At 47.9% G+C, this 144,179-nt stretch overlaps 2 protein-coding genes and 1 non-coding gene across 6 annotated transcripts; all 3 read right to left on the bottom strand.

The window, feature by feature from the left end:
• Positions 1-214: 214 nt before the first annotated feature.
• Positions 215-91,088, bottom strand: LOC135896859 (serine/threonine-protein phosphatase 6 regulatory ankyrin repeat subunit B-like). Of its 4 annotated transcripts, XM_070532260.1 has the most exons (32): positions 91,029-91,088; positions 90,704-90,963; positions 88,924-89,127; positions 87,781-87,882; positions 86,272-86,428; positions 79,347-79,507; positions 78,985-79,104; positions 73,979-74,179; positions 72,190-72,291; positions 70,372-70,516; positions 68,068-68,156; positions 67,424-67,544; positions 58,131-58,258; positions 56,736-56,975; positions 53,655-53,765; positions 52,775-52,907; positions 49,198-49,364; positions 40,151-40,354; positions 35,901-35,999; positions 35,059-35,365; positions 27,571-27,725; positions 25,796-25,996; positions 24,552-24,653; positions 23,874-24,030; positions 22,187-22,560; positions 18,495-18,734; positions 14,609-14,679; positions 10,412-10,511; positions 4,024-4,380; positions 1,986-2,189; positions 970-1,071; positions 215-313 (listed from the first exon to the last, which is right to left on the bottom strand). In XM_070532260.1, the coding sequence occupies exons 2-32, from the start codon at positions 90,863-90,865 to the stop codon at positions 236-238; spliced, it is 5,094 nt and encodes a 1,697-aa protein (XP_070388361.1). In that variant the 5' UTR covers positions 90,866-90,963; positions 91,029-91,088; the 3' UTR covers positions 215-235. The 4 variants fall into 4 exon arrangements, with proteins under 4 accessions (XP_070388361.1, XP_065281438.1, XP_070388362.1 ...); XM_065425366.2 differs by lacking the exon at positions 78,985-79,104; XM_070532261.1 differs by lacking the exons at positions 86,272-86,428; positions 87,781-87,882; positions 88,924-89,127; positions 90,704-90,963; positions 91,029-91,088 and adding an exon at positions 80,076-80,113.
• LOC135896870 (neprilysin-21-like) lies at positions 60,918-65,158 on the bottom strand. The gene is made up of 2 exons (XM_065425376.1): positions 62,409-65,158; positions 60,918-61,753 (listed from the first exon to the last, which is right to left on the bottom strand). Exons 1-2 carry the CDS (start codon positions 65,064-65,066, stop codon positions 61,355-61,357), a joined length of 3,057 nt encoding a protein of 1,018 aa, XP_065281448.1. The 5' UTR covers positions 65,067-65,158; the 3' UTR covers positions 60,918-61,354.
• Positions 91,089-128,176: 37,088 nt separating the features above from the next.
• On the bottom strand, positions 128,177-128,371 carry LOC135897795 (U2 spliceosomal RNA). The gene has a single exon (XR_010563154.2). It is a non-coding gene; the product is annotated as a U2 spliceosomal RNA (small nuclear RNA).
• Between the last annotated feature and the right edge of the window lie 15,808 nt (positions 128,372-144,179).

Genomic DNA, 144,179 nt, shown 5'->3' on the forward strand with positions numbered 1-144,179 from the left:
GCTATCACAAGGTGTAGCGTAATTCACGAGTGCACCTTGTCAAAAAAAGTAGCAATAAAATTACAGTCACCTTCTCGTCTCGACCGAGGCTACGATTGTAAATATGTTAACTATGTCCTTCTTTGAATGATGGTTTACACTTCTTCGTATATACATGAAGCAATCCTACCTTTTACATACTCGAACCGCCAGCGTATAAACGTAGAAAATTTGCTTTTATTTAGAAATGAAGTGCCTAGTCCGGAGATTCCTCTTCTTTGAGCTTCAGTATTTCTTGCTTGTATATGAAGAAGTAGCTGGGTGTCCGCATTTTCTGAAAAAAGAAAAATGAAGTCACTTTTGTTCTACAACAGCATAATTGCCAACGTCATTTCACTCTTTCTGTGGAAACTATTATAACGAACAGTCAGCTGTCTTGCATTCCTCGATAGGGCCACTGACGTGAGTGTTGACAAAATACTTATATACTTCCATACACTGGACGTGTACTTTGAGGAATACCAGCGTGCACGGCGGTCTGTATTTATGCGCAACCAGATGAACTAATCTCTTTAGCTTAAGTGATGTTAAACCCGAACGTTCGTTCAAAGCAAAGTTCATGAAACTAAAACATTGTTATTTTGGTCGTGCCATACGGTGTGGCGGTTCAATGGAACGGAAATTTACTGCTCGCTAAAGCTGAAAGTAAGAAAACATGGGGTACACAAGTGTACGAGATGCTTAGAGAAATGTTCGTTCAAGCCATTACGAAGCGTCTCTGTGAGCTTAAAGAAACCGCCTTAAGCAGATTTCCTAGGCCTTCGCATGTTCATACGGTGTCACCAATAGTCGGACGCGACTCGATGACACGCAACTACTGCAACCAGTGTAATGACGCTGTCATTGTCCGGCCTTTCTCGCTTACGTCAATGACGCTTTTAAGCTCCGCTACTCCATAGTTTTATACAGTCACAATTTGAAGCAACTTACGACGTCCCTGGCAGTGCGCGAGGCCCCTCCCTGTACCAGGATCTGGCCAAGGGTGGTCACGTGGGGCATCGCCATGGCGTAGTGCAGTGGCGTCCTTCCCATCTGAAGGAGGGAGCTCTTCTCATTACAGAGACCATTTTCTCTAACGCACGTAGGCTCTAGCAACCGTAGATTTTCTGTTTTGTGTGTCGTGCAGCATACTTGGAGCTTTATACCCAAGTCACATTACGAACCGCTAATATTCGTTACAGTGTCGACAGTAAACGTAGTAGGTAGCGAAACATGTTAGTTGTACGCGAACGTACGTAAGCGATTTGTTCGCTTTTTAAATTTTTGGCATGCTTTTGAACTGTTTTTAAGTTCGATAAAATTACAGCACTTCTTTCTACCACAACAAATTCGGCACGCTGGACATATATCTTTGACATATGTATGCTTTTTTCATTCCTGAGTGTCTGTGCCTGTGTCTGTGTCTCTGTAGAACGCAAAATCAATTATACCGTGTCACGCGATACAAATTCGTATCATAAGATGTCATAAATTCGTATCATAAGTTTCGTATTCTAAGAAAGGAAAAAATGAAAATAAATGTGGCAGTATAGACGACTTGCCACCACTGGGAGCCGAAACCACAACCGTTGACACAGTGGGAGCCTGATCCACCGATATTGAGGGTTGCGAGTCTAACAGGGCTACGTTCAACACATGTATGAAAATGCTTCCAAAATTGTAAGGATGAATCAAGTGGCGGAGCATTGCACGCGCCATGCAGAGGTTGTGGGTCCGGCTCCCAACGGCAGAAAGTTGCATTTTCTTCTTTCATCGACTTTCTCCTTTATTAGGAACAGTAAGGTTGTCGCAAATATAACCCTTATTTTACACTTAATTTTGACGTTTAGGTGCGCGCACAATCACCCCTGCCCCAAACACATGCACACACATGCACTCCCGCACGCACACACGCACGCATGCGCACTAGAGCCCACACAGACAGAATGCCCCTTCAGGATACGTACGTTGTCGGCGACGTGAAGTGCATCTGGACATGATTTGACCAGGTGTCGCACCACGTCCGGGTTCTCAACGAGCACGGCAACGTGCAGTGCGCAGCGTCCTCTGGTGCCCTTGGCAGTCACCAAGCTGACGTCACGCTTCACCAGTTGTTGCACACCCTCCAGGTATCCGTTGCGCACAAACGCATGGAGCTCCTCGCGAGTTTTCTGCGAATGCATCACAGGGAGAGAGAGCAGTTTGAGCTGCTACAGTGCATTTCCGATTCTAGCTCTCTATCCTTGGATACTAAAGAAAAATCAGAATTTCCTTCTTGCTCGTGAGTAAATTTGTGGACTTTTCTGCGTGTGATTCGCTGATGACCGACAACAACATAACATTATAAAATTGAGTAAGTACACTACTTCCTTTGAACTCCGTAAAAAAAAAAAAGAAAACCTGCTGACAAATGGCAACGAAACACGTGCCCAGGTTCTTCCAACCAAAATTTTCTTTGACTTAGATTCATTTGAGAAAATCTACAAAATATAATAAAGAAGGTAGAGAGACATCAGTCACTTTGTCAGATATGCTTGTTATATAAGTTGTCTTCCAGTAACTTCGCAATAGGCTACGATAGGGAAGCAGCACTTTATAGATATTTTACTAGCCTTGTTTTATTCATTCATTTGTGACGGCTCACCAGGAACGTGAAATTTTAGCTATCTGCGCAAGCATTCCTTCCTTACCATCTCACCCCTCGTAAATCTCCACTCCCTCCCTCGATGTAACAAAACAATGGTTCATCCTCATCACTTTCTATACTTCGTTCATAATAGCATTACTAGCGATGCTGTTAGTCATTGGAGGTGCTCCTTGTCTGTTATTTAGACGGGTTATTTAGAGACATTGTATATGAAAAGGTTACACTACGTTTAACAAAATGCACATAAAAAACCGGCAGATCCCACGCTCTGTGGGAATCTATGTTATGCGAAGCAGTGTGTGGAGAAGCTACCAAGTTAACGAAATGACCATGAGAGCAGCACCAAGACATAGGCGGCTGTTTCATGACCTACATAACATGCCGGTTATAACATTAATGTCATGACCTATCACTTATGTTCGTCATACACTCTTGCCATACTATGCCAATTTTGGTAACTACCAAGACGTAGGCGGCTGATTGACGACCTACATGACATGCATGTAGGTCGTCATGCATGTCATGTAGGTCATGTGATAAGTCATGACATTAGTGTCATGACCTATCATTTATGTTCGTCATACTATGCCAATTTTGGTACATACCAAGACGTAGGCGGCTGTTTCATCACCTACATGACACGCATGTCATGACATTAATGTCGTGACCGATCAGTTATGTTCGTCATGCACTCTTGTCATACTATGCCAATTTTGGTACATACCAAGTTAACGAAACGACCATGAGGGCACCAAGACCTAGGTGGCTTGATAGACAGCTAGATACTGTCAAAGTGGCAAATGTTCGCCTAGAAATTCTCCACATTTAAAACGTTGTTAAGCTAGTTGCGAAATTTGTTATCATCATTGTTTGGGCTCCAGGAGCACTGCCGTCAGCCTTTCAGGGCTCCGCAATATGCGAAGCAACCTGTGCTAAACGTGAGCTCTTCCGCAATACGAGCTTTTATGTTGTGGTGCATGCTTTACAGGTGACCATACTAGCACTTGAATAAGTCTTTGGGTGCGGAGTGCTAAACGTGAGCTCTCCCGCAATACGAACGTTTATGTTGTGGTGCACGCTTCACAGGCAGCCATAATAGCACTTGAATACGTCTTTGGGTGCGGAAACGTGCTTGAAGGGATCGCAATGGTGATTAGGCATTTATATGTGCCATGTATGGGAAAAAACCTTGAGTTGAAGGTAAACCGATGCAGCTGCAACAAATTGGTGTGGCTCTAGCTGTTACTAAGCCTACTCAGATCAGGCCAATGGGAGCGCGGCCTCGTCACCTGCTTATAATGTTTCCGCTCCGACTTCGGACGGCAAAGTTATCGCAAGAGGAGAGTTGGATACTCAACGAAGAATGCGTCCATGTCGTGCACGAGCGCCTGCATATCGGCCATCTGGAACTGAGCCAGCACGGCCGTCAGGTGTCGCCCATGGCGGTCGGCGGCATGCAGCAGTGGCTCGTATCCTCGATGCGCCAGCGCGCGCAGCAGCCCCGCTCGGCGCTCCAGGAAGGCGTCGAGGACGAACGCGTCGAGCGCGAACACGTTGTCCGTCTGCTGGGCCTCACGAGCCACGTCCCTCGCTGTCCGGTAACGGGAGTCCCTCTCAGCGAGTAGCGCCTGGCCCTGGCGCACCAGCGCGTAGAAGCAACCCTCGCTGTGCGCGTGCGAGGCGGCGAAGTGCAGCACCGTCTGACCCTCTTCGTCCTACATGCACGAACAAGGTTGAGAGCCGCCGCGCGGAATTCAAAGTCAATTCAAGTGCTTATCTGTCTGACTACCCCCTCTTGTTTGGAGTAGAAATGTTGGTGTAACACGTGTACCTTCTGTGGACACTGTTGAGCACAATCTGCATTTAGCTTCACCTTTTTCGTGCAGGCAAGAAAAAGTACCATTGTTGAATCGAGTGAGTTATTTCACTTGAAGGCTATTCTCAGGCAGTTGTTTCACATATGAACATTGTCGGGAGCAAACAGTTTTCAACTCTCGGTGGTCCCCGTTAGTTTTAGCCACAACAACGATCATGGAACAAAGACTGCGCACATGACGCCGCAAAAAATTCGAGTTAGTCAGGTACACTTAAAAATGCTTAGCAATGCGATGAGAGATGTAGCGAGGTAGCGACACAACGTATTGCCGCCAGAGGGGCGTGTCGTATATGAGGCGTCTACGCAGCCGGGCTCCTCTCTCACGCTTCACTCTGGACATGCTGGGTCCCTCAGCAGCGCCGCCACGAAGTCCACAAGATTCGCTTGTATGAATATACATTGAGAGAAATTCGTCTGAATATATATGACACAGGTTCGATTGCGCCCAAGCACCAGATAAACATTACGTGATTCTTTTTTGCCATTGATGAGCGACACATACCTAGTGGCACATACCCAGTGACGCAAGTTGGCGTCAAAGAAGGTCATTGGAGAGCGGCGCATACCCAGTGGCACATACTCAGTAACACAAGTTGGCATGAAACGGATTAACAGATGAGCGGGACATACCAAGTGCCACATACCCAGTGACCAAGATGTTCCAGCGGTTGGTTTTGAACTCGGTTCCCTTAGTAAAGCCAGCCTGATGCTCTAACCAATACGAAGGGACTACACTGTGATTCAGGTTGGCGGGAAAATGGTTGCATGCATGCAATCATACACATACATACATACATACATACATACATCCATCCATCCATCCATCCATCCATCCATACATACATACATACATACATACATACATACATACATACATACATACATACATACATACATACATACATACATACACACACACATACATACATACATACATACATACATACATACATACATACATACATACATACATACATACATACATACATACATACATACATACATACATACATACATACATACATACATGCATGCATGCATGCATGCATGCACTGAGTCATTCATTCATATCCCCCGGAAATTTCGTGAAGTACCCTAAGAATGCTGATCACATTAAAAGCATCTGTATTTTTTCCTCATAAGTAATTTTGTAACGAGTAGAGCGAAATTGTAACCGAGAGGGTGATAGCACTTCCAATATTGCACATTAGCTCCTTTTTACGTCACCGATTGGAGAAACGACGGGTTGTTACTAGCTGATGCTGACTGTTGCAGATTTAGAAAAAGATTATACAGTGCCAGATGTACGTGTTTTGTACGTGTTTTGTACATGTTTTCTTTTCGCATTCACGCATCATCTCATTCGGATGTCTGATAACGATCGCTTGATTCAATGCACCACCATCATATCCTGTCTTGCCTGATGCCTTGTGAAGCATGCTATAGGATTTTCGCGCGCTAGTCAACGAGCACGATGATATTTTCAGTACAACGGACGCTATCAAAAAGGAGTGCCCAAAATTTCGATGCTGCGGTCAATCTGAGGTTGCCGCTGAACTTGGGACGTTGTTGGCACTACTCACAGCCAATACATTGTTCCTCCAAAATGCATGCATCTCACGTTAGAATAACAACTATCAACGTTAATCCCAAACTTTTACAAATCTGCGCACTGCTCTTCAACGTTGATGCTTTCATGCACTCACTTGCCTACAGCAGTAATAGAGAGCTGTATATCGTGCAGCTTGATCGGTTAGTTGTCTTTATACAGCGTCGTTATAACGTCATCATTGCGAGGTGCTATACATATAACAAGGGCATGGTTCATACGGATTGACAGCCCACCTTCTACAAGCAGGGCCTTGTTGTAAGCGCTTAGTGTTCATCCTGCTTCTTGCTCCAGATGCCAAAAAATTCCTTCCTCCTTGAAGAAAACTTTTTCCAGCGCGAAGAAAATTAGACCAAAGACGAGGAACAGTAAGAAACACAGACGAGTGCTTCGTGTTCCTCATCTTTCGTCTCGTTTGCTTCGCGCTGGTCAAAGTTTGCTTCAAGATCATGAACCAACTAACTCACACTAGAGTCCTAATAAGTCCTTTATCCTACCTTGATTCGCGTTCTAGTGCTTGTTATTTTGTGGTGTGATTTGAGTTACCCTATGGTTAGCTGTGTCATAAGACATATGGATGCCAGGTGGTCATAAGTTTTTCTGTCGGAAACACGTCCAACAGCTTGAATAGAAGGAGCGGCAGCTGACAGCCTCTAATGATGATGATGATTATAATGATGACGGTGACGACGACGACGACGACGACGACGAATGTAGGCACCAAGCGCCACCTCGTGATAAGATGCGTGATGCACGCTGGGAACTTTAGCGGTCGCGCGTATGTTTTCGCTGAGTTAGGTACGTTCCAATTTTATTTGCGAAAGTTTGGGTCATAAAACAAACAATTATTAAATCGGTGGACATCACACTCAACAATTTTGACCATTTTGGCAGAGGATTTTTTTCAACCTTCTGACGAAGGCTGGTGTCGCGGGCTAGGCATTCAACCATGCAATGACAGATTTTGCGACATATGACGTAGTGGTGGTAACATGACGGAAGTCTGGAAGACCCAGTCTAAATATTTATAAGCTGCGTAGCCTATATGCACGCAAACTTACCCGGAACCGTCCGTAGACTGACTAAATTTCTACAGAATAGCATTGCAGCCCTAGTGGTCACGTGATTGATTGAGTTATGGCATAGAGAAAAAAATTGGACGCTTATCTGCATGCTTCGCTGCAAATTACTTGTAAGCGCGTAATCGTGGTGCGGATACGTCATTACGTCACGTCACGGTAGGAATATTTATTGCGCATACTTTATATTGAAGTGTGAAGTGGAACACTTTTGAAACTGCTTCATTTTGTAGGGGTCGTCCGGTGCCAGGTTTCTTATAATTTGAATGAGGTTCCGGTTCAATCTTGGCATTTTGCCGTTGTTCATATTTTTTTTTGCATGTCTGACGTCTCTGTGAATATAGTTGCAAAGCAGAACGAAGAACTCGAAGAACTTGTTAGCACGGAGAACTCTGGTTAGAACAACTTGCACTGCAGCACCATTTCAGCTTGAGTGAAGTGACTTCATTATTTAAACTTACAAAACCGACCTTGTAAATAAACTTATGAGCTATAAATTTGCGCTATGTTCAGATAACAAAAAAGTGTATCTTTACAAATACCATATTGACAAAGTGATCAACTGTACCCTTATAATATAGGGAGTTTCTGTATCCGACTTAGGAGCAAACTGACTTGAGAGGTTGGCAGCGGTGTGCGCAGCGTACGAGAAAAGCCACCGAAACGACTTGAGTGCACACAAACTAATGCATGTTTCTTATTGCTCCTCAAGTACAAAGCGATGCATCACGTTCGTTCGTTAGTTCCTGCAGGAATATGCGACACAAAGTGCCCCATGGGGCACTTTGTGTCGCATGTTAAGTGAAGTCGTTCGAACGCGCAGGCATTCATAATCTCTAGGAAAAACTGAGTGTCCAAACATTATAGTTTCTCTTCCACACGCTTATCGCTTAATGTCAGGTTAAAAACAAGGCGTCAGTTCAAAATTACCCAGGAATTTTCCTTCACGTTAAAGATTTCATTTTGATCGCAACTACAAGCTCCCAAATATTCGATCGATTATAGCATTCATTAGCTTTGTGGTGAAAGCCTAATGCGAAGCGCTTTTTAATTGTTGCTGTACGCTTGTGAATAAAGGGAAAAAAAGTGTAATAACAAACACTCATGCCGCGAAAGAAAAAGTTCCATAAAGAGCGTTGTGGGTCGCTTCGTAGAAACGCAACAGAACACGCAGGAACTGTGCTGGTCCTTCCTGCCTCATTTGAAAGTTGGTAAGTGAGGCAGGTTACCTGGTGGCGACGCGCTGACGCTCTCTCTCTTGATAGCGAGCGTACTAAGACTAGCAATGCGACCATGTACTGTCGAGTCAGTCAGTCAAGAACTTTATTGAGGTCCTCAGGAGTTTTAAGCCGTTGGAGATCCCACGCGGGGAATTCCTCGGGCCGAAATCGTAGGCGACGCCCAATACTGTCGAGTGAGAAATTTATATTTCTTAACAAGGAACGCTGGTAGACAAATCACCTGGTTTTTGCTTTTTCCCTTGCGCCACCTGGGTGAGGGTGGCGATTGCTGTCACTAAGAACTTGCCTTGCGTTTCAGATATGATTTCGCAGATGAAATGGTAACTAAGATTTCCCGTAAATGCTCCTACAATAATTTCTTTGTCCTAGGGTGCTATAACGTAAAGCTATTCCAAACTTTTCTATTACAATTCTGCAATCAACCCTTCGCGATTGGTGAAAAATTTTTTTGGACCAACCCCACTTTGCCTGTCTGTCATGCGAGGTCACGAAAACTGCAATAATTCCCAATCTGACATGACGCGTACACACTGATTATGCATGCTTCGACCGAACAAAATAAAAATAATTATGTCTGATTCCACGCCTTTTCGTCATTAGCCCTCTACCATTGGTCAAAAGGTTTCAGGCTGCACCCACTTCACCTGTCCGACACAAGTCGTCACAAAACATCAAAAAATAATTGCGTCATAGTGGCGTGTAGGCGTTACAGATGCATTAATATGCCGAACAAAGCCGGATTTTTTTTTTTTTTTGAATAGCCGGACAATGCCCCTTTCCGGAAGGAATAGAAGATGGCTGCCGCTGATCACTCAGGCACTGGCTACTCGCACCTGCCGGAGAGCGTGGGTTTATTTGCGTATAACAAAACTTTTTGCGTGGCCGTATAACATCATCTAGCCCTTCGGCACGTATACGACATCATTCTAGCAACTCTTCTTTGCTGAGTATTCGTTTTGGCAGCTTTCTTAACTGTCCGTTGGATGCCTCCACGATTTTAGACAAGCCACTGCAAACTATGTATGGGAAAGCGGACCAATCGCAAACGCCGGCACCTCCCTCTACATCCGCTTATCTATTTTCAGTGCGCTAGCTCGGCCCAATCGAAACCCTCTCCATTTGAGGGGGTTCCTCGCCTTTTTTCAGCCAATTAAGCAAGAAAAACCGCTCAACGCAGGCAAAGTTATTCGTTTTGAAAGCGAACAAAAGTGACCTATAAACGAGGAGAGCGTTTGATTGGGCTCTTCAGGCAACGCTGCGGGTCACCGCCCGATGCTTGCTTCGGCGGTTACGTAAATTGGACGTCAGGAGATTGGAATAAAAACATGCTGGGATAGTTTTACGTTAGAGGGCCCCTAGATGAAAGCCCTGAGACAATAGTGCGTTTCAAGCAGGGTACCTTATAGCGCGTGTTCTGAACTGACATACATCTGCCTACAACCAACCTTGCGCTTTCTTTAAGTCCGGGTGAATTCAGCGCATGAGCAACTAAGGGGACATTTGACACGGACGATTGAAATGGGTCATGCTACAGACCACGCGACCGGTGATTTACTAACTACGACCGTTGTTGACACTGGCAAGCTCGACATGCCAACCGCCACACCGAAAGGTGACGCTGTTGGGGCCGTTCACGTTTGTTCGCGCATCCATCGGCACGTAATAAGCGTCACAATATACCGAGGTGCTGCTCCGGCGCCGCTGATTGATCCAACAGCGTTGCAACTTCAGTAGCGGAGATGAAACATCGCTCAGTGAGCAAAGTAGTCGCTTTTAAGTAGCCGCTTTATTTTTTTGGTCGCGCGAGCTTTATTATGATCACCGGTGTGAATGCCGGTGATTGCTGTCAGTGCTGACGCAGGTGAGTTCTATCACATTTTCTGTGCACCACAGCCACTGGTGTGAAATCGTAGCGCTCCGCGTCATTTCTTCCCGTCTCACCTTGAGCCGGGTGTAGTCGTCCATGTAGTGCTCCGTCTCCTCGATGGCAGCCTCCTCGGAAAATGGGTTTGTGAAGCCCGCTCTCCTCAGGCTGTCGTCGCTAGAAACCAGAAAGTTTTGCGCTGGGACCCAGTCACTGAAACCTTCCGCGAAAGATTTCCGTAACTTAGCGCTACTTACAATACTACAGATGTGCGTATGTTTCTCTTTCAAAAGTACGCGTATGTTCCTCTGCCATTCACTTCTGGTGCGCGTCTTGGAAACAAAGCCTATACGTCGGGCCCGATTTGTGCAAATGTAACTCAATGTGTCACCTCATCACCCTTTATTTACTTTCTTGAAATCAACGCAACGGAGGATACTCTTATAGACACTCTTACTGTAGCAAGTGCTACGAACGGGTGGATGCCTGATTTTTCCTTTATTAATTACAGACACCCTGCGTAAGCTACTGCGCGCGTGAACTTTCTCTCCCTATCGCCTTTTCCTTCTTTCCTTCAGTTCCTCACCTCTTGCCCGCGCAGGGTAGCCAATCGGACGTCTGTATGGTCAATCTTCTTGCCTTTCTTTTTTCTCTGTTTCAGTGCACGCAAACACAGTGAGTGCACTATCAAGTCACTGTTGTCTGTTTTGATTTTCCCCCTTTTACTGATATACCATCGCTTATTTCTCAAACGCAGCGCTGTGTCTATCTTATCAAGCATTTGTTCCCGCACCAACCAGGACTTCACTTTCGGTCTGATCGCTTACAAGTGACGTGTTGATTTCCGCATGGCTTTTCTTGAAAAAGTGGTTAAAATGGGCAGCTAAATGACTGAAACATTCAGAACAAGCACCAAGCGTGTTAAATCGGTTTTTTTTTGTCGCAGCGTTGTTGAAGTTAAGAAAAGTGCAGCTGGCAGTTTAGCGTAGCTCTTGTATGGTGTTTGGTTTTGCCAGCAAAAAATAATAAAGTAATAATAAAATAAAAAAGACTATAAAAGTATTAGACACTGGCAACCTGGCTCCTGATAATTTCACTGCTCAGCGCCCTTATTCAGAGATATGCCTATAGAAAGAGTACACTTCCATGGTTCGCTTACACTGTTCAATTTTAATTATGGTTTCAAAAAACGCTTTCGCTTTTATTAACTTGGGTACATCTGCTGTTGCTCCTAACAGATGCATGCTATCCGAGAACAGTTTGCAATGCTCGACACGACACTTTCTTTTTTATTTATGCATAAGCACTAACTGTTCACCGAGAAAGCTCTCAATGTCGTCGCACTCTCGCTGCTGGTGTCTTCGCGAACCGCAGGAAGCTGCATCTCTTAAGTAGTGTCACAAATAAAATAGCGACAAGGACGACGCACCGGCTAAGAAAGACCTGGAAAGACTAACGACTCTTATTTGTCGACGTAGTGTGTGTGTGTGTGCCTTGACCACGCTGGTTCGTTCTCAATGTTCCCAGTATATCAGCCATCAGTTTCGTGTGCCGTTTTATTTAAAAGAGTGTGAACTAGAATCGCAGGTAACAGAACACTCGGTTTCGCACTCTTTGAAGTGAAAATGCTAAATTCACAGGCTTCACTGTGACGCATATAGTTTGTATTGCATGTCACAGTGAACTCGTATATGAAAGCCTGGTTCAGTCACTTTACTACAATTTGCGAAACGGTGCAGGACGTTACACTCAGTCACTCGTGTGGAAGCAGACAGATATTTTTCACTACTACGTCAATACAGACCGGTATTTTGAGGCAAGGACGCAGAAGAATGAAGTCATGATAGACCGTCCTATGTGTGGGATGTTTGTGTTCTGTTGTTCCTTGCTCACGCCTAACCAAATAAATAGAAATAAACATTCAGTGAACTGCTACAAATAAATAATGCGTAATTAATGCAAGATATGAATAGAGTAAAAAAATAAATAAATTTGAACTCAATAAGCTAACTAAAAGCTTACAAGAAAAGTAAACAGCTTAACTCGTAACGTAACAACAGAACAAATGCGCAGCATACGAAAGAACCAAAAGCTCCTAGCTAGCAAAGCAACGAAACAGACTCGTAGCTGTGGAGTTTCTCTTTTGAGTTGCTACAGCATAAAATAAATTGAAATAGCATAAACAGAATGCATGAAATAATTTGAGACAAGCATACTAGAAATAAACCTAAAGTGTGCTTCGATGAAGCAATTACGGGCCTGCCTGAGCATTCCTGATAAGGTAAAGGTTACTCGCAGTTCGCGAAAGAGAAACTGAGACAGAAAGAGACAACTCCACCAGTCTACAACGGTTTCTTTATTGACACAATATTGTAGAGAAAGAGGTTTACAGAAGAAGCCGGTCGATAAGCTAATCTACTCACAACCAAAGATACATCGTCGCAATGCATGCACCTCGTACGGAATCAAACTGCAGGCACTGAATAAAGAAAGTGCTACGCAACTCAAGAGTAACGACCACAGACGAAACTCAGGCAAATGATAAAAACGGTCCGAACCAACAAACTAAGTGTTTAGTCTCTAATGGCCCCAAGGCGCTTCGGAAGAATTAAATCGACCGCGATGGATACCGATTCGCCTTGAGCAGTCGCGTGCCGGAGGGCAGATGAATGCATATTTTCTGTATTTAGGCTAAATTCCCAAAACGTGTTGTTTGAAATTTCTTTCTTATTGTTCTTTCTTTTTTTTTGGCAACGATTGATTTGCAGTGAAATAAATACTCAGAATTACGTACCTAAATATGCGCAGAAACTTCTGATGGGTTATCCAAACGGCGCCCTTTTACCGCAACTCTCATGACACCTCATTACAAAAGGCGGCCGAAACACTCTAAATAACATCTATCGTTTCCCTAAACATTACTACAAAAAAAGGAACAAAAAAAACGTTGCACCTGAGTCAAGCTTAAGTGCGCGTTCACGAAAAGCCCCTGGGGTATCGTTAGAAACACGATGCGCTCTCACGCGTCACAGAAACTACAAGTCGAAGCTCGTGTGAAAAATACCGCGTACTTCAATTCATACGCGTCAGGCTGTACACACATCATCACCACCGTAAAAAAAGAAAACGTGCTTACAAACGGGCTATCTACACTTTTACCCTACACGAATGCCTAAAACATCAAGCTCATTAAATGCATTCATTTCGCTTCATTCTATCGTTTCGGCTCGTCGCCAAGCTGTTTCGTTCCCGCTTGCCACAAACCAGGTTGATCGCCAACTCCTGGGGGGGCCCAACGACGAGCCCTTAAAATCACTCGCACATCAATTGGCCGAGTACGATAGTGCAAAGCGTTCAGGAGCGGTACATTTCTGCGAGTGCCAGCTCGGCGTGTATACACACCGCTGAACAAATCACAAAGGCCGAAGTGTTTAACAGGGCTTCCTAGCGTAGCCGTTTGGTGCAATGCGCAATGGCTACCCACTCCAGCGATGCTCCACATCGAGGTGCTATGCGCGTTGCTTTCTTTTCGTGGAGCACGCGAACGTATACGTTCACCTGGAGCTGGTTAGATATCGCGATCTGCGTGCTTTAAATGCCCCAATATAGTTTAGCTTACGGTCCACTCCACTCAGACCGATGTATCCTTACAATTCATACACACAGAACCGCTTATAGCAGGAAGGCCGTGGTGCGCGGTCCAGCGCAAGGTGGAATTCTGCCCTCCATTGGCTACCGAACCCATTGAGTGGAGCGTGATGATGGTTTCATACCAATTGAGAGGAGGAACGTTTCACTTGGCTCCGTCATTGTTTCTAGGCCAAGCTGCAGTTACGCGTCACTCGCGTCTCCGAGGAGACGTGCTTAATCAAATATGTGAAACCGGCGCAGTTCTCTGCAGTGACACGTCAGCGGAGCGAACCGTAAGCGATGTTCAGCTAATTTGATTGGCCGATACAGCGCGAGTTCTTTATGTGTGAGGAAGCTGAGCGCACAACGAACAAGATAACTCGGGGAAACACAACTGAAATGCCCCCCCCCCCTTTCCACTGCGTAGAATTAAATTATAGCACGCCCTGCGTCTATGCACGGCAAATGTAAACTGCACTAGGAACATCCGTTATCAGCTGCAGTTTCATAACAGCAGCGTTGACCGCTCGTAAGAGCGCGGTAATATTACAAATCAACAGAGAGCAACTGAATAGCAAGCTCAGCGTCAATTCGGTATCCGAGAGCTTGAGCCGGTGAATCTGCTTTCTCCTTGCGTTTTTTACCTTGTCGCCGAAGACGAAATAGTGTTTGCTCTGGACGCTACCTCGTTGTCTCGGTTTTTCGAGTTCACCGCCTGCAAGAAATGAGAAAAACAGAGGAAAAGGACACTTAATTTTGCACATCTGCTCTTCCTTCGAAGTAACCTGAACTCGAAACACGAAGCTACACATTTGTTAGAAAAAGAAAGATTTTTTTAATCGCTCTTTTTATCGCGTTATCGCTGTTCCCTTCAAGTTCAATAATGTACCAACCAGCACAATTCAACAGACTACTGCAATTTTACAAGGAGATCCTTGTCGGAGCTCTCTTGATCGGCCTCCCCATATACACTCACACGGAACGCTTACTTCAACTTGGCATGCATAACACGCTAGAGGAAATAGCGGAAGCACAGGAGAGGGCCCAGTTCGTCAGGTTATCTACCACACAAGCTGGAAGACACATCTTACAGGAGCTGGGCGTTCCCCCCACAGTAATCAAAACAAAGTTCTGTAGCATCCCTCGAGAGCAGCGGGACCGCATCATTGTCGCCCCGATCCCACGAAACGTCCATCCAGAGCACAACGTGGGAAGACGTCGGGCGCGCGCGAAGGCTCTCCTGGAAAAGGCTTGTGAACGGGCTTCGGAGAACAGTTTCGTAGACGCAGCGCGCTACGCCGACGGACAGGCCTTCGCTGTAGTTAGCGTATATCATGAAAGGCAAATAACAAACGCAATCTCGATTCGGACGACGTCCTCTGAGATCGCAGAGCAGGCTGCAATAGCGATGGCCTTATTGGACGACAAGAGGACATCAATCTACAGTGACTCCATATCAGCTGTTAGGGCATTTGCCAAAGGTACCATATCCGAGCTGGCCCTAAGGATACTAGGAAGCAAGGAGATCAAGCCACACACATTGATCTGGTTTCCAGCCCACATGGGACAGATCGAGGGTGCCCTGCCCAACCTCAACGAGTCGGCACACGGAGCTGCGCGAGGGATCATCAACCGCGTAGCTACCGGGCAGCCTGACGCTGGGGGTACTGACAATCGGGACTCTCCTTCATCCTACACCGAAATTACTAAGCACTTTTATTTGGCTCGGAGGATCTACCCCCTCCCACATTGCAAACTCAATAGACCTCAAGCTTTGACACTCAGGCTTCTACAGACGGGGGTTTACCCAAACCCCCTACTTCTTCACAAGGTGTACCCCGAAATTCAAACAACAAATGCATGTGCACTTTGCAATGATTTAGCGAGTTTACCTCACATGCTCTGGCGATGTCCCGCGTTACACAGCGATAAAAACAACACTTCTTCACGTTGGGATGCGGTCCTACACAGCCCCAACCTCGAAGAACAGTTATGGGCTGTCCAACGGGCCCGCGACGCGGCGGAGAGACTCGGCCTCTCTGTCCCGACGTGGGAGCGGCCCGCTGCGCGCTAGTGCGCGCCCTAAAGGACTCTAATAAAGTTTTTCCTCCATCCATCCATCCTTGTCGGATGCATAACATTTATATAAAACAACATGTCGCGCGAGACTGCTGGCAGCACTATTGTGCAACGATCTCAAAGGCACTCGCGGCCTGATTGTAAGGGCTTAGCTGCTTGACGTCCAAGAAATGGGGCGTTTGGGCTTTGGCCGCTTTGGTCGGGTATCGAGCCTGCGTTCTCGTGCTCGGAAGCAAAATTTCATAGCCACACTGAATCGCCCCTGTGGATTCATCCGAGACATGGCTGAGATACGACGAGGCAGAGCTCATAAGATAAGCGTAAACGTGCCCGCGCGTGCACCTTAGACGAGAAGAGACCGCATGGAATAATCCAGAGACGCGGTGTGGTCTTGGCTCGCATCTCACGCAGCGCATCTCGGCGAAGTGTATATGGGTAAGTACGGCGGATCAACCAGTATGGGAAAGATGAATGGAGGAAAGAAACAAAAATAGGAGAGGCCCTGAAGTCACGTTATTTTTTTGAAGCCGGAAGTGCCCCTATTTTGACGCACATATCCGTTTTGCGGCTCAAATAAGCTCGCAGGAGCAGATGAGCGCGAGCGAGCATCGAACTTCAACAAGCTGCCAACAGTGTGCGCAACTGTCGCGCCGTCAGAACGGAACTTCTGTAACAGTTTAAGGAAGCAGGCGCGCTCTTGTGTGTGTATTTATTTTTTTTTGTCGTGGAACGTTGAAGAAGATGACGAAGACCCGGCCGCTCCGTGAGTGCCTGAGAGCCTTTGTTGCAGGCTCACACTCACACCCACAGTTCACACACTCAAAACACTACTTTCAAGTTCCCACAACACTTCTCTAGAAATGAACGTGTTTCGATAAGGTCCTATGCCGAAAACTTTTATGCCACTTTTCGGAGGGCCAGAGCAGCGAGAGCTTCTGGAGTGCGGTTGCTACGGAAACGAGGATGTTTGCACCACCAGTCCAACTGATCCTTTCCGAAAACCAGCACGTGAGTTCTGTCGCACTCTCTCCAAAACAACTGTGCTGGCTAGGGCCTCTCCTAAGTTTCCCTCCCTCCATGGAAAGATAGGCAGTATACATGTAGAACCTGCCGTGGTTGCTCAGTGGCTATGGTGTTAGGCTGCTGAGCACGAGGTCGCGGCATTGAATCCCGGCCACGGCGGCCGCATTTCGATGGGGGCGAAATCCGAAAACACCCGTGTACTTAGATTTAGGTGCACGTTAAAGAGCCCCAGGTGGTCAAAATTTTTGGAGTCCCCCACTACGGCGTGCCTCATAATCAGAAAGTAGTTTTGGCACGTAAAGCCCCATAATTTAATTTTTTATACATGCAAATGCCTAAAGTTCGTCCTTATATCTTGAAACGATCTGATGACTTTGCAAACGGACCCTTTTAAACAAGATATTGCGTTTTAAGTTGAACAATTCGAAATCATTTAGCGACAAGTTAAACCTCCGCGAGAACCTCCTAGTTATATACTCCATTCTGTTTTGACTACAAACTAAATGTTACTGTGTCCTCTTGCAGAACAATCTTATTTCATGGCTTTCTTATTTGGAAAACAAGTTTGTTCTAGAAGTGCCTGCTTGCTTCCGTCACCACCGTCCCGGACACCGCAAACTTAGGCAACGTTACACAGCATATTGCCACGGTGATCTGCGAGCATAACGGCAATGACGACAATGACCAGGTTCATCAATGACAAGAACAAAACGATGCAGTGCTTTTAGGCTGGACTACTCACCATACTGTGCCGTTTGATAATTTGTAAATAGTAATACATTTTCATTTATCTGTATATTGACGCGTGTACTTCTTTATCGGGAGACCACATTTCACCGCCTAACAAATGTTATCGCACAGCGCAGGACGCGCCTGCATGTATAGGAAGTTTCTGAAACGTTATCGATGGTTTCATCCGCTGTCTGTCACGGAAGCTTGTGTAATCTGATTGCATGTATGCGCGACGCAAATAGCATATAACTTTGTGAAAGACACGCGGGTCCCAACGATTGCTCTGGAACGTTCAACGACTGGTGTACAAAAGCCGACGCGCTTAACCCGCTGATCAGGTTTTCGACGATCGCCCACTGTGTTCGCCGCTGTCGCCGTTCTTTGAGTAAAGCGTGTTTTTTGAGGGCACAAGTTCGCTCAATAAAATGCTAGTTTCGTCATTCCCAGTATTGCTGCTTTCCTCACCGTCACTACTACGTGACAATATCTGTAGCTGCAACATTTTTTTCGTATAGATTCGGGGTTATAATCTTGATGATGTTGTAACTAAGTCAGCTCGCGTATACACGTTGTTAAATCCCACTCCTTTCTGTAATCCTTTCGAGCCCCAAAGTAAACGAATGAGATGAAACGATTTTAAATGTATTCATTGTTCAGGTCAATTATGACGGCGGCGGTACGCGGCGTTGTGCTCACTGGCATAGTGGCGTTCGGAGCTCTGGTGGTCGGCCGGTCCTGGACCATTTGATTCTGCTTTAGCCAAGAGGCGACGAAGGCCACGGGGTCTGGAGGCCTCTGCTTGGCGACGGCCGCGAGAGCCCCAACCAGCGCGTCGCCGACGCTGGAACTCAGGTACTGGGCCTCCTCCGGCGTTCTTCCCGTCAGCAACAAGGATTGTGCCAACTGCACCATGTCGGCGCCGCCATTCTGCCCATTCTGTCAACAAAAAGAAGAAAACAAAAGTGAAAAGGCTGTAAGGTGATTCAATCTGTAGTTGAGTTCAATAAAAGATAATGTCTTCATGTGCGGGTTGGGGCTGAGAATGGGGCGGAGCCACTTCACACGGCACTCTATAGCGTCCATGTCTGGACGTGATAAAGAGGTCAGGGTGAGGCGAGGTTCGGGTTCAGAAAAGCGTAGAGGATGAGACTGAGGCATGGGGGACACCGTTTGGAATAATAGAATGTGAGACTAAAAGAGGAGGACGCGATTTAGACAGCTTTTAGTCACCTAGATCGTACTCGTGATGGGTTTGAGTTCTGAAATTTTGAAGCGCTCTGGCTCAGGTGCCCTCTCGAGCTTAGGTGGACGTCGAAGCCCACTCTTGAATGACCTCAGCCATCAGAGGTTGTTGATGTTAGCTGTATATAAACTTAGCGACTGGGAGATGTAGCAGCAACGAAAGTGAAAACAGTGACATGACATGACATGACATGACATGACAAGAACTTTATTTGAGTCCTGAGGGACTGAGACCTCGGGGAGCCAAAACCGAAGGCTCCCGAAGATCAAGTCGGTGGCTCGACAGTTGTTTTTTTTTTGCGTCACTCCGATGTTTCTTGTTTTGTACACTGATAATAATGGTTCAGCACACTCCTTTATCCCAACTAAACACTCTAGAATTCTCCTACTCTTGCTTTTGATTAGAGAGGGACAAAAACTTGAGGTTTGAGGCTTTTCAGGCATTGATAGCGTTCGTTGACCTAGTGAATGTTGTATAAAATAGGAGGAAAAAAAGACATTGCGTTTTAATTGCAAAAGCTCGACTACAGCACAACCAAAAGTGATTTCTTTATGCTTCGGCTGGCACATGGCAACGACCGTCGAAGGACTTTATTTACGGTAAAGATGCAGCTAAAGTGTTTTAGCTTAACGTCGATAACGTCGTGGTGTTGCACTGATTCTCTCGAATAAGCACAACAAGGTAGTTGATTAGTATAACAGGCAGTTCATTAGTATCTAACCCCGAATTACAACAAACTCTCCGTTTTGAAACCCCAGCAACTAAGGCGAAACTTGCTTCAAAAGAAAAAGAAAGAAAGAAAGAAACAGTGATAGCACCTAATTAGGAATATGTCAGCGACTCAGCATAGAATATATTCACGCTTCATCTCGTTGACCATATTGACACATTGTAAAAGAAAACTTAAGCTTCCTTCCGTTAACAAACATAATTATTACTGGACATGTATTCTATTCGGCTTTATAGTGCATGCTGTTGATAATGACGTATAATCTTTATAGGTTTAGTCAATACCCTTATGAGCAAAGCAATGTGGCATGCTACGACAATTAGAATGGCACAGCAAGCAATCACATTTCTCAACTAAGCACACGGGATGAGTAAATGGCTTACTTGTAACTGCAGCAAACCGAAGGTAAGAGATGGATTGTAGCCTTTTAAACGTCAGAGTGGGGGTGGGAGCAAGGTGAGCAAATTTTAGTATAAGCGAGGGGGAGAGAGAGAGTCGACAAATTTTTCAACGTGAGGGTGAGTTGAGTACGTGACTTGCGCCGCGAAGGTGATAGAAGAAAACAAAAAATTAGGACATTTGTCCGCCTGTGATCGCATCATCGCTCGCGTGACGGAAGTAGCAGGAGCGGCGGACTGTTAAAACTTGATGAGCGCGCTATCTTCGGGATCGGCTCATCCTCTTAGACTGCACTATTTTCGGGATCGGCCCACGAAAGGAGGCTAGAGAAACCCAGATACGGAAAAGTATAGGTACCTCAATAAGGAATACATTGTCTTTAACATGCGGTTATCTACTTCTGTAAACGGAACTTTACCACAATGAATCGCTCAAAGAACCATTGATCGTTTCGCAAAGGGATACGTTCGACTAATCCGTGGTGTGTTTAGTGATGGCCACGCAAGTCAAATATCGTTGTTGCCAACCGAATACACCGTTTTTCACTACAGAGTTTCTTGCAATTAAATTTGTGTTCCTTCTCTCTCTTTCTTTAGAACCGACGTTTCAATGCCTAGCAGTCATTTTATTGTTTAACGTCAGTACATTGACGTTTGTTCTTTATCCCTGATCGTGACTGGTTTGGCCAGCATAATGCCAGATAGAGACGCAAAAAGCAAACAGTTAAAATCGCTGAATAACAAGCGAACTCTTGTTTCCTTTTTTTGTCGTCCTTCCGTAACACTATGCCGGCCGAACCATGCGATGTGCATCATCAAGCCCAGTAGAATACCGAGTTAATATCATATTACTGTGGCGTCATGAACAACTCAAAGAGGACACAGAGGTTAGGAAAACGCTTCGTGCATAAGTGGGATGAAATCAATGAAGGAAAAGCGCGAATCTAACTTGCCCGGTCTTTGAGGTGAACAGAGAGGGTGTCAAATTGCAGTCCGAATACGCGGAAGAGCGGTTCGCTGACGTGCATTGGCTCAAATAAGTGTGACACTTTATTTTACTTAGGTATGCTGCCGTCTCACTGCGAGACATTGCAGGGGTGTGTACAAAATATGCTTACATAGGTAACAAATGAAACGTGACACAGCACAGATTTGCACGCATACAAAACACGAAATCGCATGAGTGTACACTGCTCCTTGCAACGTGCCTTAGGGAGAGAGTGAGAAACAAATGAAAGGGACGGAGGTTAACCAGAAAGAAAAGAAGAGACCGGTTAGTTACGTTAGAGCTTCCAAAGAAATATTATAGGTATATAAAGAAAACATAGTTCAGAGTAAGGTTCATCTGCGACGCAGGGTCACTACGTTTTCTATCCGTTCATTCAATCTTTTGGTGTTCCCTTCGGAATCAAAGTGGCATGAAAAGCGGCGCACCCTCCGGACCTTGTGCGTGCCGCCCCTCAAGACACCTACCATTCACTCTGAACGCTGATCTGCCAGTGAAAATCTCAACGAAAACCTTTTTATGCAAGTCCTGCGAATGTACGCAGCGAGGAGAAAGTTTCGCATAGGAAGTGCCATCCACCTGGCTTTAGAACAATGATTTGAAGGGACCCATTTCGGTGTCTGATTGAAAAGCAAATGTTGCAATCGACAAGAGAACAGGTCCTGACCAAAAGTTAACTACTCCCCTCCTCCTTCCTGCTGTATTTACGCAGTGTTTATTAATATTTTTTTCAACTTTCGAACACTATGAGGTGTATAATACTTCTTCCATCGCACTGCCATTTCATAATGTTTAACTGAGGTGAAAAAGCGGAAACTTTCTAACTTCCTCCAGCGAGGCAGCGGACACGGCGGGACCGATCCCCGGACCAGAATCAATTTCTTGTTTTTTTTTCTTTCCAAGATTTAAGCTTGCTTTTCGAGGACTCAGAACTAGACCGTCAAAAGTCGTGTGGCAGGGTGACAGTTCTTCGTTTCGTAAAACTTTAAGGGACGACGAGGCGTGACGAACCTTGCCGGCCGGCAGCGTGGCCGACGCTGGCTGGCCCATTGCAGCCGTCGCGCGACTCGCAGCATGCTCGCCCAGTGGCAGTTGGACCGCCGTCTGCAAGGGTTCGTCGACAGGCTGTCGCACACCTTTCTCGGTTGGCACCGGTGGGGCAGCCACCTGTTCTGGCGCTGGCGGCGCCTCCGGCGCGGCGTTCGTCACGACTTCCGCCGGTGGTGCTGAGTTTGCCGTTTTCGACGCCTCTGACGCTGTAACCTCGGGCGCTGCTTCTTGCTGTTGCGGTTTTCCGTCGGGCAGGACGACCGGCTGAGCCACTCCTCCGTTAGCCGCGGGAGCTACTGGCGCCGAAGGCGCTTCCGGAACGGCAGCCAACGCTTCTGCGAGTAAGAATTTCGTCGGCTAAAAAACAAATTGTTGTTGGAGAAATATGGGAGAGGCCTTTGCCCTGCAGTGGGCGTAACCAGGCTGATGATGATGAAAAAAGAAATTACACCTAAGCTCTGCTACACACTCAAATGCACCGAAGCAAGCGACACCAAAAGCCACATAAAACTGTGTCCTAACATTTGTCGCCAAGTGCGCGACCAAAAGCAGGGAAAAAAAAAGAAACTCGTACTTGTTCAGGGTTGGGGAAAGGGGGCCTCTCCTGCCACGGACACCATCACGAATGAACACACGTGCTGCCGTGAGTGTGTCAGTGTAAACGCGATCACACGAACGATCACGTGCGCATGACTTCGGAACTGCAAAGTCCTTGCCTTTCGGCGTACAATACTCAAAAGCAAGCATGTCCAACCTGATACTAGTGACCGGACGTTCAACAGGCACATGATTTAATTCTTACATGGGTACGCCAGCAACCACTGTTTCAAACCTATATGTGACACAGTGGTGTGACAAAGCATTCCTCGTGTGGTGGCATCCCTTCGGAGACTTTAGGTTCGGAGCGACCCTATGGCAGCATCCGTCATCTGGGCATGAGGACCTACAACAGTCGAGAAAAAAAGAGGTGTCCCAAGTGCACGGGTCTCGTGGCGACTACAGGTGCCCGACACCCGATTTGGATGTGCCCTGAAACACGGGCTATTAGGCTGGAAATGCCAAGACCGAATTGAAGTCGCACGTATACTGCACAGCTACAACGAGTGGACGCGGAGAAAAAAGGAGTGACGGATCACCCTCCCAGCTGCGTTAGCCGTAGTACTTCTTAAAGTATTACATTGTATCCGTAACCACGTTGTATCTATAGTAACTGCATCTCCGTCTGCCACCTTTCACAATTTGTGGTTCAGGCGCAGAACCTTATGCACGCCAGACCGACGTTTACGAACCGGAAGCTACGTGACACCTTCTGTAATGCCGATTTATGTCAAGCATGCCGCTTATACATGCCGGCTGCCATGTAAACAGTCGTCCTCTATCTACCGAATGACCCAGCAGCTTCGCCCGGGACCTTACGGCGCTGATTTTCGGCCTATGCATAAACGGCTTCCTGAATACAAACTTCATTATAGGCGATATGCGACAAACACGTGTGGTACAAACACTGGAGGAAAGCTATATACGAATTCTGTGCTCCTTGAAATGTGCAACAACGTTTTAAACCAATGTGCTTAGCTAGATATATTTTTTAAACTAAGGAAAACACCTGGCGTAACATCCGGTAGAGTAACTATATACATGGACTCACCGGGCGCATCCGCGGCTGCGGCGGGCGTGGACGGCCTCTGCCACACGTCCGCCTTGGCCGACTTGTCGTCGTCCGTTGGCGTGTGGTAGTTGGCGAGCAGGTCTCTAATGCTCAGCTCCTTCGGATTCTTCAGGTAGTATTCCGGCGTGTGCCCCATCTGCGAAGGTCGCGCGAGTCAGCGGTGAGGTGTTCCTCACTTATTTACAGCCCACCTGATCGTAGCAGAATGGCGCAATGAAAACACATGCGCATTTCTGGGATACCACGTCATACACGGGAGGCACGGGACCGGAGGGAGGGAGAGAGAGAGAGAAAGAGGGAGAGAGAGGTAGCGCATTCCCCTCCCCTCAACATAAACCTTTCTTTCTCATTACTCTGACTTTACAGCTAGGAAAAATTTGTCCTCGCGCTGGATCACACTGTAATATCCGAGCCGTTTGTTCAAATAGCCGACATTACATTTTATGCTCTTCTCGCACTCGGACGCCATTGCGCCGTTGCTCTCGTCGAAATCAGCCAGGACCCGACGCGACAGACAGGAGACGGAGAATAAAAATACAGGTTCTCCAACCTTCTTTAATTGCCCAAGGAAAGCTTTTTTTTTTGTTACAACGAACGTAGGCACAAATATTTTAGTTGACGTATCGGTGGAGTGCCTATGTAACGCTAGTTACGTACCTTGTCCTTGATGGCCTCGTCAGCGCCAGCCTTTTTGAGAATGTCGAAGTAATTTTGGGCCTCGAGCACGACGGCTGCGTAATGCAGCGGTGTTCGCCCTTCCTGCGAAAAGCGAAGCACGCCCGGCATTACTGTCGTTAATGACATTCGCGTAAGCATGTCGTCGTGCCTCGTCATATTTGTCAATCGATAGCCAACAAACAGTCAAGCTAAGAACGTTACGGCGAAAATTATTTTCCTAATTCTGCATTTCGATCAAAAACAGTTAATTTCGTCTAACTTTTCCTTGCCTTTATTGCCAGTGGGTTTGAAAACATTGTTACTAAAAATTGAGCCCTTAGTTTTCCGTGATTGCCCTGCTCATTGCAACATTAAAGCTTAGGAACACTGCACTTTCTTCAGCTACATTTCCCAGCACATAGCTGCACTTTACACTTTGTGCGTATTATCCCCAGCCCCCGCTCCTGACATAGGTACTGCGTGCTCTCAATTGCCGACTGCAGATGCACTTGCGAACAGTATTGAGACTACCTGCTACCACGTCTAAAGTTAGGAGATGGCGTCAATTCGCAAAAATAGTTTAGTAGAACTTGTTGTTGGGCGAGTTGGTAGGTATTAGCGAACATTGTTTAACTGCGCGAGCAAACGAACCACAAAGACAGCGAGGGACAAGGACGGGCGCAGTCCGTCCTTGTCCCTCGCTGTCTTTGTGGTTCGTTTGCTCGCGCAGTTAAACAATGTTCGCAAAAATAAATGCCATGTCCTCCAGCCTTCGTGGGCGAGCCAGTTAGCCTGCCGGACGCAGCACTCCTGCCGGGGCTTATGTAGGGCGTCTTTTATTGATTGCGGTTTCGTGTGAACGAAGACGATCTGTCACCACTGTACGTATATTTAGCTGCACGCAATTAGTGCGCGCGTGTAGCACTGAGGTATCCTACAAATTCTAGATCCTTGAAAGCTTACCGTATATATGACAATCAGTGGACCTTACAACGAGTTCGTACACAAGGGATAGATAGTGACAACTAATGTTAGAGACGACGGCCGACCAAAGGCAAGGAGTTATTATATAAAAAAAAAAGTGAGTTCGGCTCATTGAGACCATGCAGCGTGCAAGGCACAAGCGCACGGGGAGAAAACACGCTGCTGTCTGCAACATGTAAATGTACCATTCTGGTAAGGAGAAGCACCTATTGTTTCTCGTCTAAAGAAGTGATCGATGCCTGGTCCCGAGACACACTTACGTTGTCCGGTCCGTCTAGCGTCTCGGGAAAGCGCTCGACGATGTAATTGAGCACGTCCGTGTGTCCGTGCAGGACGGCGAGGTGCAGGGGGCTGGCGCCTAGGCGGTCGCGGCTGAGCGCGAAGCGTTTGCGAGTCAGCACCTGGCGAACCTGCGCCATGTTGCCGCTCACCACCGCCTCGTGCACCGTCCGGATGCGATCCTGCGAGCAGACGAGCACGCAGCGAATGAGAAGTGGAGACGAGTGGCCTCCTTGTGCACCCCGCTCCGCAGCAGGAGGCCCGACGTATACCGGTGAACGCAGACAAAAGCGTCAGCGTACCAAACGCAATTTGCCGTAAAATTTTCAGGAAATGCGTTGCTCAAAGCGTGACGGAATCTGTAAGAAAAATAGTGTAGTTTGTGTGTGTGTGTGTGTGTGTGTGTGTGATAGATAGATAGATAGATAGATAGATAGATAGATAGATAGATAGATAGATAGATAGATAGATAGATAGATAGATAGATAGATAGATAGATAGATAGATAGATAGATAGATAGATAGATAGATAGATAGATAGATAGATAGATAGATAGATAGATAGACAGATAGATAGATAGATAGATAGATAGATAGATAGATAGATAGATAGATAGATAGATAGATAGAGGGAGAGGGACGTTAGTCGGGTTGCCCCTGGTTTGGTATACACTACGCTGGCGAACGGGCAAGCGGGAAGCACAAAAAAAGTACGTAAAAGGAAAAAAGAAAGGAATATAGCAATGGATGCATGCGTATCCAAAACACCGTTCACCATGCATTCAAAGAAGGTCGCGTAGTCTATTCGTATATAAAAAGTGCAGCAGGGCTCTGGTGAACTTCCGTGCGGATGACGTTCAAATTCACGGTCTCAATATCTTTAAATTTGTGAACGATCTGTCGCCCAGTCGGCTTAGAGCCGCACACGGAGTCTGCCTTTCGTCATCAAAAGAAGGGCAGTAGATGAGGATACGTGGCTGGGGACCTCGGTCGCAATCACAAAAGTTGCGCGATACACGAGATATGTCAACATTGGGTAAGTACGCCGTTAAACAAATCCGTACACTGCGGTCAAAGTTACAGGAGTCACGCTGCCACTGAGAAAGGAAAGCCAGGAGGTGGGCTCGTTCCCTTTGTCATTGTGACGCATTGCACGCCGCTAGTCAAAGCGTGGTCCGTTTGCCCAACTGCTATATATCGTGTGCGGGAGGAATAGTGGTGAAAAGTTGACAAACACTTCCCTTGGTACTTCTCCCCGATTGGCTTACGCTATCTGTAGTTTTGACTGCACTGCACTGATTTGGTAAGATGTAGTAAAGGCGACGTACCAGGTTTTAAAAAAAAGAAAACGGCTTAGTCGATTCGGTAGTGCCTAATAGCATTTCTTAGGATACAGGAGTGCGCCAAACTGGGCTGACTGGCACAACATTAAGGCGGGAAGAAACAGCGCTAAAGACGGGAAAGTGAAAGCACGACAGACAAGGTGCAGGACAGTCACAGGGCCTTGTCTGCCGTTCTCTCCACCGTTAGTTCCCGTTCTCTCAAGATACATTTTTTTAAAATTTTTGTTGCTCATGTTATTCATCTTGTAATGAACTCAGCCGCTTACGAGATAGAGAAGAAACAGCCAAGTAACGCGACATCCCAGCGACCGCAGAAAACCACGCAATTGACTCTTGCGTCAGTCCATGACCAAGCGTTCATTTGTCCCTGGTGGAAACCCGGTTGCTCTCGCGCGGTCATATGCAGTACCCACCATGTAGGCGGGAACGAGTCCCAGGAACTCTTGGACTTGCTTATCTTCGGACGTCTTGTTGAGTAGCCGCTCCCCCTGGCCCGCGATGACCACGTGCTCCAGGCGCAGCAAATCGCCTTCCTTGATCCAAACGTCGATGAGCTCATTCAATCGATCTGAAACGGCACGTCTGCACCTCGTTTTGCGCCAGCACCATAAGCATAAGCTCAGCTATCTCAACATATCTGCAGCCTGGCGACTCGGATGGTCCGGGAAGCATTTTACAGAAAGGAAGCGAGGCAAGCAAAACATTTTACCGTAACTTTTTACAAAAGCAAAAGTCTTAATTTTTTTTTTACAATAGCACTGACTGACCGTAAGCGCCAAATACCTATTATTCTTGTACTTTTAGTAAGAAATTATGCTGAAGGGCGCAGTTCTGCGCCCTCTGAACTTAGTTTGGGCAGAGAGAGAGAGAGAGAGAGAGAAATTTACAATGGTCGGGATGCAGCCAGAGAAAGAATGTTAAAATGGCAGCTCCACAGAAATAGTGGCACGTTTGCGGTTGGCAAAGTGAACGCTCGGTGTTGAAATATTTGACAAGCACTTGCTGCTTCAGAGATTCCAGTACAGTCATTTGGCACAGCTGCGCAGTGCTCGCCCTAGGTAAAGGCTACACCTTAATAGACCTTGACTTTGAACGGTTTCTGTAATGGTAACTTAGTGGGACTACACGAACATGCTGGAAAGAAAGAGTGGTACGTAGGCGGAATACATGACATAATCGCCTTGTCGGTTAAAACTACTGTTCCAGCGGTGGGTCAGGTGATAGGCATTTTCAGTGAAGACTGTTGCACATATACGGTTGGCTGCGGAACAATAATTTAACGACGCCGTTGGACATAGTGCTGACTTCCGAAACGGCTTTAATTAGGAGCTTCTTTTTGTTTTGTTTTTCAATTGTCCGGAGGCGCGGTAGTCGGAATACAAATATCCGTGCTGAATACTCAGCTTTCACGCTGCAGAAACGACGCGTTCAACGAAGACTCATTCTACGCGTTTCGCACTGCCGTTGTTCTGTGACCTGCGACGCTTTCTATACAGAATAACCAGTTAATATTTTACAACTACAACTTGTGAACGCAATGCTACGTCAAATCACGCACTATCTGTGCACATTTGTGCTACCAGCATAATACGCATAAATATACGTTTGGTCGCGAACATAAGTAATTCGCTGTGGTCGCTGCTCGCAGAAACGGGTCACTCCGCTCGTTCGGTTATAAACAGCGTCAGATCTGCAACGCATTCCGCGTAATAAATACGTCACATTTTGCGACATAACAGCATGAGACTTACTGTTACACCGAATTACATGACGCTTTATCTCTATGTCGTACGTGACACACTGATACCCGTTGGGCGCGCATGCAAGCAGTGAGAGAAATCTCTCTAGCCTTGGTAGGTAGCGTTGTCTGCTGTGTTACGGCGGATGAGGGATATGGTCGAAGATTTTTCATCAGCCCCGCCACACATGGCTGACATTGCTGCCGCGTAAGGGTTACACGAATAAAAGAAACTGTCACACTGTCACTTATGTCTGTGTCGGCAGTGGTTTATCGCTTGGAATATGGGAAGGAAAGCGCAGGGAACACAGGTCACGATTCTTCTCACACAGTCTCCTGGTCAGTAAAAAATAACTGCAGGCCCCAAGCACTGCGAGAATCGTTGTAAGCTAAACTCCGGTGAGCCGACAAAACAGTACACTCCGAAAAAAAAAATCACCACTTCGAGCGTGTGTGCGATGACAGGAGCAATGTGACAACAACTTCGATAGTAATGACGGCTATGGTGACGGCATGACGAATTAATTTATTGTACTCCGGTAAAGACAAGGTACAAGCTGTTATAACTTCGGCCAATGCACAAAGCGATAAAATTTCACATGGCGTTGCAAAGCTCCAGCTGCCATTGGGAAAGGAAGGGGTAAAGTATGCCGACCCCGAAGGCGGGTGCAGTGTTCGAAAGTGTCATTCTTCTACTAAGAAAGGATGAGGGAAACTGGCGCGCTGTCGCTTTTATGAGCAACTGGTGAGCAAAGAACAGTGGTAACAGTGACAACTTTCATTAAAACATCCATCTTTTATAGTGAAAAGTTACCTATGCCTGCAAAAATTCCGGCTCACATTGTTCGCATTGTTAATGCACAGCGCGAAGCTATAGATGCGTCATCAGGCGCGTACGGAAGGAGACAAGGTAAGACGTCACAATGAAACATACTATCACAACGCAACCAGCTGCGGCGCGAAATCTACACCCCAGCGACGACAAAGGAAACCCAAGGATGTAGCTAACGAATGTTCCGCACTTAATGTGTCCCAGTGGTTCAAGAGATGACGCATGACATCACCAAAATGTGACGAGACAACAAGGGTGCCAAGGGTGTCTGTTGTCTCGACGCTTCCCATGGAAAGTGGTTGACCACACCTTCTACATTCGGACGTTCGTATACGGCAATTACCATGCCTTGGGAAGACTGGCAAAAAACAGAGCTTTCAAGATCATTATTTGAACCGACAAAGGCTGTCTGTCACTTAGAAATGACGCTTATAGGTAGCACTCTTTCTTTCCAGATAGGAGCCTCAGTTTGATTTGGGCAACACTTATACAGGTGCTCAGGTTGTTACCGATAAAAGAACGATTTAGCATAACGTTACCGCTATGCTGTTATCGATACCATTCCTACCACGTATACGAATTCACACAGTAAGAAAAATGGTGCTCGTAAGAGTGTGAGCAGGCGTGCGCTTCTAGGCGTAATTCGATTGGACGCGGTAAGCGTGATTTCATTTACTACCTTTCTAATGAAGGCCGACGACAGTGGGTTTTGAATTTCTGCACACGAGTCTTAGCTATGAAGGGAATGCACGTATGGCTGAACTTCCCCTGGTTAAAAAAAGCTCTGAGGTGCTATGCAGGATACACCCGGGTTTATCGCTCGCCTGATATTGCTCGGGGGCAGTCAGCGAATAAAGATTGCGGGGAACGGGCGGAGGAAGCAGACAATAAAATGTCGAGATGGTGTCGACACGGAGTGCAGCCTGCGCACGCCGCTTCCTCATTTCAAACACAGCAAATAGGGCGATGTTACGCACCAGCGCCGCTTGTTGATATCAATGGAATATCGCAATACAGGGAGTGTCCCGTTATTTACCTACATTCTCGGCGCAAGACGCTTACCACGCCTTTCTGGGACGCGTCACGGGCGTGCCTCTTCTTTCGCACATTACGGGTGCGATCTTGTACGCGTTCCAAAATAGAACGGAGGCGGTTCGTTCTTTTCGTCACGAAATAGGCGGTATGTTCCGTTCCGTTCGTCCGATAGCAGACGACACGGAATGATCGACAGCAGATATCACGTCACAATTGACGTCATGGCGTTCGGCAAGGTTCAAACTGACGAATCGTATTTGGCTCGTTGGAACGAACCGCCTCCGTTCTATTTTGGAACGCGTACAAGATCGCACCCTATCTGTCTATCCATCATCGTATGCGAACAATGCAGACGTGGAACATTCTCACGCCAACCCTTTCCTTTCTTTCGAATACGTTAAAAGGCAAATTTTTTCCATAAGCTACCTGGACAGGGGATGTACTGTGTGGAACTACACACAGATGAAAGAAGGCACGAACGGTTTGACAACGTGACTTTTTCGGCTTCCCATGAGCTCATACCCAAGTGATTATAACCCAACAGCGAATCTAGTTAAGCCAATGAAGCTGGAAACGTGCCAAGGTTAGATTTTATGTCTTGATACCATTAGCTCATTCTTCTGAGGGCGTCGCCAGAGCTCGCGCAGAGCCAAAACTTTGCCAAACTCAGGCCTTCCTGCATAGCGCCCCCAACTAATTACCGTGCAGTTTGCGTTTCGGGTAGAGCTGGCAAGCCTTTACAACAACTAATATTATTAGGTTCCAAGCCATAAAACAGACACAACGTGTTTCCAAGCAAAGCCGCAAACAACCAGCGGAAATTGTGAACACGTGAACTTGCGTTCGCTGAACAAATGTTTTTCACTAGGCCCTCACAGGAGTGCAGTGAAAGCCAGCTATTACTGCGAGAAAATAGAGATAAGACACAGGAACTATCGAAACCTAGCCCTCATATTTAGCGCCTAAGTGTAAGTCTGCCCGTAACTGGCTTGACACGCAGCGTCAGTGCAGGAATGGCGACGCGCATATAGTTATGTTGAAAACACAATGTGAAGATCACAAGCAATGGGCGTGTTTAGTGCTGGGGCTGCAGCGTTGCAGCAAACGCTTACCGAGAAGGAACAGTATAAGGATACCCGTCCTGTCAATGCAAGGACAGAATGATAGAGATGGCAACAAGGCATAGTGCAGCGTGCGCACGCATGATATCTTTTTTTTTGCGGTCTCTTAAAGGTGTGACAGGTAACGTAGAGTGAACTAAAGGGAGAATGAAATTGTGACTCAGCTCAAATGACAGCTGCCATACCGGGGCAAAAGCGACGCGAGAGAGTGAATGGTGAGTGACGATGGAGTATGCGAAAAGCACGGCGGGAGTGTGGTCAGGCACAGAGGTGATATGTCGCATAGGTGTCGCAGTGGTTCGCGAGTGAGTGTCGCACTCCCGCTTGCAAGGACTCTCGTTCACAGGCCAGTGTTGGTGGATGAAACGAGGTGTTTGTGGTGTCTGAACAGCGGTACCGATGAAGTGCTCCCGGGGATGTCTGAACATGCGCACGGCGTGTCTGCCAAGAAGCTGGGTGCGCACGCGTCAGCTCCGAACACTGTATGCATACTCACCGAGTTGCGCCGACGTGTTACTTGACACTTTAATCCCCTTATTGTTCGGGCGCTTTCCCGCGCTTCTCTGGCGTGGCTCTCCCGGTTCCGGCTTCTCGTGAGAGTTGGTCGACACCTGTGGCTTTGACTTCGCCGCTTTATTGAGTGCGTCGTCCCTGTCGACACCGACCTGTTCTTTTGGTGCCACTTCTTTGGTAGGCTTAGTTGCGACAGATGCAACTGAACTGTTCGACACTGCTTCTTGTTCTTCGGATTGCTCTTGCGAATCCATTTGGTCTTCTTTTGCATGAATACTCGCTTCTTGTTCGTTTTTGACGCCTTTGTCCTGCTCAGAGGCGCCTGACGTTTGGCCCGAGCTTTGAACGTCATGTCCGTGTTGTTTCATTGCTTCACTTCGCGTGACGATTGAGGGATTTTCTTCCGCCCCTTCAGGAGCGCGAGTAGCTGTCGTGTCTTCATTGGTAACTTGACTGCCTACTGAGCCTTGAGCTTGCAACACTTCTTCCTTGGTTGCATCGAAAGCAGCGACACTCAGACTTTTTTGCGACTGTGCAGCACTGCGATCTCTAATTTCTTGCTCTGTTCGGATTGTTGTTCCACTTTCCTGCTCTTTCTCCCCTTCGTGTTCATCTTCTCGGTCAGCCTCTTTCTCGGTCAGCTTGTGTAGAGCATCTGCATCACCTTGATGGTCATGACTACTGCTCGTCAATATGGTAGGATTGTCACTGGAGCCCTTTGCTGCCGGTCTTGCGCCATCTTCATCTCCTTTTCTCTGTTCTGTGCCCGATTTGCCCGTGACAAGTGGGGCTACGGAGTTAGCTCTTGAAGCTTTATTCATACTACTGGTCATTGTCCTCGTATCAGAGGAACCCTGTTTAGTGCTCTTCGACACATTCTTTTCATCGATATTCAAAGAATGTCTAGATGAGGTCTTAGACAAGTGCTCCTTCATGGACGCCATACTGCTGCTTCTTCGAGGGTTCTGCATTCCGTTCTTCTTTGCTTCTTTTGCACCTACGGGCTTAACAGCTGGCTTTTGATCCGGCACAAGCTTTGATTTCTTGCCGAGCTTGCTGGATGGTGAATTGTTGGTATCCTCATTCGCTCCTTGATCAACTTTCTTCACAGTTTCTAAAGGTTTTCTATCTTCACTCTCATTACTGCCCTTTTGGTCCTTAGAATCAGCACCATCGACTTCTATGGCTGCGTTCTCGATACCTCCTGTCATCGCTTCGCTAGAAGTTATGGCCTTGTGCATCTCATTCTGAGTTTCGCCATGGGCGATGACGTGGTCGTTGCTTTTGTCAAGCTCAAGCGTCATATCATTTGACTTGGTTAAAACTGCAGTGCCATTTGTTCGGTCACTGCTCTGATCCTCTTTTGTATCCGCCTGGGTCTCTGAATTACCCTTATCGACAAAAGTATTATCTGAAGAATTAGCATTGTGATCATTCTTGAGCACATTTTTCGAAAGACCCGGGCCGTTGAGAACCAAAGCACTGTCCGGCTTCAGCTGTCCAGAAACAGGATCGTTTTCTTCTTCATTTGAGTTGCTTGCCTGCTGATCGCGCATGACTTTACTAGCTTGGCTCTTGTCGCTTTCGCATTGCGTATAACTGTCCTGATTTTTAACATCGGTTTGAGTCTTACCGCCGCCAGCAGAGCCTCCACACTTTCCTCCAAGACCGCTCTCTCCTGTAGACGATTCCTTTTTTATGTTTTCTACGTTAGGGTTTTCCCTACCATTCATGCTGTTTGTAGAGCCATCCGATTGGTCAGCCGGAGTAGCAGGTTTTTCGGCACCACTTTTCGCTTTGGCGTCTACAACACTCTTCATTTCAGGAGTGACGCCTCCGCTTCTCGAATCCTTGAGGGGTTCCACGTGTTCCATGGCGTGAGGCGCCGCGTCATTTTCTGGTAGCCCTTGAAGTTCCTTAAAGGGTACAGGTACCTTTAATTGTTTGGACTCATCGGTTCCATTTGTGAGGCTAGTATTGGCTTTGCTACATTCTTTACTTGCATCTTCAATTACTGCGTCGCTTTTGTTGCCCGCGCTGTGATCAACCTCGCTCTGACTCATTTTCTGATGGTATTCTTCTGCAGGTAAGTCACCGGCAACGTCGCCATTCTGAACTTGACGCGCGACGTCAGCAGTCGCCCCTTGGCCGACGTGGCTTTCACCATTAGCACTTGTTTCGCTTACTGCATTTTTCGAAGGAAGCGCTACGCCTTCATCCATTGCGACAATTTTACGCTGCTCACTCGACTCTATACTCTTTGCATCCTCGCCATTTTTCTCCCCACCGATCTCTTCGACGCCCGCACCAACCATCCCTCTTTTGGCGACTTCAGTTTCAGCGTCACCAGAAGCACGCTGCCCTCCTTTGATTAGACCGGAACTGTTCACTCTATGAACACCACCATCGTCGGGAGAGACAGTGACGACAGTGGGCGGGGAATCAGAAGAGGAGGAGGAGGAGGAGGATGCATCAACAGCGCCTTCTCCCGACAACTCTTGCTGGTCACTACGACCGTCCTTCGGGAGGGCGCTGGCGGCCTCTGCGTTCGGCGCTCGGCCATCGATAACGGCTCCGAGCATCGCACCCTCGAGCACCGCGTCTTTGGCCGCGGCAGCACCGTTCTCTGAGGAAGCCGACGCTGGAGTAGCAGAGTCCTTACCTCCTCCGTCGCTCGAGCCACTCTGGCCAGATTCGTTACCGCCGGGCTCAGTTGCCTCTTCGTTCGTGGCGCCGGCCCGTTCGGCGCTTACGCCGTCGGCAGCGTCGCCGGCTGCTCCGAGCGCGCCTTTGTCGGCGGGCACCGTTATGGTCTCGAGCTCGGTGCTATGCGCGGCTGTTTCGACGGCGGCCGCCTTCGTGTCCTGAACTGAGGACGAGCGCTCTCGCGACGTGTCGTGCGTGGACGCCGTGGATCTTGACCGCCGTTTTCGGCTGTTCTTTAGGTAGTACTCCGCAGTCTTCCCTTTCTAGAAGAATAAACAAAGAAAGAGCGACAGTTAGAAAGACCGGCGATGGTGTGGCAAATCATACTCGTTCCGTTTAGAGCCATTAAGGCACACGAATTTACAAGGCGCGTACACGAATTGTTGCTTATGTTTATCTAACATGAATAGGCAGAAATTTTATGAGAACATATGTATCGTTTTTTGATTTACCTACTAGCTTTCGCGCTTTTAGGTATAGGCTGTATTTGAAGACCTGCACTCATTAGGGTACTTCTTCCCTATCACGATGATGATGGTCATCGTCATCACGTTCACGAGAGTTACATATGCCGCTGTTAACCTTTGGGCGTAATGAATCAGTACAGGGTTAAAATTTGGTCGTTAGGTTTGACAGAGCGATATGTATACAGTCATGTGCGGCAGGCTTAAATATTCAGTGAAATTTGGAAGAATTAAACGACTAAGTATGAAACATTGCAAGTCTCTTCGCCGTGACGTATTCACTATTCAACCATAGGGAGAGCCAGAAAGGTGCGCCAATATTGTAATTCTTCACCTGGTCCAGTGCCTTGGGGTCGGCTCCACTATCCACGAGGAACTTGTACATTTCGTGATCCCTTCGAAGTGCCGCTAAATGCAATGGGTTCCGGCCATGCTGAGAAAAGACAAAAAAAAAGGCGTTAGCCATTGCGTGTAACTGAAAATACGAGCAAACAAACAAGACACACAAAACAAAAAATTGTGAGTTTCATAACTGCAACCTGCAAACGAAGTGTCCAGTGGGTGACGGCCGGACCTGCTTTTCGCGTGTGCTGTCGTTCACCGACGTAACATTACTCGGGCTAATTTAGCACCACATCTAGCATAACACTTGTTACTCACATGGTTGGTTCGTACGACTATACGTTAAAGCCACAACCATAGCGTACCAACTTGCCCTGGCTTTCGCTTTCAGTTTACGAAAGCGAAGAAAGAAATATAGAAGGAAAGCAAGGAAGAGGAAAAAAGGAAAGTAGAACAGGAGGAAGATGGAAGGAAGGAGAAAATAAGGAAACGTTTGCCGAAATGCAGGAGCACAACGCAAGCGCGGTACATTTCTTGAAAATTTAAGTTTTCGATAGTGCATTATAGAATTTAGTTCTCGTGCACTCTAGCTCTCGCGATGTCGGCGTAGAAAATAAGCGTCGACATGTTGCTGGCACCAAACCATAAGATAAAGATAATTCTTTGATCGCGAAAAGCTGGGGAAACCGGAGCTTTTAGTTTAGTACGAAATAGGGGGCTCCAGCGCTTACACCGACCGTGACTCTAGCCACACAGGTACAGTGCCGCGTGTGGTTCCGCGTGTCCGTCTTGTGCCATCTCCATTAATGCATTTTGTGCATTTTGTGCGCTTTTCGTTGTTACGCTGGCTGAGGTCGTGCGCAGGGTTTCAGCGAGCGCGTCTGCAGCACCTCAGAGCAAGCAGTATTCATCCGGCCCACGCTCCTGACTTGCATCACTGGATACATCGGCTGTTTCGCCCACAGAGTTTCATGCGATAATTACTTGAGGGAACTCTGGCGCAGTGATCGTTCAGCCAACATGAGAGTGATGGTAAGTACACGGATTTGATTGATGATTGACTTCTTACTAGTGGATTCAGACGTCCTTGTGGCTTTGTTTATTACGCTTTATCTGTCTTTATTGTCCTAAATTTCAAAGCGATATATACTTTTCGCAGTGCAGAATAATCTGCAAACAGGCACAATCGCTACTAAGTACATCGGCCCAACCTGTCGAGGCGACAAATTGAAACGCGCCAAGCGTCTTAACACGCTGGCTTGCCCGCAAGAAATTCATAGGCGCGTTCTATGACGTTTGTCGTTGCGTGCGTCCGTGGCGATTATTTCAATACAGGGCTTATGTGCTAGATGTCCCGTGTTCGAATCCTGCCGTCAGACAACTTTAATAACGTTTTCTTAATAGTTTATTACACAGTAATTTGTTGAAATGACGAATTTAGAAGGTGGCGGAGCCGTTTGAAGCCAGAAGAACGAAGTTTAGGCAAATCCGTGTACCTTTCATAACCCCCATGCTGGCCGAATCGCCCAGGTTGCAGACACTAGCGTCAGAGTTCCTGCTAGTAATTATTGCATGAAACTCTATGTTTTCGCCGGCCCTTGCCTGCAGACCACATGCGACAAATAAACTTGTTTGTATACGTGCGACGCCCCCTTTTGTATTTCTTTTGTGATTTTTATCATTACTCAGGGCAGCATTTCGAACAATAAATAAACAACCGCTTGACGAATCGAATGAAGGCGGTGCAGACGGCGGCACATATCAAGGAAGGCTTATGGATGGAGGGATAGATGCTAGGAGCGTCCCCTCTAGAACAGGGTGGTGGGTTGAGACACCAAGCTCTTGTTATTATATTGCCTAATGCCTTACCTGTGTAGAAAAAAATACAACGAAAGTAAAAATAAAAAATAAACCATGATGAATTCCCATAACCAAACTTTCTGAACCCCTATTGTGAACTTTGTTTTTGTGCGCCTCCGTTTTTTGTCCTTTCCCTACTTTTCTTTCACCAATATTCAAATCGCCTCTTACGAATCTTTATTGCGGAAATGTTTACTTTCTTCCTCACTTTCCTCCTCGCTCTCGCTCAATGCAAGGGCTTCAAGGAGGCCAGAGATGCCTAAATCGACCACTGGGCAGATATTTTCACATTCTAATAAACCATGCTTCACCGCTTCTCTAGCTTTGCCGACGCAAGCACATGCTTCTTCTCCCTTTTTGCATCTCGCTTTATAAGTGCGTGTTGTAAGGCGTCCTGATCTCGTCTCGAAAAGTAAAGAGCTTCCCTTTGAGTTATCCTAACTCGATTCTTTCTTTATTTCATTTTTTCCTCCTAAATAGTTACCCATAGCAGGTTTCTTTTCCATTGTGGCCACCCCCGAGAGTATCTCAGCCTCTCTGATTTTCCGCTTAACGTTCTTTGTTGCCATGTTGCCCACTGTACAGGTCGCATACTTGCTGGTAAGCTTCCTAGTTCTGTTCCTCCACTGGGAATCAATGTTTTTTCTGTACAGATACCTCAACACTCTCCCAGCCCATTTACTTTCTTCCACATTCCTCAGTCGTTCATACTCAATTTTACTGTGAGCTTCCCTCACTTCAAAACTAGTCCAGCCCATATCACCGTGCACAGCTTCATTTGTAGTCTTTCAGAAAGCGCCCATTGCGAGGCGACCCACTGACCTTCGGTTGCCATCGAGTCCTGATTGTACCCCTGATTTCAAGCAAACAAACGCATTTCCAAATGTAAGTCTTGGAACCATTGCACCTTTCCACATACGCCGCAGCACCTCGTACTTATTGTGTCCCCAAAGTGCTCTGTGTTTCATTAGGGCCGCATTTCTCTTCCCCTTTACTGTTATTGTTTTTTTCGTTGTTTCCATATATCTAATGCCTTCGTTTAACCATATCCCAAGGTATTTAAATTACATTATGCGATGCATTTGCTGGCCCTGTACTGACACTGTCTGTACACTGTTTTCATTGAATATCATAACACCCGATTTTTTAACGCTAAATCTCAGACCTAAATTCTCGCCTTCCTGTGCACAGATATTAGCCAGACGTTGCATATCACTTGGTTGTTAGCTAGCAACACGATGTCGTCCGCATAAAACAAACCTGGAAGCTGCTGCTCCACTACTGTACCTGCCTGTCTGTACGAGAGATTAAACCCGATATTACTTCCCTCTAGCGCCCTTTCCATCCTCACTATGTACAACACAAAACCTTAAAAGGCGCCTCAAGCGGGAGACTATAACCGATACAGCCTGCGTAGCAACGCTCCGTGACGCTGTGATCGCACGCTGGACTCGGTAAATGGAACCCTATTAGCTCGTGTAGTTGCGGGTACGTTAACTGCTCAATGGGTTCAGTGTTCTTAGAATAAGAAGCAAACAAGTTGGATACCGGCGGACGTAGTTACGTATTCCCCATTAGTCATACATATTCGTTGCTTTACAATGGCTCTCATTAAAACTACGGTTGCGTTTGCAAATAACGGATTTAACGCATTTTTTTGAAAGAATAATTGTGATCACCCAACTATAGGCACAAGGCTACGAAGAAAACTCGATACGGATTTTGCCATATTCAGTGTCCCTGCATTGCGAGTTGTCGATTAACGCAGCCTCGCTCAGCGATTTGTTAGCCTCCTGGGTAGCCCAGATGGCAGAGCGACCGCGTCGGAAAGGCGTTGGTCCTGGGTTCAACACCCCCTTCCTCCCCCCCCCCTCGCAAAAAGAACGAAAAAAGAAACAACAGGACACGTATTTCTCCAATTATCTAAGCTTTCTGACATACCCATATGGAGGTTTTCTTTGTAGCCTCATATTGCAGTCGGGTGGACGGCAATGTTTCGCTTTCACGAAGCGTCCTCCACTTCTTGAGCTTCCGCAAAACCGATTTGCCTTGACAGATTTTCGGCTGATTTTCTCAATGCAGATAACAACGTTTCACTTGGTCTCGGCATAGTCTCGGTCTGTGTGGTTCCGCTGTACCCTCCTCTCCGCTTTACTTCCTAGCGCCCTCTACGACGTCGCCACTTTTTTCATCTCTCGCTGCCCGCTGCGTTGGCTCGCATCTTTCGCTGTACTCGTTATCTCGGTTATGCCGAGGAACGCGACGCCGGGGCACGGCGACGCTTGCCACAGGAAGGGGCGCCTAATGAGAGCTGCGCTCTTAAATGTTTGCTCTCTTAAAACGCGCGGTGCGGAAAGTGTAGCGAACAACTTGTCTGCTCACCGGTGCCTTGAGCTTTATGGCGGCCGGGAAGGCATCCAGTATGAGCCTCGCCGCCTCCAGGTTTCGGGCCTCGATTGCGGCGTGCATCGGGTGGCAGCCTAGGTCACTGCGCGCCCGCAGAAGTTGCGGATCCGAGGCAGCCAGTTCCTTGAGCTTTGCCAGGTCGCCACTGCCGATGGCCTCGTGGGTCGCGCTCACTTGGTGCTGGAGGACGGAGGGCGGCGGCAGAAAGTCACACACAGCCGACCCGTGATCGGCTCTCACGCACGAGAGTCAATCACGCAGTCGCTTGTCACATTTGGCAGTACGATGACGACGCATTTAAGACGCGGCTTAGGGTCGGTGAACTCACTCGTGACTCGAATCACTCGCACTCGCATCGATCGATGAGTTATGAGTGACTCCGCCTGAGTCTGCTTTTCACTCGCTAAACTTCATTGTTGTTGCTTTTAATGAGCCTAAGTCAGAGTTAGCCTGAGTCAGAGTGAGCCTGATGAATCAGGTTTCTGGTGAGTCTGAGTGCGAGTGAGACCGGTTGAGCCTGATTCTGGTGACTCTGGGTTAGAGCGAACCCTAGGTTAAATATGTATTTTGTGAGTGAGCCTGAGTGATTTTCGTTTATTTTGCCCGGACGTATGCATAGTGTCGTAGAAAATTATTCCGCGCATTTACATTCATTAGGACTCTGTTGGCTAATCCTAAATTGTTTGGTAATAGAGTCTGGCTACTATTATTGTTTGTTGGCATTCAGATTTTTTTTTATTTGTGGTCTTCGTATTGGTTGTGCTGTTATTTGTAAGAGGCAAAATACCGTGAAGCACTTTGTTCAGGATTTGTGTCCAAAAATACAAAGAACATTCAAATTACAACGATAACGGCGAGCACTCACTTGAATTATCGAATGGTATCGCACAGGTAAAGTGCGTACGCTGTATACACCTGTTGTTTCACCGTACATTCCTGAGTAATTGATGAGTAAATTCGGGGGTGTTACGTGCCAAAACAACGATTTGATTACGAGGTACACCGTAGTGGGAGACTCCGAAATAATTTTGACCACCAGGGGATCTTCAACGTGCCCCTATTGCAAGGGACACGGGCGTTTTTGCATTCCTCCCCCATCGAAATGCGGCAGCCGCTGCCTGGATTCGATCCCGCGACTTCATGTTTAGCAGCGCAACACCATTCCAGCGTAATCATCGGTGCTCGCATACATTCGGTAATGGAACAACACTATATACAGGCTGTCCCAGTTATCATGTATCGCGTTTTTAAAAAAAGATGAGTCATCATACCCGAAGATAACAAAGTGCATACGGTACACAGCAGAGTAGAGCAGCCGCAAGTAATTTCTTTTTCTGGTGTCATCCAATGCATTAATTATTTGCAATTAGCTTACTTTCTTTTATTTATTGCTCGGAATGCCGTGCTGTCAATAAAGAATTTGTAGGAATTTGAAAGTAACTTAAAACTGACATGTTTTCAGTCAGGTACTTCCTTTTCCCGTTTATTTTTTCCGGCCGATATAAAAAAGGCAGGCATGAAATGAAAAAAGTGTCACGTGACTAACCGTCCACCGGCATCAAAAAGCAGAGCCCTCAGACCCGTTCCACAGGAGTTGTTGGCACTCTTTCCTGATCTACTACAAGGCGTCGTGCTGTCACCGGCGGGGCGCGCAAGATGGAGCGCCAGCTATGGCACAAACTGCTATGGCGCTTGTTTGAGGGCGCTGCTTTTTGATGCGGGCGGACGGTTAGTCACGTGATATTTCTCATCTTTAGCGGGCGCTCTTTATAGGTCGAAAAAAAGATAATAAACGGGTAAGAAGTACCTGGCTGAAAGCATGCCAGCTTTAAGTTTCTTTCATTTTCCTAGAAATTATTCATTGACAGCACGGCATTCGGAGCAGCAATAAACAAATGAGCTAATTTCAACTAATTATTAAATTGAATGACATCAACAAAATACTGGCGGCTGCTCTACTCGACTGTGAACAATATGCACTTGGTTATCTTCGTGTAGATTGTCCCATCTTTAAAAAAAAAAGAACGTGAGGTATGATAGCTGAGACACGCTGTGTTATTGACGCGCGCACAATCTGATCAGACGCGCGCCTCACTCGCTAAAGGAGACAACGCAAGAACGCTTTCGGATACTACAGGCGCGTCTTGCGCTGCGAGAAAACATGGTAACAGCGGCAACACAGAGAAAACGAACGTTGCCAAAATGTGAAAGAACGACGCGTGGCAATGTGACTGCCGCAGTTGTTTTCGGCGCAAATCACCGATCCGGTATAAACAATTCTGGCTTATTTCGAAAGCGATATTTACATGTTTTCGTAATATTTGCTCTCCTGTGTTTCAATATGTGTACGCTTCATCCGCGACCGTAGGAGAAAAAAAGAAAATGCTCTAACCGACCTTGAAATGACCAACGTATTGCAAACGCTTTCGGGAATCGGAATTATCGTCGACCGTCGATGGCGTCGCTCGAGAGTGATATGTACACGGATGCGGCAAGGCTGGAACGCGTTCAATTTGGGCCGGATAAATTTAATGATGTTACTCGATGCATACGCCGGTATACAGACTGTTTTAGACCGTTTGGACGCTGCACCACTAGGTAATGCATTTCACGCGCTTGGAAATAGTTAAGTTTTTTGATGATTTGTTCTTTTCTCCCTGAAGTCGACCAAAGTCTCTTCAAGGTGTTTATCGGCGTTGATGAAGCAGGAGGCAGGTTGGAGGTAACAAAACTTGAAGATATATTGTAACGGAAATATTTACACAGTCAAATACACAGTGAGCAAAAGAACACTGATACAAAACACACAAGTAAACAGCGCCTTACTCTTCTACTTTTTCTTAAGTTAGAGCCTAGGACAACTGTCACTACATACGACCAACCGAGTCTCACTGTTCTACCACTAAGTGGTTACGGCCCAGACTAGCGTTGCATCGTACGGAGTCTTACTGTTCTATCAGGTTTAGTGATTACAGCCTAGACTGAGGAACAAGCACCTCGTCTCGGTTGTTATAGGGGAAAGAGACAAAGAAAAAGGGCGGTAGGGTCGTTAGCCCATCCCACGGAAGCAATTGCCAATGAGAGTTGACAGTTTCTTAAGCCACAACCCAAAGGGATGGGCTTACTCTCATAAGTGAATCTATTGGAAAACCACCCTGTTTTCCCTCTTCCCACATCTTCCTCTCCCCCTCCTATTTCCACGTGGTCAGTGACGGCCTCGTCAAACACGCCAGGCATGCATGATTTATTGAGGCCATCTCGCACCTCAGCGGCGTTTCTAGCCAGCAAGGGGGGGCTCGGGCGCTGGTGTCCCAACACCGCGTACCGTAGTCCCCCTCAAGGTTTTTCCTGGTAGAAAACTAATTACCGCTGGCGGCATCCGGACTCGGGTGCTCTTCAAACGACGCCGCGCCCCTCTCTACGGCGCGCACTGCATGTTGCAACACGACACAAAGCGGGCTCTCCCCAGCGCTCAAAACAAGATGCACGTGGCTGCCGTCCGAATGCGAGGGGCGCGAACCCCCCGCTCCGTACGCGCCAGACGTGGTCAACATTGCTAGCAGCTGCGTCTCCAATTAGCAGGGGACTCAAGAGCCGGCGCCACAACGTCGCGTATACAACCGTCCCGCTCGAGCTTTGTCCGCGTGGCCCTATTATGACCATCGGCGGAATGTCAACAAAGCCCGCGCAAAAGCATTTGCTCCGAATCCGTTTTGCGCCTCTGCACCGCGCCCCCCGCGGCGGCGCGCGCCTCGGCTCGTTACCGACACCACGCGGGCCGTCCGACCCCTCACAAACAGAATCGTTTGCCGCCCGAGGCGCTGGGGGGTGGACGCTTCTCCATTCACAAAACGCACGTGCAACTAGCGGCACTTCAAAAGTATATACAAAACAATCATGCAGCCCTACGCCGTCCACTCTTCCTGTTCGAGAGATGAGCGGCCTAACACGTTCCCCCTAAAGAGTATACTGGGCTGATTTTCGCTCAGTGATACGATAAATCACTGCCGCGATTACGTAATGAACATTCTAACCACACCCTAGCCTAATTACATCACAAGAACAAACACTTTCAAGTAACAAAGCAAGAAGAGAGTAAAAAGAAATACACAATACATGTCATCAAACTATTAAGTACACGATTGCAGTTCCAAACTGTAAGAGCACTCTAGTGTCTCTGGGTCTTGAATCGGCACTCACAAAGTCCGCAATATACAGCGCCAAGTGAGCAGGAACATTCACGCCCATCCAGTTGGCATGGCACTATAGTATTACGCTGGCTTCCATGAGCTGTTGTGAAGCCTGGACAAAGCATCCGCGTTACCATTACTGACACCCTTCCGATGTCGCACTGACACGTGATATCGCTGTAAAGCCAGCGCCCATCTTGTCAATTTTGCCCCGTGTGGAGTCGAAGTTGTAAGGTACGACAATGGATTGTGGTCGGAAACAACGTTTATCTCGGCACCAAAAAGCCAGTAGTCAAACTTCTTTAAGGCCCATATAATAGCAAACGCTTCCCTCTCAATTGTCGACCATCGCGTCTGAGTCGGCGTGAAGCGGTGGCTGGCAAAGGCAATAGGCCCCTCCTTTCCCTCGGCTGTCATTTGCGCCAAACAAGCGCCCGCCGCCGTAGCTGACGCGTCTGTGAAAAGCCAGTAGGGCTCAGATGGGTCTGGAGTGCTGAGCGCCACGGCCTCGCACAGGGACTGTTTCAGTGTCTTAAACGCCGTCTGAGCTTCCTCTGACCAGGGTATGCTATTGGGTACCCCCTTCTTTGTTAACCGCGTGAGCGGGCTCGCCACCTCTGCACATTCTCGGACGCACTCGCGATAGTAGCCGCACAGTCCTAGCAGGCTGCGTAGCTCCTTTTTAGTGCGTGGTGTCGCCACATTCTTAATTGCAGCTATTTTCTCTTCGTGTTCTGGGGTTGAGAATCTTGGTGCGCAACCTAATTTCTCGAGCATCGACTGTGTGAGCTGTGATTTGAAATTAGTGCCCTGGTCGGAACAGATCATTTCCGGAACGCCAGTGCGACTGAAAATTTCAATCAACGCGTCGCAAGTCGCCTTAGCTGTCAAAGAGCGCAGTGGGACAATCTCTGGCCACCCTGTGCAAATGTTCACCAAGCATAGCGCGTACCTATGACCTTTCGCTGACGGTCTGTCCAAGGGTCCAATGATGCCTGCATTGACAATTTGAAAAGGGTGATTTGGCCTAGTGGGAGGAGTTATAGGTACTCTGTCAGTGCGACGCCTGTCAGAGCGAATTTGGCAATCATGGCATGAACGACAATGCTCTAATACCTCCTTCTCCATGCCAGGCCAAAAAAAATTACACCTAATACGCACTTTAGTTTTCCTTGGCTCTAGGTGCCCTCCGCATAGTGACTCATGAGCTAAACGCATCACCTCACTGCGCTTGTCTTTGGGAACAACTAGTTGTCTCACTCGGGTGCCTACTATTGAGTCCCAGTGGTGTAAGAGTCCATCAGAGACGAACATGCCGGATTTCCCACTCCGAGCATCTTCCCAACCTTTCTTTAAGGTAGCGTCAGCTAGTTGCGCTCTGCGGAATTCTCCCCTCTGGCTTAATGACTCATCCTTCTCATCATAAATTAGCTCAACTTCCCCAGAAACGCCTTCCTCCTCCAAAGTAACGTTGCAGGCCACTACCTCGGCTTTCTCATTTGATCGCTCTATCCTCTGAGTAGGCTCGGCCGGTGCTACAATGGATTCCAGAGAGCTGCTGGCCCTGAATAAATGTTCCCAATCTTCCTTGGTCAACAAACAATCTGTGCCCTCGACGAGCTCATTAGTCAACGCGCAGAGTAGGTCAACGTTCTGAGGTTCCGCTGCCATTTGCGGGCTATTTAACTTTACCGGCAACGTTGCTAGCTTTGCCTCAATAGTTTTACCAAATGCAGACACCAATCGTATCGTGCCTGAAGGCTCCACAATACATTGCGGAAGCAGACTCTCGCGTATGACAGTTATTTCACTCCCCGTATCTAGAATCGCATCTGTAGATACGGTTCCGCATGAGATCGGGATCAACTGTAGGTTAGTCATGCCTTCACCTTTGTGTTTCAAGGCCTCTACCTTTGCAGTAAGGACTCCATCAGGTGTCCCACTTCCCGTCTCGTCGACTATCACCACCCTTTGTGCCCTCGGCCTTGGCTCGGTAGCCTTCTTTGGCTGGTTTCCCTTGTCACTAGACTTCGGGCAATCCTTAGCGAAATGGCCTGAGCTGTGACATACGTGGCACTTTAGGGCGCTTTTCGCCACTCGCGTCGGCTTTTGCCCCATCTCTGCCGCTGATGGCTTTGAGGCATATCCTTTGCCTTTCGCTTGTTCCAAAGTTTGCAGTACTTTGGCAATCTCAGGCGGCTTAAGCCATTCCTCGCCTTCTCGTAGCCTCACGTACTCAAGACCCTCTATACTAAGGCCCGCTTTTATACGATCCGCGACCATGAGTTCTGCCATCACTTCTACAGTGTCGGCTCCTCTTACTTGAAGGTAGTAGGAAAAATACGTTTTCACTCGCGACGCGAACTGTGACCACGTTTCCTCCTTCCGCTTCACTGCTCTCTCAAACCTTTGCAGATACTCTGCAGGAGAAAGCTTCAGTTCCATCAACACTGCCTGTTTAACTGACTCGTAATCTGTACTCTCTTCCTGGTTGAGGTTACGCAGTAGGTAGCGAACGCGCTCAGTTAGAGCTGGCATGACTAAATGCACACGACTCTCATACGGTACCCCGTAAGTAGCAAAAAGTCTTTCTACCTCCTCAAACCATAAGGGTACATCCGCGTCACACGGCAGGCGGAACCCTTTCAGCACTTTTGCGCATTGCGCGACGGAGTCGAAGCCCATTCGCCTCCGATCGCCCCGCTCCGACTCAGCGCTGGACGACGTCCCATTGAGACGTTCAGCATTCGTCCTTGCCTGCAACAGCCTTTCGTACTCAATCTGAAGTTGTATACAGGTAGTCTGAGCATTGAGCCTTTGAATTTCAAGTTCAAGCGTTCTTGTATCATTCGGAATTTGCAAAGGCTGAGATGCCTGCTGCGAAAATTCCTGGCTCTGACTGGGTTCTCTCATTTCATTTGACTTATCGGAATTTAGCCTATCGTCATTTGATAACTCCCGATTCCGATCCATTTCCGCCACCGTCGCACCCTCAACTCCATTAGACTCCATTGTCTCTGCGCCCCTGCGTGTCCTCACCATTTTCTCTACACATCAACTGCCATGCCAACTTGAGAAAGACGCAAGAAATCCTGCTCACCCTTTGCTGAATGCACTGTCGTTTTCGGATCTCCTCCACGGTGCCGGGCTTGGCTGCTGTGGGATCTTCTCAAAGGTGCAGGAGGTGCTCGTTGGATGACTTGATCCCTTCACCACTGGTCCAGGATTCGATGTTGTAGAGTTCGCCGATCCTGTCGACTGCGCCAGTTAAGTTTTTTGATGATTTGTTCTTTTCTCCCTGAAGTCGACCAAAGTCTCTTCAAGGTGTTTATCGGCGTTGATGAAGCAGGAGGCAGGTTGGAGGTAACAAAACTTGAAGATATATTGTAACGGAAATATTTACACAGTCAAATACACAGTGAGCAAAAGAACACTGATACAAAACACACAAGTAAACAGCGCCTTACTCTTCTACTTTTTCTTAAGTTAGAGCCTAGGACAACTGTCACTACATACGACCAACCGAGTCTCACTGTTCTACCACTAAGTGGTTACGGCCCAGACTAGCGTTGCATCGTACGGAGTCTTACTGTTCTATCAGGTTTAGTGATTACAGCCTAGACTGAGGAACAAGCACCTCGTCTCGGTTGTTATAGGGGAAAGAGACAAAGAAAAAGGGCGGTAGGGTCGTTAGCCCATCCCACGGAAGCAATTGCCAATGAGAGTTGACAGTTTCTTAAGCCACAACCCAAAGGGATGGGCTTACTCTCATAAGTGAATCTATTGGAAAACCACCCTGTTTTCCCTCTTCCCACATCTTCCTCTCCCCCTCCTATTTCCACGTGGTCAGTGACGGCCTCGTCAAACACGCCAGGCATGCATGATTTATTGAGGCCATCTCGCACCTCAGCGGCGTTTCTAGCCAGCAAGGGGGGGCTCGGGCGCTGGTGTCCCAACACCGCGTACCGTAGTCCCCCTCAAGGTTTTTCCTGGTAGAAAACTAATTACCGCTGGCGGCATCCGGACTCGGGTGCTCTTCAAACGACGCCGCGCCCCTCTCTACGGCGCGCACTGCATGTTGCAACACGACACAAAGCGGGCTCTCCCCAGCGCTCAAAACAAGATGCACGTGGCTGCCGTCCGAATGCGAGGGGCGCGAACCCCCCGCTCCGTACGCGCCAGACGTGGTCAACATTGCTAGCAGCTGCGTCTCCAATTAGCAGGGGACTCAAGAGCCGGCGCCACAACGTCGCGTATACAACCGTCCCGCTCGAGCTTTGTCCGCGTGGCCCTATTATGACCATCGGCGGAATGTCAACAAAGCCCGCGCAAAAGCATTTGCTCCGAATCCGTTTTGCGCCTCTGCACCGCGCCCCCCGCGGCGGCGCGCGCCTCGGCTCGTTACCGACACCACGCGGGCCGTCCGACCCCTCACAAACAGAATCGTTTGCCGCCCGAGGCGCTGGGGGGTGGACGCTTCTCCATTCACAAAACGCACGTGCAACTAGCGGCACTTCAAAAGTATATACAAAACAATCATGCAGCCCTACGCCGTCCACTCTTCCTGTTCGAGAGATGAGCGGCCTAACAGAAATGATCACTGGCAACTGTGGCGAAGCATGCACAGAGGGCCCTAAAGAAAAAACTGGAACTTTGTTGACACTTTGCGCGAGTTGTTGCTACATTTTTCTCAGAGCTACAGTGTGGTATGGTAGGATGAACTTTATTCAGGTCCGGTAAAACTTCTTTTTTTCTGAAGCTTCTTTAACAGGTACACGAACGATGACGCGCCATGCACTCGGTGGGGAAGCGACGGTGGACACGAGCACTCACCAGGAACTGGGGCAAGCTCTTGAGCAGGTGGCGGACCTCCTCGTTCCAGCTCGTGCGGCCCAGAAGATGCCTGCCGTGGCCTTCCAGCACGAGCTCGCGGACCTCAGCGGGATCGCCCTTCTGCAGCGCCGCCGTCAGCTTCTCGTGCAGTGCCGTGGACGCGTGAGCTGCGGAGAGAGAGAGCGAGCCTGTCACCGAATCGAGCTCGACGTCGGGTGACGGACGTCACCGCTGTCGCCAGCGGTACGACAGTTGGCTGCGTATAACATGTACAGCGGCGTAGCGGCGTCTAGCTAACTATAGACATCACTACAGATGCCCAGAAAGTGAAGCGTAGTTTAATGGGGTTGATAAAACCTTAAACACCGTACACGCGTGCAGTAAAATGCACCATAAGCAAAGCAGCGTTAGTATTTTCCATGAGGATCTGTGGGTGTCGGCCGTCTCGTGTTTAGCGGGTTCCCCCCAGTGCAGTTCAAATATTCCGGTAAAAGAAACAAAATACATATACACTTTCGATCGGGACCGTACAGGAAATTTTGATTCAATCGATAGATGGAGACCAAAGCTACTTCGTAATAAAGAGGGTTTGCTGTAGTCGATGTCACTCGCGGAGCGCCCTTTGTATGCTTTAGAAACGAGGTTCAGTGTTGCAAGAAGGCCACAGCTATCGTGCCACCTTTGGAATATGCCAAGCCCCTGTGCATTTCCGCCGCGCTCCCTGGTGTTATCGTGCTGCGAGCTTCAACCTAAGCTTCAATCTCGCTGCCTGCGAAAGCGAGCGGCCATCGTTCTGCTGTACAGGAACTGGCATGCTCTGCAGTGACGAGGGCGGTGGCGTTGAAACATTTTCGAACGATGTTACATCCCGCATCTGCAGGGAAACCACCTCTCCTTGGAAACTACATTGAACAGTGCGCCAAGTCGCCTTGTGGGTGAACTTACCTAGCATTCGGAAGCATAAAGCTAAGACTGAGGAAAACGCACGCTAAACTCGGTTCATAGATGAAGAAAGTATACCACGGTTTTGTAAAGACGCTGGGAGACACAAGGCCGCGCCAAAGCTCAAGGCAAGTCCACAGGACTCTGCCGTTTGAATGCTGAGCATTAACATATTTTTTTGGCAAGACAGTCTACAGTGGCGGCCAGAGTTCTCACGTCTAGAAAACAGGTTTAGTAACGTATAATTCCGACACACTGCATTTATTTTGGCAGTGAGGCACCGGTGTGGTGTAATCTACACCACAAACCCCGAAGCAGCTGGGCTTGCCATACTGGCGTCAATGTTATTAATACGGTAGCAGATTCTAGACCGTCTATCACTTTCCGTTTTACTTCAACTTCGCGCCACCTGCTTTCGGCGAAAATTCATTGTGTCCGTTGCCAAAGTCGTTGGTCAAAATCAGAACTCATCTTCAGCTAGGACTTTGGCAAAACACAGTGAAGGACAGACTAAAGGGTATCCCGACTATCTGTAGTTCTCAGCGAAATTTTTATATGTGGTGAGAAAATGTCTCTGTAGGAAGGAATCAACCTTCGTTTTGTGAAACCTAGCACGGATTTCTTGAAAAAAAAAGTTCTTATTTCACTAAAGGTGGAAAACAGCGTCTTAACGACTTGCAGATTTTACAAATTCGAAGAGCTGTCGCTCTAAGATTAACGTATTGTATACCGCCAAAAAGTTTTCGATAAGTGCACCCCACTAGTGATATATTTGCCCAGGGGGAAGCTAACTTTATGTCGCCCACAACATGTTTTTGAAAAAATTTCCAGACTTTGGTTTCTGAGCAGTTGAGTTGGAAAAGTACTCGTAGTTCCGCCGTGTGGAAGGACGTTTATGCCTAATGAAAAAAAAAAAAACTTACGTGATAGTGAAAAATATTCGGGGCCCGTTTTGCGACTGTCCTCATCAGAACATACCCAGCTGGTTCATCCTCTGCAGCGGCGTCATTGCGCTTTCCCACAAGCTTCGTGCATCGTTCACGTACACGGGGAGCATTTCGGATAGCAGATTCAATTAGGGATCAATGCCAGAAATAGTTCCCTCCGACTAGACTTTAAAAAACTTGCTGTACGCACTCTCGCGTGCTTGCAACCTCAACGTACGGATACGGATGCAGAAGCCGCGAAAACATTTCATGGCTAAAAATAAGCTAAAGGGACACAACCTGAGTCACTCCTTACAACAATGAAAAGAATGAGTTCAGAAATACGTGTGGGTGTGACTTTTATTTTATTATGAGAACGAGACACATCGTTGGCATGACCATACATGCGTGTTAAAATAGGTACAAATTTTCCACTTATATATAAAGTTATGCAACATGTTCTTGCAATGCTAGATTTACCAGCCCTGGGTTGGTATTCTACAGTATTTTCATTAATATCTTCGACGATTAGTTTTAAAACGTCTCTAAAATATTAACGTTTTCGCTGTTTGCAATTTTGGCATTTTGGGGATTTCATACCGAAATAAGTGCGTGGTGTAGTTGCACACGTCTGTTTTCAATTTGCGAAAAACCTTTTGAAAGTTTGTCAGAAATATTCTTTAGCTTCATCGCCCTAGCTAAAATGGCTCAAAAACGCCTCTCATTTCGAAGTCAGTCAGAGGCAGTTGCTAAAACACCAACGTTTGGCAATTTTTCAAGAACATACTGTGAGCGATATAAATTTAACGTCCCCTGGGCCCATGGTACTAGTGTTGTAGATTGACGTAAAAACATTTGTCTAGGTACAATTCCTTAATTTTAGAGTGATAGACCTTCGAATCTGTACAATCTGCAAGTCTTTAAAACTCTCTTTTTCACTTTTAGTGAAATAAGATGTTTTTCAATAAATTCGTTCTAAGTTTCGCAAAACGAAAATTGATTCCTTCCTACAGAGGCATTGTCCTCCTGATAGGAAAATTTGGCTGAAAAGTAAACATAGTCGGGGAAGCCCCTTAGTGTGTCCGTATATATACACATATATATATATATATATATATATATATATATATATATATATATATATATATATATATATATATATATATATATATATATACCTGGACAGACCCAGTTGTGAGTACTTTGTTTGTCTTTCTCTGCGGTACTACTGAGAGACCAAAAGTTGCTGACATTCTCATCCGAAAGTAAAACCATTTCACGTGACGTACAGCCGACCGCAAAATTCTCTGAGCACGCGATTCGAGAAGAAGATAAATTTACCGCATCTTCGCCGCTGAAGCTGGAAGTCAGCGGTGCAGTCTGATGATCGCAAAGGGAAGTATGCACGTAAATATTTTTCACTTCGACGAAAGACGTGCTGTTATCGACAAAATGTAGTTATTTCGCCGGCTCCGTGGTCCGAAAAGTTTAGCGATCGAGGGTACGTCCCAGCTTATGTTGATCACCGACACAGCTGTACATTCTGGCACCATGTCGTCGAACTGTGATGGTTACAGTGATGACTCCACCTCTGTCCTTGATCAGCATACCGTACAGAGATTCACATCACTTTGATAATTCGCGGGAAACTGGGTTGCATGCTCGCTCACTGCTAAGAGTATGCACAGCCGAAGCGCACATGCACTTACAGTTTCTCCGTGGCCTTGACCCCGGAGGTTCCGAGCGACTCCTGGCTTTGTCTCTCGCACTGCTGCTCATCTGGGCGACCTCAGGAGCCAGTTGTAGGTGGTGTGTCTTGTAGTATTCTGACGACTTGCCCCTCTGCACGTAGAAATCAACAGCTGCATCTCGGAAAGCGTAGGAAACTGCTTGAAACACAACCACATTGCCTCAGCATGGATTTACGTGAACTTGACATATTCGTAAACAGCTGGTTAACCTCGTTCAAAATCCACTCGTTGTGTTTGTGTAGGTGGCAGCGCTTCAGGACTAAGAGGGTGGGTGCAATTAAATAGCTCACGAAGAATCGGTTCACACGATTCAGCCTCCTCTAATCCAGTTATGTGTAAACGTGGTGCCATGGCGTCACCACTACGTAAAGAGGGAGCTGCGTGGTCGTACACTAGCAGATTTGACCACGCCACTCACACTGTTTTTGCATTCTTTAACAACGAAGAACGCATATGGTTTTCACGCAGATTGGTCTTACTTAGACTCAAACATATACTCTCTGCGTTGACTCGGTAGGTATGGCGTTCCGCTGCAGAGCACGAGGTCGTGGATTCGATTACAAAGAGGTTCGTGTGCCGCGCGTTGAGCGCCCGTTAAAAAATGCCAAGCGGTCAAATTTAACCCGGAACCTTCCCCTACGGCACCTCTCAAAACCTATATGTTAAGCCTCATCAATCAGCCGTAAATTGATATTAAACACTGATAACGCCGATGCACTGTGGTATACTTACGCGCGGCTGCTCCTACATACTGTGACACGTGCCACGTGTGTCATAAAATTTCGACGGCGTCGCAGAACTCGGTCGATTGAGCCTGGAAATAGAAACAACGACTCACGTTGTCCCTGATCCTTGGGTCTGAGCCGTTCTGCAACAGTAGTCGGTACATGTCCGCGCGACCGCTTCTTCGGGAAGCGGCCGCCGCGTAATGCAGAGCCGTGCGTCCTTCCTGGAACGATGAAAAAATGGGTAGAGCCGTATAAGCAGGTTGTTTTCGTTCTCTTGTGACACAAAAATCTTGGTGTGCTCATTAATCCTTAAACTTTCCCTAGTAACTTTGGTTAGCAGTTCGCTCGTCTTATTGAAGTTAACGGCGCATCAATCGCACAATCGCAAAGAGGCATTAAGTACAGCGCAGTGCATTTATTACAACCTGAACAAAAGTATAAATGTGTCCCGTCAAGAAAAAAATAACGCCACTACTCACATTTAGTAGTATTTCTGTCTCAACAAATTTTCGTGCGCACAGTTTAATAATACTAAACGCTCCTATTTCGCCAAACATACACAGATAGATGGCCATACAGTTGGCTGTGCCATTCGAAAACTTGAGACATTTGGCTTCTGATCTTCATACTTGCCGGACCTTAGGAAACAGCTAGTCCTGTTTACTATGTAAAACATTATTTTGTGAGAAATACCGGTTATGTACGCTGATCCTGTGCTTTGATTTTGCCGCGCTATAGCTCGTGTATTACTCGCCCTCGTGCGCGACGCCTCCCTTTGCAACAGTTTTGTAGCATAAGACTGGCCCACAGTGCAAGTATGCGCCACTGGGCATACTATGTAGGTTCTACCGGGTGGATTTAAATGTGCGGTTGCGTAATTCATGTTAGAAGCGATATTAAACACAGACATTCAAACGGTCTATCAAAGACCATGCTTGTAGCTCTTACTCTTTCGATAGTTTGTGGGCATATATTTGACCAATGAAATTTTTTTCAGCATTTCATGTTATTCTCAGTTATTTTTTTGCACAGTTCGTAGCAACGGAGCAATCGCCGATCGACTTTCGAAAAAGGGTGTGCCTCGGGATCGAGCTGCTGGCATTCGACTTTAGCGACCTTGCTCGTTCTCGAACACGCACTGTACAAAGCTGCGTCTATAGAACGACCTATGTCATGGTTATGGTCGACCTATACCTGTTAATTCGCCCTAAATGAAGTACACCGTATCAAATTCACACATTCATCATTGTTGAAATTATTTTGAACCTAACAAAGAAGTCGGCTGGAGCACTTCAGAATAGATTTATCAAACACTTGTATTTACCGTTTCCTCACTGTCACCCGCCACATAAAGCAACAGAGTAGGTGATCTGGGGAGGGGGGAGGGCGTATTCTGTAAGAGTCTACATAGTTGACTGTCCATTTCGACCGCCGCTGACTGACTGGGGCCGCTCATCTCCTCCACGCTTGCAGAGCTCCATTCAATCAGCACATCAGCAGCGGCCGAAACGGGCAGTCTGCTAGATGGACTCTTACAGCATATCCCTTCTGCAATCACTTTAGTGAAGCCATATTTGCAAGATATGAGTTCACAGTAAAAGAATCCAGCAGAACCCATCTTACGACGAACGTCGACGTCAATGGTATTAGTATTGAGGCAATGCAGCGACACACAGTAGTGGAAACGCCGAAACATATGTACGGCAGCTGGACTCCTCTCTAGCACCTCTTACTGTCGACGCTGCGCCATCAAGCGGCGTCGCCTCAAGGGCCGCGCGTGGCACTGGCTTGACTTCGCCGAGCATCGGAGCAATTTAAAAGATCACTTTTGTCATTGTAGAGCGGAACACACCCTGTGGCACACGCCTAGTTACCAATGTGAAGTCAAAGATGTTCGTTGAACAGCGGCACACGCTTACTAGTAAATATCCAGTTACCCAAGTTGCACAGACGGTTGGTTTCAAACACTGTTCCCTCAGCACAGCAACCCGATATGCTACCCATTCCACGATGGACTACCCAGTGTCAGGATTGGGGGCTCAATCCCATCGCTCGAGATCCGTTGCCAAGATTGGAGTCCGGCATGAATTCGAAGGTAGCTGGCCCAAGCCGTCGTCCAACTTTTCCACGCTGAGGACGTTGATGAAGGGAAGAACTGCTTCTCATCGAGAACGAGGAATATGGGTTTATTTACAGAAATTAAATCAGTCTAACATGACTGCTTGAGAAAAAAAAGTGTCAGTCCAACATGACTGCACGAGAGAAGTGAATCAGTCTAACATGACTGCTCAAGAGAAGTGTGTCCAGCATTCGCACAACAGCAGTTTTTATACACTCGGTCCGCCGGCCATACAAGGCGGCAACTGTTCGTTTACTCATCGCCAACTTGCCGCCGCCCCGCAGAACAGTTCCGATGCCCGACGCCGGCGTTGGAGGGGTGCCGTTCCGGGAAGTATCGGCGCTAATGGTGGGTAGCTCGTTGTTTTGCGTCTGGTCGAGGCCTGGGAAGCAACATAAAACGGCTTTCCCGCGGCAGATTGTTCATGCGTAGCAGATCAGGTCTGCGCTGGAGACCCCCGGCACCATTGTTCGCCCACCGAACTCGTTCTGTCACAACGGCGATGGGCCTGGTGGATGGAGGCGGTTTTCAGCACAAAGCCCGCTTCTTCGAACGCGTCCTAGCTGCAGCGACGGAGAGCGGGGGATGCGTGTCTTGTCCCCCAGTCGTAATTGGGTGGCAATTTTGCCTTGCGGCTCGCCATTCTTAACACCAGTGATACATATTGTCGGACGGACGGACGGACGGACGGACGGACGGACGGACGGACGGACGGACGGACGGACGGACGGACGGACAGACAGACAGACAGACAGACCCGACGCCCGGACCGGACCGACCGACCGACCGACCGACCGACCGACCGACCGACCGACCGACCGACCGACCGACCGACCGACCGACCGACCGACCGACCGACCGACCGACCGACCGACCGACCGACCGACCCGACCCGACCCGACCCGACCCGACCCGACCCGACCCGACCCGACCCGACCCCACCGACCGACAGACAGACAGACCGACAGACCCTACCCTGCCCGACCGACCAACCCCGGAAAGTGCGCGAAGTATCCTAAGGATGCTAGTCTTATTAAGACCGACGTACCGCGTCGGGGGATCGAGCACTCACCCGGTCCCTGGCGTTGATGGTCTCGGGAAAGCGGTCGACGAGTAGCCGCGCCACATCGTGCCTTCCGAGGACGACGGCGCGGTGCAGCGGCGTCATGCCTAGGTGGTCCCTGGCCAACGCGTAGTCGGGGCTCTGCAGCTGGCTCTCCAGGGCGCGCACGTCGTCGTCGGATACCGCGCGGTGGATGGCCTGGATGCGCTCCAGCAGCCGCGGAACGTCCTTCCTCAGGTACTGCTCCACCTGCGGGGTCAGTGATCGAGGTTTGTTCATAGCGGGACATCCCTGGAATTGGTGTTCTCCGTGGCCGCTTGATCCACCAAGTAATACTAATCCAGTTGACAGCAAGAAGAGTGTTGTGTAAATAAGTCCCCTTCTATATCCTGGTGATGTGGCATGGATATGATTATTGCGCGAGGACATGTAAAACTTCGATATATATACATCCAAAACGCCGCTGCAAGAAAAACAAAGGAGAAAAAAAATAAATAAAATGGGTTACTAGACAAATGAACGCAAAATTTTCAGAAGGCACTCTATAGGGTTATTTCGCAACGCAAATAACACAATGAAACACATTGTTAAACAAATTATTCATGATTAAATGAATATTTGTTAAGTTTAGGCTACGTAGCCTTAAACGATAGGAAAAGAGCAACACGGATTGGGGATCAAATACAAGATGTTGTGTTTGAGAGTAGGAGGAGGGGAGGGCATACTTCGGCTACAGAGTGAGGTCCAATGGTAGGGCAGCGCGCAGTCGAGGCCGGCAGAAGAGATAAAGAGGGTGGAAAATTTGAATTTGGTTGCTACAAGAAGGGTTCGTTGGTTGGCTTCACGCAGATGCAACTGGAGGTCTCCGGGGAAAATAAATTATTTGGCCATGTCCGACCTCTCCACACACGACAAAATTGTCATCGACCCGAACAATGGCAGCTGCACCCGATGCAGCGACGAGGCCGTAGTCGGCACTACACACTTTGTATGGCAGTGCTCCGCGAAATCCGAGTTCTACGCCAAGTGTACACACACTCTGCCACCCAGGATGCATTCGAATGCGTGCTATGCGTGGGCAGTCAGGCGCAGACACTGTATGTCGAGGGGCAATACCGACTTCCCCACAGGACTTTCTAAAGAAAGGAAACCCCAGCGCCAATTTTTGAGGTGCTCAGCCCCTTACTTTACTGCACACATGACGGCTTTCAAAGCCAGTGGTCTCAAAACAGCGATAAGAATGTGCGTTAAAGCAGAAACGGCTGTCCCTGTAGCATTCGCAATTACTCTCACTGTCAAGGTGGTGCCGGTTTGCCGTAAAGTTAACCAATCAGGTGCAAACCGAAGTATACGTATTCGTATCGGTACTGGGCCGTGCGGAAGGAGACATCGAGAAAGACCCACCTGCTCGTGCCGGACCGAGGGTTCTTTGGCGAGTCTCTCACCGTAGCCTTCGAACACGGCGCCTTCGAGCTTCTGAATATCCTGCTCGTCGATCCATTTGCGGATGTTGGCGGAGTTCACTTCCAGGCCTGCGCACATATGCACACGCGACCCGCGTATAAAGGCTCGGCGAATCTCGAAGTGTAACGTATTCGCGATGCTCGTAGAAAGCAGTGGTTACGCGAAGCGTTCGAAATGTCATTGGCAAACCTACCCAATGAGTGATTCGACGACACATGAAAGAGTAACTTCGGGGGGTCAAAGTTAATACGAAGTCCGTCGGTATGGCGTCTCTCGTAGCCTTATGTGGAGTTCAGTCAGTGTAGTCAGTCATCGTCGGCAGTAAAGTGCGTTTCGCCCTTTGCCTTGATTCTACGTCAAACTCATTGCACATCGCAATGCGCACCTAATGTTTAATAAATTATGGGGTTTTACATGCCGAAACCACTTTCTGAATATGAGGCACGCCGTAGTGGGCTACTCCGGAAATTTCGACCACCTGGGGTTCTTTAACGTGCGCTTAAATCTAAGTGCACTGGTGTTTTCGCATTTCGCCTCCATCTGAATGCGGCCGCTGTGGCTGGGATTCGATCCCGCGACCTCGTGCTCAGCCACCCAACACCATAGCCAGCACCTGAAGCGATGCAATCCTCCTGCAGGTCGCTGCTCACAGTAAAGCAATCACTGCGCTATGTAGGGATCGCAGATTAAACTCAAAATTGTCGCCATCCGGGTTAATGAGTAGGCGAATAAGAATTGTGCAGGGCCAACGCACATGTTGGAATGTACGTGAAGCTTCTCGTAAATTTAATAGCCAAGCGAAGTTTCGTTTAAGAATTTTCGCACACATCTTAGTTCAGCACTCCTCGAAGAATGGAGGCGCGAGCATCTTTATTGGGCATGTCGTAGGAATGTTTGAAGAAATTATATTTATAATTATATATTATTGTTACATAAGCCATCGAAGAAATCATATTTGTTTCAAGGCAATTTCTTGTTAAATTCTTTGTATATCACGTTATTTTCCTTTACCACTGACTTTTTCCCACAAGTGTTTGCTTTACTATCTGGACAAGATAATACTGCCTTGTATATTCCATCCTATTTTCGGTTAATCCGCTCTAGTGAATCCGCCATAGGACAACAAAGCCAAACCAAACCTTGGGGTAACAAACTTGTAGTCATGGCCAGAAACGCTGTTGCGAAAGATTTGTCAATATAATGTTTCAGCGTGTACATCGCAGCCTAGACAGAAATCTACACGTCCAGTCTCTGCTCGACAAAGTTTCACACGCACGGCTGTTACTCGTAACGCTTCAATTTAAGAGGCGGGTCACTGTTCCGGAGCCACTCACCGAAATCTAGGCGAATACATCCCGTGAAGTGCAACATCCTGGACTCGTGGCCTGACTACAGAACGACCAAGCATCGAGCTTTATTGTTAAGGCAAAGGGCAAGAGCATGGAGGGTTTAGCCAATGGCAGTCCGTAAGATTGCGCAAAATTGCTATACCTCGCTCGTTAGTTGGTAAGAGTCAGCTGCTCCCAGAAATTACAATATTTCGCTTAGAAATAGTTTGCTCAGCGTAAAAGCGTGAACGACTGATTATCGCAACGCATTGCAACTGTAGAGATAAATTTTCTCGCACAATTTACCGTAGAAAATACGAGAATGTATTTATCGATTTATTTCCTTACTATATGGGCTTCGTTATTATCCAGCATATCTGACTTCCCCGTCTTGAGTGAAATGTGTGGCTCTCGTCGTCCGAAACGACGCGTTTCCGCTGCATGGTGGGCTGGCGCATTAGGTGACCAAATGGACTGGCACATGCAAGCATTGAGGAGTAACAAAAAAAAAGAATAAAAAAAATCACGCACAAGCTCCTCTGGGACTTGTCTAAGTATGCGTGGGCATTGTGCCACTTGCTCATCTCCCCGCAGCCCGGTGTCATTACCAATGTTACGAAACTTGGTGCGACCAGTATAAACGACAGCGCTGCGGCGACACTAACTGCTGTGGACGGCGGCGCAAGGTGAATTCATGATTGCAGATGCAGATGTAGAACGAAGGAGATATCGCAGGACGAGATATCTGCAAGCAAAAATTAAGTGGTGGAATATACTACAACGGTGCCTTGTAAAAGAAACTGCGAATAGTCAGGTAGAACACCTCTGCCAGTTCCAAAAATGATGTAAATGCATAAATTGTGTCGATTTTCCTGGAGAGAGCTTCTTTTCTGTTGTTTAGTGCGTAATGTATCAGCCTCTCCTTTGTTGCTAGGTACTATAGCTTAACGATCTTCGCTCAACTAACGCTCGACTTAAATTTGCTCCACAAACGACTGCTTCTGTTGCCGATTTCGTTTCTCTGCAGCAGACTTAAATTTCCCGTTGCCCAATTCACTCCTTGCCTATTGTTCTGATTGCTTGTTCGGGTAACTACCTAGTGACACATACCCATTCTGAGGAATCGGCCAAGACTGTAAAAACACATATGGCTCAAGTTGCCTATTCGAGCACACACCCGGTAGCAGTGCCCAGTTGCACGTATCATATCAAGTGGCTCAAGTTACGTTATTAATAGGAAATACGGCAGCAGCCGGAACCCACAAAGTGGGAAGCAGTGGTAAAAAAATAAGTTTTCTTCTGAGAGCGAAGTTCTACCTCTTTTGTTTTCGTGAGCAATGTGTGCGAAGAAAATTTTCTTAAGGACCTGCTGTAGGGCAAAGACCCAGCACATCAGGGATACCACCTTGGCGTTCGGTCGAAGCCATTTCCTCTTCAATATTTATGGGTTTTACAGGTGAACGTACGCTGCTTATAGATACTCGTCCACAGCGAAAACGTCACAATGTAAAGAAAAACGCGATATCTAAATTAAAATGCTCCCAAAAATTGTAAAAAAGCGAACGAAACCAGTACGTTGCGTCACAGTACCATGCCGCATTTGGGCCTTGCGAGCTTCAAGTCAGGCTGCAGACGCACGCAATGCGAGCCACAAGCGCCCACGGTTAGTCTCACTGGCCGCTACTTTAGCGGCCGCGTCGAAACGATCCGATGGCACCACAAGAAAGCCGTCCGTCGCATTAGTGGGCGAAAAAAAAAAACATATCGAGTCTTCCCGCGTAGTCAAGCTGTGTAATGCTGAGGCTGCGGGGCTTCGTTGGAACGGCCACATGGTCGTCACCAGAAGGAGCACGACCTGACCGGGTTCATCCTCGAACCCGGCGGACAGCTGAAGGCCTCCGCGAACGGCAGGAATCGCGAGAGCGCCACGTTCACGCGCATCCTGGCCGGCACGCCGATCTTGTAGCGGAGCCTCCTGCGCACAGCGTCGGCCGCGTGGGTCGCGGGTGGCTCGCACAGCGTGCTCGCCCAGTTGACGAAGAAGAGCTGCCGGAGCGTCAGCTCGCGCGGCTGGCCCGCGATGGCGGCGCTCGCGTCGGCGCGCTGCTTGACGACGCGCGAGAAGACGTTGTACAGCGGCCGCAGCACGGCGCCGTCCATCACGTTCTCCTCCAGGAAGACCGAGGCCGCCAGGTCGTCCTGAACGAAGTGCCGGGCGGCAGCGCCGAAGCCGCCCTGCAGCCAGGGTCGGCGAGCATACGCGGCGGATGAAAGGACTCGGAACTGTAATAATCTCATTATGCACGGGCGATAACGAATTTATTCCTGCTCGTTCGGTCTTACGGTTGCGAAAATTAATTTTAAAGTAATTATAGAGTAAGAGTAAGAAACAAATATATTTGTTGCTTTGTGAACAATGAAAAATGATTAGAGATCATAAGAAAAGCGAATCATCTCTAAATTACTAAATTATAATGTACGAATAAAGCGTTATTCGACACTGCGCCTTCAGCTTCGACAAGTCTTAGCACCTTTATCACCCTATTCAGAAATGCATCTTAACTTGACTCCCACGTTTGATTTGAATGACGCCTGTCGTGAACGCACCAAAGGAAACATAATGAGCGTCTTGAGCGCGGTCACACCAGGCGTCATTTGTATCAAGTCAAGCGTGGGCTTCAAGTTAAAATGCATTTCTGAGTATGGGGGCTTAGTCTATTCGCTCGACCAGTCTCTGCTGTCAGTAAACATTTCAGCAAGAGGATTGGAAATGAACTTTTGCAGATTAACGTCTGGGCTAGCCGAGCTTCGCCTCATGATCAGGCTTCGATCAGACTACATTTGCATTGCGCAGCAGTAGCTGTGCATATACTATACAACGCCGGCTTGCCTGCAAGCACCTGGCCCGACCCAGAAAGCGGTCCTCGGACGTCGAAGACCACCAGCCGAGGAACTCCCCGTCGGCGTCCACTGTGCTTCCGCGCACGTCCATGACCGAGAACATGCCGCGCAGCAGCTGGCCCAGGAAGAAGGGCACGACGTTGTGGTCGGGGTTGCGCGATATGCCGGCCACGAACGCGACGGTTGCGGGTGACATGGACAGCCTGTTGAGGCTCGGGTCGTACGAGAAGGCCGCCTTGAACGCGCTCTCGGACGGCAGCAGCGGCTCCTGAAACCAAGTCAGGTTTGGCGTCGACCAGTACTGGGCCCTTAGCGTGCGCACGAGGTTGTAGTACGTCTCGAGTACTGGCACATATTGGTTGGAGGAAAGCCGAACCGTGGGCTGATCTAAGAGCGGGTACTGAAGCTCCAAGTCGCGGTACGCCGGAACCAGCACAGTCTGCAGTCGATCCATCTTGAGGACGGCCACGTCGGCTTCGTCCTGCGTCAACCAAGGTGCCGTAGCGGCGCTCTGCCTCATCTCGAAACGAGCGAACTCTTCCAGCTGGTGCAAGTCATCGATTAGCTTTCCGGCAACGAGACCGGGAATCTTGTGAAGGACCGAGTGCCAGACCAGCACCCTCGTGCCGTAAGGGTACAGCCGCTCCACCAGGTACATGCACGCCTCGATGCGCGCTGGAACGCCGCCGGCCGAGTTGTGCTGGTGGCTCAGCGGGATCATGAACTCGGCAGCCTTCGAAGGCAGTAGCGGTGACAAATGCACGAGAAGCTTGTACCCGATGTAATTGGCCAGCAACCTCGAGCTGGCCTGAGACAGGATGCTCGAAAGCCGCTCGAAGTAAACGGCGTCGAGCAGGACGATCTTGGCGTTGGAGTGCCGACCTTCGTTGCCCTGTAGAAAGTACGAGAAATAGACGTTCCAGTTCCAGTGAGAGTACGACCGCACCTGCATTATCGGGCGCACGACGTGAAGCACGGGTACGCTTCGCACGGAATGGGCGGCCGCGTCGCTCAGCCTCTGCTCCAGGCGCACAAGTTCGAGGACGAGGTTGCGCGTGTACGAGCGCGCCGGTTTTAGCAGCGACAGAACTCTGGCGACGAAGGCTTCGTACGTCTTGGGGTCCTCGCCCGGGAAGACGTCCTCGTGCCTTCGCAAAAGTATGGGGGGCGAGTCGAGGTGTAGCACAATCTCGTGGTCCGCTGGTCGCTCCTTCAGGCGCATGGAGACGACTGTCGACAAGCCGAGCATCTTGTCGGCCACCATCGCGACACTGTGGATGTCCGTATTTGGCAGTGTGTCGACGTAAGGCCACTCGGCTATGCTGAGGTCGGCGAATATCTTGCGCAGGACGCTCCAGTCAGGCGCGTCATTACTCGGCTCCGGGACGCAGCGGCGCAAGATCAACGCGGCGTGGCTCGTGAACGTGCTCTCGTTGACAGATTGCCTCTGCAGTAGCTTCCACAGGTCCAACATGACGGCCGACGATGCTCTATAAGCGAATGGGTGAGAGTTGAAGTTCCGGGCGTCCTTGAACCAGTTGTCCGAGCACACGTGCGCGTAGAAATCCTGGCAGGGCGGAATCCTGTTGTCTATCTTTCCAAAGAGGTACTGGCCTTCCCAGAGGCACGAGTCCGTGGCGCAGTCTCCCCGCGGCTTGACACTGGACGCCGACGTCGGTGGCGGACCGGCAACCGCTGGCACTTCGACGGCCCGTGCGGAGGCCCCACTGCCGCTTGATCCCTGACCGACTGCCGGCCGATGCACCGCTCTGTCTCCGGCGATGGGAAACTCGTTGGACACCATGTGGAGCAGCCTGTTGGCAGTGCCCAGCAGTATCAGCAACACGCAAGTCACAATCAGCACCACGGGGACGCAGGCGTTCAGCGCGCACACGTCCCAGTCGCCGTCATCGAGGTCGTCCTCGGCGCGCGGTCGCCGAGTGCGAGGTACGCGAAAAAAGCTCGCTCCATTCAGGCTGCTCAGCCCATTTCGTGGTAAGAGAAGCGGCAGGGGTCTGACGCTGCGCGGTAGCGGCGGCTCCATTGCGGTGCTCGCGCTTGCGCCGCCGTCGAGGGCGGCGAGCTCGGCGAGCAGCTTGCCGATGGACGTCGACGAGGGCGTCGCGTCCGAGTCGCGAAGCTGTCGTCGGGTCGGAAGTTGACCGAAGTGTTTCTTAGCCGACGGCGGTGACTTGCGACGGCGCCGGCTTTTATCTCTGCCCTTGTCTGCTTTCCTGCGCCGCTGCTGGTGCGACTCCCAGCCCTGAGGCCGATGCGACTCGACATCCGACCTCATTTTGTCGGCGTCGCGCATTGGAGGCAGCGGCGGCACGATGGGATACGGCACCGCGCTGGCGAACGGGAGCGGCGGCGAAGGTACGATCATCGGGCACGGAGACGTCGGATAAGGAAAAGGCTCGGTGGGGTTCGGGCTCGGAGTCAGGCTCGGCGTGAACGTGGGCCACGGAGGGCTCGGCGACGAGAACACGGGTAACAGCGGCGACGGAGAAGGAGAGACCAGGCAGGAAGGCATCGACGGCGAAGGCGGGGGAAACATTCCTTCGCCATACCACGTCGGCGGGCCGGCTTCTCTACAGGAATGGCCCGGGGAACCTCCGAGAAACTCGGTCGAAGCGTAAGGGTACATAGGAAAAGGCCTGCGCAGGAATGACGTGCGTGACGAAGCGAGAGCGCTGCAGGCCTGAACAGGTAAGATGATAACGTGGGGCTCGAGCAGCGGTGAAAGCAGCACGCGCACTACCCCGAACGTCGTTTTTATCCTCGCCGCTTAAGGCTTTAATCCAAGAATGGAACAGAGTGGGAAGCAGAAGAAACCAATAAAAAATAATTATTGACACCTAGCAACAACAAAAAAATGAAACGTAAAAGAAGAAAGGAAGAAATGGTCGTGTCCACGAATGTCCTGCGACTTACGAAAAGAAAAGGAAGTCTTAGTTATGACGGAAACATTGATTCCACTGTTAAAAAATATATATATATCCACTGGGACTGGTTGCGACTGCGCGCGCCGTCAGACGACCCCAGTATGAATTTTCAAAAAGTAGTCGCAAAGTTTGTCGTAGCTGATAGTGTTCATGATAATTCTGCTATAATAATGCTGCAGTATATATGCGTTGCAAAGGAGCCATTCATTTCTCAAGTTCCCCACCGACGGGTAGAGTGAAAGAGAAGAAAGAAGACAGCATGAATATATTTCTACAAGCGCTTTGAGCACACATTGTGATCATTTTTAGGATTTATGGAACTTAAAAAAAAGCCTGTTGCAGATAACGTAATTCTAGTCCTCGAGCTGGATTTTTCAGACAGGCGGACATTACTTGCACGATAAATCGAAACATATATTCAAATAATTACCGAAAATCCACTAATTAACTATTGAAATAATTCTTTACGATACATATTGCAATTCACCAATTGCAGCCGGAGACATTGCAAAGCGTATCGGGTTGGAATTAATTTCGAGAATGACGCCAGTGTGGAGATATGTGCCATCAAACTTGCCCTAAATACACACTTTGTTCCACTTCTTCAAGAAAACGTTTTTTTTTTTTTACATTGAAGCACAAAAGTAACTCGAACGCCCGTGTATGTCGTCTTACACTTTGGAAAATAATATCTCGAAACTGCCGAGCCAAAGAACACTTACGCGTTTGTAGACAATTCTGAAAATTTTTGTATATATATATATATATATATATATATATATATATATATATATATATATATATATATATATATGCTTCCTTAGCTTATAGTTTCCCTCTCGCAATGCACTTCCTTCATGGTTCACGCACCCAAAGCACTGCGGAGACCTATGATGGTTTCAGGTGCTCGATAAGCGTTCGTCGCAGAGAAGCGGGCGGCTCGCGGTGCACTAAAGACGCCGAAACTGCAATAGAGCCACGCGTAGGAGCACGGCGGCTAGATTTGTTTTATGCGAAGCATACTAGCCGCACAACCACGCTCTTCCTTGCTGCGCCGCGCACAGCCGCGTAGCTACCATATGACGTCATAACAGCTGAAAAGCGGACGCTTAAGCTTCGCCTTCAAGAGTGGAACGCGACAGCGTTCCCGTCGACCCGCCAAGGGGTGTAAGCGACTACGCGCCCCGCATCGGACGCTGTGAGCGTCGAGCAACGCAGCGTTCGGAGCGACAACGAAATGTGCGCCTGAGCAAGCGGCGCACGCCTGAGCCGACGCCGACGGCACCGGCTTTTCTGCGACACGAGCTCCTTAACGCTGTCGCGTTAAAATAAAGGCTAGTATGCTTCGCATCCGAGGCTTAACCTTAGCTAAGCCACAGCCATTTTTTTTATCCATTCAACGGCCATGGTAGAAGCCTCGTCACAGTTGTGAGCACTTGGGCTTGTTGAAACGTCATTCTAAAAAAAAGTCTTTACCCTCCGTGGTGGCGTAATGGCTACGGCGTTGCGCCGCTTAGTTCGAAATCGTGAGTTCCAACCTGGCCGCAGCGGACGCGTCCCGATGGGGGCGGAATGCAGGAAACGTTCTTGTACAGCGCATTGGATGCACTTTAAAGAACCACGCGCGGTCAAAATTAATCCGCAACGTCCCACTACGGGCGCGCCTGACAACGAAATCGTGGTCTTGGCACGTAGAACACGATGATTTAATTCAGGAGGATTTTTGTCGCGTAGTCACGTTCCCCTTAGCTTGGTAACGGAACGAGAATGCACTCGACGGGCCTCTGCTCGCGCAAGCGTTGTGCCCACGCATGCGCACTACCGCTTCCTCTTAACGGCCGAGTGCAGCAAAGTATACACGCGTCTCAGCGGAGCGGACAGTAAGCGCTTAGCTAAACTAGCCTTATGGCCGTTATTGAAACGCTCAGGCTCTATATGGTCATCATGCATATATATATATATATATATATATATATATATATATATATATATATATATATATACAGAAAGAAAGAAGAAAGAGAGAGAGAGAGAGTCAAGGAAAGGTCAAACTTCTCACGCGGCAATATCACAGGAGGTAACATGGGCTTCGTCCGCATCATGACTTTCTTTAGCGATTCTTGCTGGCTGGCTAGATTGGCAGCAGCTTTGTCCTCGACCGTGTCTTGGGAGCCTTCCGACTGGTTGTGGCAAACACAGAGGAAGAAGAAGAAGAAGAAGAAGAAGGAGTAAGAAAGAAAAGGTCGATTCTCCTCAGTGGGCACTTTTCAACATCTAGCAAAAGAGACATTGCGTGCTTTTGACATATCTTGACAAGGTGATAGCTTGACAACACTGACTTTCACCGATCCACTTTGCAGCAAAGTAGCACTTAGTGATGAATTTCGTGACTTCGTTAGCGAGTTCAAAAGAAAAAAAAATGCCGGACTGAAGCTAAAGCAGAAGGCGCCAGGCACCAACAGAAATAACTAGTTGTTTAGCAACTTAACAAATTCTGTAAATAACAATGGCAATAGTGCTTAGAAATTATAAAGCTCTTAGACATAAAATTAGACGTTCTGCAGACTATCTATAATAACCTCCACCTTTCTTTTTCTCTCTCTCTAGACTGGGTGCAAGCGTTATGGACAAACTTCCAAATATATTTATTTTTCCACGCTAACGGTCCAGTCCTGGCAAACACTTTGTAGAATCGCAACTTACCTCTTCATCACCGTTCAGATGCGCTTCATGGTTGCCGTTCAAACCGCCATTAGAATGGTGGTACCTCTCGTGCATGTTCACAATGGTTTCTGAAAAAGAAAAGGTATTTCTTCTTTAAGAACTGCCCGCATGTATTGATTTTTCCTTGCCAGTCTTGGCCTGAGCGTTTTTCGCCACCTAATACCATTCAACATTGCGTACATATTGTACATGTAGTGGAGTGCCGGAGTTACTTTATATTCACGTACCTCTTCTACTCCAAACCTAGCGCATTCGCCACAGTGAATAATACGTTGGTGCGTTTCAGTGTCACCAAGATGGTTGCAAATATACTTCGCGTTTCACGACATGCGTTAGAAATTGTTTTAAAATAAGGAAGATGAGGTAATTGATTGATTTCCGCTTCCTTGCTGTTACCACGGATTGCGCACATTTGAAAGTGATACGATGTAGCAATTACGCAAGTAGCTATGCTAATTAGACTCATTAACCCTTTAACCAAAATAGCCTAGTAATTGATTCCAATGGAAGACATGAAGCGCACAATATAAGGAGCTCATAACCACAGAAAAATAGCAAAAGACTTGACACTGCTAATTATTACAGCGTAACTGATTCCGGTATATTTCACAGAGAAAAGTGAAACTGAACAGCTGAAGAATGCCAATGTTATACCGTTGGTAGATGCCCATGACTGACGTCAATGCTTGCTTCTGATCGGTGGGCGAGCCTTCAGCGAGCGTCTTTATCGAGCCGCGCCCCCCCCCCCCCCCCGGTCCATGCTTGCATGATGCATGATGCGAAGGGAAGCAAGGCAGATCAGCAGAAATTCTGAACCACCGGCAACAGTGTTTTGCCGACTAGACTGTGAGCTCATGAATCTGCATGTGCCCGGATGAGCATTGCTGCTTTAAGGTTACTGCAGATAATGAATAGAGATGCAAAGTGGGTGTTGTGCGTCAGAGGAAGAAGTCTTCAGCATAAATTACTGCGTTTTATCCTATAACCCGGGCAGAGCAGACCTGTGCCTACGCGGAGTGCCCCCCCCCCCCCTTTTCGGTCTATGGACATGCTACAGAACCCCCAAACATAGCTGTAAGACAAAACAAAACAGGCGCTCACTCCTGATCAAAGTAAACAAGAAATAACAGCGCAAAAACTTGTGCGACTAAATAGCGTAGACTGTATAACTAATTAGGCCTACCTTCTGCATTTCCTTCACTCTCAGTTAAGAATTTCTGCCAGCAATCACAGAAGAAGACGTCATAATAAACGTCGCAAGTGCTGGGGCGCTATAACGTAAAACTATTCCAATTCTCCAATCAGCCCTCCGCGATTGGTCAGACATGTTTTTGGGCCACTCTTACTTCACCTGTCTGTCACGCGACGCCACGAAAAACGCGATAGCTCCTCATTTGATATGACGTGTACACACTGATTATGCGTGATTCGACGGAACAAAAGAAAAATAGTTATTTCTTATACGACGCCTTTCCTTCATTAGCCCTCGGCTATTGGTCAAAAGTTTTCGGGCGACACTCACTTCACCTGCCTTCACGCGACGTCACAAAATCGCAAAAACTCACAGCATCAAAATAACGTGTACGCCTTAAAGGCGCATTACTATGTCGAACAAAGCTTAATTTTCTTCTGAAAAGCCGCAGGCTGCCCCGTTCCGAAGGGAATAGAAGATGGCTGCCGCCGATCGCTCAGGCACTGCCTAGTCGCATCTGCCGGAGAGCATCGGTTTATTTGCGTATAATAAAGCTTTTTGCGTGGCCGTGCAACGTTTTCGAGGACTTTCGGCACGTTTAGGACCTCGTTCTGCCAACTCTTCTTTGTTAAGGATCCGTTTTAGCGTCATTCTTAAGCTTCCGTTTCATGCCGCCGTGATTGTCGACCAGCCACCGCAAGCTAAGCAAAAGAAACCGGACCAATCGCAGACGCCAGCACCACCCTCTTTATCCGGTTATCGATTTTCAGTGCAGTGACACGGCCCCATCGAATCCTTTTCCACTTGAGCGTGCTCCTCGCCTCTTGTCAGCCAATTAGATAAGACAACCAGCTCAGTGTAGGCAATGTTTTTCGTTTTTCAAGCAAACAAAAGTGATCTCCTATCAACGAGGAGAGCTTTCGATTGGTCTGGTCAGACAAGCCTGCGGGTGACCGCCCGGTGCTTGCGTCGGCGGTTACGCAAATTTGATGTCAGCAGTTCGGAGCAAAAACATATTGGAATAGTTTTACGTTATAGGGCCCCTAATCTGCTACATTCGTGGCCACATTGCATAAATGGGAAACTCTCACTCTGGATACAAGGGGGTGCGAGGGCTTTGAGCCTGCTGACAGTATTGCCGAGGTGTGTTGCGTTGGCCAGCTGATTCCGTTTGATGATTTGTTCCAGTCCTAGCTTCTCAGGATACTGCAGGTAGTAGTCGGCTGTCTTGCCTTTCTGCGGACGGGAAGCGAGTGATACATTGGCGTTGGTTAAAACAGGGTGGTTCTGTGAGACTGGGACATATTGTATCACTGTGAACGCGCGAAGTTTGGTGCATTCAACAGACAATCGCGCACTTTCGGTGCAAGAACACCGTAATGACAACAGTGAAGGAAGTTCCAGCATCAATGAAATTTTAAAAGGTTGGTTTCTGGTGTTGATAAAACGTTCACGTGACGCTCAGGCGCTGGTCGCAGTCCGAGTATCTGTTTAGAATACATGTTTTGCACACTTCGCGTCAGACGTGTATATTCGACAAAAGGGCTGATGTGTCAACGTCACTCTGAGGTGATTAAAGAAGTTTAGCTTGCCCGTAAACAGTACAGTTTACGGAATAAAATAAAGCGCCGGGAAGACATATAAGTGCCCAGCAGTGACGCTGGCGCCATCATATGACGCTGATGTCAACCACAGCACACGTAACTTTAATTGCAACACATACGTTTTAGCTATCTGAAGGTTCAAAGGCATTGGCCACCATTCACGTATAGTTGGTTTCTTTTATGCGAAGCATATTACGAGGGCTCAACCCAGCTCCTCAGGCGCGGCGGTGTCGCCTTGAATACCACGTGACACCGTGACGTCACGACAGAGGAGAAGTGGCTTTGGCTCAACTCTTGCAAGATGGGCTGGGTGGGAATCGAACCAGGGTCTCCGGAGTGTGAGACGGAGACGCTACCACTGAGCCACGAGTACGATGCTTCAAAGCGGTACAAAAGCGCCTCTAGTGAATGCGGTGTTGCCTTAGAAACGAGCTGTTTCTAAGGCTCAGGCGTGCGTCGCTTGCTCAGGCGCACATTTCGTTGCCGCGCCGAACGCTGCGTTGCTCGACGCTCACCGCGTCCAATGCGGGGCGTCCAAGGCGAAGCAGAGTAACGCATGAGTTGTTTCTTCGTCTAGCCGAACCAAATATAGCCAAGCAACAGCAGTTCACCAAGCTAAACAGTGGTTCAACAACTAAAATAAAGGCTAGTATGCTTCGCATCCTGGGCTTAACCTTACCTAAGCCACAGCCATTTTTTTTCTTAACTCCGCAATAGAGTAGTAACTCAACACAAAAAACATGTATAACTAAACTATAAAACTAAAACTAAAACATATAAACATAAACATATAAAACTATAAAACTAAAACATATAAAACAAGAACATATCTAACACTTCGTGGCTAATGAAAGCGTCACAAGATAACGCTAAAAGCGCTACTACTGCTCTTTGTTAGTATAATGAACCTGTCCCCGTGCTCCGGTAAACCATAAACTTTAATACGCTTACGAACAGGCTACTTTTGTATGTTATTAACTTGGCGTTCACACTAAGGATGACCACAAATGTACGTCGGTTGTCGATGCACATATCCGTGTCGCCTTATTGTACCGTCGACAGGAGCCACTGGCTCGTTATCCACTTGCAGTGGGCCGTTTCTCTCTCTCTCTCTCTCTCTCTCCTCTACCTATGGAATTGCACAATTCACATGCATCTGCCACCTTCCATCGGTACATATTTTTAGACTGCCCGTACCTACGGGAACGGATTTAGACTGCGCTGCGTTCGAGATTAGCCCGCATTTTTTAGACTCCTCTGTCCCTGGGATCGGCCCACGAAAGAGACAAGAAACATACTACTCACGCTATCTACGATTGTCGTCGGGGAACCGGCTGCGATGAGCATGTTGTACATCTTGCGACCGTCTCTGAGTGCGGCCGCGTAGTGAAGAGGTGTTCGTCCCTCCTGGTGGAGAAAAAAAAAATAAACGAAAACACCTCCGCTGTACTTAAATTCTGCGCGATATAATCCACACGAAAGCCAGCTGCCGCTCGAGTTAAGTTTGTGAGGGACCGCAACGTTATAGACCGCCTGAGCATGTCAAGGGACAGTCCCAGCCACTCTGAAGACAAAATAGGTTTCCCGGAGGTATGATACCCAAGATTTCCTTGTGAATGCTTGCCAAGAAGACAGCGATAGAAAACATTCTTTTGTATGAGAAAAGCAGATCGGTCGACCGGAGCAGCTTAACGCGAACAAAAGCCCAACGAGAACACTGCAGCTTGTGCTTCGGAGGACTCGGGTTTTCGGCGCAACAAAACTTTCAACGTACGTTGTCGTGAGGAAGGCTTCTGTGGGCATGGCACAAATCGAGTGAGTATGCTTGCCTAATTACGTCATCAAATATGTATATACATAAGCGCATCTCTAATACCGTGAGAGCACCTCTGCAGTATCATCCGACAACCGGCCTGCATTTCGACAGTCGCGCTGGACTCCCGACTGTCGAAATACAGCGTGGCTATGCAAGAGTTACATTGATGCATCTCAGTTCTGTATATATTGCAAGAATGCATAGTACCATCCCCTGTTAAAGTAAACGCGCACTCATTATTCTTCCATCGACAACTCTGGCAATTGGCCAAAGAGCCCACAGACAAGCATTTTCACGTACAAGTAAACCATCATGGATAGCTGAAACAACGAATCTAAACACGTTGAACTGAAATGCGAACACATTAGGGCTGACTGAATACCGAAAATAGGCTCTGCAGAAGCCCGCAAGGTGGAAGTTTCATGAAAAGGAAAAAACTGTCATTCACCCGACTGGAGTACGAAGCTACTGAGCAAGCCAATACGGGTTCCCCAGAAATATGTACGCACGTTTGAGCTCACAATAACACATCCTTTCGTTTCCGCTTTCGCCAATTCTTATAATGTTGGCGCAATTTCGGCTTTAACACTCTAGTGTGAGGGCCACGCTATGTCCAGAGATAGATATTATTGATAGGAAAGACAGAGATCGAATAAGTAGCGCTATAGGATAGTGCTCTAGAGTTATTACTCGCTAAAGGTGTCGTGCATTGAAATGACTCGCTCTATTTTCCCTCGTCCACGGATCCAATAAATCATATCAGCCACTTTTTTCTAATGAATGCTTTGGTTATATTGGCTTTATTACTATATAGGCGTCCCTTTTAACAACGGACTGTATCGGCATGTATTCACGGTAAGTCATGAGATATAACGGGAGGGGGGGGGGGGGGGGATTGGTTGCTGTTTATGTTATATCTTGCGTTAAATACAGAACAGAGGCAAGGAACACAGTGGCCTCAACGAGAGCGCGATCTCTGTCTGCTCCCGCCTTCCTTGTCTCTGTTCTGTACTTAGCGGAAGAAATAACATGATAAGATAAAAGCACTGTACCTACATGCAGTATCAGTTCCTTATACCCCTCAGCAAAATAATATTTAGAATCTATAAAAGGGTAGAATCATAAGGTTGAATTTCATACAGTGACTACTACCCTAACTGCCCCAGCGACTCGCGCGCAGATCCGACTGGGACGTTGCTGATGGGCGCTGTAACAACGCTCGGACCTCGCGTAGCGGCTGGCCCAGACTCTGCCGCGCACCACTAGAACAGAACTCACGACGTCCTTGGCACTGAGCGAGTCGCGGAAGTTGTCGGCCAGATGCTGGGCGACGTCCACGTGGCCGTGCATGACGGCCTTGTGGATGGGCGTGGCGCCCATCGAGTCCCGCGCCAGCGAGAGCGACCGGTGGCTCATCAGCGTCTGCACCTCGCGCAGCCGGCCCCGAATCACGGCGCGGTGCACGTCGCTGATCTGCTCCTGAAGGAGACGTCGTCGAAAAGAGGAAAGCGCGCGCGCGCGCTTTGCCAGCTTGCCTAGTCACGTCACTATTGTAGCTCCACACAAACACACACAAAAAAAGAATCGTTGCAACTCGGGCCCCGAGTTGGCGTGAAACAGGTTTATTGAGGAGTGGCACATACCTACAGAAGCACATACCCTGTGGCCAAAGTTGGTGTTAAAGAGATTCATTCCAGGATGGGCGCGTGCCCAGCTGCACATAGCCAGTGAACTAAATTCACATCACAGAGGTTCACTGAAGTGTGGCGCATACATGGCTTCACACGCGCAGTGATCAAAATTTGGGTGAACGGGATTCATTGAAGGGCGGCACATATAGGCAGCGGCGCACATACCCAGTAATACAAGTTCGCGTGAAATGGTTTATGTGATGGCGGCACATACGCAATGTAACATGCACGTGACCCAAGTTGGTCCGACGATAGGTTTCGAACCGGGTTCCCGCACCACAGAGGCTCTAACCACACAGGCGCTCTAACCATTAGACCATGGACTACCCAGTCACTCAAGTTGGCGGGAAGACAGTGAGGGACAGAGAGAGACAGATTGCCAGCTCCGGAAAAATGCGTGAAGTGCCCTTTAGACCATGGACTACCCAGTGACCGAAGTTGGCGGGAAGACGGTGGGAGACAGAGACAGACATATTGCCAGCTCCAGAAAAGTGCGTGAAGTACCCTAAGAATGCTAATGGCATTAACAAGGCGTCTCCATGGCTAATGACTGACGGGAATGCCCCAAGGATCCATGTGGGGCCCTTTTCTTTTGCTGGCACGTATCGATGACTTGCACGGCTATTTCTCAAAAATATTGCATGTTATACGCAGACGGCAGGAATATCAATACACATAACATTATTTGGAATCTTCACAGACATTTAGTGATCTGTGCCTCTAACTGTTCTGCCACCAGCGTGTCACTGTGCATATATATTATCTATGTTCTAGAAGTTAGAGCATCGAGCTTAATTCGGTGCTGAAGGAACTAGGTTCAAAACCAACCATCGGGCCAACTTCTGTCTCTGAGCATATCCTACTGGGTATGGACCGTTCTACAATGAACCTCTTTGACTCCAACATGGGTCACTTGGTATGTGTTACCGGGTATGCGCCATCCTCAATGAGCCTCTCTGACGCCCACTGGGGCCCTTACGTATACGTGCCACAGGATTTGTGCGCCTGTTCAATGACAAAACAATTATTTAACATTTCTCCCGTGCGGGGCGAAATTGAACCACGTACATTTTCTTGAGCCAATCTAGACTGAATATACAGCCTGGTCTGAATATGCACTCTAGTCTGAATATATATTCTCGCAGGCAGCACGCGCAAATTCATCGACACCGCACGATGGCGCAGCTTGCTCAGTGGGCAAGGCGAGAGATGAACGCGGCAGCAAACACGCCTCATACAGAACGCGTCCTGGTGGTAGCGACATGGCACATCGCTACACTGCTCAATGCTAATAGCAATAACGCCGACATTCATCGCGAGACAGATCCTATCGGATTTTTGTTCTAAACAGCCGAAACGGAAATTGAACGTTACAAAACAGCTAATGATGTTCTACGAAAACTGTTGAACTGGCTTGAATCTAATTATCTTCGAGCCAACATAGCTAAAAGCAACTACGTCGTCTTCGCTGCGAAAATCACCCGATTAAGGAGCACTAAATATTTAAGCTTTAATAGCTGTCCTTTGCAAATGGTTAATGGCACAAGATATTTACTTCAGCTTGAGAGCCAACTACAATGGTCATAAACACATGCACGAAACTACACTCACTGCCTACAAAAAGAACCCCAAAACCTTATAAATTACGTCATGTCTTCCTATTACCATACATCATCATCATCATCAGCCTAGTTAGGCCCACTGCAGGGCAAAGGCCTCTCCCATACTTCTCCAACAACCTTGGTCACGTACTAATAGTGGCCATGTCGTCCCGGCAAACTTCCTAATCTCATCCGCCCACCTAACTTTCTGCCACCCCATGCTACGCTTCCCTTCCCTTGGAATCCAGTCCGTAACCCTTAATGAGCATTGGTTATCCTCCCTCCTCATTATATGTCCTGCCCATGCCCATTTCTTTTTCTTGATTTCAACTAAGATGTCATTAACTCGCGTTTGTTCCCTCACCCAATCTGCTCTTTTCTTATCCCTTAACGTTACACCCATCATTCTTCTTTCCATAGCTCGTTGCGTCGTCCTAAATTTGGGCAAAACCATACCATTACCATACACTCCAGACTTTCTATATTGTAGCTTCACACAGTCGTACATTACATATGAAATCAATATTTACGAAATCACGAGCCCACGTACCTTATGGCCCATCATTGTCGCACAAGTAGACTGCGCTTCGAGCTCTGTCCCATTTAAAAAGAATGGGCTTGATTAGATTCACTTGTCCCCTGCTTAAATTGCAACACGTACAACACTGCATTCATTACCATGTTCTCGCATTGCTTTACAAATGATTATGCACAAAATTACTTTGTCTTTCAGTAAACATTGCTTGACACAATATCGTAGCCCCAATACCTAAGAACATGAGTCCAAAATACCACCAGGGACGTAGAAATGCTCGAGCTCGAAAGTTAATGCAGCAATTCGGTGGAAACCCGGATACAGTCTACACAGATGTCGCTCGATGTGGTGCTTACAAATATGCCCTCGCAGTGGTAGGAGCGGCCGCAAATCAAGGGCTTGTGACTTGTGCCACGGCTAGAGTTGCATCTGCGAATACCGCAGAAGCTTCAGCCATCGCGCTAGCTATTAAAACTAAGCACGCTCTGGGACAATCGTCGATAACTCTTACAGATTCCCAAGTCGTATGTAGACTATTCCTCACCGGGAGGCTACCACACAGCACCACTCACCTATTAGGATCCAACCTAACGCAGAAACACATGATCATCTGGTGCCCGGGTCACGCAGGACTCGAGGACAATGAGAGAGCGGACGGCGCAGCTCGTGCTTTTGTCAACCGAGCGGTCGACCACTCTGACGAAAACCCCTTTTTACCACGAGACATCCTTGAGCACCAGCGGCGCGAGCGAAGAAAGTACAGTCCACCACACCCTGACCTATCCAGGCAGGACTCTTATGACTGGCGCCGAATACAGACGCACACATTTCCAAACCTTTATTTGAAAAATGCCATTCACCCAACGCTGTACAGCACTCGCTGTCCTTGGTGCGGAGGCCGGCCAACTCTCGCCCACATTACGTGGGACTGCCAGAACAGGCCACCCAAAATTAATACACCAAAAATAGCCGGCAAACTTTCCGGAAGGGCGCAGTGGGAGACTTGGCTCGCCAGCGAGGACCGGGAGATGCAACTGGCGCTCCTCGACCAAGCACGGCGGACCGCTCAAGCCAGTGGGGCCCTGGACTAGGGGCTCCACCCACTCGCTTTCTGCATTTTTTTTCTTTTAAATAAACGTTTTGATATATATACATATATGTACCGCCGTAAATATGATTTTTCTTCCCTCTTTTTGTACTTCTTCTTTCAGACGCTCATTATGTTTGTATATAGTCTAGAAATCCTTTTTGCAACTTCTACGAGGGTTATGGGGTTCTACCTTTACACAATACCCAATATGTAGCCCTTCGTGCAATAAAGAGCTTGTGAACTTGTGAGCTTATGTGACAGACACTTCTCTCCGCTCTACCTTCTTTAAGACCAACCTCCTTCTCCTCTCGCCCATGGATACGTCAAATCACTGAAATTTCTGTATTTGATTGTGAACACTTTTGATTTTTCCCTGGGTCCCCGCCATTTAGCATCCGTCGATCAAAGCCCAACTCGCCAATATCACGAACTATGCACAGCGCATTACAAGGCGCTTTACTGACACCAAATTTTCATTTCTTCTAAGGTCCATTGAGCAATGGAAATGTTTAGTGGGTGTCATCCGTAGATTACAACTAAATCACTATGTAGACTTGTTGAGCAATTACACTGTCGATACGAAATTATTCTAATGTGCTGTTCTTGCTTCCTGTCAATTTGTCAGTGGTAATGTGCCCGTTTCGGCTGCTTTTTTGTCTTTTCAATGCTTGTAATTCAGCTTATGCCACAGCTAGCCCACTTCTTGCTACAGTATGCAAAAAAAGGCAAAAAAGTGCCAACCGAGAAGGGTAATCGCGAAAAATAAAAATGGAGTGTGATTTTGCATTATCACAGTGGCACGGCGGAAGAGGCTGCTATTGCCCTAGCCATAGTACACGCTTCAACCATGCCGGCACCGGATGGACCTATCACAGTGGTCACTGATTCTCAGACCGCCTGCAGGACTTTGGCACAAGGGAGGGTGACACCCTACACACACCGCATCCTTACATCATTACACCCCACAGCGTTACACAGGGTGCGTATCGTCTGGACGCCTGGACACGCCTCTCTCCATGGTAATGAACGCGCTAATGCGGTAGCCCGAGAGCTCGCTAACCGGGCGCCATTGGAAGAGCTGTCCAACCCAGACGACGCACCGACAGAACCACTGAACTACACTGAAACTCTACAATATTACAGAGATACCAGGAGACACTTCCCTGCACCACATAATTCCCTTAATCGAGAAGATGCCGTTGCGTGGCGACAGCTTCAAACTAATTCATTTCCCTGCCTCTTTTATCTTCACCTCTTCCACCCCACACAATATCCCTCATACTGTCCCTATTGTGGAGCAAAGCCCACAATATATCATTGCACCTGGGAGTGCCCACATCCTCCGGGCTACTCCCGTATTCCTTCACCTTCACCATCCTCCTGGGAGACTGCGCTGACCAGCTCAGACCCGCAAGAGCAGCGACGGCTGATCCGGCGGGCACGCGGAGTGGCGCGGGCCAATGGGGCCCTGAACTAAGGGCTCCACCCTGCGAGGAAGTCGCCCAGTCTGATGACAAATAAATGTTTTCTCTCTCTCTCTCTCTCTCTCTCTTGCATTATCAAAAATATCGTACAATTTGAAGGTCGCTTGCCTTCTGTGTAATGAGGTTCTAAGGACAGCGTTCTCTTTTGCGCACCGTCTTTAGGAATAGAAATAACAAATGCATCGACGCCTTTCGACCAGGAGCTGCGACACTCCAGGGGTGCGTATTTGCATTAATGTGCTCACGATATATCCGGGCACGATGTCCAGGAACTCCTGCACGACGGGGTTCGGGCTGGTCTCGCCCAACAGCCGGTCGCCGTGGCCGTGAAGAACAAGCTCTTCAAGGGCCTCGAGGTTTCCCTGGCCGATGATTTCGCGGATCTGTACCTTCAGGCCCGCTGGCTCTGCAACGGGATAAAAAAAAAAGTCGCAGTTCCGCCCGAAAGACGGAGCACCGATTGCGATAGCGAATTAGTAGATAACTGAACGAAGTAAGAATGGTAGTTTTACCGGCCGTATACACTTGTAAACATTCGCTTGCTAACTAAATTAACAACGATAGAATACGTAAGCGTGACTCAACGAGGACGTAGAAAGAAACAGACACACAGAGACAGCGCTGTCTTTGCGTGTATGCTTCTTTCTACGTCTTTTGTTCAGTCGCGTTTACCCATTCTATCACGAATTCAAACCAACTAGCCCGTGAACGTGTTTAAACTAAATTAACCAGCACGGTGTCCCGCGCGCACAGGTAAACATGAACACATCTCGCTCGATGACAGCGGAAACTGCCTGTGAAAACGCTGGAGTCAGGAATCATGGCAGCAGGCGCTAGCTAATTGACCTTCGTGCATATATCGTTTCAACGTGAACGAAACGTCGAATGCACCGCGCATACGAAGCTACCGGCACTACGCGCACTCTGCAAACATCGCAGATCGCTTTGAAGATAAGGCCAGCATGGGCGCGCACTTCGGCCACGTCGCAGGCTGCTTTCAAGACACATGAGCGCCGGCAACGCGTCCTTACGGCGTCCGCCAAAAGGCATCTACTACGGCGTCCGCGATTCGTGTGGCCAACGCCGTAGTACACGCCGCGGTTGTCTCTACTCTGTACGGAGCGGCGGGCGAGGAGGACATCGAGACACCCTGGCAGCCGCCAGAGAAGAACGACCCTTTTCCCTCGCCCGAACCTCTTGCCTCGCGCGCCACAGGAGAGGGCAAGCATCCGGGCCGCGTTGCTCGCTCGCGCACGCGAGATTCAACCGCGTTCGCCGGCTCACCCTCACAGGCTTTCACTCATACGGAACTTCACGGCGACGCCGACCGTAGAAATGCGCCTGGAGTGGCCACATGATTGCTATCGCGATAAAAAAGTAGTAATAATAAAAATTGTCAGTCTCGCCCGAATTCGGCGAAGCATTGAAAGTGATAGCAAAGTTTAGCTTTGCCCTGAAGGCACCCCAGAACGCTGGCACGACGATGCGGAGCGTCACAACGACGCTGTGGGCTTAGCGCTTGGATGGTATCACGGTGCAAGAATATTATACCCGGATGGTATACACGAGACGAGACCGAAGTGAAAGCCGTCGGCACTGGTCAGCGTCCAAAGAAAGGATTGCATAAATTTGGCTTGACGTCCGACCACGGCGTAATATGCATACGGCTGCTCAGCATGAACTTTAACATGTGTGCGCGCAACGCTGACGCCTGCAGTGGAAGCCAGCTCCGGCAAAGACGATTGGGCGGGGCATGCATGTGCGGTCCACTTGGCTTCGTCGCTTTGCAGGCCAAACGCACTTCGCGTTTCTCGAGGACTTCTTAGCTCCGTCGATGGTAAGACAGCACGACAACCCCGACGCCAACTGCGACGGCGGAAGTCCTCAAACGTCCGTATATCTGTTAAAGCACTAGAGAAAAAAGTGCCGCATTTGAAAGGGAAGTAGTCATGCCATGAGAGGGGCTGGTACACACACAACAAGGAACCATGACCGGACGAGTGAAACACAAACAAAACATTTCAAAACAGGTACGGAGTTCTTATTAGGCACACGAATATCATCCCTTTAGACCTGGACAATACGCTTGTCATAGAATCCCGTTGACCTTGTTTTGATGCACTGAATACTTGTGTCTTGTCTTGATTTTTTTTATTTACTCTTGTCTTGTTCTTTCGATAATACTGCAACATCCTCTTTGTATTACTTCTCCACACTTTCTTACGCAGTGCCCACAAGTGATAGTAAATGAAATAGATTAAATACGTCCTTTATCTGAAGGAAATTTTCAATCTCGCTGCTCGGATATCCCTTTTCTTATTCGTGCCAAATTTGATCACGATTCGAGCCGCGGATCTTGTTGTGAAAGAAGACCCTGCGATTCGCTTTCTGGCTCAGTTACCAGTTTGCTTTCCCGCGCACTTAAACTTGATCTCAATGATCACTTAGGGGCTAAGAATAAATGAGAGCCAAAGATGCACGAGTGGATAAAAAAAATGTGGAGGACGCTTAAGCTTCGCCTTTTAGAGTAGAATGCGATAGCATTCAAAGAGCCCTGACTGCTTTTCATGCTTCCCGGCAACTGCAGCATAGAGAAATAAAAAAAAGTATGACTGCAGCTTATATAACCCTAACGTTTACCGGGAAACGCTGGCGGCGAACGCTATGCACGAAGGTAAGCTTTCTGGTAGAAACGCGGCCTCTTGCGTGGGTCGATCTCCTGTTATTGCTTTGCACTTTTAATATTTCAGTCAGAGAAGAGTCAACATAAAACATATGCGCTGTTGATGTTTTATTTTTCATTAAATGTGTTTGTGGGCTGCCGTTCTCAAAATTTGAAGGAATAACTTTGTAAAGAATGAAAGGTAAGGTGTGAGCAACTTTGGTGGTTGAAGAGTGGTTAGTTATGCGTGGTGCGAAATTAGGTCTGAATTTGTTGCCGTAACGATGTGAGATACCGGACGCGGACGCCGGGTTTTCTGCGACACGGGGCCCTCAACGCTTACGCGTTAGATATCGGCTACATCAGGGACGCAGCTGCGGTGGCGTCCGCGCAACGTCTTGTACCTATCGCAGATGTAACCAAACACACAACTTACATTTATTCATGCAATAAAAAGCTTACATTTTAACGCGACAGCGTTAAGGAGCTCGTGTCGCAGAAAAGCCGGTGTCGTCGGCGTCGGTGGCGTTGGCCGTGAGCGATAAATCCCAGCAGGCATTTCATGAATATAAAACAACTTGCAAGATGGACTGGGTGGGAATCGAACCAGGGTCTCCGGAGTGTGAGACGGAGACACTACCACTCAGCCACGAGTTTTTTTTTTTATTTGCTCAGCCACGAGTTCGATGCTTCAAAGCGGTACAAAAGCGCCTCTAGTGAATGCGGTGTTGCCTTAGAAACGAGCTGTTTCTAAGGCTCAGGCGTGCGTCGCTTGCTCAGGCGCACCTTTCGTTGCCGCGCGGAACGCTGCGTTGCTCGACGCTCACCGCGTCCGATGCGGGGCGCGTAGTCGCTGCGCCGTAGCCCATTGTCTTACACCCCTTGGCGGGTCGACGCTGTCGCGTTCCACTCTTGAAGGCGAAGCTTAAGCGTCCTCCAATTTTTATTTTTTCTCACACTTCTATGTGAAAAAGAATAGCCGGCGTCAAATAAAGGCGACATCTCTCTCCTATGTACAATATAATAAATAAATAAATAAATAAATAAATAAATAAATAAATAAATAAATAAATAAGCTTACATCCTTACAGTTAATGAGGTTCTTATAATCTAATTTTGTAATCGCGCTCGCTTCCATTCGTAGCGGGCCTGTTTGTTTTGCAGAGCGTGTATGGGAATTAGGATACAAAAATACCCCCCACGAGGTCGCAGGGTCGAATCCCGGCCACGGCGGCCTCATTTCGATGGGGGCGAAATGCGAAAACACCCGTGTACGATCTTTTAGAGCTCATTACCAGATCAAAGATGTTTATTTGTTAGGCTGCCTGCATGTTTGTCACATCATCTCAGAAGAAATATTCCTTGATGGACACCGTCTCGCTCGCAGTGAAATGCCATGTTATATCTGTCCTCTTTCTGAAAGAAGTTTTGGATATTCGAAACGGTAATTCAAAAAAGATCGCTTTGGGTTTCATTTTGAAATCAAATATTGTCATTTGGTTTGGAAACATACAGATATAACTGAGAGATAGGGAATGATGGAAGCGAGCGAGCTGGCATCTATCACCGCAAAGGGCACGACCCCCATAGCCCTTCAGGAGGGAAGGGGGAGAAACAGAAATGTAAGATAGACAGAAAGGAAGAAGAGATAACGTGGTTGGGGTAGGGAGTACAAGGGTCCCATTGAAGAGTTGGGAAACGGCGCACTTCTGGCAACTCCATATCACCTCTAGGGAAGATCTGTAATTTGCACAAAAGGAATACGCGCATTTACTGAACTAAAATCAAATTATAATATTACAAACCACAAAATGACGCTTTAACTCGTGCAAACACTAACGCATGTGAAAGAGGGAAGAGGAATCGGGGAGGGGGTGGGGTCGGTTACAAAGTAACAACGACGCAGGCGTCACTGCGCATAAAATTGGCCCTTTAAAGCACTTTGAGTACATATCCGTAGTAATAAAGAAGTATTTCGATGTTAATAAACGCGGTCCTTTCAAGGCCTGTAGTTGGCCAGGGCGGAAAAGGGGAAACGAAGAAAGAAAGTGACACGTAACGAGGACTAGGTAGAATAGCGGCGGCAAAATAATACAGCACGCAGTATAGGAGCGGAAAAGAACGTGTCACCACAGGTAGGGAACTAGTTTAACAAGTCAAAGTCGCAACAATGGCAAATCAGCCCGAACATTGCAGCTACAAGCGTTTCGTAATCGCCACCTCCTTCAGAAATGTCCAGGGGCAGAATCACAGTTTTTTTTTTATTCGTAAGCGCTGCTTTCGAATGGTCGGGTGCATTCGCTAATCACGATTGGTTGACATTAGGTCTTACCAATGATTCCAGCACAAGAACCTTTCGTGAATGCGGACCCGGATTTGGCCCTAACACCACGAATATTTTTCTTACGCAAAAAAATATATTATACGATTGATAGGGTTTTAAATTACAGGCGTGTGTTCGCGAAAGAGTTCTTAAGCTATTGAACCTAAAACTTCTCGTAAGAATTGATTACAGCCAATAGTTATGGTGGACCTATTATTACCGAAGGCGGCCCGACAATAGCAAAAAGCATTTGCAAACGAACAGTTTTGTGAACTCGGCCCTCGAAGCGGAGCGACACGAGCGTTTTGGATTTCGCTCCAACGAGAATGTCAGCCATCGGGACACTGAAACGAAGCCGAGAATTACGTGATCGACCGCAAAACGACATAGTCACTGAGGAACTGTGGTGGTTATTCTGCCAGGCGAACTTAATCGCCTCGAGGTTGTACTGTCGGAGAGCGGAAAGTGGTCGAACCTAGCAGCGCCAGCTGCAAAACATCTGGTTTAGGAGGTGAATTAGTTTAGGAGGTGAGGTTTAGGAGGTTTAGGAGGCCCACTGGTTTAGGAGGTGAATTGCGCACTAAGACAGGACGCCCACCCAATGTATAGGGTGCCCCCCCCCCTTTTTTTTTTTCGATAGCGAAAGCTCCATTTCTCGAGGTACAACTCCCAAGGACACTCTCGGGGTGCCTTTGACCTTCAGCCTCAGGCGCGCAAGTGTGAAGGTGTGACGTCACGACACGTGATCCGCTGCGGAGAGGCGTCGCCGCTGCGCTCGCTGGAGCCTCGCCGCTGTGTACCACGTGACTAGGCGAGAATTTAACAGCCGTTTCGCCGGCGCTTGGTCGCTCAGTTGGCTCAGTCTCGCCATGGACGAAGCATGCGCCGGTGCGAGCGCGTCAACTCTTCGCCGCAGGCGCCAAGCTGAGTCCGAGCACCCTGCCGATATAGCTCGCCGGGAACAAGCACTGAAGAACCGTGTCTAACCATGCTTAACAGAGCTTTCGCTCGTATAACTATAGGTTCAAGCCACGTTGAAACCCAGTCACGTTTTTTTTTTCACATTCAGAATTTATAAAGATAGCCTGTGGCATACAGCGTAGTGGACCCCAGGCGGTCTAAATTATTCCGGAGTACCCCACTACGACGTGCCTCAAATCAGATCGTGCTTTTGGCACGTAAAACCCCATAATTTAATTTAATTAATTTAAGTCCATGAGGCTGACTACTCGAAGGGGCGTACTACATTACTCGCACGAGAAATTTAAATACATAATTGGCTAATGAAAACAAATGATTAATTACCACTTAAATCAAACACGTCATGGTACATATTGCAATTTACGAATCGTACGGTCGACGAGTTTGCAAGCCATACACACTTGGAATGACATTTGAAGATCGCACGGATTTCGAGATAGGCGCCGTCTCACTTGCGGTAAAAATGCACTATTGTTTCACTCACTTTTTTAAATAAACCACTGTTTTGTACACAGCAGCCCAGAAGTAACTAGAACGCCCATGTATTTCGTAGCACACTTTGGGAATGAATACTTCGAAACTGTTGTTATCCTGAAAATTTGTTGCAAGTGAATACGCCTGGCAAATTCACCGGCTACAATTTGTAAATTACAGTATGGGCCATGAAGTAAGTAATGAAAAAGCTAATAATTAAATTTTTGGTAATTAGTCGATTATGCGTTTCGAGTTCTCGTGCAACTAAAGTCCGCTTCTTTCGAGTATTCCAGCTCAGTGGCTATAATAGTGCTATCGGCCACAGGTGTTAAAAAAACGGTTATGCGTGCTCCCCCCCCCCCCCCAAAAAAAAAACGGCATGCAAACGGCTCATGGTGATGAAACATCAATAATACCGCAATACGCAAGACATGCGCTGCTGGCATCAGCTCGACCATAGAGCATCTTCCACGAGACTGCATCGGCCTGCAAAACAAAAGAGTCCAGTACTTGGATCCTCCTATCACGTATTCATTGCAACACGTATTTGCAACGCAAACTCCTGCGCAGCCTCAGTGAACGTGCCAAAGAGAGATTGAGTTTGGGCATTCGGACAGTGAGAATCACCGCACATGCATGAAGTGCGCGCGCGTTCTCCCTTTTTTTCGTCTGTGAATTTATTAAAAGGAATCAATCGATCCATTCGAAAAGTAAGTCTCGATTCACTTACTTGCGGAGTAGCCACGAATGCTGGCAGTGCTGTTTTCGCCGGACTTTCTCCTGCGATGTTTGGCCTTCTTGGAGCGGCTCGACGAGGTGCCTTCTTTGAGTTGCTCTAGTGTCAGCTCGCCGGGTGCGTCGAGGTAGAAGTCCGGGGTGTGGCCGTACTGCGCGAGCAATGCGCGCGTCACTTCCGTTTATTTTATCCCGAAGAAAGAAAGAGAGAGAGAGAGAGAGAGAGAGAGAGAGAGCAAACAGAGTAAAGACAGGGAGGTCAACCGGACGAGCGCCCGGTTTGCTACCCTACACTGGAGGTAAGGGAAAGGAGGAGTAGAAAGAATAAAAGAGGAAGGAAGTGATGACTGTGTGCGCAGTGAAGCATCGTGACACCAAAGTGGAGTTCCATAGCTGGTGACCTGCGTTGATGACATCTGGGGTGACCAAAGAGCCAGTGGTCGTTACGCGAATAGGAGGCTGCAGGTGGGCTATAGGGCTTATCCCGAAACACTGGCAAACTCCTGGGGGGATTACTACAGCAGTGAGAACAAGTACACGAATAGAAATGTATAGAAAAAAAATAGACACTGCCTAATAGAAAATACAAGGATGAAACACCCGTACAAACAATGACATGTAAAGCAAATGGACGCGGGTATTTGCCTAAAATTGATCGTGAGAAACATACGGAATACTGTTGGCGCTACTTAAGAAAAGGCATACAAAATACAGGCGCAAGGAACTGCAGACAAAATATACCGAAGAAAATATATCGAAAAGGGCGATACCTAATTTTATGCGGGCGCTGAAGCAGCTTTCTCCGAGTATTCACCGAACATTAACATTGTCGGCTAAACAATAACACCTCCTATCTACACAGTTATCCAGTCTAGACCGAATTTCGAGACGAAAACACTTGTAAAAGCGAAAATGAGAGCAGGTGAAATGCACTTGTGGTTTAGCAACCAACGGGTATAATGAGAGGTTCAGGGTAGTTCTCACCTAAACACGCAGACGTCCGATACAGGTAGCGAGAATGTAATGCATAGAATAAGCTGCTTTTAAGGCTAGAACATCCTGAGATCTACAAGTAAATAGGTACGCCTTCCCCTTCCCCCCCCCCTCAAAAGAAAAAGAACAAAAAAGTTGCAAGCCGTTTCTCTTACGCCGAGTTCTTTACTTCATGTCCAGTTGCCGATATTACTCACACGTACAAACTGTAGTGCGGAAGTATTGTGTCGAAAGATCAGGCAGCTTTCTCTCGAAATTCGGACAAGTGCAGATGGAACTGGTGTGCGTCACCATAACGGTCCTCTAACGTGCTTTTGCATTCTTATCACGCTTTAGCCATCGAAATTGTCACTGCAGTTGTCATGGAGTCACAAGCGCCAGGTCTGTTTTCGCGCGCAAGCTGCGAAAGCAGGCAAAGGCGGAACAAATTCCTGTGTCCGATGGCCAAGCGGTGACTGCAGCACGCTGCCACCGAAGGAATCGCGCTATAAAAGCGGTCGCGGTCACTCACAACATCGGTGGCGTTCTCGTCGGACCCCGCCGTCTTTAGCATCCGGTAGATCTCGCCGTTGTCCTGCAGCACGGCAGCGTAGTGCAACGGCGTCCTGCCTTGCTGCAAACGCGCAAGAGAATAGCGCACGTCTTTGTAGCACATTCCACTTCGTCGATGTTTTCACTTAGCATAGCGCATACGTGTATATTTTGTGCTACCTGAGAAGTTTATGAGAAAGTAGAAAGTAAGTAATGTACAATGAGTGCTGAGGCAATCGAGTTGAAAGGTAGATATGCTTTGTGTCAGCGAAAGCCCATCGTATAGGCCAGTAACGCACACACACACCCACACACACGCAAGTGAAAATCCATCGTATTGGCCAGTAACGCACGCACGCACGCACGCACGCACACGCGCACACACACACACACACGAACGCACACACACGCACGTACGTAATAACAAACACGCGCGTCAAAACTTTTTTCGCTGAAGCTGACACTAAAGGAAGAAAGCGAGATAAGAAAGAAAGGAAGGCTACGTGCTGAAATATCCGCAAGAAGAGCCCGCGCGATAAACAAAAGCCTAGAGATTATTGACAAATACATTAAGAGGCTGTAAGTTGACTTGCGATAACGCTATGAGCGTGCGAACAGCAATTTTCGAGACCGAATCGAATGTGAATCGAACAGTACCGGAAGCGAAAGGAATTCGAACTTAACGAGCACGTGACCCACCTCCCCCTAAATTTCTGTGTACGAGATGCTGCCGGTCCATCTTCGGCAAAATGCACTGATTGCCCCCCTCCCCCTGCCCCCCACCCCGGAAATATATTCGAGGTTACACCACTGCTTGTGCTGAAGTTTTATGTTTGATCGCATGCAGCTGACGATTTAAGATATGCAATATCTATTCGAGAAACACTCGTATTTACGAATAATGACTGTTCGACTCGAGGACCCAATCTAATTGGACAATATTCGATTCGTTGATCGGAAGTTTTGAAGTTCGTACACCCCTACAGACGACACTGTAGTTAAAAGGTACGCCACCTTCGTATCAGTCATGCGCATGCACGGGATAGACAAAGTTGACTTCATCACAGTCTCGTTACTCTTGCCTGGTGCCACGAGGAAGACATTTTCTTCAATTGCGACTCACGTGGTCCCTCGTGTGCATGACCGCGGGGAAGTGCTGCACGAAGTAGGCGACCAGGGCGCGCTGCTGGAAGAGCACGGCCTTGTGCAGCGGGCTGGCGCCCTGCTGGTCGCGGCAGTAGGCCAGCTGCCGGCGCTCCTCGGCCAGGTTGCGCACCTCCTCCAGGCGGCCCTGCATGGCGCCCTCGTGCATCTCCTCCATCTGCGCCTGCGCAGTGGTGGCGCCGGCCACGGCGGCGAGCCCGAAGGCGGAAGGGTCGCTGAATAAGGCTTCGTCAGCAGCACGTGCGCTCACATGCGCTCAAATCGTGCGTTGGACACTCGAAAAAGAAAGAGGCAGGCTAACAGTCCTTTGTGCAGACGAGAGATATACCCTGTGTATATCCACGTGACAATGAAAGCGGTACGGTAAACGGTCAACGTTGGCCAAGTGTGCGGTCAGCGAGGCCCAACTGTAGTGCCAATATGGCGGAAGTTTAGTTGGTAAACCGTACTCTCAGGCGAATAGCGCAATAATCACAAAGCATAACAAGAGGAACTCTGTATATCTGTCTCTGTCACTCTGTGTCCTCTCATTGCACAAAATACTCGTCTGGGCCGCCACGCGAAACTCAAATTGAAAGAACTGTGGCATGCATTAAGTTCGATGCCTACCGATAGAGTTAGGTACGTTTATGCTGCCCGAAGCAATCTGGTTTGTTCCAACGTGACCATCTGGTCTCTTTTCATAATAGCGTAAGCTGCATGACGAGGCTTCGACAAATGATCACTGTGAATAGATGCTTCCTCGGGCGCACTGCAGAAACGAAAGGATCTCGCAGCGAATTCCAGTACTCAATGTCCTGCATCAGCGCTCTTTGTTCCATGCGAAGAAATTTCGACCTTCATGTATGCGCGGACAAGGCAACCATCGGATGTTGAAGCTGCATCCTTGTTTTAAACGTCGTCTCGATTCATTTGAAACGCACTTCACGTTTGCTTTTCGTCGTCTGTGTCGGCACAACAGCGTAGGTCGAGTTAGTATCGATTTTCCCGAAAGCTGACAACCATACTATGATTAAAGCGCTTCCATACAGTTCCGCCTACATCCGACTTAATATCCAGTTTATCATTTTACGTCATTGCTTGCAAGTTGATATTGGTAAAAGACTTTAAAAAATTATATGGTTAATTGGTGCCAAAATTACACATTGAATAGAGGGACGCGGTCTAGTGGAGGGTTCCGGATAAATTTTCGACCCCCTTGGATACCTTAAAGCAAACTCAAATATAAGTAAACAAGCTTTCTTTGGCATTTGGTTCCCACCAAAATACGCCCCACACGGCCGCGGGAATCAAACCTACGACCATGTAGTCAGCAGTGGAACGCGGTCAGAGTAACTGAGCCAGAGCGCCGAATTTTGAAAATGGTTTCATTTTTTTTCCCATTTTTATTACCTTAAAGACCTGTTCGGTGAAAGGTTCGGTGGGTAACATCGATAAAGCGTTAATAAATCTAATGCAATACAAATACATCAATGGGAAATCAGTGAATGTCAGACAGATAAGCGCAATTAAAAGTAAACACTGGAGTGGAGTGAAAATAAACCTTAAAAATAAAAAAAAACATCTGACATTTAAACTCAACGTATGAATAAAATGAAAACAAAGTGATATACTAAACGCAATGGCACTCAAATAGGAAACCTATTAACGACGGCAATGCGGTGTATATTGTACAGTTGGGTGTCAGGCGCCCATTCCATGCATGGCTCCTGACACCTGCTACGCGCTGCAGCGCGTACCTGCACGGCGGGCACCTGCTTGAGGAAGCGGGCCACCTGCGGGATGCGCGAGGAGCGCCCTCGCAGCTGGTCCCCGTAGCCGTCGAGCAGCGCCTGCTCCAGCTTGTCGAGCGCGCCCAGCTTCAGCCAGAACGCGATCGGGTCGTCGCTGGCCGACGCCATGGTGCGCCCAAGGGCATGGTCCCCTGCGGGGGAGGGGGCTCCGGGCCACGCGCCCCCACTCTCGCAACGCTACGCCACGGCTGCGCCCGCCGTGCCACCTGCGCGAAACAGAGGGCACTGTGTTGGGAAGGCCCGTTCGGCATAGAGTCTCTCACTATAACACCTAGAGGGTAATCTGGCGCCACCGTCTATGGGAGTTTCTAAGGGGGAACCGTTCTGTCATGGGAATGACGGTATATGTGTCTGCGAGGCTCGTGTTGGCTGCTTTCGTAAGAGGCTTCGTCTAAAACGTGGATATGGCTACGCAAATAACGCGTTCTCAAAGTAAAATCTTCATAAAATGTTTCCATTCACACATATTACATCTTTACTCACCCACAATGCATGACCAAGCGAAGAAAAGCAAGAACAGACGACCAACTGTTTCAAAGCGAGCGAGAACTTTGTCGTCTGTCCTCCAACTTTAGCGGCCCGATGATATTTTTTACGTAACATGTAGTCGTACACACAATAACAAGTTCTCATAGTTAAACAAAACATGTTTTCGCGTAATAATAAAGCTAAAACAGCTTTTCACGTGCTGTTCTAGTAGAAAGTGAATCATTGTGACAGACGGAACGGTGCTTGCCAAGCGCGTCTTCAAGGTGTCCTCATAGAGAAAGAAATTCAATTTCTTTCTCTATGGTGTCCTGCCTCTACGAGAAGGATGCCAATCCGAAGTCACAATATACTGGCATTCCCATGCATACCACAGCGCAGCAGCGCCAAATTTCCTTCTAGGTAATGTAGTGAGAAACTCTATGCCGTTCGGTACACGGCGATAGGCCTAAGAACGGGTGACAGACGCGACACAAGACAAAACCGTACACAACGCCAGCTGTTTCTTTTTCTTTTCTTTTTTCTTTTTTGATAGAGGCATACACGCACAGAGGCTTTCGAGACTATATTGACAAGTTCGTTCTCCGTTTCGCGCACACAACGTAACGTGGGCAAATCAGAACATTCCGTCTGGTGTTGCATGGTGGCGCTTTATGGCAGATTGCTACATGCGCTTGCGAGACCACAAGCTTTTCCCTACAAAACGTGAGACCGCGCCTTACAGAATGATTTCTGTTTCAGGCGGCTAAGCTGACCATACGTGAAGCAATGCAACCAACACGGCAATACAAAGGAACAGAAGGCGCACCAGTGTCTGCTGCCTTTATACGAGAGAGTGGGAGGAACTGGAAACAATGATGTGGCTGGACCCGTCACATGCTTCGGTGAACCCGATAAAGGTGCTCTTTTGTCGCTGTCGCCTGCGAAGCACTTACACATCGCTCGTGTTGCTAACCCTGCAGCCGAAAATGCTAGTAAAGGAATAACTTCGCACCTGATTTGAAAGAAAGTGATCATGTCTCTGCTGGCTGCAGTTTTGTTCAGCTCGAACATTACAGTGTCTGACACTTTCAAACGAACCACCTGTCAATATTCCGCCATCAATCACAGCTGATATATGACAAACAGCCTGTCGGCTAGTTTTTAAATATTGAGAGGAGCTGCCTGTTGAACAGTCACTTCTTTCCCGATAAACGTGATAAAATGTTGCGGTTACATCGGCTTTATTTCCCGGTTGCTGTGCCTTTTTAGGGCAGACCATTCTTTTATAACCTTTATTTCGTCATTTGCTTTGCATTCGCCCTGTCACGAGGAACCATGATTTAGAGTTATCTTATTTTCCGCCTGTGTCATTTGATGCCATGTAATGGGCCCAGTCAAGCTAGAACCTCGGCTTTGAGTCCAGGGGCCCTATAACATAAAACTATTCCGATATGTTTTTATTTCATCTCCTGACGTCAAATTTGCGTAACCACCGACGCAAGAATCGGGCGGTGACCCGCAAGGTTGTCTGAACAGACTAATATAAAACGCTCTCCTCCTTTATAGGAGGTCACTTTTGTTTGCTTTAAGAACGAATTTCCTATACACTGATCATTGCCTATACATTGCCTATACACTGATCGGCTCGTCTTATTTAATTATCTGACAAGAGCAGAGGAGCACGCTCAAGTGGAGAGGGATTCGATGGGGCCGAGCCAGTGCAGTGAATATCGATAACCGGATGAAGAGGGTGGTGCTGGCGTCTGCGATTGGTCTGCTTTCTCTTACTTAGCTTGCGGTGGCTCGTCGAGAATCGCGGCAGCATGCAACGGAAGCTCAAGAATGACGCTAGAACGGATCCTCAGCAAAGAATAGCTGGCAGAACGAGGTTGGAAACATGCCGAAAGTGCTCAAAAACGTTACACGACCATGCAAAAAACTGGCTGTGGCTTAGCTAAGGTTAAGCCCAGGATGCGAAGCATAGTAGCCTTTATTTTAAAGCGACAGCGTTAAGGAGCTCGTGTCGCAGAAAAGCCGGTGTCGTCGGCGTCGGCTCAGGCGTGCGGCGCTTGCTCAGGCGCACATTTCGTTGTCGCGCCGAACGCTGCGTTGCTCGACGCTCACCGCGTCCGATGCGGGGCGCGTAGTCGCTGCGCCGCAGCAAAGCCACCTAGAAACAGTCTCTGTAGCACGCCGCAACCTTCGCTTCTCATTCCAACGAGCAGCTCTGTCTCCAGGAGTCATCTCACCTCGTGAGTGTCTAGCAGAGGCAAGCGCAGCTGCTTATATACCGCCGCGACGCCGCGAGCGACGGCGCGAGTTGGAGCCCCGTTTCTCCTCTGTCGTGACGTCACGGTGTCACGTGGTATTGAAGGCGACACCGCCGCGCCTGAGGAGCTGGGTTGAGCTCTAGTAATATGCTTCGCATAAAAGCTTTACTGTATGCAAATAAACTCATGCTATCCGGCAGGTGCGAGTAGCCAGTGCTTGAGCCATCGGCGGCAGCCATCTTTTATTCACTTCGGAACGGGGCAGCCTGTGGCTATTCAGAAGAAAACTCTGTTTTGTTCGGCATATTAATGCACCTTTAACGCGTACACGTCACTTTGACGTGGTGAGTTCTCGCGGTTTTGTGACGCCGCGTGGCAGACAGGTCAAGTGGGTGTCGCCCGAAAACTTTTGACGAATAGCCCAGCGATGATAACGAAAATTCGTCGAATCATAAATAACTATTTTTCTTTTGTTCTTTCCAGTCATGCATACTCAGTGCGTTCACGTCATATCAGATGGGGAGCTTTCGCGGTTTTCGTGACGTCGCGGGACAGACAGTCGAAGTGGGGGTGGTTCAAATATGTTTTTGACCTATGGCGGAGGGCTGTTTGCAGAATTGGAATAGAAAAGTTTGGAATAGCTTCCGCCATAAGCACAATTACTCCATGCATCTAGAAATACGGAGCACGCCCTTTACTTAGTGCGCATGCGCGTCCCTGCCTGTACTGGCTCGACGAAAGAAAACAATAACCAGGTGGTGGTGGTAACAACTTTATTGAGATTCTGCTCAGTGGCAGGCCCGAGTCCTAGGATGGCCCCTCACGAGGAGCGACCCTTTCGGCCCAGGCAACGGGGGCTTTTTGTAGTTTTTCATCCGGCGTTCTGAGCAGCTCCTCCCACGTCTGTTATGAGATAACAAACTACTACAAGCAAAAAAGGCGAATCTACCCGCCTCCAAACGCAAGCTTCACGCGAGCGCAAGCCTCGATCCTGCGTCGAATCCAAACTAAGTCGTTCCCCAGCCCACATTGGCTGGCCATAATTACCAACGGGCAATGGAACCCAATATGTCAAAACTGCACAAATCAGACATTGGCTACCCAAAATCACATTCTTTGGGGGTGCGAGGGCTTACCCCCTCCCAGGTTGCTCCTGCCAGCTCCCTCAAAACAATAACCAAAATGGTTTAGAGGCCGAAGCGTTTTGCTCTGTGCCGAGTGGAAGTATTCAACATGGCTGCCTCCGTGTCGAGTACGCAGCGGCCACACTGTTTCCGTCATTATCATCGGTCCCCGGCCGGGACTGGCGCGCCGCTTAGATACATCGCTGAGCACTGCGGCTGCTGCTGCCGCCCGCTGTCGGCGGCCACGGTCGAGCGCGTCTCCACCCGCGCGGAAACAAGCGCGCGAGCGTTTCCGCATTTTGTCCGCGCGCCGCCTACAGAGCGACGCTGGTCGCGTCGAGCGCAGTGCTTCTCCTCCTTCTTCGATTTCTTTGCTTTCTCTCTTTCACTCCTGTATCTCTCGCTTTTGCGTGCCGCAACCTCAAGCCCTCTGCGCGCATGGCCCACTTGCAGCACTCTCTGAATTGCACGTCGCAGCTCGCGGGAACGGACGAAAGAGCGAGCTTTTCTCTGCCACGCGTCTTGCATCTGTGAGGCCAACCAGTTGTTGCTGTTGTTGGGCACGCCTTTACTGAATTTCAAAATTGCGGCATAGTCACATAAGAGCACATGCATCGAAGGATGGAAGGATCATGGATGTAAGGGAACGTACAATAGAACGAAACGGGACTATGGCAGGAAGGCACAAAAGGTAGTGACCGTGGTAGATGGAAGAGTGTGTTGTTTATCAGAGCATGTCACTCAAGCCGGAAAGCAGAGAAAAAAGAAGGAAAGGTAGGAAGAAAAAGTCACAGTTTCACCCGACAGGCGAAGCACTGATTGCGACAGCAAATTATTAGACAGTTGTATGACGCGAGGTTAGTCGCTTTATCAGCTGAATAAAGTGCCGTAAACATTCGCTTGTTAACTAAATAACTAAGCACGTTGTCACGCGCGCACAGGCGAACAGGAACACATCGCACTCGATGACCGCGCCCATTCGCTGCCAGAACGCTGGCGTGATGAAGAGCGGCAGCAGTGGCGAGCGAATTCCCTTTCGTGCTGCCTCCCGCTTCAACGCGAAGTAGGGGCCCGAGAACACAGCGCACACGAAGCCATCAGCTATCTCAGGTCTGCTAGCCTTCGAACTCGGCGCAAATTTGCTCCAAGATAAGACGCGCGCGGCCGCGCTCAGTTTCCGCAGCTGGACTTGAAGAGGAGATGCGGACTAACCATGGAGTCACAAAAATGCTGACAATAATCTGTTTATTACGATTTGATGGTGTTTGCGGGCTCATTTATTGTGTCAGGTGAGTGGGTGATTGCTAATACAAGCTCTTCAGTGATTATCTATAATATACCGTTAATAAAAGTACCAATGTTACGTCGTTTCGTTCTAAAGTGCTGTGCACGTTATTGAAACAAAGTTGTGGATCTCTTTCAAATTTCTTATATGACCTCGTAAATGTAGGAATAAATATACTTTATTTTACTGTATCGCCAGTCATGTCCCGTTTTAACATGAAAATAATTGAAACATCAGCTTAAAACACACACTTAAATTATTTATTGGCTTCAAGAATCAGGAGGAAGGGAAAAACTAATCCTTTGCCTTTTCTGACAGAAAGAAACCCATCGAGTATTCCGTCACACATGGTAGTGCTTTCTGGTCAAATTGTCGTGTGTATAGTTTACTCTGCACACCGACATGCGGGCTTTATTTTACCCGCAGTCTTACTGTGTGGCTTTTTCCCCCTTACCATTACCGTGAGAGCTGGTATAAACAAATCCCGTACATAAATCTGTACTCTATGACGGCAAGTGACAAAAAAAAAGCAACAAGAAACTGCCGTAAAAATTTTGTAGCCACCGCATTTCGGCAACACCGCACGAATCCGTTTGCAGTTGGGCATTTCTTAGGCCAGAGTGCATTTAAAAATAAGAAAGTGTGGGGTTTTATGTGCTAAAAACACAATGCCATTATGAGGCACGCCGTAGTGGGGCACTGCGGAATAATTTGGCCACCTAAGGTTCTTTAACGTGCACCCAATGCACGGTACACGGGCGCTTTTGCATTTCTCCCCCATCGAAATGCGATCGCCGCGGCTGGGATTCGATCCCGCGACCTCGTGCTTAGCAGAGCTAAGCCACCGCGGCGGCTACAGCGCCGTTCGATCTTCGCACACTGTTTCGCCATCGAGTAAACCTTACTGGACGGTCGCCAGCTGCTCTTCGGGAGGCGTTCCTGTGCCGTCAAGTTTGATTTGCGGCGTCACCTGTCTATCTGTCTACACGATCGAATCCATCGGGAACGTTCATTCCGGCTGTCGCGGTTCGCTAGACGGCTGACAGACTGGAGTCATTTGGTGGCCCTGTCACACGTCGATTTGGTATCGTCGATTTGGTATCGTCGATTTGGTATCGTATCATGTTAGCGTACTGCAAAAAAAAAAATGCGGGAAAGGGACATGTGTGGCAATACTGTGGTTATGAGGAGGTTAGCGATGTATTTGTTGAATCATTTGCAACTGCTTTCCGCCGTCAAACGGCAGGCCGTAGACAAGCTGCACAGTGAAGTCACGCAGTTGCCTCTGCCGTGACGTTCCGTGTGGCAAAAAAAAAAAAAGAAGAGGTGGGAAAATCTTAAGTGCCTCGAGTTTGCTCGGCCGGCATGATTAAAATATATGGCCAAATATACAAAACTTAACAAAGCAAAGATGCGAAAGTCGAACTTCTAAGACGTGTCCGAACGTAGTCGTCTTTTCTTTCTTTCTTCTTTTTGTTGTTGTGTTATACATGTCTGTTTCACCGTTAGGGATTTTCCAGGTTCACTCTCTGTTGCTACGTTTCCTGAAAAAGGTGTTCATTATTCTCAGCTTATTGCTTTCTACGAATACTACCAGCATCTCTCCTCTAACGTTTCCAGAATCGACGCCGTAGTTGCCAATCGCCTGCTCACCCGCCTGCTTACCCCCCCCCCCCCTTTGCATTAAAGTCACCCATCACTACTGTATACCGAGTTTGCACTTTTCTCATCGTTAATTCCGCATGTTCATAAAACTGATCTACTTCCTTATCATCATGACTACACGTTGGAGCGTAGGCTTGCACTACCTTTAATCTATACCTCTTATTGAGTTTGATTACGACTACTGCTACCCTCTCGTTAATAGTGTAGAATTCAATGTTGCCCGCTATGTCCTTATGGATTAGGAATCTTACCCCGTATTGCTCCTTATCAGGGAGACCTCTATAGCAGAGGACATGGTCGTTATTTAGCAATGTGTGAGCCTCACCAGTTTGTAAACTGTGAGGAGCCGTTAGCACCGATGTACATAATACGCTCGCAGTAAAAATCGACCTCCACGCGTCCACTTCTGTCAAGTCTTTACTACGCGAATGGTGCGTACGTCATTCGTCGGTGACAGTATATATTGCTACTTTTGGAAGATATCTCACACTTTCGCTTGATCAATTCCAAAGCAGCACAACCTTGTCGACTTGCTAAGCCTTCAGCTATAGTGGACCGGTTAAGCTTATCGCCGTGGTACGTATGCAAAAGCTTCCTGTGCATTTGTGGCCTGAATGTCGCTGCACGTGAAAATGCGCCTCAATGGCGAAATATATAACACATTCAAGAAGTATTGTAACGCACAGAAAAGTATCAAAATTTTGGACTGAGTAGTAAATAGCAGTGTAGGTTCGGTGGTAACATCGCGTGGTAATGCATGCCGTGGAAACAAAAGCAATCAAGGTATCCATAAATTTAGGCTGCTGATGATTATGATGATGATGGTGGTGACGACGACGACGACGATTATACGAATGGTTGTTGCATTGTACTCTTTTCAGAACACACACCCACACATTCCTTCAGGCCATCACAACCGGTGTTCGGGAACTAAAAGAAGAAATTAATAAATTAATACCATTTGACTTCTGGACCAAACTATGTTACCGCGGAAGCTGTGGCCACCGAGTGACCATATGAACATGCAGTAAAATTAGTCACAAACAGGTTTACAAGTAAATGACATTGAAATGTTCATTACCCATGGCAGCAGAGTACATTTCGTGAGCATAGACCAAAAGGCAAGAAGATATTTAGCGGCGGTGTAACGTGACACAGCGCCACCACTGACCCCAGCATGTAAATGTTCAGTCGCCACAAACCTCTTGTTCGGTGGCGAACGAGCCCGTTCGAGTACGAGAAAGGTCAAGGAAGACCAAAGATACCTATTTGCTTAAAAATGGCAGAAACAGAAAAATAAGTTATTCGCGTTTATTAAAGAAATCACGCACTTGAAGCATTTATTTGCTGCATCACTCATAGTTATAGTAGCATTTGTTGTTTCATTGCGTGATTCTAGAGAACAAAGCCGACAACCAGCACATCCGCAGTGGTTGTACAGACAGCTATACGTATATGCTAACTCGATATGTGTGCTGTCCTATGTTGAGCCATGTCTGGCGATGACGTCCGTGAAACAGAAGTCTGCAGGATGCCTCGAGAAACCCCGCTGCTGTGGTAAAACCCAATGCCTAGATAAGCAGAGGCCAAATACCATTAGTAAACCAGCCTTTGCGGATTCTTATCGAAGGCAGGCTCCTCGCTCTGTCTCTACCTCTCCACGATTTTCCTTCTGAAGTAGAGAAAGGGAGAGGAAAGCGAAATGTAAATGACATTGAGCCAGCAAAATAAAATAAAGTGAGGGTGTCAGTTAAGCAACGTCTGGACCTCAATAGGCATTCAACTTTCTTTGGAGTGCAGAGGATGTACATAGCTGCACATTAGCATCACTATCAGGCAGAAGCAACAGCCCAGAAAAACTTGTAGCTGGGCTGGTTTATCATTCATATGAGTACGCGGCCTCAGAAAGCAAAAGAACAATCTCACATGTACGCGCGCACTCACACACATTAACACTCACACACATCAACATCAAGACAAGGACATGTTCCAGCGCGTAAACGAAAAATGAAAATATGTATAGAGACAAAACGACGGCAGAAAAGGTAGAGCGCTGGTATTCAACTGTATTAACCTTGAAAGGAATGATAGTAAGTCACGTGGTTACAGAAAAGGATGGTGAGACCTTGGTGATACCTACACAAGAGCAAAGGGGGGGGGGAGAGAATCGAGTTCTTTTCTCACCAATGTGAGAAAAGAAACGCTCACATCATTGAAAGCCTCATTTTATTTACAAAACGCTTCCCATAATAATCTGCATTTACCTGATTGTATTTTCGAAGAACACGTGTGTTGTCAAGAAAGGGAGTGCAATGAAATTTTCTGCAATGATTAGCAAGATAGGCTGATCCCACGAAAGCCTGCACCTGCGCACAGTTCTCCCTCAACTTATTAACACACCTCCCCGTCTGACCCACATATTCCTTTCAACACGACAGGTGCATTTTATAAACAACCCCCGCCTTTCAAGGAGTTGCCCGGTGCGCTACCCATTCGATCACGGACTACCGAGTGAGCCAGGGGCTGGAAAACGGTTATATAAAAACATGCATATATCTATAGATACAAACATACAAAAACCCCGGAAAGTGCGTGAAGTACCGTAAGAATGCTAACGCATTAAAACTGTGCAAGTCGGGAGCAACGACTGGCCATTTTTCTTTTTTGCCTTTGACGAGGCTTTCTACTACGGATACCCCAATTTCTTGTGGAAATCCTGCCATTTTTAGCCACTGAATTTGTTCAGCAACTTTCGCTGCGAGCTGGTGCACACACGAGCGGGTGAGGGACGCACACATGCAGTTACTGGCAAATAAGCCACGGTTTACAACTTCCGATTGGGCCGTATCACAGAGTAAAATGCCCCAATTTGACCGAGGAATTAAGGTACCTATAGCACACATGTTTTCCCAAAAGAATATTCCCAAGAAGAATTGCACGAAGGCCTGCGGGGCAACGAAGAGGCGCACTGCGCAGCTCGAGGTCTCTCTAGCCGAGCGGCAGACCACACCGTTCTTCAGCCCCCGACAGACCGACGAGCGACCCACGAGTTATTAACGACAGGTCAACAAATACTGCAGGACCAACGGCTCGGAAGAACGCAATACGCTCCCCCACACAAAGCTCTCAATAAACTCCAGGCAAGGGACTGGCGCCGCCTGCAAACTAACACATACCCACACTTGTCTCGTCTACACGCAATCTACCCAGACAGTTATACGTCCCGAACATGTCCCTGGTGTAGCAACCACACAGCGACACTCGCGCACATAACACACGAATGCACTGACCGTCCGGGCGACGCAATTTCGCCACGAGTCACAACACACACACTCACTACGTGGACTTGGGAGGCGAGACTGTCCGAACTGGACCTGGGAAGCCAACTGGCGACCCTCGACCAGGCCCGGCGAGCCGCGATCGCCAGTGGAGCCCTGTCAGAGGGAACCACCCAGGAATAAACCGCGCAACGGTTTCTCCAATAATAAAGTTCCTCCTCCTCCTCCTCCTCCTCCTCCTCGCCCAAAACAAATATCTAAAAACAGCAGGCGACGTTACACAGGAAACTCATATGTGAAAATGAGACCTGGAGCAATTGATTCCATCACTTCAAGGACGCTCGTTAAAACTGTGCTTGACTCCTTAGAGCCACCAAAATTTCAAACCACAAGATAATCGTGTTCATGTGTTCATATAGGAGGTTTTGGCCAAGTACTGCACCAGGGTGGCCAATCCTGCTCTGGTGAGGGAGTGCGTTACCGGTTCTGGTCACCGGGATCACGCCACACTCCAGGCCTGTTTATGCAATTTTATCAACACAGATCATCGTGTACATATCTGAAAACCTTAACCGCCTTGCATTCGCCAATTCTTGCCTTTATGCGTTTGTCCCGTTGAAATAAACATCGGTCGTTTAAAAATGGCCTTGCGCAGGAACCAACGCATACACCCGTCCTTTGAACAAAATTCTGACCATTATGCGTGATAAAAGTAGACGAGAGGTAAAAACTAAGCATTTCAAGGAAGCGCCCTAGCTTTTCTGCCGTCTTTTTGTTTCTGCACTGCTTTTCTTTCTCGTATGCGCTGAAACATATCTTTAGCTAAGTTATAACTATAGCCCAACTTTCTATCTTAAACACCCACACGAGCACCCCAACAAATGACGCACACATAGCCCGCCCCTTTTTTTTTACTCAAGAGCTTGTGTGAAAAATTGCGGGTGTGAGTGAGTGCGTGCCTACATGTGAGAGTGTTCCTTTGCGCTCTGAAGCAACATACTAAAACGAGAGCCTAGGCCTACCAAACACGCTAGCTAGCGCAGAGCGAGCACAACGGTAATGAGTATTGAGGTTACTGAAGAAACAAAAAGTATCGAAGGAGGAAGGAGGAAGGAGTAGTCAAGTGCATGACGCGCGGCATTTCTGACAAGTGCCAACTGTTGGATAGAAAGCTCTACGGGCGCAAGACCGCGGTGCGCGATCTTTATTCACTTAAACTTCTGAGCGCCGACTAATCTGTCGCCGAAGACGACGCAGTAAGTCGCACGTCAACGGCCGCTTTGAGAAGCCGCCGAGAAAACCTCATAGGTGGTGGCACGGAGACGTCAGTGATCTTGGAATGTACCGAAATATCGCCTTGGCAGCATCTCAGAGAGGCGCTGTGCCAACTGATCAGAGCCTAAACTCGCACTCTGTTGCCGACTTCGAAATAAATGTGTTTACGCCGCCCTGCATCATGGTCGCGGTGACTGCCGTCTCGCATACGGCTAAGCGGTCGGAATTCCCCAGCACGTGACATTAGGTCCGCGTCAATGCCGGCTCTTTTGTGGTGCAACATTTGTGTGCAACATGGTCAGTCATTTCGTGGACTTTGGCGATCGAGGACGGATGCAGCAAGGCAACTTCGTTTTCTTGCTCGCTCAACGACGCGACGCTTCCGGAGTTAGTTCTCCGATCGGGTCTAAGCGCCGGACGAATACTCTGGACCCCTGAGTACGAGTGCAAGCACTAAATAGCCTTTCGTCCTTTGCCGCGCGAATCCGGCAGGAAGAAAGCAGAGAAGGTGACGGAGGCTCCTCCGCCAGCACTGCAGCGATGCAAGAGTAATGGGCGCGAAGCGAGTGGTGCGCACACCGTTCGATAAGCAGGTGCCGCAGCAGGCATCAGCGCGGTGCCATCGCGTTGACTACACACAGTATATGCGAGAGCAGAAGGCGAGAGGGAGCTGCGAATGGGGGGATATCGGGAGACGGGGAAACGCGGCAGCGGCGGCAGCGACGCGTGCGGCATGACCAAGTGGCCGAGGTCCGCACCGGGGTAGGGTGCCTCGATGTCCTCCTTGCCCGCCGCTCCGGAGCTGCGGGCGAGGAGGACATCGAGGCACCCTACACCGGGGCACTCAACTCGGGGACGGACCCCCTTCGAAGTGCCACTCATTATGCAGCCAACGGCACGTATCGACCGGCCGAATATCGTCGCCCGGCCGCCGAGCACCGCCGGTCCATGCGGCAGCGCCTGCCGATTATGCTTCCCTACACGCGCGCACTGTGCTTCTCGCTTAATTTGCGTCTCTTGGTTTCATCTGGCTCTTCGATCGCTATTTGGGTTTCCTGTTTCACCTAAATATGCTACCTTAACATTCTCTGCCGATTTCTTTTTTTTTTTTGCTGTTTTGCTTTCTTTTCAAAATTTCCGTAGACGTCATGGAGAGAACGAGAGAGACAAGGAAAGGCGGAGAGATTAACCAAGGTCGGGCCCGATTGGCTACCTTACACGCGGGGAAGCGGAAAAGGGGAAAGAGGGATGTGACGGAAGAAAGAGAGAATAAGCACACACTCGCAATAAGCGTTCGCCCACGTATACGGTCAAACGCGGATATAAAGGAATGGTTTTGTGCCCTAAAGACAGTTCGGTCGATCAAGAAATCGAATACATCCGAAACATGGTATAAGGAACTTTTATGTTGAGTCCTTTAGTCACAGGTAGAAAGAACAAAACTGCGCCACCTCTGGAATATCCAAAGGCAACCAGATCCCCGCAGATGCATTTGTAGGGAACAAAGCAATCCGATACTATACGCCAATCGATAAGCTCTGTCAGGTTGTGCATCTTATTGCACCGTACCCGTTCACGCATAAGCATGATCAGCTGCATGATAAAAAAAATGGCTGTGGCTTAGGTAAGGTTAAGCCCAGGATGCGAAGCATACTAGCCTTTATTTTAGTTGTTGAACCACTGTTTAGCTTGGTGAATTGATGTTGCTTGGCTATATTTGGTTCGGCTAGACGAAGAAACAACTCATGCGTTACTCTGCTTCGCCTTGGACGCCCCGCATTGGACGCGGTGAGCGTCGAGCAACGCAGCGTTCGGCGCGGCAACGAAATGTGCGCCTGAGCAAGCGACGCACGCCTGAGCCTTAGAAACAGCTCGTTTCTAAGGCAACACCGCATTCACTAGAGGCGCTTTTGTACCGCTTTGAAGCATCGTACTCGTGGCTCAGCACTCCGCGTTCGGCTTTCGAGGAGGAAGGACGCGTGATGGCTCGCTCCGTGCGAGGTTCTTTGGCGGCCGCCGTTGGCCGCGGTGACAGGTTTTCTTCTGCACCCTCGGATTATAGGATGTTGCTGCCTACATTGCCTTCAGGCGAGAGCATGCAGCAGTGCGTTTTTTTGCACGGGGACCTGGCAAGAAGACCATATCGGCTGGAAGATTTTCGCGAGCCATTGGAGGACGCTGGTATCATCAAGAACATCACGGGTATTGGAGCCTACCAGATGAATCACGTCTGGCTAGTCAAGTTGCGCAGCAAGGCGGACAAGGATGCCCTGGTGAAAACGGGTGGACTTCAGGTCAAGGGCGGCTTCTGCGCTGTCATTGACCCCGTCCAGCAAGACGTCATCGTGAAAGTGCACTGGGTCGACTTTGCTGTCCAAAGTGAGAGCTTTCGGCAAGCGTTGAGCAGCTTTGGTGACGTCCTTGACGTGTCGAACGACAACTGGTCCGTCGCCGGTTTTGAACATGCGACATCCACGACGAGAGTGGTGCGAATGAGACTTAAGGAAGGTGTTGAGCTTGATGACCTGCCTCATCTTTTCAAGTTGGGAAGTGGCACCGTCCTTCTTGTGGCCCCGGGCCGGTCCCCGCTATGTTTGAGGTGCCGCAGGCAAGGACACATTCGACGGGACTGCCAGACGCCACGATGTGGTGTGTGCCGGGCGTTCGGACACGAAAGTAATGATTGTGCAAGGAGCTACGCCAGAGTAACTAAAACGGCTCTCCCAACAGAAGAAGTACAAGAGAACATAATGGACGCGGAGGAGGCCGAAAAGTCTGCCCCGAACAGCAACACCAAGGAATGCGAAGACAAGGCCCGGGAGACTGACGCCGAGAAAACTGGAGGGACGACACCTGACAGTCGGGACTTGACGAAGGCAACTGAGGAACGTGCCGAAATAGGCTGCACGCAAGAGTCACTGCCCTTAAGTCAAGCAAGTGAAGAGGAAGACATGAGCGACAGCACCGAGATCACTACGGCCGAATATCAAGCAGACGCTACGGGAGCGACCGCGGGACGCGGGAAGCGTCCCAGAACAGGCATTCCGACGTTGACGGAGGACAACACCGAACGCAAGGTTAAACGCATAGAGCGTCAGTGGCACCGCGTTGCTGGCGCCAAGGGTAAAAAATATGTCCCCGAAGTCCGGTCGGCGTCATCGTCGCCGGTTCGGGGTCAGGGACGCGATAAGTAATACCCTGGTATTCCCACTGCAAGGTCGAGCCACGGTTAGCGTTGTACTGGTGGCTCGCGCTTACAATCACCATGATTAGTATACCTGCACCATTACGCGTCGGTACGCTCAATGTACGGGGTCTAGGGGCTAGTCGCAAACAATATCAGGTCAAACGCATAATGCAAGAAAGAGACCTAGATTTGCTTGCGGTCCAGGAGACGAAGGTTAGCAGAGAGGAGGCGACCGAAGGCTTGGTAGCAAAATTTTCTTTGAGGTACAATGTATGCGTGAGCCATGCGGTGGGATCATCAGCCGGGTGTATGTTGTTTGTTAAAAATTCAATTGGCATTGTCGTTGAAACGCTTACAAGTTGCTTGCAAGGACGCTTTGTTTTGTGCGATCTTTCTTACGGGGAAGCGAAATTTAGAGTTATTTGTGTCTATGCACCTACAAAGCCGCATGAAAGATGTTTGTTCTTTCGCGAATTGAGTATGTATTTTGATTGTGAGAGGTGTTTGATTGTGTTGGGTGACTACAATTGTGTCCTTAATCAGCAAGACCGTTCAACCACTGCTCGTGTAAATGATGAAAGTGTTGCGTATCTTAAAGAATGCGTGAGCAAATTCTCTTTAAATGATGTGGCACAGTTCGCAAGAGGTGGAAGTCGCCAGCATTTCACACACTTTCAAGGCACCAGCCATGCACGACTAGATCGAGTGTATGTGTGTTCGGAGATTGCGCCTTTGTGTCAGAACTACGATGTTGATGCTGTTTCTTTCAGTGATCATTGTTTAGTGACCTTCGAGATTGGCCAAAAGCAAAAAAGGAAGCTTGAATGGGAAAGATGGAAATTGAATGCCAAGATTCTCAAGGATGACGTGTTCATAGATGAAACAAAAAAAGAAATACAACAATTTTTTAATGACACACTACGCAGTGCCGCAGAGAAATGGGAGTTATTTAAACAAAGGGTAAAATTGACCGCAATAGAAAGAGGTGGGCATTTGAAGTATCAGGCTCAAAAACATGAACAGATGTTGCGGCAGGAGCTCGAAGACTTGGTGCGAATCGAAACAGCTAATCCGGGTTTGGTGACGCAAGAACTGCAAGTCATTAAAAGAAAACTAGAAAGCTTAGAGGAGGATAAATACAGAGGTGCAATTATACGAGCACGAGCCGAAAAATACCTAGCGGGGGAAGTACCTACAAAGCGAGCTTTGTCGGATGAAAAGGCGTACGCCCGAGGAAATGAAATATTGGAAATAGAATATAATGGTAGGATATTCAGAGAACAGAAAGTTATCATGACGGCATTTGAAAGTTACTATAGAGATTTGTTTGCTTGTCGTGAGCCAAAGGCGCCGGGCTACGAGGATGACTTTCTGGCAGAAATGCCGACGCTAGGCAAAGAGGAAACGAATTTATTAGAAATGAATATTAGTATGGAAGAGATTGAGAGGGCTATCGGGGAACTAAGCTCGGGCAAATCTCCTGGTCCGGATGGGATTACCGCGGCATTTTACAAGGCGTTCAAGACGGACATGGCAACAGCATTGCATGAAGTATTTTCAGAGGCACTCGAGCGGGGGACTTTACCACCATCGTTCAATCGTGCGCACACAGTACTTATCCCAAAAGGCAAAGAAAAAAATATACTACGTAATGTAACGGGATACAGGCCAATTACGTTGACTAATGTTGACTACAAGGTTTTCATGAAAGTTATTGCAGCAAGGCTGCAGGGAGTTATACGGAAGTTAGTTGGGCCGCATCAGACATGCGGCATCAGAGGTAGGAAAATATTTACAAATATTCATACAGCTAGAAGCATTTTAGAATATTGCGATAGCGCTCTCCTCAAAGTAGCGATGCTGCAAATAGACCTAGCTAAGGCTTTTGATATGGTACCACATAGTGTTCTCTTTTTATTAATTAATTATGTAGGGCTTGGTTCCGTCATGTGTAAAGGCATCAAAATGGCATATCAAAGCTCATGTACCAATTTAATTGTTAATGGTGAACTATCACAACGCATACAAGTACTTTCTTCCGTTCGACAGGGTTGCCCGTTAAGTCCTTTACTTTTTGCTTTATTTTTGGAGCCGCTTTGTAGAAAAATAGTTAATAGTACAGAAATCAGGGGGTTTAAGATACAGTCCTGTGAAGTACGTGTTCTAGCTTATGCAGATGACGTTGCCCTATTCGCTGCAGATAGGGAGAGTGTTAGCTCATTATTAAGAATTACTGAAAGGTTTTGCGAGAAAAGCGGCAGTGAAATCAATAAGCAAAAGAGTATTGGTCTCTGGCATGGCCATTGGACTGCCACGCCCGGTGTTTTTGAAAATATTCGGTGGCTCACGACACCTAGCACTTACCTGGGGGTACCTTTGGATGGGTATCGTGAGAACGAGTCACTTTGGCTCGAAGAAACGGATGAAATGCGTGCGATGGCCGAAGCATTGGGTGGCCGTGAGTTGTCGATTTTTGCACGTGCCACTGTTTGTAACGTTTTTCTCGTTGCGAAAATTATGTATCTTCTGCAGGCACTGTATTGTACACGTAAGCACATTCAAAAATTTCACCGAATATTTGCCACGTTTATCTGGTGTTCTACGTGGGAGCGAACATCAAGGACAAATTTGTTTCATCGAGTAAAGAAAGGTGGTCTGTCGGTGTGCCACTTGTTTCTTCAGCAAGTTGTATCACGTTTCATATTGATAAGGGACGAAAGAGACCCGTTTCTGTGTTGTTTTTTTCAAACCATGTTAACAGTTTCTATGCCTGAATTTTTTGTTTCTTCAGCCATTGACCCTCACTACACAATTTCAAGGTTCTTGCGTGAAGTTTTAACGTCCTATCGCTTTCTTAGGGCGAGATTTTCCCTTGAGTACCTCTCCAATGTAAAAAGAAAGCGTCTTATGAAGGATCTCATTGAAAGTGTGTTCCCTGTTCCATTATATTGGTTAAATTTTCAACAAGGGCATGGGCAAGACGTACTTAAAAGGGTTAAAAATATGTGTATACCGGCGAACGTTAAAACATTCTTCTTCAAGCTTCACACGGGAACCTTGCCTGTTAAAACGTGGCTAGAGGAAAGAGGGATTTATGTGCCATGGGGAAGCAGATGCTTTCTGTGCAACAAAGCTGAAACGATTGAACATGTTTTCATTGATTGTAATAATGCCATATTCTTTTGGGATATATTACAGAGAACGTTAAAGATAGACCTACCCCTCAATCCACATGGCATTCGTTTTTTACCCCCTGAACGCGATTTTGAACAGATGGATGTTATCTTTTTACTTGGACTGCACGCAGTATGGCGTAGTCTGTTGGCATATAGACATTGCGATGTTAAAGGCCGAACTGTGTATGAATATTTTGTGGAAATGGTTGTGAAGGTGCGTGACGTGTACAAGATGAATGACTGCGATGAAGCTGTGTTGTCAATGCTTGATACGTTGACACACATAAAACGAGTGTGATCTATGATCACAAACACTTTTGAGGCTTGTAGCCAAGCTGGAAATAAAGAAAAAAAAAGTACTCGTGGCTCAGTGGTAGCGTCTCCGTCTCACACTCCGGAGACCCTGGTTCGATTCCCACCCAGCCCATCTTGCAAGAGTTGAGCCAAAGCCACTTCTCCTCTGTCGTGACGTCACGGTGTCACGTGGTATTCAAGGCGACACCGCCGCGCCTGAGGAGCTGGGTTGAGCTCTCGTAATATGCTTCGCATAAAAAAACAAAAAAAAAGAAAAGAAACTTATGCTCGGAAAGCACGTACACACAGAAAAAGAAAGAAAAAAAGTGGTTGCGCGTGACTTTATTGCGCAGATTGCAGGCGCACTCGGAGTACGATATGTCCAATGCCCACTTCGTTTTAAGCGATTTACAATTTATTTTGCACGGATAACGTTAAAAATATCGCGTGCTCGATACAGAGCACAATTCCCTATACCGGGGTTTGTTATAATCGGGCTTGACAGTAGCCACAAGCACTCCTATATTGAAGAGTTCTTGATATCTCCGGAGCACAGCGTAGAGGTGAGCAAGTGTATAGGTCGTTGTTGCGTTAGCAATCGGGCAGCGAGTCAAGACATTCACGTGGGAACAAACTGAAGTGGGCAAATACAGCGAAGAAGTTCATGGCTGTGTTCAGACGTGCATCGAGAAGAAAAAGAAAGACGGTGGCTCCGAGTAGCGAAGCGACACGCGTTCGTCGGTATTACATTACACTGGGCCGAAAGCGTTCCGATCAATTGCAGCTTGCGCCACTTTCTCTCGTAACCAGCAGACGAGGTCGATCTCCTAGCTATTGAGCAAGCGCCCAAGCACTATGCTTTCCACAGACGCATAAACTCCTCAAGTCGCATCTCAACCTATATATATAGACGGCAGCTCTCATGAAGAGCGCAGTGGCAGTCGTTCCTTAATCGCCAGGTCGAAGCGAAAGCATGCATTCCGATGACCCGAGGGGGCGATTTCGGTAACGGTTCTCGTATATTTTTTTTTTCCTTTCATGTGGAAAAAGACCGCCAGGTGGCCGAGGAGCACAGTCGTACCTCACATGGGCTCCTGCTTTTCTCGCTATTTTGTGTGGAACATTGCCTGGAAACTCAGCGAATTTGGGAACCTCGGATTCCAGAAGTTGCAAGGCATCGTTTGACACCAGCCACGACGCAGTGAGTAGACCTTTACTCGAATAATCGAACCCTGAACATTCTGTGACCGTGCGCTCCAAGATAACCCTAACGCCGGGGCACCCGTGGCACGAGCGGGAGACCAGCGGCTCGCGCCTGCAGGCCCGCGGTGCACGAGCACGGCGCTCTCGCAGTAGGAGTGAATCACGCAGAACCAGCAACTGAGGCGAAGCGCGCCCGCTTTTCTGGAAACAGATGGCGAACGCTTTACAAGAGCCGACAACGGCGCGAATGGAGGTGACCGGGGCTAACTCCGACACCACACCACAGTGGACATACGACGCGAACAGCGGCAAAACGACGGGTAAAGCCCACATCGAGTGGCTACAAGTTTCTCGTAAAGGCAGATCAGCAAAAGAAGACAATAAATCTGCCGAGGAAAGAGCCATAGAAGTCCTGAAACCAGACGCCAAACCTCAAGCACAAGCTCTGCCGCAGCGTCAACGCATTCTGAGGATGCGACCCTTCCCTACAGATGACTTCAAAATCGTCTTCCGCCCTCAAGCAGGACTTGACCTCTCGAAGCACACACTCATCGCAGTGACACATGCCATCGGAAGATCCAGCGGTTTGGTCCAGCAAGACTTTCACGATAATGTCCGTGTACAAGTGCAGAAACTAGAGAATGTGATCATCGCGAGCACGGCAAGTACGGAACGAGCTTCCAAACTGCACCATATCAACACCATACAACTCGGCGGAACCGTCTATCAAGTAAATCCCCACATTCGACACCCAGACGATGTGTGCCGCGGAGTGATATACGGCCTCGAACCGGGTACAAGTCCCGCGGAGATAGCTGCCGGCCTTAGAGTGGACTCAAGATACACGGTTCTCAGCGCGCGCATGCTAGGATCTTCAACAGCCGCGGTTATCACCTTCGACGGACAGCACGTCCCTTATTACGTAACGTACCAGAGCGGTGACTACAGATGCAAGCCCTACCGAAAATCCGTCCAATACTGCAGAACCTGCGGCGCCATCGGACACCGACAGGATATATGTCCTCAGCCGAGAGCCAACTTCTGCTACACATGCGGGCGCGATGGAGTCACGGAAGAACACGATTGTCACCCGAAGTGCAAGATTTGCGGCGGAGACCACGAAACGGCAGGCAAGGAATGTAAGAAGAAGCTCCGTAACAACCCGCCTCCCTACCAAGTAAGAAGACAGCAGATTGACAACGCTCGCGCCCGAGAGAATCACTGGAGCTCGAGCACCAAAGACTTCCCCGCGCTGGTTACCACCTCGGACAGCTCACGGGGGCCCTCGCCTCGACAAAGACCTGGCCGGAGCCGCTCTCGCTCTATCCTAAGATCGGGCTCTACATCCCGCTCTCGGTCACGGTCTCGCTCCGTTAGGCGAATCACTTACGTCGCCGCGGCGAACGGAAGCAGCGCCTCGAATTCCTCACTCAACCCGAGCAGTTCGGGCGAGTCAGCGACGATACGGACTCTCGAACATAAAGTACAGAATCTACAGAGGACGATACGACAGCAACCGGTAGCCGAGTGCAACACGCCAGAACTCGAGGAAAAAGTAGCGAAGAGAGTAGAAGAAAGCGTACTAAAACAGGTAGAAGCTAGAATAATGAAGCGGGTAGACGAACGGCTGCAAGCACATGAAGCGAAGATTCTTGAGCTTGTTGAACGACGCCTTCAAGTCTTCGAAGAAACCCTCACTACAAAACTTCTCGCATCAGCAGACAGAACCATACAGACAGTGGTAACTAAAATCATGGAAAAGGTAGAGCCACTAACCCGTACGGTCACCACACTCGACGCCAAACTTGATGGCTTCATGGCACAACAACACAACTTCATGACATATGCTTACAAGAATTTCGTGACTCATGAACATCTGGCGGAGCAGTTAGGAACCAAACGCAAAGGACGAAAGACAGCACGAGTGGAATCCGCAGAGGATTCTAGCCCGACAACACCAAACCACCTACTCCAGGTGGAGGACAACTACCAACATGGCGGCTCCCCAACGTAGACATACCGAGCAGCTTCCCACCCTCCGCATTTGGCACTGGAATTGCAGATCCTATAGACCCCGCTCAGCCAACCTGCAAGAATATCTCAAAGCAAACAATCCGGACATGATTGCGCTACAGGAAACCAACACCATGAAAATAAAGCTCCCCGGCTACAACACTATGGCACAGACTGCCCGCACCGCAATTCTTGTCAAGAAGACACTAACCGCACAGCCTCACGAAATTGAAGACACTGAAATCGAACACACCATAGTGGAGGTGTTGCCGACTCGCAAGAATCAACAGAGCCTATACCTGGCCAATCTCTACAGCCCGCCGCGGGAGCAGCTACTCCACTATGACCGCTTCGTCCGGGACCTTCGCAAGAACGTAAACGGCAACCGGCTGGTTGTAGTAGGGGACTTTAACGCCCCACACGCGGCCTGGGGCTACCCCAATACCACCAAGAAAGGGGCAGGAGTTCACGACGCCGCACAGCAGCACGGTCTTACGTTATGGAATGACCTGCTCCAACCCACCCGAGTGGGCAACAGCGTGTCCCGGGACACCAATCCTGATCTCACGTTCACTCGAGACGTGCGAAAGGCCACGTGGACCCGACTCCCGGACACGCTAGGGAGCGATCACCACATAATTCAAATCGAGGTTGAACAATCCCACCGCGCGCCCAAGACAGGAAAGGCACGACTCACTGACTGGAACGCGTATAGGAATGAGCTTGACAACGATTCTGACATCAAAGACATTGAAGCATGGCTGACCGGTATCGTAGGGGCGGCTGACGGCCACACCAGGACGATTCAACTAGACGAGGACAACCCGGCAGTCGATAACCACCTACTGCACTTATGGGAGGCTCGGCGATCGCTCCTCAAACGATGGCGACGCCAAAAGCTCAACCGCAAGCTCCAGCGCCGAATTGCCCTATTAAGCATGCAGGCACAGGAGTACGCTGAACAGCTAGCGAGCCATAACTGGCGATCCTTCTGCGACCAACTTCAAGGGACCCTCAGCACAAAGAAGACTTGGCATATACTTCGAGCCCCACACCAAAACCCAACAAAGACATACAATTCACCGACTAATCCACAACTATGGCGGCACAGAGGATCAGCTACTCCAAGAACTTCAGACGAAGCTACACGGCTCAGCTAACCCTCAAACCACTGCCACCAACCTTTCCACCCCCACGGAGTACCAAGGAGCGCCGAACGAAGAGCTAGATCGGCCTTTCACACAGGCAGAGTTACAGGCGGCCCTGTCTAGGCTAACACGCAATACGAGCCCGGGCCAAGACAGAGTCACCAACAAGCACCTTCGACAGCTACCTCCTCGGGCGCTGACGGCTCTCCTTCGGTACTATAACGACTGCTGGATAAAGGGCGAGCTACCAACAGCCTGGAAACACTCGGAGGTAACCATGGTACCCAAGCCAAGCAAACCCATCTCCATCGCAAATCTCCGCCCCATCTCACTTACATCCTGCGCCGGGAAACTGCTTGAACACATGGTCAACGAGCGGCTCACCACACATCTCGAGGAAAACGATCGCTATCCACACACCATGTTCGGCTTCCGCCAGATGCTCTCCACGCAGGACGTCCTCTTCCTGCTAAAGGAAGATATTCTTGACCATTTGAGCAAACACAGCAAGTCTTCCATTCTAGCGCTAGACGTAAAGGGCGCCTTTGATAACGTGAGCCATGAAGCTATTCTCCGTAACCTAGAAGATATCGGCTGCGGTGCTAAAACATACGCCTACATGCGCGCTTTCCTCACCAACCGTACGGCCACGGTGGGGATTGCCAACCTCCGGAGCAAGGCATTTCACCTACCTAACAGGGGTACGCCACAAGGTTCGGTAGTCTCGCCACTCCTCTTCAACGTGGCCCTCCTCCAACTTCCCCGCCTCCTAGACACCGTCCCAGGGATATTCCATGCTCTATATGCAGATGACATCACACTGTGGACGAGAGGCACGAGCACGGGCGAACAGGAGGCCCGTCTTCAGGAGGCGGTCAACATCATAGAACGGTACCTCAACACCTGCGGCCTCCACTGTGCCCCAGATAAATCCGAGCTGTTAGTACTCGGGGCACGCACTCGGGGCCGGCCCCCAAGCCACGACGCACCGGACCCACAAGTCCTTCTTCAGGGAGTCCCGATACCGAAGGTCGACTCACTTCGAATTCTCGGAGTCCATATACACAAGGACGGGTCCGGCTGCGCCACACTCCCTAGGCTACACAACACCGTGGCACAGCTCACTCATCTGATACGACGGGTGGCCAATCGCCGCAATGGCCTCAAAGAACACGACACCTTGCAAATGGTACAGGCCCTCCTTTACAGCCGCATTACATACGGAACTCCTTACCTCAACCTGAAGACAGCCGAGAAACAAAAGCTAAACCTCTTAATACGAAAGGCCACGAAGCTCGCCCTAGGACTGCCGACAACCGCCTCCACTGACCGATTGCTTCGCATGGGAGTTCACAACTCCTGGGAAGAACTCGCGGAAGCGCACCTCATCAACCAGATCGAGAGACTCAAGCTAACAACCACAGGCCGAGCAGTCCTCCGACGCACAGGATACGTAACCAACCCAGAACACGATGGCGAATGTAAAGAAAAGGTCACTTCGAAGATCCGAGAATGTCTACAAGTTCTTCAGATACCTCGAAACATGCATCCAGAACACCATCGAGGCAGAAGGCTCGCCAGAGTAAACGCCATCAGACGCAAGCACCATAACAACCCGCAGGCGCGCTACGTGGACGCAGCCAAGTATCCGGGCCGAAATGCCTTCGCCATCAGCGTCACAGACCACAAGGGTACGACACTGGCGTTGGCGACCATTCTCGCCAAACGAGCCGACACAGCTGAGGAGGCCGCTATAGCACTCGCCACCCATACAAGCGAGCATGCCATAGTGGTCTTCACCGACTCTCAAACAGCGGCACGTAACTACATGAAGGGCAGGATCTCTACAAAAGCGATCAAGATACTGAAACGTGGCGACACTCCTCCCCCCTACACCTGCATCATGTGGGTTCCGGGACACGAGGGACTCGAGGGGAATGAAGCGGCACACACCGCGGCCCGCGCAAGCGTCCACCGGGCCTCCCCGCACGAGATTCTAGGCCTGTCCCACCCACTCAAATCAGCGGAGGAAACGGCAACAATACCGCTAACTTATCAAGCACTACTGCAGCACTATCGCCTTGGACGCAGGGTATACCCTCCACCACATCCAAAACTAACGAGAAACGAAGGCACTGACTACAGGCGACTCCAGAGCAATACCTTTACCCATGGAAGCTTACTGCATCATTTCCACCCGACGCTATACAGCTACACCTGTCCACACTCCAACGTGCCAGACAGCCTGGCGCACGTCCTACTGCAATGTAAGAAAACCCGAGAAACTATCACAGCGGCACAACTAGTAGCCCCAGCAGACGCAGACCCAAACCTCCTCGCTGAAAGGTGGGAGGCTGCGATCTCCAAGCCTGACCTGGTCGACCAGCGCGAACTCGTCGCCCGGGCCCGGAGGGCGATCCAAGCCAGAGGGTTCCTGGAATAAGGGACCCTCCCACCTCGAGTGACAAGTCACTGATTCAAATAAAGGTTTCGTTCTCTCTCTCTCTCTCTCCTTTCATGTAGTAAATCTAGCAAAAAGAGGGGGGGAGCCGAAATGGTAATCAGGTCGTTCGGAAACACCGAAGTATTATCCTGTTGCAATGGAATACCTAATGAGAAAAGAGGGGATACAGAATAGTTGATCGATGATAACTGTCTGCAGTGCTATAGCAGAGAGACAGTTCGCTTTCACTGCAGAGCAGATAAAAACAAAGAGGTTAGCCTAGAACGTCCTCAACGCTTATGAAACACGTGACAAAGGAAACTTGGTGTAAACAAGGCATGCCGAAATTAGACTTATATATGCAACAGGTCATGAGAGTTTGAAGCAAGAGCGCACGCGTAGGCTGGCGCCAGTGACGACTGTTGGCAGACAACGGGCCGTGCCGGTTCCATGACAATGACATGTTTATTTATTTATTTATTTATTTATCTTTATTTATTTATTTATTTATTTATTTATTTATTTATTTATTTATTTATTTAAGATATATATAGAACTCGTATATACCGAATGCTATAGCGCGGTGATAGACACACTCGTCATCGATGCCAACGTTCCGTATGTGGAAGTTCAATGACGAGAACGTAGACATAAATTTATGCCGGGTCCGGCCTGCAGAGCTAGTCAACAAAATGCAAATGATGCGCTGCCTTAATGCATCCAGTCGGAAATGACGAAGCCTCGTAGCATTGCCATCTCGCCCACCCACGCAATCGGAAATCTCACTTGCAATTGTGCACCTATCGGTCGGATCCAGAGTCAGAGCCAGAAGTGGTTCTATTTAGGCAATAAATGAGTTGCACAATTTGTGTATACAGAAAGCGGTCCCATAGTCAGAGACTGAAACGGGACTTCCTACGTTAGTGAATGTACAAAAAATAATTAAAGCAGCAAACAGCAGTAGAGAACACAAACAATAACATACATCGCAGGCAAAGAAAAGAAAAAAGAAGAAGAAGAACAGCAGCAGCGAAATCAAACAATAAGATACATCGCAGGCGAAAAAAAAAGAAACAAAGAACAGCAAACAGAGGAACCGAAAGCCAAAATTAGACAGGGTAAAAAAAAAAAGGTAACAAAGGTCTTGAAACTTGTGACTCGCGCGGTATGCGTTGTCTGTTCAAATAAGCCTGACGTCGCAATCATATGAACAGTGGGCTGACAAGAGCGTGGTTGAAAAAATCTTGCGAACAGCAATTCACGAAGACCAGCTTTTGATTTCTAAAGGTTAAAATATTCTTGCTGGTTATGAACTGTGCGCATCACGGTGGAAGCCCCCAAGCGGAAGAACGGACTCAAACATTCTACAGCGTATTTACATTCGTCTTTGAAAAGGATGCTGACGTCATGCACGTCAAGCCTTTGCTTTGTTTCGTCTCTCCGCATCGATTTCTAGCACGTTCGTGTCTTCAGACGCACCTTCCTTGCCAACGCCTTCCTTCCAACAAAGCGGGATCTTGGCGGTGCGCCTCCTATAACTGTCTTTGTTTACGCGACCCCTGTAGTGGCGACAGTCAAACTGGACAGCGCTTAGGTGATCTCGTTTCTCGCAGGCCCAAATCCTCAGTGGCATGCCGTTCGTGTGCTCCTCGGAGGGCTAAATAGACGCAGTCAGGTCCGCTACAGATCCTCTGAATCCAGTACTTGCCAACCATGACTCGTCCAATACTGACACTTCGCACCGATGTCAGGAGTGCTTCGATTTTACAGCGGAACGGGGGCCCGAGGTCCCGCATCTCATGCTTCCGTCAATATATTTTCACAAATCGAATTCCCTTACTTGTTATTTCCGAACCCAAAGTGCTGGCTCCTTTCAAGCTGTCAGAGTACAAACCATTTCTTACATCGACGTGCGAGGAGCGCTGCAATGTGATAGTTGACGTCCGCAGGGACTTTAACACATGCCCACCACGCAGAATGACTTCATGACAACAATAAGAAAATGTGTGCCTATTTGTAAGAAAAAATCATGTTTCATTAGCATTCACTGGTGCCTGCATATCCCGTTAAGACAATATGAACATGATAGACTGCGATACATATCTTTACAGTCTGGTCGTCCCTGGATTATAACGGGCGATTTCCGCGCGCATCACTTACTCTGGGGCAGCTCGACCATCAAGTCCAGAGGCAGGGATCTGGTGTCATTCGATCACCTCTGATCACGACCTTTGTTTTATGAACGATGGCAGTCCTAGGTAACTGCGGGTCCTTAAGTGCAGCAGTTGCCTGGGCTTCACTCCGGTATCACGATGCTTCAGTCAGCAAATTGAGCGGCTGTCAGACATAAAAGATATCATTCGCCTCGCCCCCACCACCTCCACCCGAAAAATATAGCGCTAGAGCTCAGCTTCTGGTTCCTAATCTTAGACTGTACCGGGCGGCGTTTACGTGCACCCTAATTGGCAAAGGTGGTCGTCCTCAATGTCAATTATACACTCGGAGAAAAAATGCCAGACAGAACAGAAATAAGCGCACGCACAGTCCTAAAAACCGGTCCTTAGCCCCTATCGGGACTAAAAGCAAGGACGAGTGTGCCATGGCTAAAATTTTAGAGTCTGATTGTCCTGTCATCGGGTGGAAAGATGTCAATAGAAGGATAGAGGAAGCGTTGTGTCGCCGCAGGTTCGGCCGGAGATCGGCCTAAAGGCCAGGTATCCAGAGCGGATCGACACAGAAAGAAGTGGAGGCGGAACTACGGGCGGGAAATATCGATTCAATATTTTGGGCTATAGTGTAGACTAGTATTTCCAGCGAACTCGTTTATGTCTCTGGCATGGGGCGTGGAGCAATGCGAAGCAACGTAGCGAGGTGGCCAGGCATGCAGACATTGTTGCTAGACTAAGAGTGCGGTAATATTTAGCATTGGCATGCTGCACATGAGTGTCCATACAACGCCCTAAACCAGAGGACGCTACATAACAGGCACCATTTAGCCTCCATAATCGTTGTTCTTTCTCCGCGTGCCATCGATTGAGATACTGGAATCGTTCGTCTTCAAACAAATGGAACAAAACGTAACGTAATGGCGTTTAAACGTTACCTTTTGAAACTCACGCAGGCACTGCCGCTCTAAATACCGATTTCGACCAAGTATCGGGAAAAGGAGCAAGCTTACTTTTCATAGGAGTAACATAGGGGCGACTAACTGTTCATAACCTTCCAGCTAGTACCAAGGGGCCAACAGTTCATCTTCGAATGAATACTTCCTCCCAGGATTAGGAACCATGATAGTCGCAAAAAAAGGACAAACAGGTCGTCTCATTTCAGTCCCTTGTTCCTAAGGTTCTCTACCATCTGGCTGACTCATCGAGCCAACGATGGCTCAGTCCGCCATGTATGGGCTTACACGAGACCAACGTGCAGATATTTAGTGCAACAAGCAAACTTGATGAACCGTTTTTGCCGGCTTCAGGTAAGCGCCCTGGGAGCCCCTATAGCGTAAAACTATTTCATTCTCTGATTTCATTCCTGAGGTCAGATTTACGTAATGACCAACGCAAGCACCGGACGGGGACGCGCAGCGTTGTCTGAGCAGCACAATCAAACGACCTCCCCGTGCATAAGGGTCACTTTTGTTTGCTTTCAAAACTCGTATTGAATACTTTGACAAGTTTTTCACATCGAATTGACTGACAACTGGTGAGGGGCGCGCAGGAGTGGAGAGAGTTTCCGCAGGTACGAGCTAGCCCAGTGAAAGAAGACAACCGGAAGAGGAGGGCGGTACCGGTGTCTGCGATTGGTTCACTTCTCTTCTTTTTTTTTTCGCTTTCGGTGGTGAGGCGGCGTACGACAAGGCAGCGTGCAACGGACGCCTAAACATGCCGCTAAAGCGGATCCTCAGCAAAGAACAAAGAGTAGGGCCATGCCTTATAAGTGCCGAAATGGTTCAACAACGTGATGCAGCCACCCAAAATTTTTTTATGATAAGCACAGAAATCCACTCTCCCCGGCAGCGTCGAGTAGCCAGTGCCAGAGCAATCGGCGAGCAACGCAACCATCTTTTATTCCTTTCGGAACGGGGAAGTCTGGCTATTCCCAAATAAATTCGGTTTGGTTCGGCATATTAATGCACCTTTAGTGCGCGCACGTGACTTTGACGTGCTGAGTTATTGCGGATTTGTGACGTCGCGTGACAGACAGGCGAAGTGGGTGACGCCCAGTAAATTTTGACCAACAGCGCAGGTCTAATGGCGAAAAAGGCGTGGAATCAGAAATCATTATTTTTTCTTTTGTTCGGCCTAATCATGGGTAGTAAGTACGAATACGTCGTCTGGGATGAATAGTTTTCGTGGTTTTCGTGGTGTCGCGTGGCAGAAAAATGAAGTGGAGATGGTCCGGCACATTTTCTGACCAGTCGCGGAGGGCTAGTACCTATATAAATATATATAACCTGCTCGTTCCAAAGGAGCGAATATAATTATACAATTTAATCACGCACTTGGAATGCCTAATTCATTTCTTCCAATGCTGAACTCAAAGAAACCAAAGCAATTCCTATCCAGATGGTTTCGCTCATTAAATCATGCACTGATTGACCAACTCAAGACTTTGTCACGTGCTCTGCTTCCGAACACTTCATCGCACTGCAGAGGCCTGCTCATTTTTGTAACATTGTGCCGCATTCCCCACTTGTATGTATGCAGCTGCTGAAATGCTTTAATGGAACCAGTCCACTCCACTTTTGTGGCGTCTCTAAAAGAGAAACGTAGCGCACTTATAGAAGACAGTCACAACAGTGCGTGTCAGTTCCTATGGCTTTAGTCACTCCACTCCCCCACGTCATTCTTCATTCCGTAAGCATATTTCCGTCCGTTACACAACACTCTAAAGCCGGCGAAGCAAATAAATACGTAGCATTCTGATGGAAGCAAAACGTTATGGTAAGCGATCGCACTTCGGCGCCCCAAAGCACGGCTATCTTTATTTTTATTTTTCCGAATGCGCTCGACGAGAAGGAGAACACGTCACTTACCTAAGTGTGCTTAGTGTTTATAAACTCATGCGTGTAGTACGGTGCCCTGTACACGCCTTGGCGTTTATGGTGTGTAACTAACCCTACCAAAGTACAACATGGCCAAGAAATAGCGCTGTTTCTTGTGTTTCTCAGTTCGCACCAATTACCGCGTTTATGCCATGTTAGGAGCACATAAAGGTTTCCTGGGGAGTGGAACGCATTAACAGAGTAGCCTGTGTTTAGCTTTCTCTTAATTTATTTCTTATTCAATTTTTTTAATGCGAGGGTAAATGCCTCAGGGCATACAGGGGTATGGGATCGGGGTCAATAAGGGTGACTAAATGAATGAAAAAGGATTGGCTGACCTAATGAAGTCCAAGACGGATCGATAATGTGGTCCCTGCGTCCAAGCAGTGTAATCGCTCGGATTACGCGGCGAGACTCCCGCTGTATTCAGATTTTGTCGGTGTGAAAGCGAGAAGGTGGAAAGCAAGGGAGGTCGCTGTTGTAGCACCAGGTTGGCTAGCCCAGACTCGATGAAGGAGAATAAGGATAAGAAGTAAAAATATAAGCGTGTGTGCCTTGGTGCATTCGCAGAAGAAAGTTCACTCGCGTAATCACAGGAGCTCGTATCGTCTGGTCGTCTTCAGCGCTCTTCCATCGAAACAGCCCAATGATGACGCACGGTCGTCTTCGAGAAATACACTATACTGGCGCGCTTTAGTGGCCCTGTGCATGGAAGAGTACTTTGACTCAAGGTCCTATAGAACCTTTTCTTTTTTCTTCCTTTCTGTGAACGGTCTATCGTCTAACGCTTTCTGACACAGTGACTCCGTTTAGAACCACGTGAAATATGTATAACTGCCTACAGCAATGCACATGTTAAAGTTTCCAAAGCAACACTACTGTAATTAGAAAGCTCGGGTCTTTATTCGGATATTCTGACCACGTTTCGCACGCTCGCTCAAGCGCTACTACGTGTGTAATACCACGAAGAACCTGACGCTCTTCGGGAGTTTTGCCCAGGAAAACACTTTGTGAACTGTTTCTTTTCGCGAATATTCATTTATGTTGGCCCTCATAAATTACCTTCATATCAACTGTATTTGGAAACAAACGCGCGTGAACTCTGTAAAAAATGTCTCAAATTGGCTTGATATTAATTAGGATCATGCAATAAAATTTTGCCCATACAAGTATACAGTGTCGCTTTGATTCTTTTTTTTTCATAAATATGACCCAGGGCGAGAGAGAATAAACAATTTTGTTAGGTAAATGCAGCTTTGGAGAGGCGTCCTCATTCCAGAATTCCTTGAGTTCGGGCCGCGTCCTGGGCCCTCGCAATCAGCCGTTGATGATCTTCGAGGTCGGAGCTGGCCAAGGCTCTCTCCCAAAGCTCGTTGGTGGGGTAAGGGTTCGGAGGAGTTAATGGTGCCGCTCTGCAACCCCCTACTATGTGCTTGAGGAAACGGGGCACTGCGCAGAAGCGCCATTGCGGAGAGAATTATGCAGAGGCTATGAGGTGATTTCTGGTTGGGTGGGGGAGGAGGAGGAAAGAGAAAATAATAAGGCAGGGAGGTTAACCAGAATAACGTCCGGTTGGCTACCCTACACCGGGGGAATGGGAAAGGGGAAATCAAGGATCACAGGGAGATGGAGGAGGGAAAGAAAGAAGGAAATTGCGGCAAGTTCGCTGACGCGTGTGGTGTTACAGTAATTGCCTTAATAGTCACAAGTGGTCGCACAAACCCATCGTCCTTAAAAAACACAAAAGCGCCTTTACCGCTTTATGGGCCGATGGGCGATGGGGGCAGTGTTCCAGCAGCACCTGCACAGAAAGCGACCGATTGTCCAGTTTTTGGAAAGCTTTGGCAAGCTCTTGTCTCTCTAGGGCATATCTTGGACAGTGGTACAGCAGGTGGTCGATGTTTTCTTCGGTGTCACAGACCTCGCATGCTGCACTGTCAGTCACTCCAATTAATGTAGAGTGTGCCTTTGTGAAGGCAACTCCTAACCAAAGGCGACAGAGAAGCGTAGCTTCACGTCGGGGAAGTCCGAGTGGAGGTCGGAGCTGCAGGGAGGGGTTTAGTCGATGTAGTCGTGTGAGTCGTAAGTTTGGCGAGTGCCACTTGGTCACTGTGAGGCTGCGTGCCAGGTGTCGAAGCTGCCTTGCACCGTCAGTCCTCGAAAGCGGAATTGGAACGCTGCGCTCTTCTTGATGAGCTGTGCGAGCAGCGTTATCGGCGGAATCATTGCCACTGATTCCACAGTGACCAGGTACCCACTGAAAAACGACTTCGTGGTCTTTTTGTTGGGTGGGGGAATGTACTGACCTGTAGAGCTCGGAGGAATCGCTCCTGTTTTCTAGGTAGTAACTTGTGTGGGGGTGCATATGTTCTGCGGGTTAGCTTGTAGTGTTGCGCGATGTCTTGGTTCGAGACTAGAGGGTGCATGCGCTCGGGTTCAGATTCTTCGGCGTCGGCTCGGTGGGTCAAATCTTGAGCCACGTGGTTGGCGACCTCGTTGCCAGGAATGCCGTGATGAGCTGGCGCCCAGATGATCATCACTGATCTCATTGGCGGCTTTTGATTGATGATCTGGAGCGTAGTGGTATGAACTCTGCCGCTAGCAAAGTTGCGGCACGCCTGTTGCGAGTCGGTCACTGTGACTTCAACCTCTGCTTGGGAGAGTGCGAGGGCTATGGCCAGGGCGACTTCATATCGAAAAGAACAAGCATTGTCCAGCCGTGCGCGAGCAATTGAAATGAAAACGGTTGATACCCTAGCACGCAGAATATACCGTTGACAGCCTACGAAATGTCAGTGTCACATTACGGAGGTGGTGTTGTCGGCGCCTTCTTCCGGCACATAAACAAATAATAAAGCAAAATAAAAGTAAGCGAGAAAAAGCAAGGACAGAAAAGGCAGGGAAGTCAACCAGAAGAGCACCCGGTTTGCTAGCCTACACTGGGGTGGGGGAAAGGGGAATAGAAAGAGGAAAAGTAGCTCATTCGAATGGTGCCCCTGTGGTATGGATGAATAACGACGGTTACGAACGCGGTACTTATACACCACGAAAAAACGGTTTTTGACGTTCCATAGCCAAACGTAACTATTTTCAGTGTCTGAAAAGAGTTACGTGTCTGAAAAGAGTTTTACGTGTCTGAAAAAGAGTTAGTTCAGTGTCCGAAAAGAGTTTTCAGTGTCTTTTTCTTATTAGGTGTACACAAAAACGAAGTTAGAGCACCAGTGCGGACGGCTATGCCAAAATCATCATACGTACGGAAAATAGAAACAGGAACATCAACAACAAAATATATAACACAAATACAAAGCCCTGTATAAGTTTATCACAGTATGGCAAAACACTGACGGCGCAAGTCCGTAGATCACGAACAAAATAAAGAAGAAAAAAGTTCATTAGTATGAAAGAATAACACAAGCATGTACAGGTAATGTGAACACAGAGAAAACTAAAAATGCACATTGAAAGTCGTTCCCAAGGAAATAGATCAATTCAGTGTCCACGAGAAAATTTCATAGACCCCTGAGAGTCGATCGCTGTTTGTTGGAGCGCGACCGGCGTCCAAGCACTTTCTGCACAAGAAATGGGTGTCTATTCATAGTGTTCAGACGACTGCGAAAGATTTCTCGCTGCTTGTCACGTTGCGGGCACTCAACGAGATAGTTTTCAACAGAAGCTTCCATTCTGCTGCAGTGTGGGCGCTCAAATGGCATCTTTTTATTAATGCGTTGCAAGGAGTAAGGCGTGCTGGCTTCTTCCGACACCAGTGCATAATCTGATGCTGTCCACATGGCAAGTTAGCGCTAGATTTATTTCACGCAAGACCTTACCATTCCCGCACCGGGCCCTGTCCTTCGGATGGTTCGACGTAACTTGACGACGATCCCAGTTTGAAAATTTAGCAGCGCTACGTTCACTAGAAGGTGAGTAAGTGCTTGTTATATAGGCAGATATAGGCAGCCACTATCACTGCCCGTATTACCCGCAATCCTATACATGTTAATATTGCGCAGCGTAAAGGTACGATAGGCTAACGCAGGTACCCTCTTGAGCACGTTTGCACGTTCTCATTTGCACAAATGAACGTGTTTAACTTAGCTAGCAGTTCGTCCGCCTAATATAAATAGTAGTCTGCCTCAGCTAATGCAAGAAAGCAGAAAGTAAATAGAAAATGCACCAGAGGACGCCTAAGCACTTCTTATGAGTTGTGAATGCGAAAGCATTAATGTCTACCTGATCGCCGCCGAGCTGTTCTTCGAGTTTTGCGCTGCGAGTGCCATACCATATCGGTACGTGCTGCCCGAGTAAGTAAGCAGCAGCAGCCTGCGATGCCAACGCCGCATGCCACCGACGTCCTGCGCGACGAGAGACTGAGGAAACAGCAGCGGCCACCAAGGCCGGCAAGCGCACGGAGCAGATCAGTGAGAGAGAGAGAGGTATGGAACACGCGCCGGATTTCGAAGAGAGGAGGTGACGTGGCGTCGTGGCGATGTCCTTTCCCGTCACGCGACACCTGGCGCGCTATCGGGGCAGCAGGTGTTCCCTTTCGCCCACACCACTCTGTCGAGGCGCGCTCGTGATGCGGCGTCGCAGCCAAAAGGAATTTAGGGGTCGTTTCGCCCTGCAGACTACACTGCAGACGCCGGTTTGTTTTCGCTCAATTTGAACCTTTCGCATCAAAAAGTAGCGTTTTACAGTGTCGGTAGTTCATTGGAAGCTTATTTCTAACACTTCAGCAGAATTGCGTGGTGGGAGCGGATCACATGTGGTGATCAAAGAGAGAGAGAGAGTGAAGGGAAGACGGAAAGGCAGGGAGGTTAACCAGACTGAGTCTAGTTTGCTACCTTACACGTGGGGAGGGGAATGGAGAGTGAAAGAGGGAGAGAGAGAACTTAGGTGTAGGATGTCTATAATCGGGCACTCAAGTCTGTTGTCCTCAGGTAGCGAAAAAGCGCTCGAACTGTTTTCTGGGCCAATGAACTGTGAGGCCAGGCTCCCAAGATCTTCGCTTCCGTAAATGGCCTGTCATGCAGTCTATTTAAGGCACACTGGAGACTCTCACGTTGATTATCGAAGCGAGAACAGTGGCACAGAAGGTAACTGATGGTCTGTTCACACTTGCACTTAGCGCACATTGGTGAATCCGCCATTCCAATACGATAGCTGCAGGAGTTGGTGAATGCTACTCCTACCCACAGCCGACACAGCAGTGTTGCGTCACGTCGTGGAAGGTTCGCTGGTAATGTAAGTTTCAGTGATCGGTCGAGGCTGTGTAAACGACACTTAGAGTTCTGTGGTGTATGCCAGCAACCTAACGTGACTGTACGAATGAGATTGCGAAGCTCTCTTGCAGCGTCGACTCTGGATAAAGGTATAAGGAGTGTCGGTGAGCCAGCCTGGGCACGTCGGGCAGCGTCATCGGCGAGGTGATTACCAACGATGCCACAATGTCCCGGCAGCCACTGAAATATGATATCATGTCCTCTTGCAGAAGCGCAATGGCAGGTTTTGTTGATTTGTGACACCAGCTGTTCATAATTGCCACGTCGTAAACTTCGCAAGCTCTGGAGGGCTGCTTTCGAGTCACAAAATATGACCCATTTGTTGGGCGGTTCTTTTTCAATGTATTCGACAGCAGCGCGAAGAGCGGCCAGTTCAGAGCCTGTAGATGTCGTTACGTGTGAAATCTTAAACTTGATGCCGACCGATTGAGATGGTAGGACAACGGCGCCCGTAGAATTTTCCGAGACGGAACCATCCATGTAAACATGAATTCCAATGTGATCTAATGTGAAGTTCCAATGTGATCTGCTTGAGAGCCGCGGTGGTCAGGCTAGCCTTCTTCACTATTCCTGGAACAGCAAGGTACACAGGAGGCTTCTTCAAGCACCACATAGGGGATGGCGTTCTTGTTGCGGGTGAGTGCCTCAAAGACAAAGAGTGCTGGTTAGCCGCAATTGATCTGGAGAACGCTGCCTTGGGTCTTTTCTCAGGCAAGCGAGCGAGATGGTGGTCAGGGACTCTGGATATATGGCGAAAATGCACCCGGAGTGCGTCGATATCTACATAGGTCCTTATTGGATGGTCTCTCGCGGTGGCAATTGTTGCCACGTTTGAAGCATTTCGAGGTAGCCCGAGACATGTTCGAAGGGCTTGGCCTTGAATGCTCTGTAGGACATGGATGTTAGTTTTGTTAGCATTGGACAGCACTGGTGTGCTGTATCGCAAGTGTCCTAGGAAGAGCGTCCTGTATAGTTGAAGCATAGATGCCACGGATGTGCCCCACGTTTTATCGGCAAGAAATCTTAGTATAAGGGAGATAGAAATACGCCTCTTCTTCAAGTATGTGATGTGGGGGCTCCATGAAAGGTCTCTGTCTATAATAACGCCTAGGAATCTGTGAGTTTTTGCTTAGGAAATTGGTTGGTTGTCAACAGAAATGGTGACCAGCAATACGGTGCCCTTACAACGTCAAAAACCTCATGCAAGCCAAATCTAATCCAAACCAAGACTTAATTCAATTACAAACAGTTGCTTCTATGGTGCTCCCAGTCATTCAATCCGTCTTCATAGGCCATCGTAGAAGAGGACGATGAAGGTGTTGCTACATTGTTTAAGAACAACAGGCCTATGCGAACGGCTGTGGCCTGAATTTTTGTTCATTTGAGGTCAATGTGATCCTGTGCTGCTGTGATAGCGTGCGTTGGCCGCGTGTCTGTGCTTCCTGTTTTCCTCGTCTACTTTCTTATCTATCTCCACTGCCTATCATTGTAGGGTAGCAAAGCAGATCTTCCGTTCCGGTGAACAACCCTGTCTTTCTCCTTTCTGACATCTTTCTTTCTTTCTCACGCAGTGCTAGAAACGGCAGGGCTGTTTTCGCGTCGTGTCACCCGGCAAAGAAAAAAAAAAAGTACATATTCGACGAGACATTCTCGGCGAAGCATCATATGTACGCTTTTCCATACGTTTGCTCGTTGCGCTTGTTCTTTCTTTTTGCGCTAGCAGAAGGCGGTGAGGCAGCTGCCGTTCGATTTCCGTTCATTTATGACCCTTCTCACGTAGGCGTTCCCTGCTGCCGTGCTTAGAGTCAATCATGTCTCTCTATTTTTCGCCGGATAGAACATGCAATCTACTAGGCTATATATAAACTCCCGGCATTTGCGACGCGTCAATGATATTTTTTTTTCGATCCGTTTCCTAGATACCTACTAAAGCTTGACATGGCCCCTGCCATCTAACACTTAAACATCAGTAAGCGCAAACCTAGAGCTGCAAAACACGATGTAATCGAAAACAGTAATACGAAAGCTATACGTACGCTAAGAGAGACATCACGACGACCAAAGCATCGCACGAAATTGGCAGACGACATAGGCTGAGAAGTAAAATGTGCATGAAACTCTAACTAGCGTTTCCCTTCCCCAAGACTGCTATCTTGGGTTTCATCATAGTACGTTCACGATAACTCACAAACACAAGTGACTGTATGCGCATCTTACAGCGAAGCTGTATATGGTTAGTTTCCAGCGGTTGGATGTCCGTATACCAAAACCCGTGGGCCAATCCCGAAGATGGTACAATACCAGATAGTGCAATACCAGCTGGCTTCAAGCACTCCGCCAATTTGCAAAAATAAGTTTAATATCTTGGGTCCAAATGCAATCCGCATCAGATATTAAGCTGATAAGAACAGATATTACACTATGACCCGCGTCGGCCATGTCTACGAGACCAAGAAAGACGTTCACCGGCCAATTAAAACTTATTAAAAGACAAGACGTTTCGGCTTCCATACGGAAGCCATACGGAAGCTTTGGAGGCTTCCGCATGGAAGCCGATGTACGTTTTGTCTTTTAATAAGCTTTACGTGTTGGTTGTACGCCTTTCTTTGTCCTGTCTGATCCCGATCAGACGGGCTTCCCTCAAACTCTCGATTAGGGCCATGTCTACGTTCGCACCACCGTCTCTTTGTCGGCGGTCCAAGCGTTTGCGTATCTCCTTTCCTTTCCTTCCGCTCTCCCGTGGTGCCGGTCTCGTCGAAACGTCATGCGTGTCTAGTTTTATCCGGTTCCTCGCGTCGGCGGTGCCACCGTCCACGCGAATGTATAAAAAAATAACGGTAAATGAGTCCATACCTATGTTCCAAATTCTGTGTCACCTCTGTGTCATATGCTAAACAGCTTCGTTGGTGATCCGCCTTCACAGAACGGAATGGCTAATGTTCTTTTTTTTAATTTCGTGGCACGTGCGATACCTCCTTCAGAATGCACAGTGCGCAGAATGCGCAGAATGCTAAGGCACATTAAGGAACAAGCAGAGAAGACACAACTAGCGCTGGGATACCAACAAAATGTTCAAAGCCAAAAATTTGAAGCTTTGCTCAAATTTTCGGAGCTGCGCTAGATTCGACGCATAATATCTAAACATTGCCCATCACTGGCTAATCACATCGCCCTCCCCTTACAAGTGCGTGTCGCACTGAGACCGCTCCAGAAAGGCGCATATAGACATTGTCAGGGATGGAGTGATCGCGCTCAATCAGTGGCAGCTACATTATTAGTTATAACAGTAACATGGAGCTATAGCAGTGGTGGATAGTCGTAGAAAGGAGTCATAGTAATAGCAGCAGCAGCTCATATGCAGAAAGAGATAGGGATACTTTTCAAAGACTCTTTAAAGGAAGTATGACCATGTACAGTCGCGGACAGAATAAAATGGACCACGGGATCTCCGAAAACGTTCAATTCCCGAGCAGCCTGTAGGAGTAACCAGTAAAACTGCCCACGACAACGTTGTTAGCATATTCTAGTCGAGGTCCAAAATGCAAATACAAGATTGCGTTGTGAGGTTGCGAAGATATTCAGCTTTTTCTTAGATTTCATGGTCCATAATATTCTGTCCGCGACTGTACATAGGGACGATTGAAAAGGACCGACATTGTCTAGAATAGATGGTGAAAGAAAGTGCTAAAAGTACGTAACACCCGTAACAGTGGTTACACCAGATACACTAATTTCCGCGGCAAAGGTGCTATGGCGTTTACAGCAACTGCGGCTTTCGTTGCGACTATACTTCTAGTAAAAGAGGTCATGCACCTTTGATTTCGTTATTGGCGGACATCTTATTACGCAACTAAAAGGCAGCAAGTATAGTAACCCAAGGGCCCAACACAAGGCCCACCAAGCACAGTTAACACACCCGCCCGCTACCAGCTGCAACCTGCGGCTATTTCCGCTCGACGTCCCGAAAGAAGTCATTTCGTCGACGGCATGCATACATCGCATGTCGGGTTGACAGCCTTCTTTTTCAGTCGCGCTCGGGGGCGTTGGCCCGAGGACGTGCTGGCCGGGATGGAGGGGGTGGCGGGATCGAGCCTTTCACCGAGCAACGCGGGCGACCGCGAGAGGAACACGAATTAATGCAGCGCGCACAACCCTCGTCTCCTCGACTCCCGTCCCCGTCGGACGTGACGACAGCGCCCCTAGTGCGGCCACAACGCTTGGCCGTCGATCCGTGTACGGCGACGGAAAACCCGACGCTCTCACGCGCCTTCGGAAAGGAAGGGGTGCACGCGGGGGCGGAATTTAAGCGCCTACGCTTTGCGTAGGACGTCGGGAAGGGGGGGGGGGCGGCGTTCGCATGCGAACACGGGCCTCTAGCCGGAAAGGTTGTGGGGCGCTTAATGACAGGCGTTTGCAGATTGAAACTGGCGGCAGTATACAAAACAACCCAACATCAGCAGCTATAGAAGACGAAAGCTTAAATAAATAAATAAATAAATAAATAATGACGCCCGTGTAGGTCTTACGTACACCCTTTAGCCTCCTATGTTAACGGTACGTGAACTAAAGCGGCAAGATCACACCACAAATGCACTGAAAAAAGCGACGGAGTGGGGCTTTCTTTCCTTCTTACGCTCGTAATCGCCGTGAGGTTGAATCAACGTTTACGCGGATGCTTCCTATGCAACGGCAAATATCTGCCAGTATCCAGAGTCATCTGTGACCTTCCTTTGTCTCCCTGCTTCTTATTTCAGAGTAGCGCACTGCAATCAGTCGACGGGAAAGTTAAGTGAAATGGTACGAGGTTCATGGAATGATGGCAAAATAATCAGAAAAAAATGTCTATCCAACGAACATGTTGGAATCTGTGGGAAGCCAAGATTTATACAAATGGGTATATACCAACGGCGACGCGTACCAATGTATTTATTGTCATTCTACGCAGTGTGCGGTATAAGTCATTGTTTATGTTTATTTATAGCAAAGACCACAACTTTAATGTCAGGCAATTTTCATATTTATGCACCGTAAGTATATGTTCACAAGCTATGTCAATATGCAAACACTGAATCAGGCTGATGCAGAATACAACACGTCTCACGAGGACGAAAACGATACACGATGCTTGTCGAGAAAACAATGGCGAGGACAGGATGTACGCAAAGCGATGAACGACACACACCTAAATACAGTTAAGGAGGAGGAGGAGGAGGAGGAGGAAATGAAGAGAGAAGGCAGGGATGTTAACCATAAATGCGTCTGGTTGGCTACCCTACTCTGGGGGACGGGAGAAAGGGAATAGAAAAATGAGATAGAAGGAGGGGAGGGGGAGGAAAGCTGCCGTGGACTCGCGCACGCACGCGGAGGGCTTGCGCGAGTAAAAGGCGTTCACACAGGTGAGTCGCCTTCTAGAGACAAAAGTGCCTCCACAGCTTTGTGGGCCGACGAGCGATGGGGACGGTCTTCAAGCAGCACCTGCACATACAACGGCCGATCGTCCAGTCGTCACAATGCCATAGATAATGTTTGTCTTTCCGACTGAAATCGATGACATTGGCACAATAAATGTTGGATGTTCTCTTCGACGCCGCAGACGTCGCATGCAGCACTGTCGGTCAGTCCAAGCAAAGTAGTGTACGCCTTCGTGAAAGCCACTCCCAACCACAGCCGGTACAGAAGCGATGTCTCACGTCGGTGAAGCCCGGGTGGAGGTCAGAGTTGGAGCGAAGGGTTCAGTTCGTGCAACCTGATGCGCCTTATATTTGGGGTGTTTGACTCCGCTAAAGAGGGCTCGCGCGCTAGGTGACGAAGCTGCCTTGCAACGTCTGTCCTGGAAAGAGGAATGCGAACGCTGTGTTTTTCTTGATGTAACTCTCGGACAGCTTTGTCTACTTAATCATTTCTAGTGATTCCGCAATGGCCAGGTAGCCACTGGAAAATAATTTTGTGGCCTTTCTGTTTGACATCATGGTGATGAAGTTAGACAATTACGCGTGTTAGCTGTTCGTCTAAATACATGTAAAGATTACGTACCTCTTGCGACCTGAGCAGAGGCTCGAGAGACACCTAAAGACAAACAAGCGGTTCCTAAGAAGCTAAGTTAGAACAATGACAATCATATTATCTACATGTGAATGATCGCTGTGCCGGCGCAACTTGCCGATACCTGAAAATGCGGTCATTAATAGACGTTATCTGTGTGCTCTTAAACAACCTGCCCACTATGGATCGGCTCCAAGTGCTATGCATGTTCTCGACACAAAAAATAAATAAATCGCGGTGTTTTACGTGCCAAAACCCCGATATAATTACTAGACACGCCGTAGCGGGAGACTCTGCAATAATTTTGACCATCTGGGTTTCTTTAACATATACCCAATGCACAATACATCGGCGTTTTCTTTTTTTCTTTTTGTTTTTTTGCCATTCGCCCTTAGAGAAATGCGGCCGCCGAGGCTTGGATTTGATACCGCGACATCGTGCTTAGCAGCGCAATGCCAAAGCCAATACGCAACCACGGCTGGGCGCGTGTACTCAATGCAGTGCTGACATTCCATGAATAGAGGAATAGTACACGAGATACCATCGTTTTGTGTACCGAATATAGGCATCCCAAATACGGCTCAACACGCAGAAGATGGCGCGTTTCCTTGCAACAGCTGGCCTGTACGAACGGCTGCTGCGTTTCATCGTAATATTGTTAAATATCGCACTGGTTCTTTGCCTTCACTGATTGTCTACTCGCTCTTTTCCTTTGCCTTTTATTCTTCCTTTTACCCTCATTCGGTGCAGAGCAGCAAACCACTGATATTTCTATGTGGTTAACTTCCCTGCTTTTCCTTTTATTCCTCTCTCCTCTCTCTACAAGCGAATGTGTGTCTTTTTAATGAGCAACTATCACAATCACCCATCGCGATAGTTCAGTGAGAGGAGCCGGGGGACGCTGCTGCTGAACACCAAATTATAATTCAATTTCCGACCTCGGGCCTCCCGATGCGAAAATGAGTGTACTGTTTGTGCTTACGAGGATGAAAATCTTAATTAGTTAACCCATAGCTTGATGAGCACGAAATAAGTATACATATTATAAGAAATAAAGTAATAAGTGGGATGTCGAAATAAAACAGTGGCTTGAATTGTGACATTTTTAATCGGCAGCGTAGTCATGCATTGCACAGAAATGGAGACACTACCACACAACCTTGGCAACATGACTGACGCTCAAACTAAGCAAAGAAAAAAAAAGAAAATAGCCATGCTCATTGCCCCAGGGACTCCTGCAGCATGGAAACAGCCAAAAAAAGTTCTTGCTTCGTAATCTATGGTATAATGGCCAAGCTGAAAGTAAATGTACGGCAGCGAATCTAAGACCTTGCATTCCTCTTCAGTGCATGCTTAGAAGCATTAAAGCTCTTAGATTTTTAAAGATTAGGCGTGAAAATCAACGGGAAACACCTCAACAGCATGTGGTTTGCAGGTGACATTGTCCTGTTCAGGAACAGTGAAAATGATTCAGCATCTTCACTGACAAAGTGCAACACTTGGTGTGAAGGTTAATATGGGCAAAACTAAGGAAATGTTCGATAGCCTAGCAAGAGAAGGAAGATTCGCGATTGATAGTCAGTCTCCAGAATAACTGAAAAAGTCCTTATGTCTAGGCTGATAAGTCACAGCTAACCCGGATCATGCGAATGAACTTTACAGAACAATAAATATGGGTTGGAGCACACACGGCAGGCATTATGAAGTAATGGCCAGCTGCTTAGCGCTAAGCTGGAAGAAAAGGTGTACAATTATTGCATTCCGTCGGTGCTTAGATATGGCGAAAATCTTGTAGGTTACGAAAGAAAGTTGAGAAGAACGTGAGGACCGCGCAGCGAGAGGTGAAACGAGAAATTATAGGGCTAAACGTTAAGAAAAAGGAAGACAGCGGCATGGATTATAGAGCGAGCGTGGGTAGCCGATATTCCAGTTGCAATTAAGAGGAAGAAGTGGAGTTGGGCAGACTGTTATGTAATGCGTACTTATAGATAAACAGTGACCTGTTAAAGTTTAGGAAAGGGTGCTAAGAGCGGAGCAGCGCAGTCGAGAACGGCAGAGCAGTAGGTGGTGTGATGAAGTTTGTAATTTGCAGGCAGAACCCCTTGGAATCAGCTTGCAGAAGACAATGGTAATTGGAGATCGCTGGGACAGGTTTTGTCCTGTAGTGGACATAAATAAAAGGCTACAAAAACATACATACGTACATGTATGTATGTATGTATGTATGTATGTATGTATGTATGTATGTATGTATGTATGTATGTATGTATGTATGTATGTATGTATTACATGCATTTTGCTTCAAGAAGCCTGTAAAGCGTGCTTCACTACAACATGTGTGTTATTGCAAAAAAGCCTACTCTGAGGAATAAAAGTGGAGGTGTTTAATGGTAGTGTCGCTAGTGCACATGACGTTGACGGCGATGATCGTGATGACAATGAAAAAGTATTCTTCCTAGAAAGACAAAAAGAGACACGTCTGTTCTATATGGAAGTATTAGATGAAAGTCGTTCACTTGCAATCCTTCCGCGCTGCTAAAGTCGTGATGTAGCTTGTCGTGCATGTTATAGGGATGAGTAGCACGTTTATGGCATCTAAGGATGATGCATTGCAGGCAGCACACTTCAAAAAATTGCGTTGACGGTTGACCAGCTATCAATTCGCGATATTTGTGCTGAACGTCTCTTGGAGGCCAAGGATTGGCATGCGCGCTTGCGTTTTAGAGCGGTTGGTAATCTCTATAATGCGACTGCGGAGCCCCACATCTGCCAACTGGAGATAGTCAAGATGTATGAGGTCTTCGTACAGTGGCAAAGTTTCCTGAACGTCAAGCATCCAGCTGGCGGCCGATGTGGTCTCTTCACTGTTGAAGCCGGCAGAGAATTTTTTGTCATATCATTCAAGCGACGATTTGAGTGGTAGGTCCACTGATAGCATGTCAATGAAAGCAATGCCAATGATTATATCATGACCATATTATCGTAAATATAGGTCGGTCTTACACTTAAAAAAAAGTGTCTGATGATTTTTAGGATCAAGTTGCTGCGACAATTCTCGTAGTTCCGCTCCTTAGCTGCTTCTGTAAATGAACTGCAGCAGAACTGAACAACGGAACTGCAAGTCTTCTGTAAAGTACGAGCACGCGTATATTAAAATGTCATCAATTTTAACAGAAAGCTTGCTATAGCTACGCATATGCTGCTCGTACAGGTGGTTTATGCACTTTTGCGGGAGATAATTCTTGCGGACGGCATAAGCTTATATTGGAAACTCGAAGACAATCGTGTCGTATTCGAGGACAAATTCTTTTTTTTATGCTCTGAAGTGTTTGTGTTCCCAGATATCCATAATCATATATGTCGCGAAATACGCTAATTCCGCATTTGAAGCTGGGAGTCCCCATACTGTTATCAAGGATGTTCTACGAAGCATTCGTCAACACAGTGTTTTGGAAAAAAATCGATTCATAGGCGTAGAACTGATTTGCTGATTACTTTGGACCCGTCAAGGAACATTACGGCTTGAAAGCATACGTGGTGAAGACCTCTATTTTGCAGCCTGTAAAGCAACGTATTTCTTTCCGCGTCCAACACCAAGCGCTACTGCAAGTTGACCAAGTCGGAACGATTAGTAAACGATGTGCAAAACAGCGAAGACACAAACTAAGATAACTGCCCAATGTTGACGTGAAGATTCTTAGAGCGTGCGAAGATGGTTGCGGATTGCGTCAGTTCCCAGAGCGGCAGCGATCGCAGCACTTTCCACATGTGTGGAAGAAACTACGCGATCCAACCAAATAGAAAATGCAAGCGATATTAAATACATATTGCATAGACCACGTTAAGCATAATACATGTTGCATACATTTACTTGCTGACTTTACGCATGGTAACATTAATCAGTACGCGCACATAAGTCTGTGTAAGAAAGCGTGGTTTATACAATAGATCTTTGCTCAAGTATTTTCCGGGATCGTTCTTGAAGAATGGTACAAGTGGTGCCCAAATAACCTAATTGCAACAAATATCCGCCTTCAAGAGTGTAATTCTGTTGGTAAAGCGAAGACCTCCTGTGCCTTAGTCCCCAAAGTTTCTCATGCTTGGTTGGACCGTTTCTAGAAGAAAAAGGTGTGCCGAAATCGTAGACTGAGTAGAAGTAATCTGTACTCCACGGTCGCGAGAGTAGGAGAGCGTCAGTCACAGCTGCGCTTATATCGTGGACACCACACATGAAGCAGCGCATGAAGCATGTGATTGAGGCTTGAGAGGAAGCATTAGCTCAGGGCCAACCTTGATGCCACTATATTAAAATGCATGTAAATACATGTTTACGCATAAAACACATTTACAATACAACCGCTGCTCGCTCAAATGCAATTTGAACGAAATTTATTGCATTTTAGAGAGAACAGGCAAATTCTGCTGACTGTAGAAAGCAGAATCTGCATACGGAGTTAGCCCCAAGCTAAAGCTCCAGCATAAGAGGAAGCTTTAGCCTGGGGCCAACTGCGATTTCTCTGTTCAAGTACATGTAAAAGGCGGATGTGTTTTTATGAGACAACTACAAGAGCGATTCGAATAACATTTGTCGCATTCGAGATGGAAAGCTAAATTCTTGTGACTCTATGAAAGAGAAGTTTGGTTTATGACCTGTATTTATATTACAAAAATACCTGAAAATTGCAATAATTTGGAAAAAGAAATGGCGTACGAAGTTTACAAAGAAGTAACTTTGCGAAAAAAAAAGAGATATTGCAGTTATGTAAGCTGCATCTGCTGTATAATATAAAGCAGGCAAATTGGATATATGAGCTTACAGCTTACCAAAAAAATATTAACGTTGCTTACGAGGGTTTTGCAAAAGTTCTGCTCACAGATTAGTAGCAAATTTCAGAGCGATGTATAATAATTACATCAGTTTCGGCAGCTATGGTTGTATTATTAGGTCCAATTTACAGAATTGTGATATTGTCCCTTAGTGTTGAGTTGCAGGATAGTAAACTTCATACTCTAGCTGTTTCATTAATTTTGAAAATTTTAAGAATTTTTAAAGAATTAGTAGCCGAAACAAAACATACACTCCCTAGAGTCACTAAATTTTAGTTTTTCATTTTAGACTTGGTTTCGAAGTCAACAAATCTCATTAAGGTTGGTGCAGTGATTGCAGAGAAAAACAATTTCAACGTTCCCATCTATTTAGATAGGGGCGGCAACACTAAGATGTCCTCCTAACGGCTTCCAAAGCTGAGGCAACAGAAAGTAAAGTGTCTTTGGAAATGCAATTTCGCTCACGCAGCGACCGCACTGCATATTTTCCAGACCTCCGTCCTGAATGAGTAACGGTTGCTCAACGGCCAGCACGTTGCTCCTCATTGGCTTAGGAATCGTCACGTTTTTTCAATGCCTGAGGTGCAAAACCAAAGTTCCACGCCATGTTTGCATGTACGGTCGTAACGCCCTAGTCACGTCGGAGAGAAAAAAATGCTATCGAGCCTCACTAGAACATCTAGTCAATCACAATCCTAAAGGAAACTTGATGAAAAAAAAGGAATATTGATGCATGGTCTACAAGTTCCCGATAATCTCATGACGTGCGCTATAACTTGTCATGCTTCCCCTGGGATTGGCTTGGACGACAACGACGTATCTGACACCGGTAGCCAGTCATTCGCGCTAACATTAAAAAAAAAATCCTGTTCTCCACATCATCGCGCACCGTCATTAACTGCCATTAGCCGCCGCGAGCTCACGATCACCAAGCGTGAGAAAAATTGGCGGTCATCAACTACGCTAGCCGTAGAAATGTCGACGTCCAGGGGTTGTCCTGGGACTTCCTAATGCAGTTCAACGTGGCTGTTCCGTAAGTGCTTTTTTCTTTACTGCGACAGCAGTTAGGAGCTCAAAAATTGGTTTGCCTTGTCCGTCCGTCCTGTCCGTCCCGTCCGTCCCGTCCGTCCCGTCCGTCCCGTCCGTCCCGTCCGTCCATCCATTCTATTACACTGACGACTACAGTAGTCGTCATCAACGAGACTTTTTTTTTTTCATCCAAAAGCATTGTAATTGCCACAGCATGAAGAAAAATAAAAACTTCTGCACAGCTGGCTCCACTGGGAACCCATGTCAGTGCAGGAATATACATTTGGCGGGCATGAGAATGGGCACAAGGTGACGTCGCGAAATGGCGTACAAGACAAAGAGGCGTAGATGACAATGACGATGATGACCCCTAAACAAAGCGCATGCCCACAATAGAAAATAACGTGGTTGGTTGAAAACAACGTCGAAAGTATCGACAAGGTCAATTCCAATTGCGACGTCGCAATTACAACACCACGGAGTTTACACAGTAGCTCACAGTATTCACAGGCACCACGTATATAATAGTGCTGCAAGAGAGAGAATAAAATCGCTCAAATCTTGTAGGTGACCCGGCGTCACTTCGCTCGTGACAATACTTGTAGAAGTTTTGGCATCGGGGTCTATTTGAAAGTTCCAGGCGACACATTCGCAACGAGTCATTGAGCCCTGAAGGTCTGAATTCTTCAACAGAACAACTGCTTTCTCAGCTGCAGCCTAAATTTTGACTTACACAAATACTGAATACAAAAAAAAAGTTATATAAGGAGACTTAAAACCTGAAGGTCGTGTGAAATACCACGCTACAGTCAAGTCACGCATGTAGGTCCTTGGACGTTGTCCTACTGCACGACGGAAACAAAGAAAAGTGGCTGTTTCACATAAAACAAACAATAATCAACAACATGTACCACGATTATCCGAATTAATTATACTTAAATTGTGAAATGTTCAGTCACCACGAACACAAAGAAAAGATTTGCGTAAGCATTTAATCGAACAATTTCGAATAAAAGGTCTTATAAAGCTATGTACTTTATCTAATTCAATATAGTCTACTTAGACAAAGGGAGTCTCAGATTGTTTAAGTATGTCCATGCATGTAGTTCAATTTTGACGACATTCATTACTATGTCGTACAGAGAGTAGGTTGCGCACATCACAAAGAAGAAAATGTAAGAAGGTATCTATTCCACACTACTATTTCTGTACTATCACATATTACCTTTCAAGTGTGGTAATAAATGGTAATTTCGTTACTGTTATTCTAAATTATAGGTTCATATACAACCCCACCCTACCTCCTAAAAAAAAACACCTTAACGGCTGGTATCTCCTACAGTTCCGAGTACTGGGTATACGTAATTATTAGAGAAAGAAGCAGGCAACCAAAACGAACAAGAAATAAGATGCTGCTATCACAGTAAATGAGTTCGGAGTCGAAGGAATCGCTGAAATCTCTTGTCCTTTTTGTTTGTGAAATTTATCCCATGAAAGGTTTAGGATTGCGTAGCAAAGCATAGGAACACTACCAACTGCGTTCCAGTGCGTTTATAAAACATAGCCACCATATCTCTTTCCACCCGCTTCTCGTAACTCCTAAGAAAAGGAAACTGTCATTCGGCTCCCTTGTACTGAGAAGGCTGGAGCTTCAACGACGGTAGTTTGGAAGTTCTCAAATGATAGCTCTTATTCGTTTCAACATCTACTCGTCATCAGTGAGTATACCGGCAACTGACATCAGTTAGCAGAATGGAATAGAAGGACCGACTGGCCTCGCCTGGTAGTTCCTCTGCAGAACATACACTGAATACTAATTTCCCGAGCGCGGGTATATGGTCCCTGCGCAATATTGGATCCTCGTCGAGCAGTGAGGTGTGCAGATGTGCTAATAACGTCTGACTCCCGGTTTAGGGTGCGGTAACACGTTATTAGCGGCGGATTTCAACAGTCATTCGCGTGCTCGGTGCTTAGTCAAATCTTGGCGTAATGACGTGCATCAGTGGCCATTGTAGAGAGTCTCAGCAAACGCTGGACCGGCGTGGAGCTGGAGCTCTGGGTGGTGCTGACAGAAAAAAAAAGAAACTTGTTTCTACGTTAACCTCGTGGCTCTTCTTGGCATGCCACTGTCTCGTTGCTGTGTGTACTTCATTCGGGACCACTCCACGGACTAGTGCGAATTTTGTCCACTTTTACAGGCTGGCGACCGCTCCAAGTTGCCGCTCGCGTTGAGTGTTTGCGCCACCTGCGACTACCGTACCCACAGTTCCCGCTTTCGAAACGACTAAGGTTGATGAAACTACTTTGTCGACAAGCTTCGGTCCTAGGACTAAGCCTATTGCCAATGGTCATAATGCGATGCATTCTTTTACGAGTTCAGCCACTTTTTTTCTTTCGACCAGGCAGGCAAACATACGTTCGGGCGGCGGGGTGTCTCACTGATCTTTGGGGTCATCCCAGTGATAGTGCAACCTATCTCACCGTTTTCGGGGGCCGGTCCAGGTGATTGTGCAAACTAAAATTGTGACACTGGGTATTTGCCCCTGGGGCGAAAATATATGTGCAACTTCGTATGTGCACTGGCTATGTGCACTGAGGTCACTGGGTTTTAGTTTGCTCTCAAACTTCAATGAGAAACAGCCTGTCTTACTTATCATAAATACAAACACTGCAGTGTGCAATCTCTACATAACCATTCGCTACACAAGTTGCATTTTTCAGTGATTCGCATTATGCTGACGGCAATTGCAGGTGAGTCCGCCATGTTTTTTTTTTTCTTTCTAGAAAGTGCTTATTTGTAGAAGGCGCAGACTGGATAGTCCGGCACTAGCGGACGCGGGGCATGGGCATACAGAACAAAGGAAATTACCATTAACGATGCGTACAGCGGTGTTAGGCTTTACATGGACTTCCTGATACATCGCGATGACGGGCACATGTAGCTTCCATTCAGATTTGGTCCATTTTCGGTGTCATAAATTCTAGCAGTTTCCCCAGTCTCACGTCACCACGCAGCCTTGCTTTGCGTGCGTAGCCGCTTATGCGATGGCGTCGAACGCACCTTCAAAAGCCACCCTCTGCACGAGTTACAGATGACGATTCTCGCAACGAACAAACAAGCCTCAGCATTTCACAAAAGACAGTTGGGTCGTGGAGCGGAACGATACGTTCTGAAGGCGCTAATAGTCTTTTTTGGATAAAAGTGGTAGTGTGCTTATTTAATCTTTAATGAAATCTTGCGAAACAAGTCCGAAATAGGACAAGGAATGAAAGCAGAGGAGGGACGCGACAAGCGTTCACATCAGCGTGAGCTCGTCTACATTCGTTTACAAGTTACATGAATTCACACCAGCATACTGAATTTCGGTTACGGAATTTTGGATACGGAATTACTGGTTTGCACGCTTTCGCCCTTTACTTATACTATCTTGTCGGTGTATCCTATGGCTTGTGCTCAACCACAAAGACTGGGGGAACTGCTTTGTCGTAGCATGTCATTTATTCATACTTCATTATATGACTGAATGACCAAGTATATGTACTGGTAAAATTAACTAAATACTGATTTCTATAAAGCGGATTTCTAGAGTGCTTCATGTCATTTTGGATCATACTTTATTACCTTAGCAATGTTGTCGATGTGTACTGACCGGGCGGCATCGTCAGCAAGGTCATTTCCGAAGATGCCACAGTGCCTCGGAAGCTATTGGAAGATGATATCATGTCCGTTTATGAGGGCTTGATGGAGAACCTCTCTGGTTTCAAACACCAGTTGGTCATGGGTCTTGCGTCGTAAGGCTGACTGCAGACTCTGAAGGACTGCCTTAGAGTCACAAAAAACGACCCACTTTCGAGGTTTGGCTTGTGCGATGTAATTAACAGCGGCACGTAGAGTGGCAAGTTCTGTGGCCGTAGAGGTCGTTATATGGGACACTTTGAAAGTAATTGTAATTTGTAAGGCCGGGATGATAACAGCGCCTATGGAGCTGGTGGCTGAGGCAGATCCATCGATGTAAATGTGCGTTCTTTGCTCATATGCCTCGTTCAGTAATGACAGCGTAAACTGACGCAGAGCCACTGTTGAATGACGGGTCTTCTTCGTTATTCCCTGGCACTTCCTATTATACCCTTATCAAGGAGAGATGCGCCGAGGGGTCTTCGTTTACTTGCTCAAACCAAGACTGAAGTTTTGCGGAGCACCCCGATCTTCTCCAACTGCCATCTTCACCGGTTGGATCCTATATTGAAGCTGCAGATTTCATCGAACTTCTCCCGCCATGATGCAACTTCACTGTGCCGCCTCTAGTTAGGGGTGGTTTTTACGAAAGCCTACTCATTCCTTATTGGAATGCCCGACACAACGATCTGTGATTCGTGCAACTGTGAAGAAACGATTGAGCACGTGTTGTGTTTTTGTGATCTCTATGACAACGAACGCGCCATTCTTCAGAGGGTGTTAAACCGATTAGATAACAGACTATTTTACGAGACTGAGATTCTCGGGCCATGGTCCCATGCATCGCAGGCTCACAAAGCGACGCGGGCACCGCTACATTTCATGAAAGTGACTGGCCTCAGTGACCGATTATAGGCATGAAGTTATGGACATCCGCATGTACTCACACCGATAGTGCCTTCTTCCCTCCATCTCCTTTCTTTTCTTCCATTAAGCCCGTTCCCCTGTGTACGGTAGTAAACCGGACGAGAGTCCGGTAGACCTCCCTACCTTTCCTTCCTTCCTTTTCATCCTCCTAGTCAATGCGGAAAAGCCAGCGATATGATTCGTCATTTCTAAATTAAGCCAGATAAATAACTGAGCGTATCATTTCAATGGTAATTTAAGTGGTCATGCAATTAAAATATATTTACAGCCCTAGCGGCACTCGCCGGATCGAGTGAGACGCTTAATTGGGGCGTCAACGCACATCGGAAACCGAACGGCAGCCATCGCTGCAGTTACAGAGCTTACTACGAACATCGTAACTAATTTACTATATATAGGGTGCCCCAGCTAACGTTAGCTAAGCTGTCCGATGAAAAAAAAATTACTGAAAATAGTCGTGAAGGATACTCCTTTAAAACCTATGATGTTCGGTTGTCAGGGCGGCTGGCGATTGAACACTGTAGATCTTATAATTGTATCTGGCACTGTGTTTTTTTTTCTTTTAGCCTCTCGGCTAACGTTAGCTGCGACACACAGTAGGTCATCGTATGTAAACTTGTACAGTTCAAAAGTCGGTATGAGACGGCCAAGTCTGAGAGCATGTAGACTTAATTTCTTTGTCGCTGTTCCAGCTGTGTCAGAAATTTATTCTGATCATTCATTAAAGTACAAATTAATGATTGTTCCTGAAGAACTTCGTATTTAGCATGTTTTCAGTTTAAGTCATTGTTCCTCATAACGGCAGCGTCTCGATTTAAGGCATTGCAAGTACACGATGAATTAGATTTTGCGTTACCGCCTGTAAATTGCACTAACCATCAGAATGTTTATTGCAAAGATCCATGCCGCCGTGAGTGAGTGACTGACTTATCTGGATGTAATTGGAAATGTTGGCGACTTTTGAGTCGCTGGCTTCATTGCAAAGAATAGACTGTTCAGTGATCAAAATATAATAGCACGAGGTGATATGACAAGCGTTCCGTCAACAAAGTACATTTTGAAAAATTACTTATATAGTCAACATCGAAAAATTATATTAATAAGAAACAGCTACAGAACGGCCCCGTTCTGCAGTTTCTGCGAGTTAACAAAACTCAATCAAATACACGATACTGAAAAAAACATGCACAAAGAATATGCTAAGTGCTAATAAACAGATAAAATGTCATATTCATTAAAGAATGCTATTAATGTTTTTAGAGTAGATTGCAGCAACGATGCATTACTGCACGGCGCAAGTAGCTTTTCTGCACAGCAAGGCAGATCATAAATGCGATTCATTGCTGACCTCAATGTCCATTTCTGCTGCTTGAGACTTGCCATTTTAAGAGTAAGCCATTAAAAAATTAAATTATGGGGCGTTACGTGCCAAAACCACTTTCTGATTATGAGGCACGCCGTAGTGGAAGACTCTGAAAATTTCAACCACCAGGGGTTCTTTAATGTGCACCTAAATCTAAGTACACAGGTGTTTTCGCATTTTGCCCAATCGAAATGCGGCCGCCGTGGCCGGGATTCGATCCCGCGAAAGGTAAGTCTTTGTGGAATACACAAGAATACCGTACTCAATATACGAGCGTGGGCATGTAGCATCTAGGTTAACTGCACAAAAAAAAAACGTTCAGGACGCAAGCACAGTTTAGAGTAGGTAACCAGTCGATTGATGTTGTTTCGAGAAGCGCTGTTCTCCAGACATGACATGCACAGCC

This window comes from Dermacentor albipictus, chromosome 1 (genome assembly GCF_038994185.2).
Source record: "Dermacentor albipictus isolate Rhodes 1998 colony chromosome 1, USDA_Dalb.pri_finalv2, whole genome shotgun sequence".
NCBI classification, from domain to species: Eukaryota; Metazoa; Arthropoda; class Arachnida; order Ixodida; family Ixodidae; genus Dermacentor; species Dermacentor albipictus.

Coding starts and splice junctions, on each gene's coding strand:
- LOC135896870 (XM_065425376.1), bottom strand. CDS start 65,066: ATGTACCCTTACGCTTCGACCGAGTTTCTCGGAGGTTCCCCGGGCCAT. Junction 61,754..62,408: donor GTCGGGCCAGGTGCTTGCAG/GCAAGCCGGCGT, acceptor CCCTGGCTGCAG/GGCGGCTTCGGCGCTGCCGC.
- LOC135896859 (XM_070532260.1), bottom strand. CDS start 90,865: ATGGCGTCGGCCAGCGACGACCCGATCGCGTTCTGGCTGAAGCTGGGC. Junction 89,128..90,703: donor AGCAGGTGCCCGCCGTGCAG/GTACGCGCTGCA, acceptor ACCACTGCGCAG/GCGCAGATGGAGGAGATGCA. Junction 4,381..10,411: donor ACGACTACACCCGGCTCAAG/GTGAGACGGGAA, acceptor TCGTGCATGTAG/GACGAAGAGGGTCAGACGGT.